General features: G+C 38.4%; 4 protein-coding genes across 6 annotated transcripts; 1 reads left to right on the top strand and 3 right to left on the bottom strand.

Annotated features, from left to right (window-relative positions):
• Nucleotides 1-538: 538 nt before the first annotated feature.
• ERMP1 (endoplasmic reticulum metallopeptidase 1) lies at nucleotides 539-18,704 on the top strand. The gene is made up of 15 exons (XM_042877468.1): nucleotides 539-825; nucleotides 1,581-1,882; nucleotides 5,633-5,760; nucleotides 6,102-6,207; nucleotides 7,059-7,205; nucleotides 7,867-7,959; nucleotides 8,799-9,011; nucleotides 9,919-10,139; nucleotides 11,290-11,464; nucleotides 11,981-12,171; nucleotides 12,742-12,894; nucleotides 13,289-13,491; nucleotides 14,193-14,308; nucleotides 14,750-14,913; nucleotides 15,932-18,704. The coding sequence occupies exons 1-15, from the start codon at nucleotides 539-541 to the stop codon at nucleotides 16,094-16,096; spliced, it is 2,664 nt and encodes an 887-aa protein (XP_042733402.1). The 3' UTR covers nucleotides 16,097-18,704.
• A 4,837-nt stretch (nucleotides 18,705-23,541) lies between these two features.
• Nucleotides 23,542-71,618, bottom strand: RIC1 (RIC1 homolog, RAB6A GEF complex partner 1). 2 transcript variants are annotated; one of them, XM_042877396.1, is made up of 26 exons: nucleotides 71,448-71,618; nucleotides 62,724-62,831; nucleotides 58,977-59,053; nucleotides 47,724-47,831; nucleotides 46,533-46,675; nucleotides 46,140-46,276; nucleotides 44,965-45,056; nucleotides 43,837-43,925; nucleotides 42,783-42,927; nucleotides 42,231-42,279; nucleotides 41,761-41,913; nucleotides 41,293-41,496; nucleotides 39,951-39,989; nucleotides 39,612-39,722; nucleotides 38,448-38,537; nucleotides 38,020-38,180; nucleotides 36,911-37,049; nucleotides 34,055-34,171; nucleotides 32,507-33,235; nucleotides 32,111-32,269; nucleotides 31,871-32,004; nucleotides 28,848-29,134; nucleotides 27,860-28,054; nucleotides 27,145-27,322; nucleotides 26,086-26,274; nucleotides 23,542-25,750 (listed from the first exon to the last, which is right to left on the bottom strand). In XM_042877396.1, exons 1-26 carry the CDS (start codon nucleotides 71,586-71,588, stop codon nucleotides 25,465-25,467), a joined length of 4,260 nt encoding a protein of 1,419 aa, XP_042733330.1. In that variant the 5' UTR covers nucleotides 71,589-71,618; the 3' UTR covers nucleotides 23,542-25,464. The 2 variants fall into 2 exon arrangements, with proteins under 2 accessions (XP_042733330.1, XP_042733331.1); XM_042877397.1 differs by having other exon boundaries at nucleotides 46,140-46,273.
• Nucleotides 71,619-87,749: 16,131 nt separating this feature from the next.
• LOC122183466 (programmed cell death 1 ligand 2-like) lies at nucleotides 87,750-101,454 on the bottom strand. 2 transcript variants are annotated; one of them, XM_042877422.1, is made up of 9 exons: nucleotides 101,295-101,454; nucleotides 99,079-99,213; nucleotides 98,391-98,495; nucleotides 95,291-95,359; nucleotides 93,457-93,819; nucleotides 92,134-92,418; nucleotides 91,374-91,514; nucleotides 90,522-90,563; nucleotides 87,750-88,364 (listed from the first exon to the last, which is right to left on the bottom strand). In XM_042877422.1, exons 4-9 carry the CDS (start codon nucleotides 95,343-95,345, stop codon nucleotides 88,282-88,284), a joined length of 969 nt encoding a protein of 322 aa, XP_042733356.1. In that variant the 5' UTR covers nucleotides 95,346-95,359; nucleotides 98,391-98,495; nucleotides 99,079-99,213; nucleotides 101,295-101,454; the 3' UTR covers nucleotides 87,750-88,281. The 2 variants fall into 2 exon arrangements, with proteins under 2 accessions (XP_042733356.1, XP_042733355.1); XM_042877421.1 differs by lacking the exon at nucleotides 99,079-99,213.
• Nucleotides 101,455-105,084: 3,630 nt separating this feature from the next.
• Nucleotides 105,085-115,461, bottom strand: LOC122183461 (programmed cell death 1 ligand 1-like). The gene is given in 9 exon segments (XM_042877413.1): nucleotides 105,085-106,103; nucleotides 106,850-106,915; nucleotides 107,413-107,448; nucleotides 107,451-107,468; nucleotides 109,837-109,944; nucleotides 110,961-111,242; nucleotides 111,699-112,052; nucleotides 112,717-112,785; nucleotides 115,112-115,461. Coding segments are annotated over 8 exon segments (942 nt in total). The 5' UTR covers nucleotides 112,772-112,785; nucleotides 115,112-115,461; the 3' UTR covers nucleotides 105,085-106,080.
• Nucleotides 115,462-121,896: the final 6,435 nt, after the last annotated feature.

Genomic DNA, 121,896 nt, shown 5'->3' with positions numbered 1-121,896 from the left:
CCCACCAATGTCCTGTTAGCTGTGCAACACATTGCATCAGAGGGGCAGTCTGACAGAATGGTGTCTGACATGCAAGTGCGTATGAAGCAAAGGTGTGGAAACGAATTCCGCCACATGGAAAAATAAAGGCACCCATTGGCATTCACTGATGCTTGCTGGGCGCTCCTGGAAGCCAACCAGGGCGGTGGGTGCTGCGTTTCAGCAGCGATGACAGCGGGTCACCTCCACTTGTGCAGAGCAAGGCATGCAGGCTCTTGTTCATTGCTAGCAAAAATGCACAGCGAACGCGCATCTCAACGCACGGCGTTTCGGCGGCAACAACGCCGAGCAGCCCTGAGGGAGGGCAGGGTGAGGAGACCTGGGCGAGAGGAGACGCCCCGCCCTCTCTGACGTGAGCGAAGGCAGAGGAAGGCGGAGCGCCTCCTCCCGCCCCCTCGCCCCCGCCCACTCCGGGGCGCTTTTCCTTTCTCTTTTCTGCCTTTTGACTCTCGGCCCTTTCCGTATCGCGTGTTAGCGCGGCGCAGCGAGCGCGCCGGCGATGGAGCGTGGTGCGGCGGCGGCCGTGAGGCGCCTACGCGCGCCCGGCGGCGGCGAGCGGGATGGCGACCGCCGCTCCTCGCCCTCTCGGCGAGAGGACGGAGAGGCCGACCTGCAGAGGAAGAAGCGGGGCGGGCCGCGGCGACGGCTGCTGGGCGAGGCGCGGGGGGCGCCGCTGGTGTTGCTCTACCTGTTGGTGCTGCGGGTGCTGGTGCAGGTCTCGCACCGGCAGCTGCTCAGTCCGCCCGCCGGACGCGGGGAGCGCGAGTTCAGCGCGCAGCGCGCCAGGTAGACCGGGGGGGGGGGGGGGGGGGGCCACCGCCCGCACTCCTGTGGCTCCCGCTTGCAGTGGCACGCCGTGCTGATTTTGGGGTTGGCGTTGTGGAGAGCTGTGTGACGGTTGAGTGTCGTGGTTGGCGGGGCGAGGAGTCCTGGAGAGAGAGCGGTTTTACATGGCCTCGTAGGTGGGAGGCCACAGAGGTGATCGGAGGGCTGCAGCTTTTCTCCTGTGAGGGAGCTGGGCTTGTGCAGCTTGGAGAAAGAAGGATTCCAGAGACCTCGTTGTGGCCTTCCAGTACTTAAAGGGTGCTTACAAGCAGGAGGATGCAGCTTTTCACGCAGGTAGATAGTGAGGAGGCATTTGAGTTAGATGTTAGGAAGAAATTCTTTACTGAGAGGGCACTGATGCCTTGGCACAGCTGCCCAGAGAAGCTGTGGTGCCCCATTCCTAAAGGATGGGCCCTGAGCAGCCTGAACTGGTGGGGGGCGGCCCTGTCCACAGCAGGGCATTGGAACTGGATGATCTTTCAGTTCCCTTCCAACCTAAGCCATCCTGTGATTCTCTGGTTCTGTTATGATCTTTACTGTTACCATCTTGGATGTCTTGAGTAAAGTTACCAGTGTTAGTCTCTTACTGTGAACTTTGAATTTAAAAGATGTACAAAAACGTTAAAGCTACTCTTAAAAATGCTAAAACTTATCTGAAATTAAGGTGTATACAAATACTGAATGTGTTGATGTTGACTGTACAATTTGTCTTTCAGGGGATACCTTGACAACATAACAGCAATCGGGCCCAGAACAGTTGGAAGTCCAGAAAATGAAGTTCTTACAGTTAACTACCTCTTACAACAAATTAAGGCAATAGAAACTGAAAGCACAGATGCTCATAAGATATTTGTAGACATACAGAGACCCACAGGCTCCTTCAGCATTGACTTTTTAGGAGGCTTTACTAGCTACTACGCAAACATAACCAATGTTGTAGTGAAACTGGAACCTCGAGGTGGAGCTGAGCATGCTGTCTTATCCAACTGTCACTTTGATTCTGTACCGAATACCCCAGGTAGGCCCACTTGTTGCTTCTGTATTTCTCTGTAGTTCACAATCTACAGAGCTTGGCTCACTGTCTTCTCCTAGCTAAAACCCTTATAGCCATGTGCTGAGACACTGCATGTGTCAACTAACTTATTTGATTTCAGTGAAATTCACTATGTATAGAGTGACAGGTTAGTCCTGTTTTAGTCATCGTGTTTTAGGATATAACTTGTTTTCTGGCAGGCAGCAAATTATGGATGTCAGATTTGGATTTCTGAGTTTTGTTATGTCTGCCTTTCTTTTAATCCATTCCTCAGGCATGTCACTTGTGCTGCTTCTACCTGTAATTCAGCTGTTTCCATACTTCTGTACTGATTTTAACTTGGTTTTCCTGTAATGGAATGCTTTGCGCTGGAGTCTGTTCCCAACTCCCACTAAGCAGTTTTTCTTCCCATGCCATCTGGTATGTTTTATCTCAAATTTTTAGTACTGTGTCCTTATGCTATACCTTTTTTTTTTTTTTTCCTTTTTTTTTTTTTTTACCCCACTTTTAAAGTTTCTCACTCAAAAGACTATGGTGATCAGAGATTTAAGGTACTGTTGCTTTGGCGGTATGTATGTCTCTCACTGCTACTTTCACCTCTGTGTGTTTCCTAGTTCTTGACCTTCAGTGTTTTTATAAATCTAATCGTCTTAAACAATTACTGCAACATGTTTGTAATCACCTTTGCCAGTTTGTGGTATGTCATTGCCAGGAAGGTATGGAACTAGAAATCATTCAAATACATTTGTTGTAACACATAGCCACAGGTGTATGCCACTTATTACAGCTGGAAAGTACTACACATTTCAGTCACTAACAGTAGTTTTACTTAGAATTTTTCATTTACAGCCTGCACTACATTTTATTTTGGGGAGTAAACTTTCTGTTCTTGAGCACACACAAATAATCCTCATTACTGAGGAAACAGTTGAGTCTTAGCTAGAGAAACAAAACATTTGCTATACTCTTTGTGCTTCTGTTCTGTCAACAAAGAGAATACAGGACTTCACTTTAACCTCTGGTCATATTTAGGCAAGATGGATTTCCAATTATATTTAATAACTGTGATTATTGTACAATATCTGATTTAGGAACTGCAGAGGTTATTATTACTGCATTTATAGTCCGACTAGTCCTTGACCTAAAGAATGCTTCACAAGTATAATGTAATGATGACTGTTTTTAGATGTGTAAGTGGTGTGCCTGTTTCTGTGGGTTGTTGCACAGGGTTATGTATCCATCAGTTACTTTCTTTACAGTTATTCAGTCAGTAGACTGAATCAGAAGTATTTCACCAATCTTGCACAGAGGTGGGAATATCATAGAATGGCTTAGGTCAGAAGGGACCGTAAGGAATATTTGGTCCCAATGTCTGTTTTATGGGCAGTATTGCCACCCCCCAGATCAGGCTGCCCGTGTGAAAAGCTCTTCCTTCTGTTTATAAGCTCTCTTTACGTACTGGAAAATCACAGTGAGGTCAGTGTGGAGAAGAGGGGGCTCCAGAAGAGCCAGCACAGCTCCTCAGCCTGTTTTCATAGGAGATGTGTTCCAACCCTCTGATAGTCTTTGTGGCCCTTCTTTGGGCCCACTCTGGCAGCTCCACATCCTTGTGCTGGGGGCCCAAGGCCTGACCTCAGTTCTCCAAATGAGGCTTCATGAATTATTAGTGAGAATCATGAAGAAGTTTATAATGGAACTAGAAATTAACCTATATGCTTGCCATTAACCACAGTGCATCCTTTTATCACAGCAGTGAGGAACTGCTCTTTCATTTTCCTGCTGTGAAATTTGCGCGTAACCTAAGCAAGAGCCTTTTCTTTTCTGTTCTTTTGTCTTTCTATAACTAAGCTGATTTGAGAAAAATGTTTTGTTTAAGCAGAATCAGCATGACTTCGTGTTTCATTGAATGGTATATTTGCAAATTAAAATAATAGTATGTGATCTGCTGTTAATGCTTATAGAGTTTTCCTGATATTATTTCTGATATTTCTGATATTGAAATATTTAAAGTTTTCTTTAAGTTGCCACTTATACTGCTGTGTACACGTTTCTTGAAATTCAAAGCAAGTGCTTTTCACTGTTGCTAATGGTGTAGCACAGTGCTCTGTTGGAGTAAAGAAAAACTCAATAAACCATTCAAGCTTCAGTGTTAGAAAGCTTTAGCACCTTTTTAGCTAGAGAAGAGTGTACAAAAAAGGCTAATGAAGGAAATGGGTAAGCTTTAAACTCTTAACCTATTTCTGTTGTTTTAGTGGTACTGATTTTCAGTTTACACATCCTATTTGGTTATTTTCTAAGAAACTTGAAGGTGGAAATGTTCTTGAAATTATTTCTATAGGTGTAGCTGACAGCAGGGTTTCTTTGTGTAACTGATATTTGTCTTAAGATCTGCTTTGACTTGCTTAGTGTTTTATTGTATGCAAAGTGTTTGGGAATATTTTTCCTCTGAGCTTGTGCATGTGTTTTGAACCTTTGTTTTTCCTTGATTTACACAGAGACCATAAGTCTTTAGTTTTCAGCAAGATTTATTGCTTCCTTGTCCAGTTCTCAGCACAGCATCACACAAAAAGAACTCAGCATGACTAAGAGTAGACTACTGGTAAATTCAGGCAGCAATATAATCAGGGTATTAAATCACATCTTTGTTGGAAGGCATTTTGCAAAATGAAGTATTGTTGAGAATTAGATTAAAGAACAATGTACAGGAAAGGTTCTCCTTGTATATGCATTTATATTTATTAGTTTATTTTAAAGTACCTGCATACAATAGAGTAAAGTTTTCAGTGAGATGCACCCTTTTTGTGGAAGGGGGAGATGTGTCTAAATTCTGTCAAGTTGCAAGCTTTGGAAAAGCTACATTTTATATATGAACTAAGAAGTTTCAGCAGCTAATGACTCTGCCTATCATTCTGATGCGGCTTGTGGCAAGTAATGCTTTACAAACTGCTGTCATCATCTCAGTTCAAGTAGGCATCATCGGAGTGATACGACATTTCTCCCTTTAGTTCCAAAGTTCTATTGATTAGAGTGGATAGAAAGGTGCTACAGCTGTACCAAAGTGAGAGAAGTGGGGCAAGGGACACCTAGAATATGGTTACTTAATCAAGATGAAGGATTGATAGGGCGTGGGAGGAAGTTTGAAGAAGTGGATGTAAGTCTGGAATAGTGTTGGATCAGAATTGTAAACAGATCATTGAGGCCAAAATGGAAAAGGATTTCTCCTCTAATGAAACTGGAAGGGTGTTAGAAAGCATTCTGCCACAAAACTACCACATTGCAACATATACTATTTTAGGGTGCTTTAAAGGAGTTCTGGTATTTGTTTATTTTGCCATATTGTCCTTAATGTTACTTTCAGAATGTGTCCAGTTACTTACTTGTAAGAGGGTGGAATTCCTTATGGTCTCTTGTATGGGAAAGTTCAGTTTTGTTAATTGTAGTAGGCTGTGAGCACTTCGCTTGTTTAGCACCTAGTTTGTCTAGTTCTCTTGAAGAATATTATTGGATCTGGTATTCTGTACATCACTTGTTTGACTTTTGAACATTAGTTTTCTTTCTGCTATTGCTTATAACTAATGGATTTGGGGTACAATCTATAGCAGAAAATATACTAAAGCTTGGCATAACCATGGCTAGATTAAATGATTGAGAGGATGTGAAACTTTTTTGTCTCAGCTCTTTGTTGCAATTTTGTGCGTTTCTTATAAGTCATGCTGGTCTGCTTATTATTTTAAGGTGCAAGTGATGATGCTGTTAGCTGCTCAGTGATGCTTGAAATACTTTATACTCTCTCAAAATCATCAGAGCCCCTTCAGCATGCTGTCATATTCCTATTTAATGGAGCAGAAGAAAATATTTTGCAGGTAAGAGTGTGCCAGGATGATAAAATGTACATCAAAGTTGTGAATTAAAAGCCTGGTATAAGAGTGACTGCAGCTGTCACTTTTGTTTCATCTGTTGAAATATTAAATGCTAGTCTTAACATTCTGAGGAAAACGTATTTGCTGTCGAAAAATATACTTAAATTAAAGCTGTTGTTCACATTAATTTAATTGGAAGACTTTGATCTTCTGTTCTGTTTGTGTTACGAATGATCTGAATGCCTTGTCGGAGTTTGATCTGTGATCATACGTGATGGAAAATAACTCTTAGGCTGGTATGGAAGAGTATGGTATGACCTGTATTTTCTTTGTTTCTCACCAAGGCTAGTCACGGCTTCATTACACAACATGAGTGGGCCAAGTCAATTAGAGCTTTTATTAACCTGGAGGCAGCAGGTGTAGGAGGGAAAGAACTTGTTTTTCAAACAGGTAGGAGCATGTATTGTGTCCGGGGGTAGTTCTGGTAATAAGCAGTGTAGACTTGAAAGAGTATTGAAAGTGTCTCGTAACTAGAAGACGGGAGAACTACCGTGCCTCTTTCTCAACCCTTTGTCGTAAGTGAGTTGCTCTGCATCTTCAAGAACACACAGGCTGAAGCAGTGTGGCAGAAGTTCCCTCATAGATTGGAAACCTGTGTAGAGCAGTGCTATAGTTGTGTTTCTCTTATACATCAAGGTAGTGAGGAGACAAACAGATCAGTATCTTACTTGTATCTTGCGTACTCATAAATCATGTGCTTTATTTAATCTCCAGTCTACCCTTTCAAAATCTTTGCAGAGAGATTTAGGCATTAGAACTCAAGCTGCTGCTCAGAAAGCAGAAAAACTTCTCTGTTAAGCTTCAGCTCCATTGTAATTGAACTGCGTACTTCTAGTATTTTTGTTCTTCATCTAAATCATACTTCCTGCTACTGTGACTGCCTCATTGTTTACTTGCATTGAATGCTTTAGCAGAGAGACTTTTCAGCAAATAATTTTGATATGTGATAGATAATAAATTGGAGATTCTAGTAAAGGCTGTGGTTTATGCATTAGTCCTGTGTCTTCTTTAGGAGAATGGCGTATCTATCTTGCCACTGAACATCAAGACATTTATGTATTTTTCCACCTGTGACTAATTGTCTAAATTGTATGAGACGTTCAACTTAAATAAATGAACTTAGTATACTTTGTGGGGCGACACAGTTTCTTTGTGTATTGTTGTTTGTTACAATATAGGTACCTGTCTTAACTGAGATTCAGAAAGTAGTTGTTGTGAGCTTTCTGTTCATCTTCTGTTAGGGCCTGAAAATCCTTGGTTGGTACAGGCGTATGTATTTGCAGCCAAACATCCCTTTGCATCTGTGGTGGCACAGGAAATATTTCAGAGTGGTATTATCCCAGCCGATACAGACTTCCGGATCTATAGGGACTTTGGAAATGTTCCAGGTATGTTATCAGAAAACGTCAATGGACACTATGCAACCATTCATTTGTCTAAGCTTACAACAAGCAGGCTGTTCTGTTGCTCAGAATGAAGGGGGATGTGCTGAGTGTGTCATTCATCCTGCAGAAAGATTCTCTTCGATAATTTTTGTTTGCTTACATTGCAAATTATTTGGACATTTGAAGAGTTTTCAGACAGGCCTTTTGCAAAGTTTTTTTTTTTAATCAGTAGTAAAAAGGATACACTTGACATTTTGAAAAGCGTTCCTGTGGTTCCACTGACACTGACAGTATTGCTGTCAGAGTGGATCTGTTTCTATTGATGTATTTTTACTAAATATTTGGAAAGCAGTAAGTATACTTTTTTTTTCTGATGCTGATATGATTAACAATTTTCATGTTTTTCTCCATTAGACATCTGTAGAGATTTGTCTGCAGGTGTCGTGTAATCAATATGTTAGTAACAACAGGTATCTTAAATTGTCCTTTTTAAATACAGGTGGAATCTTAGTCTTCCTTATACAAAGCAAACTTGTTCATTTTGGCAGAAAGTAACCAGGCTGCAAAGTAGAGCAGTGTTTTCTGTGAAAGTTATTTGAGGCTTTCATATTTATTTTGATATTTTTAGATTTACACAACTTATCGTTTTTTTTTCTCTCTGTAGGAATAGACCTGGCATTTATTGAAAATGGCTACATTTATCATACAAAATATGACACATCAGACAGAATTTTAACAGACTCCATTCAGAGAGCAGGTTAGTTTCAAGAATTAAATAACAGCTACGAAATCCTCAAGTGTGACTACATAGCTGTTTCTTCATTTTGATGCAAGACTACTAACCCAAGAAATGCACTATGTGAAAAACTGCTTGTTGATGAGAAAAGAGTTAACTGAAAATATGCCTTTAAAATACAGAGGGAACGTGTTGGAGCAACTTGGGAAAATAAGCTATCACCATAACTAATGTTGGTTTGAAATTTTGGCATCTAATTGAAGTTACAAGCCAGCCATTTGAATGGTTCCATTAATTTATAGTTGATTGTTCAACATTTGGCTTTCCTTTCTTTCTCAGTAAGGCCTGTTATTGATTAACATTGAACTTAGGCGTTGTGTGAGATGAAAAAGTGGTTGGCACACGTAGGCTCTGAAGGAAAAGAGCCTCTATGTCTCTACCTAATAGTCCCTGAGGGAAAGGAAGGCAGGTAATTCATAGCTGGTGAAACATGGAGCTGGGTGCTAGAGGCAGAGAAAGAGGAAGAAGTTTAACAGAAAGTTTAACTCCTCTGTTGACGCTTGGGATATACTGCTTTAATATGAGACTTGAAGGGCTTTTAGGCTGAAAGATAGATTAGTTCATTGACTGAAAAAGTATTGAAGTGTAGAAAGCTTTTGAAGCTTATTTAAAGAATAACTACAGATTATCTGATGAAAATACATAGTCTATACCTTCAAGTAGGAATTCAAAATAATCAGCTGTGTATTAGCTTCTTTTGTTATGGATATTTCAATGCAGTTTTAAATGCACAAAATAATGCAGTGTATTAATTCATTAATTCTGATACAGTTTTGTTGTGTATTTGCTCTTTTTAATAGGTGACAATATTCTAGCGATGCTAAAATACCTAGCTACATCAGATATGCTGGCAAAATCTTTTGAGTATAGACATGGAAATGTTGTATTCTTTGATGTACTTGGTTTATTTGTCCTGGCTTATCCTGCTCGTGTTGGCACCATCATGAACTACGTAATAGCAGCAATTGCTTTTCTTTACTTAAGCAAAAAAGTATTACAGCCCAAAAACAGAGGTAAATCTATTTTTTTTTCTTAATCTACTATTATGTTACGAAGAGTAAGAAGTACTCAGGAGATAAAGAAAAACTGTTTCCTTATATCCCTTTGAATCATAACCATTCTGAAACGCTTCTCTAATTTGATAAACTTAAGAAGAAAATTTCAGGTGTGCAGGAATTACTTTGTGTTTAAGTTACTCAACTATGAATATTTATGATGGGCTGTGATTGCCCAGATGTCTACCATTCATGAACTGCTATTATAGCTTTTATCCTTTCAGGAAGATTTAGTTTAAACATTTCAAAAATCTTAAGAAAAGAAAAAAAAAAAAAAACCCAGCTGCCTACCATTTGTATGAACTCTGTTCATAATGTGGGTAGAGCTTCAGAAACATGTTTCTTGAAGAGCTGGCCATAGGCAGGAGGAGATTGCAAAACAGAAAACAGGGGAAAAGATTGCTATCGCCCGTAATGAAGAGCGTAAAGTCAAACCCTCTAATCAGACATTTTCATTTGAGGCATGGAACTGTATCTATTAAAAAAACAAAACAAAACAAAAAAACCCCACGTAGTATCAAGAAAACTTTTTTTTTTCCAGAGTAAGAAAAAATTATAAGCAAAGCAACTCTCATGTTTTCTGAGATTTTTGGCTTCACCAGTTCTCTAGAAAAGCTGTTATCGTCAGTAGTGTGGTGACCAAGGAGGTAGACTTTCCTCTGGGGACTAATCCTCTAGTGAGAAGTGCTGCAGAATGATTTGCAAGAAAATAAATAGGCTAAGTGATTTAGACCGTACAGTTAAGAACTCCTCAGAGTGAGCTCCTTATTTGGTCATTACCACAATTATACTGTGATTTTAATGTTGATGATAGTCTGCAGTAGAATTTATGACTGTTGGGTGAAACGTTTTTTCTTCTTTGTAGCAATTAATAACCTGAAGAAATTCTTTACTGCGTTTGGCTTAATACTGTTAAGTTGGATCTCCACACTTGTAACTGTCCTTATTGTGGCGGTGTTCATCTCTCTCGTTGGACGGTCTCTTTCTTGGTATACCCATTTCTATGTTTCTGTGTTTCTGTATGGCACTGCAGCTGTAGTTAAGCTCATTCTCGTTCACTCACTAGCCAAGAAGTTCTACTACAAGGTAAGACTGACTTCGCTGCCATTGTTAAAGAGCGTGAGTGTAGTGTTTAATCTCACTTGAGCATTGGGTTGTTGCGTTAAATGAGAGTTAGCAGCCCCTTGATTTAGGGCTTTGTCCTCACTAATGATTGGTAGCAGTTGATTCAGGGGAAAAAAATCAAAAGCCTTTTAGTAGACAATGTATTGTTTCTTCCCTGTGGCACACTCTTATTCTCCCATCACTTGTTGATAAGAGATCAAAGCAACAGCTGGAGAATTGAGTATCTTTATCTTATCATATCTTTAAATGTTCTTGAAGCTCAGAAAATCTGCATCTATACTCAAATGGTCTTTTGAGTCTTTCCAAACTCTTATGAACATACTTATAAGACTTCCCTGAATGTAACCATATGTTGGTACTTTTAATGCATCTTTTAGTATTTCTATTCTTTAATTCATCTAAATCATAACATAAATTTTGTCATGGAACTTGGTATTCCTAGTCTTTCTTTCCCATTCTGTCCTGTTGCAAAACAGAAGGGAAGTTTCTGTTTTCTAGTAGCTCTCACAGACAGGAGATAATTATTTGGTTTCAGGTGCTGGATCTAGTTCTTACCTGATGATTGTCTGAAGAACAGATCACTTGACTAGATATTATTCATCTCTCAGTTTTCTTGGCATGCTTTAGGTTACAGTATACCTCTGTAACTTATCTTATACCTAAGAAGATCTGCATAAAAATTTCGGAAGCTGATCTCTCATTTGGCTACGACAGGCAATGCTTAAGTGTTGATGAAGTAATGTGTTTGCTGTTAACAGTCCAGGAACAAGAGGATCAATAAAGTTTTTGTTTTGAGAAGAAATGTTTGGGTTACCAAATGTATTTCCTCACTGCCCCCATTTTTTCACATCCTGAGATGGAATTAGGTACTTCCTTAAAACCATCCAGGAAGGTGGTCCTTCTTGCTACTAGCAAAAAAAAAAAACGACAAAACAAACAACACAATCCATCATGAGTAAGTGTAAATGTCAGAGCAGATGCCTTTTAAATTTGAGTTGTCCAAGACAAACAATTCCATGTGAGAAATTAGAGTTTGTTTATGAATTCTTATGACATTTGATACATGAAATGTTTTTTTGCTCAATGGTGATTGATTCCCTTTTTGTTGCAGAACATGAATGACCAGTACTTGGGAGATGTGTTTTTTGATGCCTCATTGATGATTTGGTCTGTATTATTGGCAATGATTACTCACATTGGTCTTTGTTCAGCATTCATTTGTACGTTGTGGGTAGCATTTCCTTTACTCACAAAGCTGATGATCCATGAAGAATTCAGACAAAAAGGTATGAGTTTTTGGTGGGGAAGGCTACATTCAAAAACCTCTGCCCCCTGCTATTATATATTAAGGTGTTTTCTTCCAGTCTGTATTGTTTAAGCAAAGTAACTCAATTCAGGAGCAGAGAATTTTTGAAGTACTTACAATGTCACAAGAATGTGTTCTTCAACCAAAGGCAGTCTGAAACTGTGGAGAATCTTTCTAGAAAAACGTATTGAGAAGCATACTATATTTCAAGCTAAAAAGAACAGTATTATTTGGGATTACTAACTGATCAAATATTTTTTATGGTAAACATTGTTATAAAAATGGAACATTTAGAAAGTCTTTGGAACAAAACGTCTGGTAAGCATTTTTTGGTAACATGAGAGTTGTTTTGCAGTGTTCCTAGAAGAGTCATATTGACATTGGCTGGGTAAAATGAAGTCTCTGCCAAGGTCTTCATATTGTATGTGGACTTGCACATTGGCCTTGCAGCAGTGGATGGATATATTAGTAATGTTCTGCATTTTGTGTCCTGCAGGTGCCACAATGAAATTTGTTGTGATGTACATGCTAGGAATGTTTGTTCCCTATCTATATATGATGTATCTCAACTGGACTGTATTTGAAATGTTTACTCCTATTATGGGACGAAGTGGTTCAGAAATTCCACCAGACGTAGTGTTGGCAGGATTTATTGTGGCCAGCACTATGATTCTGTCATCCTATTTTGTAAGTAGAATTTTAGAAGGTTTAAAACTTTTTAAGCTTTCTCTAGACTCGAAAATCAGTGTTTTTTTCTAATCTACTGTTTGATGTTAATGATATTATTCAATATCTCAAATGTTAATACAAGAAAATTCTAGGAAATGGGGAAGATCCTGTTTTTCAGAAAGAGGTAATTGAAAAGGATTTCAAAATTCTTTTGCTCTGTATTGATATAATAAAATGAGTAATTTAATACTGGAGTTTGAGCAGACATTCATGTTAGATGAAGTACAGTATGTACTAAACAAAATCTATGCAACACTTCAAAAACATTTTAGACTTTTTTATGGCACCCTTGCTGCATAATGTCTAGGTTTTTCTTGTCATATGTCTTACAAAAATGAGAAGTTTTTTTTAAACCTCTAGAACGTACTTTTTTTGTTTTCAAATATTGAGATTGCAAGAAAGTTTACTGTGTTAAACAGTATTCTTTCTAATGTACTTGCAGTTCCGTAATTGGATTTTAGAGTTATGCAGTGTATTTTATTTCTTAGCCTTGTAGTTTTATAACTGAGCTGTCTTTTTGTTCTCTAGATTAACTTCATTTACCTTGTCAAAAGTACAAAAACGACGCTAATAACTTTAACTGCTGTGTTTCTAGTCACTCTGATTCTCGTTTGTAGTGGAATCTTCTTTCCTTACAGTTCTGATGCAGCTAATCCAAAGCCTAAGCGAGTCTTTCTTCAGGTAAGAAGAGTCTTGCATATAATACTGCCTTTATGCTACGTGCAGGAGAGTTTCTGTTGTTATTTTTAAATGCTTTAACCTTTATGAAGTAGCTTTTCTGGTGCTTGCTTGATTTAAGGTGTAACAATTATTCTTGGATTTGAAAGAGCTGGTACTGTTTCTTATGTTCAGCTCCTGTGTTTGGTTCATTTTTGTCAGGAGAAGAGGTTGTTTTGTGATCTATGTAATTGTATTCATAAATATTTAAGTATACGTTGCATACTGAAAATACAGTAGACATTAAGGGTTGATGTAGAGGATATTTGGGAATTACTTATAAGTCTTGCAAGTTTCACAAACTGCCAGCATCTAACTGTTTTTTGTTTGTTTGTTTTTGCTTTTTAAAATCTTCCAGCATATGAACAGAAGATTTCATGATCTAGATGGAAACCTGTTTAAAAGTGACTCTGGTATATGGATTAATGGATTTGATTATAATGGAATATCTCACATAACTCCTCATGTACCTGAAATCAATGACACCATTAGAACTCCGTGTGAGGAGTGGGCTCCGTTTTGTGGCCTTCCTTGGATTCTGCCTGTGCATTTCATGTTCCGGTTGGTGTGAACACTGCTTAATTTGAGCCACTTGGTTTGTGCAGTCTCCCTTTTGGAAGGGAAGAAAGATAAGGGTAAACTTGGCCAAAAAGTAAATTATCCTTCCGCTTGAAAGGCGCTTTAACTTCTGTCTGGATACACTGTCTGCTGCCACAAACTGTGCCAGAGATCACTGGGTCTGCTGGAGGAGATTGGGAAGTTGATTTGTGGGAAAATCGATGTCAGTGCCAGTGGAGAGGAAAGTGAGGGGCCTCCTAAAGAGCACTTCAAAGTAGCAGTATGTGTGCTTCTTCCTTTCTTTCCCCTCCTCTACTCAGGTGAAGAAGGTTAAAGTAGATAGTTTCACCAGATGAATAGTAGCTGCTGTAACTGTTCTTTTACACCTGAGAAGTCTTGTGACCAAAAATAAACAATTTTGGAGATCCCAGTATTTATACTTACTTTATTGGTTTGTAAATTCAGACAGGTCCAGATAACAAATAAGAACAGTGATCTTGACTGCTGTTCTGTTATTGTGTCTTTTAAGTGTTTCTCTGTAAGCTGTTAATTTTTAACTATCTTCTTCTAGCTTAAATAGCTTCTGAATATTTTATGTGTTGACAGAGCAGTCAGCTAAGTTGTACAAAAACTTACTCTTTTCATGTTTTAGTACCTCTAACTGCTGCACTGAGATAAAATTAAAATCTCATTTGTTCATTCAGGAAAAACTGGTATCTTCCTGCTTCAGAAATTTTTCCAGCAAGCCCCATTCACTTTGAAGTTCTCACCAAAGAGCTAACGCCCTGGAACTCGGTGAGGTTAAGCTTTGAAGTATCTGGTGAGTGACTGAAGCTCCTAATGTGTGATTTGTTTTTATTTTTATGCTCATAATAGATCAGATTTAATTCCAATACTGCAGTGTACAGTGCCACTCCTAAAATGAGTTTATTTGTGCCAGTCACACAAAGCTCACCAGTTTCAGAACACTGTGGTTGTCACCTTTCAGTTGTTATTTGACTGATACCTTGTCTATTTTGAGTAAGCCTTGATCATCTTCTAGCAAGTCTCTTCTTAAAGTCCATTTACATCTAATTTATCCTACTGCTTAGAAATACTTGAATACTCTTCTATAGAGAACGCAGTTTAGCTCTGTCTTGATTTCAAGGTATATATAGTAATGCAAATTTTACTAGTTACTGTTTAGGAAAATACGTTGTTGGAATGAAAGAAAGAGGGGCAGATGTTCTTTCTCCTTTCAGCTGTTTTTACTTGCCTGCAGGTCCAAGTCACATGTCTCTGTATATTCGGCCGCACGAAGGGTCAGCTTTGTCCACCTGGTCTCTTGGAGATGGAACGCCTGTTGCTAGTGTAGGAGGAGACTACTTTGTGTTTTACTCCCATGGGCTGCAGGCTACACCATGGCACTTCTGGATAGAGCTGACAGTAAGTATGCTGCTGTTGGAAACCTGGTGATTTCATGGGTTTTTAAGTTGGTTCCCTACTTTGTAAATCAGCTCACACTGATTCTGATGCTTTGTCCTCCAGCTTGCTGAACAGTCAAAGGGAGAATCTTTTCCTTGTTTTCACATATTAGGTCTTAAGCTTGCATTTTTCTCATCTTAACCTCATAGTTTTTAAAGTTCTGTCTTCATTATTTCACAGCTTTTTTTCCTGTTGTAAATAGTTCCCTTTTCACATACTTTGCTTACTTGGGAAAGTTTTTTTTGTAAACTTACCTGCCTGAAGAGAATCATAAAAATTTTGTGTTCCATACTTTATTTTTTTGGTTGGAAATAAGGCTTCTGTTAAGTACCAATGCAACAGCTTCCAGAATTCCTATTCCAGTAGGATTATGATCCCTCATGCCCACTGTTAAATTGCCAATGAATAACTTTTTCTAGACTTGTAAGTTACCACTTTACTACTTTACCACATTACCACTTTAACAGTGAGATTTACTATAGGTTTAACATCAAGGAAATATTACCAGAACACATGAAAGCTCAGAAAAGCTCATTATTCCTTCCTGGATTCTACTATATAAACAACCAAATAATCCTTATGAGGTTACATGATAAAGGCAGACAGGAATCTACAGTGTAACAAGCTTTGCAAGACCGAAAAAGCAAAGCTAGGCATAAAATACTTGTCATGCTAAAGGTTCAAAGTGGAAAGATCAGAATAAATACCATGTTGGAGTTCTGTCTTGATTTATTGGCAAAATGTGTGCCTACAAATGAGTTTAGAGCATGTGCTCTAACATGTCAGAGCAATTTCAATTAAAATTGAGCTCATGATGATACTGGTTCAGTTGAAGATATGAAATGCTTTAACTTACAGAACCTGTGGGCTGCAGTTTGTTACATGGGTGTTAGATCTGTGGAAAAGTACATCTGGATTAATTTTATGTTTAAAACCCGTGAGCAGTCATAAATACTGTATTGTCCTTTCTCACTTACAGGCCCCAGAAAACCATTCTGATGGAATAGTCTCCCTTGCCATAGCAGCACACTATTTTTTTGGGGAAGATCAGAAATCACCTCAACTTCATGCCTTACAGGAGAGATTTCCAAATTGGACATTTTCTTCTGGATGGTCCTGCACTTACGACCTTTTTGTTTTTTAATGTTACTAGTAGTGCAGTGCTAATAGGGTAACATCTCTAACATTGGATACTGTAATAAACATCCTACCAAGATACTGGAGACTTCTGCAAGAGTTTTAAATATGTTGGATACCAATAGTGTTTCTTTGGCAGTTTGGCTGTTCACTGGGGATAAGGTGATATTCCGTGTCGATGCAAATACAGTTCAGCTGGTTCTTCCACTGAAATGGCAGTTTGACTGGTGTGTTTCTGAATATGACAACTGCATTTGAGGAAGTAAAGTTAGCACGATACAGTGGTAATTGTAGTGAAAGGGCCTTGTCAAATTATTTTGAAATAGCATAAAATGTGACTGTACTTCATGCATGTTCCACCTACGTTTAATGGAAATTCAGACTGGACATCGGGAAACATTTCTGTACTGCAAAGGCAGTCAAACACTATAACAGGCTTCCTAGTGAGATGGTTGATGCCCCGTGTCTGTCAGTGCTTAGAAGGCAATTGGACAATGCCCTCATAGACTTTAACCTCTGATCAGCCCTGACATGGGCAGGCAGTTGGACTCTGTGATCTCCGTAGATCCCTTCCAACTGAACCGAACTGTTCTGCAGGCTGTTGTCATGTACCGTCCTATTAAAGTAGAATATTCAACTAAGAGATGCTTGTTTACATGGTGGGGGAAAGGATAGCAAAATCCTAGATGGTGCTTTTGTTGCTGGACGAAGTTACTGAAAGCGGGTGCCTGTGTAGGTTCCACAATGCAGAAAAGCTGGTATTCTGGAATGTGGTAGTTATTTATTTGAGTGAAACCATGACAATCCGTGTTATCATTTCCATTTAATGTCTTTCTGTTAAAAACATAGCTTCTATTTTTTGCCTGTCTTTTCAGTGCAGGAATTTGTGTGGGTAGGTTTCACCTGTCACCTTGTGCTTCTATTCCTGTTACGACTTTTTAGTATCAACGTACAAGCATGTACTCACTCTCATGTATGTAAGAGTGCCAAGTCACCACTTCTTTGAGTGGATGTCTTATAATTAATCCACTCTAAATTTCAAGTTATCTTCTAATTTGTTAGAATTGGCTAAATTTTGGTATCTCCTTTGGAGAGACTTGTAGTAGTGTGACAGTATTGCACTTCGCTAATACATTTGTTTCTTTAAATATGGGTTGCTTTCAGTAAGGAAAAATACCAAGAAGCATCCTTAAAAGAATGTCTCCTGACATTTCTGAGTCGCTGTTCTTGTTTTTATTCCTACGGGATGGGGCTTGTAAATGACTGTGATTTTTAGAATAACTTTCAGTTTGGACAGGCTTTGAATTGTGAAGCCATTGACCTGTTGTTGTTCAGGTTTTGTTTCTTCTTTACAGCCAAACTCAATATAAAACCTTCTGTGACGTCAACACCATGCCATGATTAACACAGATTCACCTCCTCTTTGTCCCATGAATATTGCCAAATAGCATGTAAAGCAGATTTTGTGCATGCATCATAATTTCAAGTAAAAACATGCTAGTACATGCTAGAAGTTTTACAGGGCATGTGGAAGAAAACAGTTTAATTTGTGTGAGCTGTGACAGAAAGCAGTTCCCAGTTTGGGTATTTTTGCTTCAGGTTGCTCTGTAGCTGTGTAGGTAAGTGTCAGGAAACAGTTTTATTTCTTGCAAGGTCTATTTGCAAGCATTGTTGACTGACTCTTGGACTGCGACAGAAGTTTAATTACTGTAGTTATACCTAACTGGACATCATTATCTTAAATACTCTACATGAACATGAATCAATCATCACTCACTTGTATCAGATTGTATCTGATTCAAAAGAACAGTCTGTGTGTGATGCATTCATTATTTTAAAAACAAACTTGTGCTATTAGTGACTGGGGAAAGAAAACCTTAGTTCTGATTGTCTTGAATCTCAGCATTTGCTGTGTATTGCACTCTAGTTGGTGCACAGCAAGTTAACAAAAGCTGCACTGATATTCACCGTCCTCTCAGATTTGGTTTTTACGTTTTGCCTCTGATTTATAGCTTTTTAAAAAGTACTATGTGAAGAATTCATACCAAGAGCCAATAATGTAAAAATGCCTGTTAGTAATTTCTGGAACTTCCATGAAGCAATAACTTTTGCTAACTCAGGATTTAACCTTTATTAAATTATATAATTATAAGGAATGCCTAATTTGTTGTAAATTTCTGGCTTTATAAATAAAAGTGAAACTCAATCATTAAAACTGTGTGTTCAGTATGCTTGTTAGAGGCGTGCTTGAGTTGTCTTCATTTGTTGTGCCAGTGCTGTATTTACGCTTTGAGTGCAATGAGTGCTAAGTGATGTTGGGAACATCTTGAGTTAGAGCTACGTGGATTATGTGCACTGTCAAGAAATATTAAAAAATTGTGTGAGATGAAAAATGTTGAAATTAAAATCTCTGGCTAGTTGCCTGGACAGGAAGATTCCCCTTGGAAGAAGATGTGATGTGGGGAAGGAGCTGGTAGCAGAGTTGCTTATACTTTTCAGAACTAATAGTTGAGAGCAGATTTGCTGCTGTTGGTCACGGCAGCAAAACACAGTAGAAACTTCTGCTGTTTCAGTGTCCATCTATTTTTGCGTTCAATAAAAGCATGTTCATATTCTGCTACTGTGGTATCTTATTTCTTGTGAAAAGTATTACATGTGTTACTCCACAAAATGAACACAAAGCAGCTGGTAATTTTAAGGGCTGCAGTGCCTAAGAACAGTCTTTGTTCTTAATGAGCCAGTGAGCAGCTAGTTGTTTGGAAAGAATTCATTTTACTTGCACTTCTCAGGAGCCTTTTTGCTTTGCTTTTGTGCTAGAGTTCTTCCCTAAATTTTGATGGATTTAAGAATCTATTATTTATTAACATACATCATTCTGGTACATACCTAGAGGGAAAATAAATAAGCAGTGTACCACTTTAAGCAGATGCTTTCACAGGAGCCCTTTGTGTGTTGTGATTATGCTTTGTGTGCTGTGGTTATGCAAACTAATGCAGCACCAGAGTATATCACTGTACTTTCACATTGTGTGTCTAGAAAATATGCAGGAAAAATGGGGGGATAAGTTCAGTGAACAGAAGAGTTTCAGGTACCATACACAACAGACTGTTGAACTAGGTGGAGTAGTTCTGTGTTAGCAAAACATGTCTCTTAATGTCTGTTCAATTTAGGCTGGATTGTAGGCCTGCTGGAAAACACTAATCAAGGAGACAAGATCTAACACGCCTCTACAGACCTAATTGTAGCATAAGGGACAGAGCTTGTGAAGAGTTTGCATGCATGATAATATTGTTCAGTACTTTTTTTCCTTGGGGTCTGAGTGTGATCTGATGCTCAGTAATGGGCTGGAAGAAGCTGGCAGGATGACCCGACTTAGAACCTGATAGGCAGCACGGAAAGCACCGTGGGAAATGAATAGCCCTAAATTCTACCACAAAAACATGGTCAGAGAATATAAAATTGCATTGCAAGTAAGTGTGACTTGTATTTTGTACACAGAATGTACTCAGCTCATGATACAAGGCTCTGGGGGTGGAAGAAAGGGAGGGTGCAGATAGCAGACAAAATGTGGGAAACAAGCATGTTAAGCGACTGAAGAACTACATCAGTCAGAACTAGAGCCACCAAAGAGGCGTAGAGTCTTGGCAATTGGGGACTGCCTCCTGTGAGGCACCGAGGCCCCCATTTATCACCCAGGTAATCTCTCCAGCAAGGTTCTCTCTCTGCCATGGGTGCCAAGAAGAGGCTAATGTATCTGACAGAGCAGGATGATTACTATCCACTCCTCCACACTCAAACTGGGAATCAGACGACTGTGACAAAGAAAAAGCAGAACATTAAAAGGGACTTCACATCCCTCAGAAGGACATAGAAGAGCTCAGAGTACAAGTGGTGTTCTCCTCTGTCTTAGAAAACAGGGGAAAACCTCTGAATTGTCCTAGAGGATCTCAAGAGGGCTCCCCACAGGTGGTAACACTGCTGATAGTCCAACTGAAGGGCCTCTACACCAGTCGATGCAACGTGGGTGATAAGCAGGAGGAATTGGAAGCCATGGTGCAATTTGAAGACTAGAACTTAACTGTGAACACAGAGACATGGTGGGATGATTCATATGGCTGAAGCTTGATAGTGAGGGCTAGAAGTTTCACAGAAGATACAAGCAGGGAAAGTGGGGCAGGGAAGTTGCCCCAAGTTATGGAGGAGCTAGAGTTCAAAGAGCTGCCTCTGAGAAACAGCCACAATAAATTTGAGGGCTTGTGAGTGATAATCAGGGACCAGAGCTCTAAAGGATATCTGGTGGTTGGAGTCTGCTACAGGCCTTGGAGATCGTCAGTTTTCTGCAGTTTAACCTCTCTTTCGAAAATGTAGATAATAGTATACAAACACAGCATCACAATTTGTCAACGCAGCCTTTCAGCACCTAAATGGAGCCTATAAACAGGGGGGGAATCGGCTCTTTTGAAAGAGTTGATAACAGCACGACACAGGGAAATGTTTTTAAATTGAGGAAGATTTAGGTTGGATGTCAAGGGGAAGTTCTTCACAGTGAGAGTGGTGAGGTGCTGGAACAGGCTGCGCAGAGAGGTGTGGATTCCCCGTCCCTGGAGGTGCTCAAGGCCGGGTTGGGTGGGGCCCTGGGCAGCCTGGTCTAGTATTAAATGGGGAGGTTGGTGGCCCTGCATGTAGCAGGGAGGTTGGAGATTCATGATCCTTGAGGTCCCTTCCAACCCTGGCCATTCTGTGGCATAACATCAGACGGTCTATACGTGGCCCTTTTTCCCAGTTCAGTGTTCAAGCACTGGGATTATTTTTGTCACTATTAGCTAGAATTCATCTTACTAAGTGCTAGTGTCTTCCATAAGTCTTAACTCTGAGCTGTAGGATGGAGAAAAGTTATGAGATGGTTAAGAGTATGTCTGTGCTCTTTTTTTTCTAAGTGCCTCGGCCACTTAGAGCGGAGGCCACTTATATGTAGGTCACTCTGAATGTAATGCCTCTTATTTATCCCCATGGAAACTACAGCAGATATAAAGAGCACAATTAGCACCGTTAGAGAAAATTCTCAGCTACAAAACACTACTTTTCAACAGAGTCATCGCCATCAGTTGTGCATTTTCTCCAGCAGTGAACAAGATTTCACAGGCTGCACTCATCAAAGTCTGTACCAGCGGAGGTGACCCAGTGTTGCTGTCACCACTGCTGAAACACACCACACCACACTGTGCTCACGTCTGCTGTTTATCTCCAGAAATGTTCAGCAAGCATCAGTGAATGTCAGTAGGTGCCATTTTCTCCATATGGAGGAATTCAGTGACACAGCTTTGCTCCATCTACTCTTCCATGTCAGACACTGGTCTGTCAGGGTGCCCCCTCGGCTGCCATCTATCACATGGCAACAACACGGAATGGAATATTGGCGAGAAGGTTCCACCTCTACTGCCATACCACCACAATCTGGCTCTGACACTGCTGGCCAGCACTCCTTGCAAAATATATAACAACATAGTTGACGTACATAAGCAATAAAACTTTTTTTTTTTTTTTAATTAAAACTTAAGAAAGAGTAAAAAAGTAATAAAACTAGTGGGATACATAGCCTTTGTTTTCATGAAACTAACGCATCAGTCTTGTTCAGTGGCAGTGGCAAGGGTTCTGAGTGAGCTCTCAAGGTGCTCCTCAGAGATTTTTGATGACATTTTACTCTTCCTGTGCTCCACCCTTGAAAACAGTTGTTCACAAATGTAGGTACTGCCAACAATCAATCACATGAATAAGGCGTGATTGTGAAGCGAGGGATACCTCTCTCAAGTAAGAAAAAGCTTAATAGAAGACAGGCAAAGAGCCATGACGACATTTTTGAGTTGTGTACCTGATTGCAACCCCATACATTCTGTTGGAAAATTTGCAGGTCATATATTTGAGTTAACTGTGCCCTCCCCAACTCAGCTGCAGCTCACATGGCACACTTGCACACTGACTTTTGTTGTTGAAAGTGATGAGTGTGTGCCCAGGGCTGGGCTTGGCAGCTTGGCAGGGCAGAGCCACTGCCTTTACAGTATGGGGCAGGGACTGGCTGGAGGATGAGTTGGGCCAGGCTGCATGCAGCCCATGTGCATGGCATGGCTGTGTTATCTGGGTAAACAAGGTGAGACTCAACCTGCTAAAATGGCTGCTTTCTCCTGTTTAAGCTGAGGTAATAGCTCTCACTTGCATATGACTAAACCTCTGGTGGTGGGTTAACCTCATCTGGCTGCCAAACTGCTTGCACTCCCTCTTCTCAAATAGGACAGGGAGAGAACATATGAAGAAATTACTTCAGGATTGCGATGAGGACAGGGAGATATCTATCGTTACAGGCAAGAAACAGAGTTGACCTGGGGAAAACATTTAATTTATGGCCAATCTAAAATAAAAGTAGATTGATGAGAAAGGGATAGGACTAAAAATACCTTTCTTCCACCCTCACCTTCTTCCCAGGCTCTGCTTTACACCTGCACATTCCTAAGTTTTCTACTTCCTTCTCTCTTGGCAGTGCACACTTGGCAGGGCTGGGGAAGTCTCTGCTGCACCTTCCTCACTGTGGTTTTCTCCTTTTTCAGTGTGAGGTCCCTCCCACAGGGTTTCGCTCTTCATGGACCCCTTCAACGCAGTCGTCTTCTTCACAGGTCCTCCAGGAAAAGACTGCTCCACAGTACATGATCTACTCCACTACACCTGTGCTGTCGTAGCCTTTTGGGAGCTTGCACCCAGCATGGGTTCAGCACATCCTGCAGTAAGCAGCCAAGCCTATCCCCTGGCTCTGGCACAGGCTGCAGCATGGATCTTGACTCTCAAACAGTCATCACTGGCCTGCACAGAGCCTGCTCCACCACGCGTATCTCTGGGGCTGCAAGCAACTTCTGCTCCATGCCTGGAGCACCTCCTGCCCCTCCTCTGAACAGCCTCTTAGGGCTGCAGAGCCATTTCTGTCTCATTTTCCCTCACTGTTTTATCTCTCTCAGCTGCTGCACACTACTTTTAACTTTCTGACATGCTATCAGAGGCACTATCACCATCAGCGATGGGCTCCGCTTCGGCCAGCGGAGGGTAGGGTGGAGCTAGAAGGAACTGGCTGTTCGACAGGAGGGGAGCACCTTGTTTCCACTCACAGAAGCCACTCCTGCAACCCCTCTCTGCTATCACAGCCCAGCCAAATACAAGTTACTACATCTGTTATCAAAACAGTAGGTTTACCTAACTTGAAAGATGCACCAACAAAGCAATGTTTAACTTAGAAGCCTGATATTGTTCTGTAAAACAATTCTGCAAGATAGATATGATGCAGCACACTACCACAGTTTTCGTCAGGCGTTTTCTGTTAGAGTTTACTTTCTCCAGGACAACATGCTGGAAATCGAGTAAGGATCACTACCATCAGCTTGAAGTGTGATTTTCCACAGGAGTAACTTCAGGTAAAGTTGAATGCATTTGTCTTTTAATTACAGTATAATAGCAGTGGAATTGAAATACAAAATTAGCACATGATTTGCATAGAGATAATTACTACTAGAGAAGTACAAACTTCTAAAATTTCACAACTAAAAAGATTTAACTGCTAAACAACAGTAGCACAGTAGTAAGATTTAATATCAAAAACTGTAGTATATCAGTTAATGTGTTTGTTCACTTGTACAGATCCAAACCTGAACTGCAGAAAAATGATCAGATTGAGCTTGACCTACAGCATTACCACAGAATCACAGAAAAATATTAACTTGAAGCACAGTTTTTATTTGTTTAACACGAAAACTTATAGATTAAATAGTTTTTTTTTTTTTCCATAAACAAAAAAAGCCTTCTAAATATCCCCTTAAAACAACAATGGATTCTGATGTCAGATCACAACAGGTAGGCCCTAATTTGGAAAGAAGTATGACAGATACTACCTATAACCAATAGCTATAATGCAGACTAAACTTAATGCTGGGACTCCTGAACTGGACTTGTTTGCTGTAACTTTGATATTAGTTTCAACTCTTAGGTGAAGATCCAAGCTCCATTCACTAAACCTCCAGCTTTCCAGGTAATACTATTATTGCACTTGTACTGGTTGCACTGGCTTACTAAAGCCACTGTAAAGCAACCATTTATAATTTTTTACATTTTAAAGCACTTGATCTTATCTGCAAAGGAAACAGAGAAATAAAACCACAATTCATTTCAACTTAAATGTGAATGTTGTTAGTTTTCAGGGCTTAAATGAATGCGTAACTACACTATGAAAGCAACAGATGCTGCAACTACCCTATGATGGCTTGTTTGGTCCATGTCAGTAATCAAGTGATGTTATAAAAAATAAACTAGTTTATTTTGTATAAAATGACCAATGTTGCATTTTTGTTCAGATTGCACAGTACAAAGAAGCTAATACCTAAATTAATACTGTTACAGGTAGTTATTACATAGGGACAGCAGCTAGAAAAAGTAAGTACCTCAAAGCAACAGACTTCTGCAGCCAGCTTTTCATAACGTTGTATGAAAGTTAAATAAGTCTTAGTTACAAGAATGCATATTATAAAATGTTTGAAAAAATGTTAAAGTATGAGCTTTTAAACTAATTTTTCATAGCTAGAGTATATGATGAATATTTACATTTAAAAAATCCATTTTTCAGAAAAGAATTTACAATAAAATAAATAACCTTCAGCAATCCCTTAAACCCAAGTATAAGATCTGTAAGTGGCAGTAAAACAAAAAAAAAAAGCCACCTTGTGTCTCTGCTAGTTCAGTAAAGTATGCTTCATCCAGAAAGAAGTGCAACTCTGCTTTAACTTTACTAACAATCTAGAAACATGCACAATACATATGGGTACCTTCAAATATGGTACAACCTTGAATATTTGTACAAGAGTATTCACAAAAAACATACAATATATTTTACACTCCTTTCATACAAAATATTGATATCAAACCAATTTGCATTGATCAGACATTTCTTAGGCAGGCGAGGTGAGAAGGAGAATAACTTTCAGATTTAACCTCCTCTTTACCTTATAAACTCAAGCAAAAAACACTGTAGTAACTTCTCCAGAATATGTTTGTGATGTAGAGGGCCTTATGAACATCAGCTGAACCTGACTATGTGTGTGTTCACTGTCTCTCAGTACTATTAAGTATCAAAACCAAAAGCTTCAGTCTGAAGATTGCATTAAAAAAAAAAAAATCTACCTTCTTCTGATGTTAGCAGATGAAACTGCTTCTTAGTTATATTATCCCCATTTTAGATTTGAAAGATTAAAATATAAAAAAGAAATCCTACCCCAAATCATGGAAGCATGTCTAGAGCTGGTTTGCTTCCTCTCACACCTGATGTTTGGGAAGTAGTTTATTTTCCACTTAAGACACAACGCAGTCATAACTGCCCTCTTGAAATGATTCCTCATCCTCAGTCTTGGACTTGTCCTCTTCATGTCTGCTAGCACTGCTATTGCTGGCATCACTCTGAGGATTAGTGCCATGGCTACACGAAGTCCTGCTCTCCTCAGCTCTGATATTTGCTTGTTCTGTAACCTTAGAGGGATTCACGGGCTGAAAAGCTTCAGGCTGTACTTGCTCTTCTGCTATTTCACTTAGCTTCTGGATCTGTGGTTTGATGATATTTAGAAATGGTTTGTACCCAGGGCTAGAAAAATAATGGTATGAGAAACCTTTAGTGAGTTGATTATACTACTTCTGTTGAATGCCTAGTAAGCATTTGTTGGGAGATGTTTCGTATAGAAGATCATCTTCTAGCATTCTTCCTGTACAGAACCTGAGTTGTTTTTTTTGAAGAGCAAAAAGGTTGACCCCAACTCAATAGTCACTCAACCAAGTGACTATCCATAAATTTCTTGCAAAAGTGTTTTTAAATAATTGTTTATCTAAGGCTAAGATAATTCCAACTTGTTTTTTTAGGCAACTTACTGCAACCAAACCTCCATAAATGGAATGAAAATCAAGATGGAAAATAACACTTACCAATCTGTAGATGCCCATTTGTCAACGGCATACAGCCCAGTCTTGATATTTTGACAGATTTCTCCATCAATGTCAGAGGACTGCATTACACTGAAAACCTGGTTGATTACTGAAGATTCTCTGAGGATAAGACCTATGATAATACACCAATCCAAACATCCTGCTTCCATGAAGATATGTAGCAAGTACCTATATAGAGAAAAGCAACCTGCTGAATTACCAAGATTGGGAAAGATCTCCAAGATCATCTAGTCCAACCATCCATCTACCACCAATATTTTCCCATTAAACTATTTCCCTCAGTACAACACCTAATTGTTTCTTGAACACCTCCGGGGATAGTGACTCAATTGCCTCCCTGGGCAGCCCATTCCAATGCATAACTACTCTTCCTGTGAATAAATTTTTCCAAGTAGCTAACCTCAACATGTGACTTGAGGCCGTTCCCTTTAGTCCCATTACTAGTTATGTGGGAGAAAAGGACGACCCCCAGCTCACCACAACCTCCTTTCAGTTAGTTGTAGAGAGCAATAAGGTCTCCCCTAAGCCTCCTCTACTCTGGACTGAACAGTCAGTTCCCTCAGGCACTCCTCATAAGACTTAGACTCTCAACAGCTTCACAGCCCTCCTCTGGACACACTTCAGAGACTCAGTGTCTTTCCTACAGTGAGGAACCCAAGTACTTGAGGTTTGGTCTCACCAGTGTTGAGTACAGGGAGATGATCACCTCCCTGCTCCTGCTGACAACACTATTTCTGATACAAGCCAGCATGCGATTGGTCTTCTTGATTACCAGGACACACCGCTGGCTGTAGCCGAGCATCAATTAGCACCCCTACATCCATTTCTTTCACAGTCTTCCAGTCACTCTGCTTCAAGCCTGTAGCACTGCTTGGGGTTGCTGTGGCCAATGTGCAGGACTTCACATTTGGTCTTGTTGAACTTTTTACCCCTTCAAACACAAAATCCTGGCATCCAAGTCTGTAGACATTTGTTTCTTTCTTGTAATGCTGAATAGTATTCATTTATAGTTTCAAATGCAATGAGTATTTAACTTACCTCAGCTGAACTTGTGACTTGTGTGGCCCTTTACTAGCCAGTTCTAGTGAAAGATGTTCAAGCTCTGACTGTGTCAGACTTGGACTGGAGAAGTTTTCATCCACCATGGTCCAATCACCATCCACCATAGAACTTGTTTCAGTCAGGTCTGTTGCTGAACCAATGCTGCATTCATCACCTACCAAAAACATTCAGAAACAAAAAAAAACCACTTGCTTTATATTTCTGAAATACTCCCTATAGAAATTGTTGAGTAACTGCAAAACATTGTATTGGTTATTTATGAAATTACTACTAGAATTCACCCATCAATATTTAAGGATTTAATTTCAGTTTAAAACAAAATGCTTCAAAATGCTTATCAAAGTCCTTTGAACGCAAAGATCTTCATCCAGAGCAGTAGGAGACAGCAGTACAAGATGATGCAATGAAAAAATATTTTTTCTTCTCATTTAAACTTTCTTTTTTTTTTTTTAGTTATGCAACTTTTACTTTACTTTTCTAAAAGTCATGGGAAAAAAAAACAAATGATATGAGACTAATTTTCTTAATTTTTCACTGTGTTTTCTTCCTCCCCCCACAGCCCAACATTATTTCACCAGCTGTGAGAAGCAACAATACAGCAATCACATGCAAATACTAGAATGTAGGTGCAATACTTTCAGGTGCATTTTTCCAGTGAGCAAACAGAAGGAAGTGTGACCAACTGACCAACCTTTACTGAGCAAAGGAGAAAGGAATGCATCTTGCATGTGTGGTCCATGGGATGAAGCTGTGTCCATCTCTCTCTGAGAGGAGCTGATGGTGCCAAGCCAGCTGCGACTGCGAGGTGTATTTGAAACCCCTGTGTCCATTTCCATACTTACAAAGGTGTCTGCTGACTGAGACTTTAGCAGTTGTTCCCCCATGGCTGAAAGAAAAGAAAAATAATGTAATGATCAAAAAGAAAATGTGTAAAGTTCCCTTCAGGTATTCCAGGAATCTGTAACTTGCAACTAAGTCAATACTCAATTTGTTGAGCTCAACAAAATCAAAGGAATATAGCAAGTTCAGGTATTTCAAGAATTTCTAATCAGTTTTTTACACCCGCACTGGCATAAAAGAACCATCAGGTAATACAGTATTAGCAACAACAGAACTAAACTGGTGCTACTACCAGGAAGAAGAATACTTGGTAGTGAATATCAGCTCTGCTGTAAGAAGGTAAACCAGTGTACTGAGAGAGTAATAATGCAGAGGATGTTTACAGCAAGATTTCAAACTTCTAGTCCTCTACAACATAGAAAATTTTAAAGATGAGGAATGTTATTTTTTTTAATACAAAATAATTAAATTCTCATATAAAAACTAGGTAAAAATGCTGCTTTTTATAATGTTATGTAGCAGTTACACTTCAGCAAGCAACATCTCAGTCCAACTAACTATCTGCACAAGTTATATCCATTCCAGTACACCCAAGAAGGTAAGAAACCTCAGTAGATCAGACTGAGTAAATCAAGTAGATTAACCTCACTAAATCAAATAGAAGGGATAAGGTCTATGCTAAACAAATTCCCTTCAGAAAATATACTCTATGTGAGAAGGCTATGCAGGTGATAAACCTCAGCCTGTATGCTTGGCTGAACTGAAGGAGACATTCAGAATGAGGGAAGTAAGACTGCAAAAGGGAAACCTAATGCAAATCAACACATATGTTACAGCACCTGTCTTGTACTTTCCATTCTTGAACGGTGAATTAATAGATGAAGCTGGCATGACTGGAAATGGCCAGAGGAAATCCTTGTGTAGTTTTTTCAAAGCAAAAACAAAGTCTTCCACACGGGCAGCTCTGGCTCGCTCCTTGCATAGCCAGCCAATGAGCTCAAAGCCCAACTGTGCTGCAAAACAACCCAGGTCTTTCAGCTTGATCTCTTCTAGCAGGCGCCGAGCATGTCGCCAGAGCATCATGTCAATGTACATATTCTCAGCACAGTCACTGTCTTTACTCCACCTATGGACAAACCAGACAATAGTCATGTAAAGCACTGAACTGAGTTGTATGGACTGCTGGCCACTGCCACAGTACAAGTGGAGTAATTTTCCATATATGAAGAAAAACAGCTTCCACCATTCCTTCCTGCCATATATTCTCTGAAATATCCCAGTGCCACAATAGGTAAAGTGAGATAATCAAAGGAAATTACTGCAGCAGCATCCATGGAACACCAACCAAATCATGAGTAATACAATATAATAAATAAACACAGCAGATGACATTGCAAAGTAACTTCTGAGAAACAATTTTAGAGAAAATTCAAGCATTAGTAATAAAATCACAGAATGTCCTGGGTTGAAAAGGAATTTAAAGATCATTCAGTTTTATCTCTTGCCATGAACACCTTCAGGGCATGGGGCATCCACAGCTTCTCTGGGCAGCTTGTGCCAGTGCCTCACCACCCTCTGAGTAAAGAATTTCCTCCTAACATCTAATCTTAAATTTCATGTATTTTAGTTTAAAGCCATTCTTCCTTGTCCTATTACTATCTGCCTGTGTGAAAAGTTGGCCTCCCTCCTCCAAGCCCTCTTAAAGTACTTGAAGGCCACAATGAGGCCCAGATCTTCCTTCACAGGAGATGTGGCTCCAGCCCTCTACAAAAGATGATCTCTTCAGGGTGTGTGCCAACAGCTCCACGCCTTCCTTGTGTTGGTGGCCCAAGACCTGGATGCAGTACTCCACGTGGGGCTTCACAGGGAAAAAGCAGTGTAGCTCAGCAACACACTGCAAGATCCAGACATCCACCTCCCCTGCCCTATTGTCAACTCTTCTTTTGATAAAGCCAGGAATAGAGTTTCTTTTTCTGACCTGTGAACGCACACTGCTTGCTCATGTCATGCAGTTAATCCGCAAGGACCAACCACTCCAAGTCCATCCTTCTCCACAGGGCGTCTCTCAATGAGTTCTCCCAGTGTTTATACATATATGGCTTGTATTTACCCAAGTGCAACATCATGCACTTAGCTGTGCTGAATCTCATTAGGTTCATTTTTCAAGCTTGTTCAGGTCCTTCTGGATGGCATTCTTTCTTTCTCTCATATTAGCTTCTCCACTCAGCTTAGTGTCATCCACAAACTTGTGGAAGGCACACTCACTCAATCCTAATGTCTATTTCATTGATAAAGATGTTGAAAAGCATCAGTCCCAACGTGGATCTCTGGGGGACATCACTCATGAGCAGCTTCTACCTGGATAGAGATCGACCACTCGCTGCAGCCATCCAAACAAATCTTTATCCATCAAAAAGCAACACCATTTTTCTCCAACGTAGCGACAAGGATCTGATGCAATGTGGGCCTACGCCAAAAGCCACGCGCAAGTCCAGGTAGATGACCTCAGGTGCTCTTCGTCTACTGATGCCACTGTTCCATCATAGAAGGCCACCAGATTGGTCAGGCATGATCTCCCTTTGGTGAAGCTGTGCGGGCTGTCTTAGATCACCTGCTCATCTCTCATGTGTTCTAATACATCTTCTAGGAGGATCCACTCCATTATCTTCCCAGACACAGACATGAAGCTCAGTGGCCTGTAGTTCCCCAGGTCTTCCTTTCTTAAAAATGGGAGCGATGTTTCCCTTTTTTCAGTCATCAAGGATTTCACTTGTCAGTCATGACTTTTCATATATATGGAAAGTGGCTTAGCAATCACATCCGACAGCTCCCTTATGACTCTGGGATGCAACCCCAATGGAGTTGCACATGTTCAGTTGAGGTGGTCTCTGACTTGCTCTGCTCTTACAGTGGGGGATTTTGCTTCTCTGACCTCCAGCTAGAGGTTTAGGGATGTGAGAGGTTTGAGAAGCGTGACTGCCAGTGAAGCCTGAGACTAAACTTGTGGAGGACCTCAGCCTTCTCCATATTTGTTTTTGTGTATTCTGCCTTCTCATTTATCAAAGGGGTTACAGTCTCCTAGGTCTTCCTTTTCTGACCACTGTACCTGTAGAATCCCTTCTTGCTCTTTTTCACCTCTCTTGCCAAGTTCAGTTTCATCAGTGCTGCGGCTTTCCTGATACCATCTCTATATATGTGGAAATGCACACCCTTTCGAAACTCTTCAGATGGTGCAGTTTATGGAAAATTACTCAATAAAAGGATTTAAGTTGGTACAAAGATTATTTTGAAAGCCTTATATATGGAAAAAACAAATCCAAGATAATAATGAGTCCTATCTCGCTGTTTCTTCTGAATATTAACAGTGGGTCAATAAGAACTCTGTACTGCAGCTTGAGAGGGATCCACCCAAAGGTATAAAATTTTCTGTGGGCCAGCAACACAGTGAGATCCAGATATGCACAGTATCACTGTGCAATGCCTTTTATGACACTGCAGTACTGTGAGTGGTTCATTGTATTTTTTAGCAAAACAGATTTTTCAAATAGAAGACATAAAATCTCACTAGCCATTCAAATTACTAAAAATGCATCCAGTTGATTCAGTTTTCTGGTGGTCAGTAACATCCATTTGTTTCCATTTAAGTACATATATACAGACACACATATATTTACACGTGTGAATGCATCTTCATCTGAGAACATAAGTGAGGCACAAGCATTACAAGAGTCTAGAAATGACAAATACAGAAGGCTATGGAGAGGGATAATGATAAATTTAACTCTACCATACAATACTTTAACTTAAACTGGGAAGAGGGCTAGTACATTACCTAACAAAATAGAGAAGAAGAAGATATTACCTTTTTCCTGACGGGCCAGAGGGCATACTCAGTGTTTTTGTCAAGTTAAATTTGCTATGGAGATTCTCTGCTGATTGGGATAAACTAATGCTGCGATGTCTGAAGAATTCAAAGCCACTACTTGAACTAGGCTCCTAAAACCAAGAAAACCCAAACTTGCTATCAGTTGAGTAAACACGCTGTATAACAGCAAGACCATAGAAAGTTTAATGCACAGTATTTGCTGTTTTCACCACAAACCTGAGTTGTTGGTGTAGCTGGAGGTGTCTCCGTTTCTCCAGAACCAATGGCTTTAAGGAATCTGATCATATGACGACAAAGATCCCACTTTCCCTGCTCTAAGGCAGTGTTAAATAGGAGAGTAGCATGCTGCCTACTAACTGCTGGAACTTCCATATTCTGCAAATAAAAAAGAACAATTAAGTCATTTGTGTTTGCCACTGAGAAAGTCAAACCTTATGTCACATTCAAAATTAACAGAATCAACTTTTTTCTGTAAAAGTAAGCTAGCTATTCACATTGCCCGATATTCCAATATTCATTACCACTGAACTTAAAATTTGTTCAACATAAGTAATTTTGGTATGAAGAATTTCTTTTTAAATAATACAGCTGCAACATAGAGCATACCAGTACCTGTAGGATAATGAGATAAGAGGCAGCTGTATCCAAGTCCTGGGCCATTAAGCACTCTTCAAATAAGTCCTTTGGGTTTCCTACAGCAGCAAAAAGATAATTCCACAGGGCATACTCTGTCTTCCTAGCACAATGAACAACTGTCTGCAGGAAGAGGGGGAATTCCGTAATGAATTTTGCCACAGTGGGAAGCAGAGGGTCGGGAATGGGTTCCCGCGAGGTAGCTTCTTCTTCCAGCACTTCATGAAGCATCAGTTCTAGTACATGAGGAAAGTATGGTAACGTGGCACAGGAGTGAGCCAAAAGCAAGGCTTGTTCACCAAGGTTCCTAACCAAGAGCTGGCGTAAAATGTGATGGAGGTAGATCTGAGAGGTTCTCTCAACAATAGAGAACGGAAAGAGAACCTCCAAGTGTTCTCTAGCACTGGTTTGAGTGTACAAACAGTCATAGAGCACAGTGTCATTAACAGCACCAAGAACCAAGGCATCTTCAAACAAAACAGCCAGTGGGTATATGTTGATGTGGAAAGGCAGCATGATCCGTCTTGACAGAAAGGAATGCGGCTTTCGATGATCTCTGGGAAAGAGGGGAAGCCAGACTTTCATACCTGCCCCACCACAGCTGAGCCAAAGAGCTTCCAATAAGTGGCGTTTGTGTTTGTTGATCCTGCAGGTAGTCCATACATTTTCAACAGACTGGGCTAGTACAACTGGAGCACAAAAAGGCAGCTAAAAAAAAAAAAAAAAAGGAAAAATCAACAAAAAAAAACTGTGTGTCAAATAAATTATTCCTTGCTTTTAAACCTTCAGAGGAACACTTTTTTGAGCCAAGAATTTCTCTCTCTGCAAGGCACCTGAGAAAACACTACTTATATTTACTTAGAAGATATCCTGTTCATTTTTCTATTAAACTCATATTAATCAGGAAGCTAGAAGGATCAGAATAAGGGAGGAAAACAAAACCTGTTCTCTACTTCTTTGGGTAGCCTTTAAGTCCAAATGATAAAATCACTTTGAAGACAAGATTTGCTTGTGTTTGAGTGGACTGTAAACAATTCTTCATCTAAACTTTTCAGATTTCACTTTCCTGAAGTCTTTGTTTCATGTAGTGAAGAGGTTTTTTTCACCACCTCAGCAAACACTAATGCTTGAAGGTTCTGCTTTTAGGAACTTTGTAAATACATTCTGCAAAAATGGTAACATTCCATAAATATATAGAACAGTTTTAGATAGACTGGAGACCTTCTGTTACATATTTCGCACGGGCCTTTTATGTTAAAACTTGTATCTTTCATACAGTAGAAGCAGTAAATACTTTGGTTAGACAGTACTGCAATCAAGAAGCAACTTTCACAAATTCTTAGGGGGAAAAAAAATAATAATCAGGAAAGCAGTTATTTATTTCCAGCTAATAATTAATCCTGGAAAATTATGTTACCTTTCATAAACATCTACCCTCCATTTTAAATTCCTGAACCACTCTCACCCACAATTTCTCCAGTCACTGTCATCTTTGAAGCCATCACAACATTTCATACGTTTACTCACATGCTTCCTTTGATTAGGATTACTATCCTTATCACGTATCTGAGGACCAGATCGATCCCTTTGCAACATAATGAGTTGTCCTGCTAAGTTTAGCATAATACTTTCAGCTTCACAAGCCTAAGGATAAATCAGCGTTATGGAAATTACATTAGGAAAAAAAAAACAAAAAACAGCAGAAAATCACAGGATTTTTGCATACACAACCACAGCATAATACCAGAATAAAAACAATAAATTGACTGCACTGTCTCTGCAAGAAAAGCTCACTATAAATAGCCATAAATTATAAGATGCTACATTTTCTGTTACCCTTTAAGACAAGTTCTGCCCAGAAAGGGGAGCAGTACAGAGTCCTCAGCTTCTGCTTATCTGGTAAAAATAAACAAACAAAACAAGCAACCAAAAAAAAAACCCAACACAAAAAAACAAAAAGCCAACAAACCCAAACCTATCCAACTTGTTCTGAGTTTTGCCTGCTTGAAGTAACACCTATAAACAGGGCATGCCTGAACTCCACACATCGCCTTCCTTAGCAATTTTACAAGAGTTGACAAGCTACAAGATAAGATGCTGTGTAAACTTGCAAGAAATTAGTTACATAGCTGTAACTATGTTAAATGAACTGCCAGCTCCTGGTAAACTTAGCGCCTTGTTCACACGCCCACAACTGATCAGAAGCTTCATGATGCAGGTGTATTTACATAATTCTTAATCTGAAATTGCATAATGCTCTAATTTAAATAATGTTCCACAGAAAATTGCACATATGTGCATTATTTTTATAAATATATACATACAGATGTTGGCTTCTTCACAACCATTAGCCATGAGACTGTACTTATGATAGTGTGATACCTCATTCATAATGACATGTCGTGCTAGGCTCTTTTCAGCAGTGTGCAACAATAGAACAAGGGACAATAGGCAAAAATGAGAACATGGAAAGTTCCATATACACATGTGATAGAAATTCTTTACTATGAGGATGCAGAGAACTGGAGCAGCCTGCCCAGAAAGGTTGTGCAGTCTCCTTTGGAGATACTCAAGCCCCTCTTGGATGCTTTTCTGCTCAACCTACTGCAAAGAAACTACCTTAACAAGGAGAGGTTGGATTGGACAACCTTCAGAGGTCCCTTCTAACCCCTGTGATTCTATACAGTAAATTGCAAAACCGGAATTGAAATAACGATTGTATATATATGATGTTAATTTATCATTCCAAAAGGAATAAAAAACCTGAATATTTTAATTTGTTATGTTTTTTTATATCCCTTATTTTAGCTTTCAGACATGTGTCTAGGCACATAATCTTTCAAATAACCGTTTTATCTGTTGTTTATTTGTTTAACTTCCCTTTCAGACCAAATGAATTCACTTGATCCATACCAGAGACGATAAAGTCCAACTCAGTGCAGAAGGAGTCAGAAGACTGAAGCAGAACTGAGCATCTACAAACAGACTCAATTATACAGTTTTTGCGCAAAAGAGTAAATTAATGGATGCTTTGTTTACTAGATTCATTCCATGTATTTGTTATTGTCTAAAAATAAGATGGTCTTTTTCCAGCTAAGTCCATGGACACGGACAAGCCATTAGTACTTCAAGAAATTTGAAGCATGAAGAATTAAGGTCACTAATGAGTGACAACACTGAAAAGTCTGACATGCTACATCAGGCTTACTGCTTTGTTAAAAGGGCAGTATAATATCATATTCAGCACTAACGTTAATGGTTATCTTTCAATCACTACCAACATATCATATTTATATAAGTAGATAGTGTTGTGTAACTACTGGCTTGACAGCTTCTGTTTACCAGTCTGGGCTGTTTAAATCTGACCATTTGACTATGAGAGCTATTCAGGTCTTACTAGAAGAGAGGTGAAGATAAAAGTGAGACATCATTTTGGAACACAAACACACCAGAGTAAGCAAGCATCTGTAACATCTGCCTACTAGGAAAGCATGCAGTTGCAGGATTGACAGTTTGAAGATTCTGAGCTTTGAGGAAGAAACGGTATAAAGTCAGTGTAAAGTTAAATTTAAAATAGTAGCAGTGCTCTAAAAAAATACCAATACCTTTTCCTCAAAATCAAGAAATGCTAGAGGTCAGGTATTTCACATGTAAGGACACATCTCTCAGCAAAACAGACTAGGAAATTACAAGCATACTGCCCCTTATGCTTTTGAAGAACACATGGAAGTCTCAGCTTGTATGTTCTGCTTTATGGGACACTGAATTAGAATAAGATGAAGTAAACAAAACCTTCAGATTTTACATCTATAGCAGAATTTCAGTGCCTGCCAGTGGCTCTGGTAAGTGAAGAAAAAAACAAATTTTCATATATCTAGAGGCCTATCTAACAGCTAGTCCAACTTTACAACTATCTTAAGGTAACTGCTGTAAGATTATAGGACTTTATACTCCAGCTACTCAAATAACTGAGCTTATATAAGACAAAAAAATAAAACAGTTTTTCTTTACACTGCACTTTTCAGAGGCCATAATTATTTCCTACAGGAAGACACAGCATCAACCTTACATCTTAGTCATAGTTTATCAGCTCCAGTTTTCAGTATTTAATATATAACAGGGAAACATACCCCTGGCTTTATAGCCAAGTTTAATTTTTCCTCCAAAATTCAGCCCCAAACTTTACAACATGACAAGTGAAGATATGAAAAAGTAGTAAGGGTTTACTTCTTTTTTCTTTCAGTTCTCAAAATCTACACAATAAGCAAAATAGAAAAAATACACAAGTTTTTTTACTATACAGAACTGATTTATCATTTATTCATCAGTCAATTTAACTTTTGAGACTTAAGCTAACAAATTCATGCAACAAATTCTCCGTACCTGCTGAGGCATCTTCAAGCTGATGCCAGTCTCTGTCCTCACAGATGTCAATGTAACAGACACTACAAGGAAGGGGTGGGGTATGTATCGAGACATGGACACTTCTTGAAGAATCTGGACACTGGCAGTAGCGTTAAGACTGAAATAAAATATAACTATTTAGCAATTATTTAGCAGTATTTTGCACAAAATTAGTATCCTGTAAGTAAACCTAACGAAAATAAGCAATTTAACCTCGCAAACAATTTTCTCTACAGATTGAAAATGATGCCTCCTCCTCCTTTCCCCTTTAACCAGGTTCGACTACTTGTACTACACTGCATTATAAAATAAGCTTACTAAGCAAGGCTCTTGACCATTTCAGGTAACAGAACTGTGTGAGTGGATAGAATACATTATTATATACTTTAAAATAAGACTCCAGTCACCCTTCAGGTAATTAGATCTAAGCTAATTAGGGTTTTGTGGAAAAACAACATTAAAAATATTTTCCTCTGCAGAGGAATAGCTTATTTTCTGCTAAAAGAGCTCCCTAACTACTGAAATCAAATATATAATGTGGAAGAAAAATCACCCACTCAGATACTAAAAGCCTATCTGGGAACCTCTCTCTTCTCCAAGGTCACTAGTCTTATTCTCTGAAAATACGTCTCTTCATTGCTGCTGCTTTTGCATCAGAAGAGTTCCCCACAACACCACAACCCAAACTTTTTTCCATCTTTGCTCTTCCTCTTCCACCCTCACAAATTACTACCTCTAAGTTAGAAACAGTTTGTATCGAAAATACTCAGATAAGTGGGTCTTATTCAGTATCTTCCTCTTCTGTCTATACTCAATTTTCAAGTTATTATCAGTTAGAACACAGCACACATTTGTATAGGCATAGCTTGTGCACCTCAGTCATTAACTCCGCATCTGCATCTGTGTATTTGAATATAGCCATGTGACAAAACTCATGAATTATCAGTTGTGTACACAGATAACACTTATCCCTCTAACAATACATTTAAAAATGTGACTTAGCAAGTTTATTTTGCTCTAAGAATTCACTCAGACTGAGAACAGGTTTACAAGTACATTACCCCAAGAAGCATTTACATACTACTCACCCTTCATGCCTTCTCTCGATACTGTAAAGGCAAATGGAACAATCTGCTCTGAACAATATTACAATGTCTCGGAAGACACTCAGTAGTAATGTGTTTGCTTGCACTTTGGTGATGTGCGCAAATGCGTTGTCAAGATTAGATGTTCGCAGGTAGATTCTCAGCTACAAGGAAAACCAGTAGTTTAAGTACAGGTACTGTTTACTAATAAACTGATAGTACTTCAAAATTCAATTATATTCATTTTGCTTTATGCTACTGCATCTAGTCAAAGAACAATAGAGCCAAATCTGAAGCACTGAACAAACTTCAGGAATTCCATTCCTTAGTTTGGAAAAAAAGAATTAATTGAAGTTAATCACATTTATACTACTGCTTTGGAATCTGATATACTAAGCAAGAGCTATTAACTTTGAAGAAAAATATCTCACCTCTTCCTGGTGATCATTTAAATTATAACATGCAAGAACAATGAAGTCATTCCACCAAGCCAAGCCACCTGTTACCATCATATTTTGCTCCTGAAAAGGAAAGAAAAGGCAGGCAAATAACAGACGCATGTATACCTATATGAGGGCAACTTTGAAAGTAATGCCTTCTATTTTATTATGTTGGCCTGCAACATGAGGCTGATGTTGATGGGATGGCAGCATAGCTTGAACTTTTCCACCAATATTTCATTATATTTGGCTGCCAAGCGACAGTCTGACAAAATGGCATCTAACGTGGAAGTGTGGATGGAGCAAATGTATGGCACCCACTGGCATTCACTGACACTTGCTAAACATTTCTGGAGACCAACCAGTGGATGTGAGCAGTGAGGTGGTAGATGGTATGCCCAGAGTAGTGACAGTGGAATCTCTGCAGGTGCATATTTTCATGAATGCAATATTCAGGCTCTTCTTCATTGCTAACAAAAATGCAGAGCTAGTGGTGGTGTTTATGTTGAAAAACAGTGTTTTGCAGCTGAGAATTTGCTCTACCAAGTAGTTTTTTATGCTCTCTGTATCTGTTGTAGTTTCTATGGAAATTAACAGGAGAAACTGCTTTCAGAGGAAACTACATAGATACACAAAATACATATGCACATACACACATGCACATTCTGCAGATAATCTCAAAGCCTGACACAATCTACACAAACTTTACTGATAGTGGAAACAAAATCTACAAAAGCAAAGTTTTTGCTGTTTGAAAATAATGAAAGTACTGAAGAACTGTACATGAAGGATGAAAACCATTCTACAAAACACAGCTTTCCCTAGTTTACTGGCAACACCCAACTTTCTCAAATCAGCTTTCTTTTGTACAGAACTTATTAGCTTCACATTCAAAGCAGAGTTGCACTCAAACTCTCAGACAAAACATAAGGTAGCACCAGACCAAATGCAGTCATATTTGAACAGTTAATAATCAGGTACGAACAATTACACTAAAACTACAAGATGCTTCAGGCATTTCATTGAAAAGATACAAAAAATTAGTGCATCTACAGACTGATCATCTTAAAAATTACTTTCAATTTTCTCTGAGAATCACATTCCAACAAACACAGCCTCCCTAGTATTCCCCAATAAGGTTGTACATCCTCTCACCTGGGTAACGTTTCCAAACAGCTTCCATTTTTTGGTGAGTAAGGAATAATGTGCAAAACCAAACTTGCCAACAACAGCTACATTCTGCCCAAGCTTGTCAATAGCTGAAAACTGGTCAAAAGAAAACAAAACAAACTCATCTACATCACCATGAAATAATGAAGCAATGCAAAGTCTGTGAAGTATCTTTATGTTTTCTACTTTTAATATCCAACATAGTCTTCTTTCTGTAATTTTAAACAATGATTTCATCTTTAAGAACTCATCTAATCAGGAAGAATGATTGTAAGAACCCAATAATTCCAAAGAAGAAAGAATACGTTCTTAAAAATCACTCACCCTTATTGGCCAGTTGCTTTCTAGATAAGTACTGTGAATCTAAAAGAAAAAAACATCAAAACAAACAAACAAAAAATTACCATACCAAGCTTCAATACAGTAGTGATTAATTATAATACCTTTGATGTTGAGACTCCTTTTTAACCACAATTACTTTTTCCCCCAATAATACTACTGAATCATAAATGTTAGACTGTTAACACAAGAAATATACAAGTGCATTAACAACGTACAACACAACTTTATAGATGAATAACTAACTTCTCTCCCTTCAGGCACTTCTCTTCCATGAGAAACTTTCATAGGAAGTACAAATTTTGATAAATGCAGCAGTCAGGAAGGACTTCCAGTGTTGAGATGAAATTTCTAATCCAATCAGAAACACAAACCAGCATGCTCAAAAGCCTTGTTATGAAACCACTTCCCTGGGATGCATCAAATTACACCTTTGCCCTGGATTCCTCATGTCACAAGAGATGACAAAGAGATGATCCAGAATCAAACTCCAGTCCTTGGTCTAACACAAAGTAAATGCCTTCAGTATGAACTGTTAGCTCTCAGAGGTATGTTGCTCTCCACAAAAATTCCCAGTTGTCTTAGTTTTCTTTCCACAGAGAATGAGGATTTTGCCCTCCTACCTCACTTTCAGAGTGCAGAACTGCTCTCTAGTCAGCTAAAGTGGAAATTCAATTGTATTCAGAATCTTACATATATGCTTAGTGTCACATGTTGCAATTATTGCTCTATGTGAAAAATAACATACCGGTACATAATTTTCCAAATAACTTTTTTTAAAAGATCTCAAATTCTAGTATGGAAGATGTTAGATTAGAACATATTTAATTTTTCTTCTATGGCAGAGAAAGAAGAATCTCTGCTATTACTGATCTTGGGAAGTAATTTCTTCTTCCCAAGCTTTGTTTTGTGTGGTTTGAATTACATAGACAGATGCCATTTAAGACTACTTGAAATACAGCCAACATCATAGACTATATTCATCAGTTTCATATGCTTAAAGAAATCTGCATAAACATACAAAGAACAAAACGAATCCCTAAGGATTTCTTGCATGTCACACTCTCCCTCTCAAAGCGCAGAGAAAGAATTAAGTTACTTCTTCCATCAGAATATCAAAAAGATATTCTGATTTTCTCATTGATTAGACCACTAATTCATAACCACAAAGCAGAGATGGTCAATATTCCTTTATCATTTGTCAAGAAGCCAAAAGAAAGTAAAATGGCAACAATTTTGTCTAGAGACAAGAAGTATGGCAAAGAGTGATGAGACTAACTGCAAATTCTAGTAAGCACAGAACACACTGGCAACCAGTAAGAAGTACCTGTACAACATGCCAATGTCGGTGTCCTAGTAAAGTGCTTAAACCCTGAGAATCTAAACTGCCATCTGAAAATGGAACTCTTTCCCTGGTAGGCTTATGTTCAGAGTATGCTGAAGTATTTCTTGGATTCTGAGTCTGTGTTGCATCCCCACAGTTCAAATACAAACGATCTTCTCCTTGCAGAAGGACTTGTTCCTGGTTACTCTATATTAAAACAAAACAAAACAAAATAAAATTAACCTTTAACTCTGTGTACAGGAAAAAAAGGAAAAACATTTGATCACTGTATTAACAGATTAAGCAACATGAAAATCAGGCACTATAGCAGTTCTCAATCTTCGCATCTTTTTATACTGGTAGGTTTTATGTTACATTATTTCAAAGCCATATTTTTAAACAATCATTCCACAGGCTTTACAGTGACCAATTTAACAAAGAATAACTCAATAAACAAACAAAACTCCTTACCATACAAGGGTTGACAGTGAGTGCACTCTTGATGAAATGAAACTGCAGAATACCACTTTGGTGAGCTTCGCTTTTTGTATCTCTGTCAGACTTGACGTTTTGAGAAGAATTTCCACAAATCACCCACAGATGATACCCTTCTGAACCCCAGGTCTAAATGTAAACAATAATAATTAAAAAACAAACAAACAACAGAAGCATTTATCCTTACAAGCAACATTAAAAATAACGCTTTCCACACATACTTCATTATCAAACATAATAGATGAAAAAAATCATCAGCTGTTCCTTCTTCTCTCAAAGAAACATTTGCGTTAGGAAGAACATTACACACGCATTAATAATTAAGTGTAATAAATCCAAAGAAAGCCAGTTTGGTTTTCTGAAAGCTGTTTTACTACAAATTATTAAAAAAAAAAAAAAAACCAACAGGCACCCCCCTGTGACAGTATTTTTATATTCATACTTACCATAGAACTGATCTTTAGAGGGTCCTTTTTAGTACCATCAGACTGATACCTTAAAAACAGAACAAAAAGAGTTTGAGTTTGGAATTACTTAATCAAAATAAAAAAATTAACTTATCTTTGTATTGTCCTATGATTCTGTATTTACACTCATCTTCAACTAAAAAAGCCTAAAGCCTAAAAGGTAAAGTGATGTTGAGTGTCTACAGTAAATGTAATTGTTATTCCTGGAACGTGTATATATATATATATATATATATATATATATATACACACACACACACACACACACATGTATATATATATACATGGGCACCAAGCAAATTTTAACAATGCCTTTCTGCCAAAGTCTACCTTCAGCGGAATTAGCTTTTATAGGCAGAAAGATCACTACAAAACTCCTATTCAATAACATTCAATGATCTCCATAGATAAGGAATTATAAAAGAAAAAGATAAATAACTAAGATAATGTATTAGTTTCCAATTATCTTAATTAGATAAATGAAGTGTTCTAATATAGTATTTTATAATTTAGTGAAAGAAAGATACTCACGCAAAATCACCTCCTAAAGTACAAATAAGCTGAGCACCAAAAACACTCCACAAGGACAAGCCTCCACATTCCCAGGTCACCATAACAACACAGCTATCAGGTGACCATCTGATTAGCTTAACAGGCCCTGTTTTATTCCAAATATCTGTTAAAAAACAGACAGTAAAATATCATGTGAAAAATGTCATGTTCTCCAACTGCTCTCATCTTAACAGTAGAAACCAATTCTTTGCTGCTGTCGCCCACTTGAATAAAAAACAAATTAACAATCAATTTTCTTTCAAATAAATTTTGGAATTTTAATGGAAATGGTTTAATGGAAAACTAAAACCACATGAAAACAGGCCAGAAACACATCATACTATGACAATCATATAATTGCAATTCTGGTAAGATGGTTTTCAGGGAAAAAAAAGATTTTACAGCCACTCATGAAACTTCTTCCTCTGGCACATTACACGACTATGAAACTCTTATTTACCTTTTATTTATTTATTTTTTTGGTTGAAATTTACAGGCATGCACACTTCCAGTTCAAGACATAACTCATCCCTTTTTATGTTCCTCACTGATAAGCCTACATTAACAATTGGGACTGCTGGATTATTCAAAAAAATATTTTCTGTAATCTTAGGACTCTGCATGTCACTTATTTCAAGTTATTTCAAGTGCCTCTTTTATTACATTCGTTATCAGTTTTGATAATAATTTCTGATTTTCTTCATAAGTAATGGGAAAGTGATATAAAGATGACATGTGAACTACTGAGACCTGCAGCACTTCAAAAGGCACAACATGACAGCAGCACATGATCTGTCAGCTATCTGTCAGATCCGCTCAAAACAAAAAACCTCACATATGGAACACCCAAAACTCAGAAGCAAGCAGCAAAAGGAGCAAATACAATAAGAGTAATTCAGTATACACGTGCAAGAGTAGTAACTAATGCTATCAGTGGTAACAGAAGAAAACAGTTTTTAACTAGTTAAAAATATGGGGGTTTTTTTAGTGCCCAAAAAGCAGCTGGAAAATTCAAACAATAAAATTAGCTCACCAGGATATTGTTTTGGTGTTAGCTCCAACTTATGAGAAAACTGCATGGCTCCAGTGGTGGTATCTATTGTATAAACCTGCACAGAGCCACTGGAAGAGATTACAAACACTTTAGGCTACAATCCATTTGAACTTCTCCTCAATTTCAAGATGTTAACAAAAGGGTTACATCTTAATTTTCATACTCTGTTTTATACATAACTCTGTTTTATCACTAACTCAACTTGTCCAGATGCAACAGAACAACTTCTTTACAAACTTGTTATACAGTACGTAGAACAGATATACGTCATGTTACATTTACATACATATTTTGAGGATCAGAAAAAAAAAAAAAAGTTTCACAATAATTAATACACCAAGACTTTTTAATTCTCTGTAAACATATGTGTAGATATGATCCACACATTTTTATGGCTTCCAACTGCATTACAAGCTGTATGAGCAAATTCCATTTTTACTAGGTGCTAAGGGGTCATCAGGAGTGCAGCAGTGCAAACTAAGATCTACGTATTACAGTAAATGTTCTTCAAAGGCAATTGCCAACATACTGTATCATTACTACTAGAAGAACACTACTTCATAAGACAACCGAAGACCTGTACGATCACAGTCTTATGAAATACTCTGAAAATCCAATACACTTTTAAAACTGTAGTTCCTCCTATATTAAAGAAAAAAGTAGTAAATAAATACCACAGCTACTTTTTTTTTTTAAAGTTTAAATTCTAAACAGGCCTATATTTAAACAGGCAACATTCTTCCCAATCAAAACATACCATTCTGTCAGTTGGCTACAAAAATGCTACTTCCATTCAATATAATTAACTGCTTAAAATTGACTTCCTAATGCTCCTTTGAAACTAACTGGGACAGTAGCACATTTCCAATCCCTGCTACTGGTCTAGACACTTTATTTCTCCTCAAAGCTGAAAAAAAAAGCATCAATTGCAATTTCAGTTCAAGTAGGCCTTCCCTCCTAGTTTCTTGACACAACATAACATACTAGGAAGACCGACCATTTTCATTCTTAAACTTCTGCAACAGAAGTTGGTGAAAATAATCAAGTACTTGTGTTACACGAGGAAATACATATTTTTCCCCAATGAACCACCCCTACAAAACTTACTTGGCACATCCAAACGCCATTAGTCTGTATTTGTTATTCACTGCCACGCAAGTTCCATCAACCACATCTTGTGCCCAAACACCATGGAGTTGCTGTAAAGAAAGGAAGTCATAAAATGTTGAGTTAAACAGTGCTTTCATTCATAAAACCCACTTTCTATCCGTGTGCTACCTATGCATTCCATATAACTGATTTGCTACTTGACTGTCATGACCTCAGTAAATTTCTATTACAAATACTGAAGTTAATGACATGGCTCAGGTAAACAGCTTCCCTGTACACTGGCATCCTTCTCTATTTTTTTTAAATAAGTAATTATGAAACCAGGTTATATATACAGTGGACTTTATTTCAAAGTTCTGAATAATCAAAGCAAGTCATTACCTATAAGGTAAGTATATCCCTGCTACTACATAAAAACCAGTAGGTAGTACCAAGGATAGAAACAAAACACAAAGCAGGAGAATAAAACCCTCATCTGCAATCACTGAAACTGTAAATATTGTAAGACTGTGAAGGAGTCTAGGCCCAAGTAAATAAATTCTTTTGATTGTTTTTTTTTTTTTTTTTTGTAATAGAATAAAATAGTTCAGCCAGAGGGGACCCTTCAGATCATCTAGTCCTTCTGCCTGATCAGAAGAGACTGAATGATAAAATGTAAGGTTTGTAGGCTGAGCTACAGAAAGAAAGTACATAGCTTAGAAGAGCTCCCAAGAAACAAATCCAGAAATATGCTTGTCACTATGAGAAGAATTATACTTAATTTCAGCAGAAAGCTAGAAATAGCTACAATACTTTGCCACAGGAGAAACCTCTTTTTATCACTTCACTTAAAACTAGTAAACAAACTGTCACAGACAGTAATAGGACCTCAGAACTATGATGGCATTCCAAAACAAACAAAATTAAAAATTTTACCTGCTACTAATTACTCTCTCCCAGTCAGGTATGGCCACTGAAGCAATCTAGTTCAAATATTCAATTAGAAATATTAAGTACTAATATAAGTACTGCTCTTATGCCAACTCTTAAGGTTTTTTTTGTTTTGTTTTGTTTTTTAAGATTATTTCTTTGTATCTGAACAGAAGTTAAAATAGAAAGCTAACTGGAAGATGGAGACCAGGGAATGGGTATCTACTGTAGAATGTGTGCTATAAATACTAAAGAGAATATACCTCAGCAGTGAATCTACTTGACACTGGTGTAATGAAACCAACTCTGCCGTCATTAAAAACAACTGCAAAACCATCAAGCGTGGCACAGTACTCCATATCTCTGATATAAACATCTTCAAATCCCAAAAATGAACCTGCTGATTTAAAAATATGTCAACATAGTGACAATGCAAACCAACAACTTCTCAGTTACTTACTACTTCACAGCAAAAGCTGATTTAAACAGGCTATTTCGTCCACATTTTAAAAAGGCAAATTTTTCTAATCTCCATTTCAAAGCACACTGTATTACTACTACTACACACTAATACAGTGTGCTTTGAAATGGAGATTAGAAAAATTTTATTAGACAATATTTCTTCATCAAAAAGACCCCACAAAATATATATATACCTCGAGAAGATTGCAAGTCCACGGAAAAAGGAACCGTACACAGGTTGATGGCCTTTCTTCCATTGGTCATACCATCCCAGTGAACAAGATGGAGAAATCCATCAGCAGTAGCAACAAGTAGGTCATCTAACGTGGACTGCAAACTAACAAATGTATTTGTAATTGTCTTTAAAATTTGTAACTCAAATCAATGTCACAGAATTATCAATTAGTGTAACAAATATCACATTACTGCCTTTTGCATAAATAAGTTCGGAAATTATATCAATTAAGTTATAATTGTATTAGCCTTTTAGACAGTAGGAAACCAAACTTATAAAATACAGTACCTCTTTGTCTTATTTCAGGAATCAGAAATTATTAACAGGTCTGTATCATCAGAGTAGTTGTTTGAATGGTACACGAAGATCTGTAGATCATACTCATACTACTTTTATATAATAAACATATAAACATATAATAGAATAAACATAAGATGTTGCAGACAATCAACTATTTATCCGTAGCAGAAAATTACCAATATCACCAAGGCTGTACACAATACTTCCCATGCTCTCATTAAGCTCATTAATTCAGCAGACGCTGGAATTCTCCTAAGTAATTCCCAAAAGATCTCTAAAATTCTGAAAACTTGTTAATCATATGTATGTAAATAACAACCTGAAGCCTTCTAGGAAAGCTCTTCCCAACATTTGTTACATGTATTTCAATATCCATTTTCTCCTTTGAAGACTATTTCCAATTTGCACTTTGTTGTTCTTCCATCCCACCCCAATACTATGCAGTTTCACCAATTTCTTACGTTAAGTAGGTACAGAAAAGGCAATCACCACAGAAAAGTTGAGGTAAACAAAATCTTGCAGATGAAACATCTGCAGACGACTGGAGGAAATGTTGAAATTCTGCCTACATACTTGCCTATGTACCTATGTCTCCATTAAATATCTAATCCATACTTTGAGCCCACATGCAAACACATTTTATAGTACCGTAATATGGAATATAAATGTATTACGTACTTTTTTATATAGTGAAAATACATTAGCAAGCACAGAAGGAAAGAATTCCTGATTTCCTGAATTCCTTTTTCACCTTCTCAAGCTTTCTAAAGCTTCCTATCCAGTTTCCTCTTCTCTTTTTAACAAGTAACTGCAATAAACAGAAAAGTTCCAATGCAATTAATGAACATACCTTGTGATAGAAGCTTGTAGGTCCAACACTTTCTTCATTTCAACATTTAAAGAAGGAGCACATTGTTCTTCTTTGTAATGTGGGGTTCCCTTTATATGTGGGCTTCCTCTAAAACAGAAAGAAATACAAACATTGAAACAAGGTGCCAGTCAAAAGAGGTAAGAGTTATTTTTAGAGTTCTTACTGATTTTTTCTTATGTATATCAGACATCTACTACCTACGAGCAACACAAGTTGCTCCAAAAATAATGCCTCCTATTTATTTCCACAGAAACTACAAGAGACAAAGATCACAATAACACTATTTGATAGAGAAAATTCTCAGCTACCAAGCACTAGTTTTCAACAGTTACCACCATTAGCTATGCATTTATGACTGTGACGCTCAAGAGCCTGCCCATCTGCATCAGTATAGGCAGCCCATTGCTGCTGTTACCACTGCTGAAACGCAACACCTACCACCTCACTATGCTCACATTCATTGTTTTGCCAATGAATGTCAGTGGGTGCCATTTTTTTCACAAGGAGGAATTCAATGACACACCTTTGATCCATCCATGCTTTCATTTCAGATACCATTCTGTCAGGCTGCCCCTCTACTGCCATCTGTCATATGGCAACATGTAAAGGAATACTCTTGGGAAGGTTCAACCTCTGCTGCTGTACCACCAACACCCACTTCTGACACCAACATAATAAAATGGGGAGTTACTTTCAGAACAGCCCTTGTACAACACAATTTTAAAGCAAAAATTGTGATTGGTAGTATCATCCTATGTGTCTATAAGGAGTACACAAGCAAACTAATACAACGAGCAGACAATGAATGTTACAACAATTGCACATTCAATCTTTGTCAAAAAGCATCGCAGGTTTAGACTGTAAAAAACTCATGATTCTTCATCTCCTTTTAGCAGATGAATGTTCCCATCTTTAATGTCTCACAACTCAACAGGCAGACATTTATTACAATAATTCATATGACTATTACACTACAGTAAATTATCAGTAAGCCTTTGACCTACCAAGAAAAGGGATAAAACAGATGACTGAGAACTTCCTTAAAACAGACCATTAAACTTTATGTTTCTAGATAGTGAAAGCTTCTAGTGTATATTTTCCCCATTTTAAATTTCACACTCAATTCTCAAACTAAATATAACATACTTATTTGTTTAGTTTAGTTTATTCAATATGCCATATGTTCACTTAATTAAAAAAAAAACCAAAACTTGACCTCTGCAAGCATTGTGACTTGACATCATCCTGTGCTGAAATGAGCATCACTCTGGCTAACAAATCCAATTATGCACTTCAAAGACATTGTAAACAAGTTAGAGTTTTGCCTAACAACATTAGTCAGAAACAAATTTATACACAAATCTATGTCATCTTGGGTCTTAGCTAAGAGAATACTTCACCCTACAGCAAGGCAGCCAGTGTAACTACACAATACATACCTGCATAATAACAACTACATAATAACAAAGCAGCTGCAGTTTTTGAGACGTTTGATATCACAGTGACACTTCAACCTCTTTCCCGACTTTCTTGATCTCAGTTGGCTTTACGTACCTTAATTTCATTACCATTTTATAGCAAAACACTGCATTCAGATAAACTATTCTTTGATGTATACTACACATATTCTTAAGCAAAGCTAAAGATTTATGCTAGCTGAGGTAAGAGAAAAGCAACCTTTAACAAGGTAAAGTTTACAGACAAATATTAACATGTTTTAAGAACAACACCATGGGGGTCACAGAAAAAGAAATATCTGTAAGGCTAGTTAATTTAATGTCCCCAGACTGCACACCTTGTCTAAACAAGTATACATAAAAAGCATAAAAAAATTACAAAACACAGCTGACTTGGAAAAAAACAAACCTCACAGTAGCCAGTTATTCTTTAATCACTATGCATTTCTTGGAAGTTCCACCTGATTTGTCCTTACATCTTCTAGAATCAGGTATTTAAAAGATTACAAAAAAAAAAAAAAAAAAAAAAAGCTTAGCTCCTTCAAATCTCTGCTACTACCTGCAATGTATAATCCTGGGGATTGGACAAGGGGACAGAAAACAACTAGAAATGACCAGATGTTTGAGCCTTTCAGTCCATGTGGACACACAAACTCAGACAGACTGTTCCCAAGCAACATGACAGGACTGTTGCTCATCTAGAATCAGTGGTATAACTCAATTTTCTAATAAAAAAAAAAAAAAAAAATAGACAGAAAAAGATTGTGTAACATATAAGTGTTATTGTAACACACCATACAATGTAACTAACTGACAGGTACATAACCAAGTATAAATAGCACTTCTGTGAAGGACAAAATACAAGCCAGAATGGGAACACCACAGCTGGAAAGATAGTTTTATTTTCAGGAAGATAATATTTCATTAGGGCAGACTTTGTTTTTCTTTAAACACCTCTGATAAAAATAGTTTGTGAGAGTATTTCGGATTTCAGTTTTCTGATATTTTTTATCAACATATTTGTTTCAAACTGCAGAGTACATCTTCTTCCAGACAGCTATTATCATGCTGATGAAACTCAAAAACTTCAGTATTTTAATTTATTGCCTATAGCTAACAATCCAAAGTAAAGCCTGACCATGGGTGCAGGGAGAACACGGTACACTGTGTTCACACAGTCCACATCTGCATGAGTCAGCCTTACTAGTTCAGCTACTTTGACCTTTAAACAAAGAATTTGCTCTGCTGACAGAAGCAGGAAAGAATGTTTGGCCTGCATTGCCATATCAGCATCTGCTACTGTTGTATCCAAATTCTAAGTAAGTCTCTGCTGTGCAAGAATTGAGAGGAATGGACATTCCAGTAACCAACTAGCTACACGCATTTCACCTCTATTCTAACCTCATTAAGGAGACAACCAAAATCACCTTCATGAAGTTAAAGAACCTGAGCTTGAAATAATAGAGAAGAAACTGTAAGTGAAAAAGTAAGTGAGCGGCAAATGGAATGGTGGAAAATCTTTATTATATTTTTCAGAGTTCAGTCTTAATTCCTGTATAGATGAAGCATCAAAGCATGTTTTTCTAGGCCTTCAATCATTATCTTTAAAGATACTGGCCATATCTGTTAACATAACTAAACTTCTGCATAAGTCTCTTAGCACTCAGAATGAGGAAAAACCTCCCACTTCATTAGTGATCCAAGAAAAACCCAGATATAGAATCATTTGAGTTGGAAGGGACCCTTAAGGGTCATCTAGTCCAACTCCTCTGCAATGAGCAGACACCTACAGCTGTATCACACTGTGCAGAGCCCCGCACAGCCTGAATGCCTCCAGGGACAGGACATCCACCAACTCTGACCCGCATGTTCCAGGGCCTCACCAACATTACTGTAAAAAACTTTCTCATATCCAATATAACTTCTCCCTCTTTTTGTTTGGAACCATTTCCCCTTGTCCTATCACAACAGACCCAGCTAAAGAGTCTGTCCCCGTCTTTCTTATAGAGCCCCTATAGACATTGGAAAACCACTCCCAGTTCTCCCCAGACCCTTCTCTTCTCCAGACTGAACAGTGCCACTCTCTCAGCCTGTCCTCACAGGGACAGTGTTTAATCCCTTGGATAATTTTCGTGGCTCTCCTCTGGACAGGCTCCAACAGGTCCATATCTCTCCCGTACTGATGACTCCACATCTGGACACAACACTCTAGGTCAGGCCTCATCAGTGCAGAGAAGAGGGGCAGGATCACCTCCCTCACACTGTTGGCCACGCTTCTTAGGATATGGTTAGCTCAGGCTATAGTTAGCTTTTTGGGCTGGGAGTGGACACTGCTGGCTCTTGTCCAGCTGCCCATCCATCAGTACTTCTAAGTCCTTTTCAGCAGAGCTGTGCCCTATCCTTACATTCCCCAGCTTATACTGAAGCAGCAGTTGCCAAATGCAGTGACATGGAATGTGTAGAGTACTGCATTATTTATTTTTTTGAAGGTAGAATAAAAGCCTTTTAGTGATGTTTCAGATCTTGAAGATCAAAATGTATTTTTTTTTATGACCATATTCATTCCCTGTTCCATATTTTACATTACACTCTAGATGCTTATTCACAAAAAACTAGCATTATACATTTAAACAAAGACTCTGTAAGATGCTGAGGATCTAAACAACTAAGTCTCATGAATGACTTTTAAAATAAGGGTATAGAAATATGGTAAACATAATTTCTCCTTTTCCAAAATTCATTCACTAAGCATTTCATTCACTAAGCCCTGGAGAAGAGGAGGCTCAGGGGAGACCTCACTGCTCTCTATAACTTCCTGAAGGAAGGTTGTGGTGAGCTGGGGGTCGGCCTCTCCTCTCGTGTCATTAGTGATAGGACCAGAGGGAATGGTTTCAAGCTACGGCAGGGGAGATTCAGGCTGGACATGAGGAAGTATTACTTTTCAGAAAGGGTGGTCAGGCACTGGAATGGACTGCCCAGGGAGGTGGTGGAATCACCGACCCTGGGGGTGTTCAAGGAAAGGCTGGATGTTGTGTTGAGGGACATGGTTTAGTAGGAGCTATTGGGAATAGGTGAACGGTTGGACTGGGTGATCTTTTAGGTCTTTTCCAACCTTGGTGATTCTATGATTCTTTTCCCACGTTAATCTGATGTAGATTTCTAACCTGACTTTCCCCAAACTAAAGAGAAGCATATACGTAAGTGAAATGCTAAAATTCTTATTGTGAAGTCACATTCTGTTGCATTTATTTGATCCTGCAGAGAGAATTGGCTCTAATAATAAGTAATAAGTAAGTAAATAATAAAGTAATACTTTAAATCTATTAGAATGCTATGTTGAAAATAAAAGATACAAGATCCAACACTGATAAAATGGAAAAAGGAACTAAAAAGCAAAACAAAACAAACAAAAACAAACCATCCAACCCAACAGTATCATCAGTTCCCACAACTCACAGCTGCTTGGGAAGTAGTGGAGACACTTCTGAAAAGCACATTCAAAACTCTAGACTGGTTCATTAGGACATATATTTAGAACAAATAACTGAAACACAGGAAGTAAAATATTTTTATACAGATTTTGGACTATCTCCACAGTTGCTGCTAAAGCGGTTCCTTCAGTAGTATGCTTTGAATTTTATATATATATATATATATATATATATATATATATATATATATATACACATATATATATATATATATGCATATGTTTAATGTATACATATGTTTAATGTTTCAGCTAATAAAAACAATAAGCAGACCTAGGGAAAAACAATAGAACACAGCAATCAATATTTGCAGATGAATTTATACCACGATCATCACCTTTAAATACAAGTCTTTAATAACAAGCCACTGTCTACCATGCTTTTACGATCAGTTCTGAAATAAGTAAAACAAAATTGCACTATGAGCTTTGATTTCCACGTAATCTTCATTTTCTGACCTCTAAACTTCTTTATCTCCACCAGATACTGCAGCCAGCCATCAGCATATAAAATATGTCTGGTTTAGTCCACATCTATATGCATGCAGACAGAAAAAGCCAGACAATCAATGATTTAAAGAGAGCAAATGAAATAACTATGAAGAGTGAGGAAGGATTTTAAAAAGTAATTCTCCATACAGTCTTTTCTACCACAGTGAATAATAGGTTTCTGTGGTTTGAGAAGCACCGCAGCATGGTTGATACAGCAGAAGGAAGGGATGCCATCCAGAGGAACCCTGATAAACCCAAAAGGTGGGCCTTGTGAACCTAATGAGGTTCAACATAGAAAAATACAAGCTTTTGCACTTTGGTCAAAGTAATCCCAGGTATGTATACAAACTGGGAGAAGAAATCCTTGGGAGCAGCCCTGTGGAGAAGGACTTTGGGGCTCTGGATGATGAAAAACTTAAAATGAGCCAAGAGAGTATGCTTGCAGCCTGGAAGGCCAATGATATCCTGAGCTCCAACAGAAGAGGTGCTGCCAGCACAGCAAGGGAAGTGATTGCATCCCTCTATTTTGCCCTCTTAAGGCTACACCTGGAGTACTGCATTCAGGCATGAGGACATCAGCACAAGAAAGAACTGGAGCTGTTTGTGGTCCGAAGGAGGCCCATAAAGATAACCCAAGGGCTGGAACACCACTTCTGTTAAGACAAGTTGAAGGAACCAGGCTTGTTCAAACTGGAAAAGAGAAAGCTCTGGAGAGACCTCATTGCGGCATTCCAATATTTAAAGGAAGTTTATAAACATGACTAAAATCAACTTTTTACATGGTTAGTTAGTGATAGGACAAGGGGGAATGTTTTAAACTAAAGGATGGAAGATTTAGATTAGATATCAGATGGAAGATTTTTTTTTTTACTGAGTGGTGAGGTGCTGGGACAGGCTGACCAGAAAGGTTGTGGATGCCTCATCACTGGAAGTGTTTAAGGCCAGGCCGGACAAGCCTATGGGCAATATGATCTTAGTATTTGATCTACTGGCTGGCAACCCTCCCCGTGGCAGGGGGGTTGGAACTTGATGATCCTTCAAGTCCCTCCACCCCAAGCCATTCTGTGCTTCTAACTGACACACTAATCAACTATTACTTTTAAAAGTAAAGTGGTGTCACAAGTTATTTCAGTTTCAAAGAGTTCTTAGTTGCTTCTGAACCATGTCCTGGGCTAGCAAATGCCACAATGTTTAATAAAATTTTACACCTAATCTAGTTTTAAATATACATTGTCCAATCAATGCCAAAACCAACTTTGTTGTTTTAACAAGGAAACAAATCACACACAAAATTTAGTGCAAGTTTAATCCCAAGAACAATTATTTAGTAAGTTAATTAACTGTGTATCTCAACAATTATCCATGCAGAGTTTAAAGTTCAAAACATATCTGCACGCTAATCTTCAGTGTACTGAATCAGGGGAAAAAATCCCAACTGGTGAGGTAATTTATGGCACCTATAAACAGTCTTGCTAAGGAAAGGAAAAAGTTTTGAAAAATATCAAAAATAGTAGGGCACAAATACTCTAACCAGACATTAATACAGTAATATGAACTGGAATATAAGCATTAGCTTGTTAATGTGCTCGTGACGGCTGACATGACATTCAGACCTGATTCTAAATTTATGGCCCTTAACTCCCATGTGGGCTCCACTTGAGGATATGAGGAAATACGAGACGAAAATATCCTCAGTATTAAATTACCACACAATGTCTTTTCAAGTCTTAACATCACTATTTTTGCTGAAATGCTGACCTGAAATAATTAACAATCCAATAGAGAAAAGTCTCTACTGTGGTGGTGTTGCACGCCTCACCCCTGTGAAACAATCTGTACAATATCTGTACAAATTCATTTGGAAATTCCTCAAAAAACATTGTTACTTATGTGACACTACTTACGTGCACTACCACTTTTAAGCAGACTACATGCAGAGATTAATCATATTTTGCCATCCTATTATCACACATTCTTTTGTTTTATTTTGTAGCACCTTTAGTAATATGGTGATAAAATTAGACTGAACTAACTGAAGCGGGACTTTGTACTTGTGTTCACTTCTGGGAAATATCACAGAATGTGGGCTAATGGCCAACATTGATCTCTTCCAAGCCAGCTATGAACTGGAGAGAGGTTTTTAAGAGCTGGAGCAGTAAAATAGTCTGAGGCAGTCTATTTTACTTTTTTTTTTATATGTGTTTTTAGTCAAATGGATTAAGCAGGACTCAGCATTTATTCCACAGACTAGAAAGCTCCAGCGAAGTATTAACAGAGACAAAAATATTTCTTCTTTAGAACAATTTCATCTCATAACATTCCTAAAATATTAAGACAGGCAAACAATAAAATAAAAAATAACAAATGAACAGCACTATCAAGGGACTCCAGATAAAGTATAAAAACCTTTTTTCCTTTGGAAAAAAATCAGAATTCTGAACAGAATGCTGCTATTACACTGTAAGCATTAACTTTACACTTTAAACTAATTTTGGGGCTTGCATATAAAACATGCATAACACTGAACAGTCTCTAAACCCTCACCATATCTATTCAGTATATCTGAAACCAAATAAGCCTCAAAAAGTACAAAAAACTAAAATTTAAAACAGTACATTGCAATGCAGATTGAAGAACAAGCAGCTAAAGTGTTTCCCTCTCTTCCCATGCACAAACTCCTCTACAGATGTTTTTTTGCTTGTTTGTTTTTTGTTTATTTGTCTGGTTACATTTTCTTGGAACAGTTCTACTATGAGTAAATATGAACAAGCACTTCAGGATCATCTTGCTTCATCATATATAAGAAAAATTTCATGTGAAAGATAAAAAAGCAATGGGTTTTATTTTCAGCAGCTTTTTTGGTCCATTTCATTAAATAGAGGCAAAACAATTATTTAAGGCATTTCAATTATCAACCAAACTCTACAGTTTGAAACTAGTTTTGAAACAAGTATTTGTTTCAAAAATAGTAATGCCTTATACAGCGTAACTTACTGCATCTACCAATTGCCTAAAGCACAGGAATGTGAAAGAAACCCTGATGCCAAGAAAGTATCTTCTAATCTGCTTTTCTGACTCTTTTTATTTACTGACAATAAAGCATGCACATTGTATTTAAATGAGAGCTAAGGTGACAGGAGAACTTAAACACAATATTTATTAGTTTTTTTCCATCTTTATAGGAGGAAATACAATTGCAAGTTCAATTACTCATTAAACTAGAAAGTCTTGCACTAGGATTCAGGTGCAGCTGAGCAAGTCTCCGGCATGTACTGTCAGTGCACCGTGACCTCATTATGTTTACCTGCAGTACTTAAGAACTCTTTTCAAGCTGAAGTTACACTAAGAAAGTTTTCTTTTTATTTTATCTTTTTGTCAAGATGTATGCCATTTATGACTCAGTTAGAACTGGTTATTTAAAGAAAGGATACTGGAGGACTGGCCTCATTCTGCTTACAGAAAGTACATTTGGCCAGATCATAAACACCAAGCAGAACCTTATTCCGAATTTTAAGAATAGGACCAAGTCCAAACTTTAAAGAACACATTAGGATCTAATGTGTCTATTAGCTGATAATATTCTGCAAAATCTGTTAACTTCCTGGTATGTCATGGAAGTGACCAAAGAGAAGAATGGTAGAGAGGGAAAAAACCTTACCTCAGATATACTGCAGACCTACGTTTGACCTATTTTCCTTTCATTTTTGTTTCCAGCAGCTAATTCTACTCAAATAAAAGGACAGTCTTCAATTTTCTTAATGTTCTGCAAAGGTCACATACTTCCACTCACAGGTAACTTAGATACGTAACTACATAAGTCAGAGCTGGACAAGTCAGAATTAACGTTTGCATGAGTGCTAAAATATCACAAGCAACTGCTTTATCGTGAACTGAAGTGAATCGCTGCACAAATATCACTGACCAGTCGCTCCATGCTCCTGAACTTCACAATCCTGCTAATGAACAGGAAATTCTAACAACCAGTCCTTGCATTCAGAGCTACTTCAAGGTCACCACTTCCTAACACCAGCCCTTCTGTTACAACATTCTGTTACAACACAAGCTGAGCTACTAGAATCTCAGGGATGGTGGGCAAGGAGTTAAAGAAGGGAAAGAGATAGGTTTAGTTTCTCCATCAGGTCAGCAACCTAGCTTGCCTTAAAACACAGCTGTGTTATCACTAATCACTACGCCAGCACTCAGGAAGGAGCCAAGAACGCACTGCTACAGTGGGAGAAAATAGTAAGGTGATCCCTTCCAGGCACAATGCAAGAAGCATATGAATCCTTACAATGATTTTTTAATTGCTTCATAGTTAACAGAACAGATTTGCTAAATTGTTCAGTCCTGCAGAAATAAAACACAAGTATTTCAGTGAAATAGTTTCATCTTTGGCAAACAAAACCATGCCCCCCAAAAGTTGAAGTTCTAGTTCTTAGTTTTTTTGTTCAGTTTGTCTGCTGTTTAATTTTGGCTTGGGTTTGGTTTGGGAGATGGATTGTTTTTTGTTTGTTTAATATCTGGTCAACACAGGAGAAACTATAAAGCAGAACTAGCAAAACTACCAACTGACAAAGCATTGCACCTGCACAGGAAAAGTAGTTCATAATAGCTTACAGAACAATCCACAGTTAATCCCACCATACTCAGTTTACACACAAACACTACTGGCTGTCTTTCTTTTGATCTAATATAACCAGTAGTAATTTTAAGAAGTTTTCAAAATCGAGATCTAAATACAGATAGACTAGTAATCCCAGTAAGTTCAGTGAGATCTTAAGTCCATGCATTAGATTTAGGAGATTGTGAGCAACCCAACAAAAACACTGTAGCGACAAGCACCTTGTCTTTTTCATCCACAGAAAAAGCACTGTATTATCCTTTCGACTTGATAAATAAACCCTGAAGTCTTCATTCAAGAGACAACTCAGCTAACAAATACTTTCTCAAAAAACATGCACTTTTACGTTAGTCACTTTCCAATACTTATATATGAAAATTAGTCCCCTCTCCTTTTTTTCTGATGACAATACATGATAAATCAAGATCATTTTATTATTTCTGTGAACAAACATTGACAACTACACAGTCTGCCTATGTAAACATGCAAATGCACAAATACACCATTAGGGTTTTAATCTCTTCTACATAGTTTCATATCGTGTCAAATCACACTAGAAGTCAGTGAGGTAAGCCACAAATGCATCGTGTACAGTCACATTACATTTTAACAAAGGAAATGTACTACATGGTTCACAAGGGAAATAAGATGATAACGACAACACAAAACCAAAATATTTGTCCATCTTACTAAAAACAGCCCATATTATGTATAAGGTACAGGAAATTTGTTTCAAAAATATCTCAATTATTCTAAAGTTGGAGAGAAGAGAGGAATTTATAAAAATTTTAACCCTAATAATTCTTAAGAAACATGATATATTTAACTGAATTATTACTAAGAAAATATTAAAGCCTGTGAAAGATCAGGAATCCAAAAGAAGTGTCTTATATCAATTACAGAATTAGACATTATTGAGTCTGCTCTTCAGAATTTTGAGACCTCATGAATTGCCAGTAAGTGCCAGGAATCCTGCCAGTGTATAGCAAGCCAATTAGATCAGCTTCTCATCTGAACTGATTCTAAATCTAAAGAAAGATACTCTCTGTAATCATCAAGGTTTAAAACACAAACAAGAAATAAAAATGTGTTTGATCATATAATCTGCCCAGGACTTGTCTGGTCACATTTTCCTACACTGTGAGGATGCAAAGAAAGTTTACAATACTTACTTGGGATACATTGGCTCATAAAGATACTTGTCTCTTGCCGGAGGGATTTCAAAAAATAAGATGTATCCATTCGCAGTCTGAAAGAGAAATACTGATAAAATGCACATCTGGACATCTAGACGCACGAGTAAAATCTATACAGATTCCTGTCATTTCTACGTCTTATACAGAGTGAGCACACCTATGCACTTTTCAGACATACTAAAAAATAGTGCTTTGAAATTCATTCTATGTAAAATCCATACCATTTCTCAAAACCCACTGAACATATCACTCATCTGGGAGAAAACATGAAAATATGCTGTTGATGTAGGCACCCCACAGAAGTTTGTCTGACTCATACAGATCTAAATACATGAAAATAGACAGGTATGTGGAACTTAACCACCTCATTCCCAAAAGAAATGAATTGCTAACAGCATCATCTTGAGTATCGAATAGGAGAGAATTAGCTGTGCTTTCACAGAGAATTAATGCAGAAAGCAGAATGCAGCAGGCCTTCAAAGCAAGAACTCCAGATGCTTCAACACAAACATACACCAAAGAAGCCAGGCATCACCTGTCAGTACTAGTCATCCAGGTAGTTTTGAAAAAATCTTAATTGATCCATCTTTAGATAACACAATATATTTTTAAACTCTTTCAGTCTGAAAAAAAAAAAATCTACTATAATCCAAAACCCAGTTATATTTTGCTATTCTGGAAGACTGATCTAAAACTACAACACTATTCAAAGAACAGACACAAATCATTTAGTTATCAGATGTTCCAATCATGAGTAGAAGCTAATACAGTGCAAGATGGGCAAATAATCAGAAAAGCTTATTGTTCAAAATTAAGAAGTATGATTTGTTCAAAGCACAAACTTAACCTTTAGGCAAACTGGCAAATGAACTTCAGTTAAACAGTATTTTCATACAAACATTTCAATATTGGCTGAATATGTACCTAAAGCATCATTACTAAAGTTAAGTAGCACTGAAATAAATGGTTTCAAGTTGCTTTGCAAGGTTGTTTCCTTTTCTGTGAACAAAGGAAAAAGTAACACCTGTTAGCTTCGTTCATCAGTTCACAGAAATCATGTTTTCTGAAATGAATTTGTGCTTCAAAAAAGTCCAAAAAACATAAGAAGAGCACAATTCTTGCATTCAAAGCAAAAACCTTTCCTATGTAAAAGTATCGAAGCCATAAAGGTGATACTGAGACGGCCCAAAAATAACTGGAAGATTTTCCATCAGCAGTAATACATTCCAGTATTATATAGGAAATAAAAAACAAAAAAAACCCCAACCCACCAAAGATGCTCATTTTTAGTATCTTTACAGTTTCTTTCCATTACATCATTAAATATTTAATCTCTAAGTTACCTTATACTGGAAGGAAAAGTAAAACAATACTGTGAAGTAATCTTTATACTGATACTGTACAAAGGGCCTAGATGAATCCCATTCAAAACACGAGTTACTATTGTTACAGGTTCATTTCTAGACAGAACCTCAAATTCTGTGAACAGCTGGCTGAAATGCAGAAAATTCAACCAGATACTTGCTGAAAATTGATCACATTTGTTTCTACATTGCTTTATAAACACCTGTGCTGCAACAAAATTTAGTGAAGTTTCATCACTGTCCTCTATTCCCTAATCATTCTCACCTCTGACAGTCAAAACAAACATTCAGTGCCTTACAAGGGATTTCAGTACATGTTTTCTCATCTGTTGCAGTGTTTCATAAAGTTGTGCTTTAGTTTTGGGAATAGACCCTGAAAAACAACCTGTACTGGAGGACTGCCCAAATCAGACAGAAGTCTAAAATGCCAATATTTTTCTCTGCATTGAACTGTACTGATGCAAGTTCATTTATTGGCTAGGTTCAGTTGTCATGGTAGTACATACTAATCTAAGCTCAGCAATACTAGAAAAAAAAAAAACCATTAGCACAGTAATATAAGAAAAGAACCTGCAAAATACTAGGGGATAAAAAAAAAGAAGCAAGAACAAACTCTACCAAAAATGAACAGTGAACAGCAATGGTGAATATGATAGTCCAAAGCAGGACAGTAGTTTACAAATGTACCAACAGTTTAACACAAGAAGATAGTAGTAGCATAAATGCTAGAATTTCCAGAGAACAACAAGTGTGAGAACTGCATAAGGTGGTTTAAGCCTACCAGAGATATTATAAAGCCTTACATGCCAGATCTAAATTTGCCTTCAGTGCGAACAGTAGTTACCCCACACAGATGCTACAAATTGATTCCCCCCTCCCTGTTTGGCCATTTTAAATTTTACTTTGTGAAACCTAAGTTTGCAATATGTGCATATACAATCTGACATTATCCCCAAAATTGAACACTATGCATTTAACTGCAAAAAATAACTTGAAAGTCCAGTAACCAAACAGAAAAAAATAAAAATAGCCTCAACGTTTGTTGAACCATAAGGTCTTGAGTAAATGGATCTCAACATCATAGAAATAACAGACAAATTAATTCAATATAACAAACTACATCGCTTATGAATTCCTACATTGTAACATGCTTAAGTAGTTTACTTGTGATTATATTCTGGGTTATAAAATTGAAGAATTATTAGTTCATGATAAATTTTACATTTTAAATTTTAAAATGTAAAAAATTTTAAATTTTTTGCTACTGTAGATAAATACGATCATTTATAACCTGAAAATATAATCTGATGCAAACAGAAATATTAGAGTAACATATTACTGCATTGATTTCAATTGATCTTTTTAAATGGTTTAAACATTGTAAGGTAACTTATCAAGAAAAGAATATCCCAGTATTACATACAAAAATGGGATCTTAGGAATTTTATTAGAGGCAAGAACAATTTTATCAACCATCTAGTATTTTCCACTATGACAGAATGTCTGATTGGTTTAAAAGATGCTACAAGGACCAGTTTAAGTATAGAAGATGGTTTATATTAGGAGGTGAAATCACCATACCAAACAACACAAATTACTACACAATTTGAGATTCCATATTCCCAACTTCTGATGGGTAATTTTAATGACTTCAATCTTTTGCAGTTTTTCACAAGGAAATCCAACAAACTTGACTTTAAAAGCTATGAAAAAATATACAACTAATTTTAAACCAGTTTGTAATATAAGACCTGGCCCAAAGCTGCAAGAATCACATACTGTATTCCGAATCACTGTATTACTGCATCACATACTGACATTCAAAATGTCTGCTTTCACTGTGTCTTACACCTCCATCTTTTTTCTAAATACTGGAGCTCAAACACTCCAGTGAACTGCTGTGAGCATAGCACCAGCTATGAAACACCACTAAATACATTTTTCCCCACATGCAAAACATGAGTTCAACTTTTCATCCATTTAAGACTCACCTTTCTGAAAAATCCATAAATACTATTTATAAAGCCAGACGTGTTTATGTTGCCTAACTCCTTAATTATTTCCTTCACTCACATCTTTATTCTTCAGATCACAAAAATATTGAGGTACTGCACAACCTCTAGCAAATACATCTAAACATTTTAATAACGAATCATAACTCATTCTTCAGAGAAAAAAAGCACTAGAACTACTAAAGAAAGTTTCTAGTATCCCCCTTGTTACCACTATCCCTTACTACTCATGCAAGATAAATAATTAGTTGTGTATATAAATTCCAGATTTCTGCAAGGAAATTGGTAATACAAAACTCTTCTTACAAATGATTTAACCACAATAAGAATATAAAAACTCTACTTACTGAAACAGCTATCATGGAGCCGTCAGGCCGCCATTCTGCTTGCTTATAAGGTCCAAACTGAGAAGCTGCTTTTGATAGTTCCTTGTAGCTCACAATTAATACACTGGGCTGAAGGAAAAAAAAGGAACACAATAATAATTACATTGTTTGTCTAGAAGAACTGGGAATGTAAAAAATTACCTTTTCTTACAACATGTTTCTCTCAAAAAGAAAAGTTAAAAAATGAGTATTTGACAATGCATGATACAATGGTGCTTTTAAAAAAAACTTAAACTGAAGCCATACCACATTAATGTTCTTCATCTCACTTTCAAATAAAAGACAATAATATAGGTTGGTTCATTTAGGGATCAGTATATTAGTTTAAGGACCAATACATTAGTTTAGCAAAAGGAATCAATCAGTGCTAATTCTAAAACTTTTAATTTCAACTTTACTTGGTGTCAATAGCCTTGTTTTCTTCTAATTCTGCTTCATATGAAGCACTGGAGTCATAACAGACTACTTATCTTTGCATTTCACAAGGTGCAAGGAAGCCTTCCTCAGATTTTCACATATATTCTTTTGGAAGTTGCTCATGATGGCATGAAACGGAAATTTGCCAAACTGGGGAAAAACAGCTAAAGGTCAACCGAAAGGTCACTGGAACAGGCTGCCACTGGAACAGGCTGCCCAGGGAGGTCATGGAGTCTCCTTCTCTGGAGATGTTCAAGACCTGCCTGGATGCCTACCTGTGCGACCTGGTGTAGGGAACCTGCTTTGGCAGGGGGGTTGGACTCGATGATCTCTGGAGGTCCCTTCCAACCCCTACAACTCTGTGATTCTGTGAAAAATTAAAGTAATTAAGTCAATGGTGGAAAAATGGGTATAAAGTGGGCATAGGACCACCATAAATGCAACCACGCATGCCCAGCGGGACATTAGCATATACTAATGAGTTCTTGAAAAAGAATATGCATGCTAACGTATGCAGATGTATGCCTTCACGGTTTTTACGTAGAACCTGAACTCTGAGAGAATGTTCCTGATTGTCAAGTCTTCTGGTACCATGAGGAATAAAGGAATGCTGCTTTCTAACACCACACTGCAGTTAGAGACTTTTCTTCCTGGATTTCAGATGAAAGCAAGCAAGCAAAAAAAGTTATTTCCGAGAACAGAAGACAAGGGACTGAAATTAAAATGAGAAAAGAAAAAAAATGAAACACTTCTAATAGGCTCGTATAATGAAATGGACTGTCAAATTAGCCAGGATGAAAAATTCTTCATAAAAGATTTGGTGCCGTCTACTCATACTGTTTCTGCTAAACAGATGGACCACTGTACTAAATAGATGATACCCAGAAAATTATTTTCACATCTCTTCAAGAAAAGGTCACGAGAAACGATGCAGACAAACAACTTCTGTAGTTTGTTGAATTGATTTTGCATATGAAGGGAAGTGCCCATTTCTACCTTTATTCCTGGGTACCAGATCATGACTTCCAGTGTCATGAGGCTCAGACAAAGCTACCAAAAGCACAGTCTTCATTCCTTTTCTTGAAAACAGTTTAGAGCTTACATAAAATCCTAATGAAAGACTACCTCTTTTTGCTTCCAGGCTTAGAAACAGTCTTCCTCTCTAAACATACTTAAGACTTGTTTTCACTTTTCTCATTCTTGGACTAATAGTAGCTTTCAGCTTAGACAGGTATTCCCTTGTTTGCTGCCCTCCACCACTGGGAAAGATGACAGAGAAATACGTGCATATACATTCGTTTGAGCACGACCATGCTCAGTTCTTAAGAAAAGAAGAACTGAAGATTTCCTGTGAAACTAGTAATGATTCTTTCACACAAACTGCAACTTAAAGCTAGCAGAAGCTTCCCTGAATAGATGAGAAACCATTTCTCAATCCATTGCAAAGAAAGTCTAGCATTTTAGTACAGTATATTTTGCTCTCAGTAAAGAATATCAAGTCAAGCAAAAGCAGAATCCAGAAGTCAGCACTTGCTTTTGAATTGAACAGTGAGGGAGGATGCTCAAAAGATACAAAAATAGATAAAACGGAAAAAGTGAGGGGAATCATTAAGAAATGCACACTAATATCATATACCGAAGATTAAGTTAATTCTCTAGCGTTCCTGTAATAAAAAAGAGATAAATAAAATACAACTTCCTGTTCCCACAGTTAAATATACCACATCTCCTTCCTTTCTTATCCACCACTCAGTTACTTTGCCTATCTCACAAGAACCCTTTCCGCAGGTCTCAAACTCTGAATCTTCTGTGCTTGATACTTTCTAACATTAAAAAAAAAAGTTTTTTAATTAAAAAAGAAGTGAAACATTTTGGATGACTAGTACTGAAACAGAAAAACTGCACTACTTATTAAACCCTTACTGTATAAAGCCAGCTTCACAAAGACATTCAATTCAACTACCTGCTTTAAAACTGACTTCAATTTCATTACTAGTTGTAACGTTGTTTAGTAAGAGTTCCCTTGGACTTTTAACTGAGAAAGATGGACACCACAACAAACACTCAGTGAAAGTTATTTGAAATCAATAGTTTTATTTAACTTTAACAAAGAGTTTTACCATCTTTCCCACTTCCTTTCTTTTTGCAAACAACCTCATAACACTGGATCATATGAATTAATTTTTAATGAAGAGGTCTATCAAAAAATACTGGCCGTACATAAAAATCTCTCAGCAAACTAGACATGAGACATTATAGGTTTACTTCTCCAAACACAGGCATTCCACCATGTGAAGTGAATACACACTGAACAGACTCTTAAATGTGAACTGGCCACCTTTAAATAGCACAAGTCATACAGACTTGAACAGCAACTCTCAGAGGAGCAAGTACCTGCTTTTATTGAGGTGTTCAAAGGCTTCAAAATAATATGATACATTAGCCAACTGGAGAGAGGTAGAGTCACTGGTTGTTTGACAGAATGTAATGTAATGAAAGCATAAGTTTTCCTTAATTTGGATACTGTGGTTTGACTGCTGCGGGTTAGCGGCAAACCACACGTAAAGCACATTCAACACGTTAAATAGGCCAGCAAATACAACATAAAACTACTGGACTAAGCTTGAGAATTAAAAACCTAACAGCATGCGTAGATTCAAATACTGAAACTTGTTAACGATCCTTCATCTTCAGTTGCTCTCTCACTGAGAACTGACTTGAACAAAGGCAGAAAGAACAAAACAGGAACACTGCCATTTATAGGCACCCAAAAAATTAACAAAAGTGCAAAGTAACACTCTCTGAGGATTGCAGACGTTCCAGTAAGGCGCCAGCACAGTCACGATTTTTACACAGAGCAATGAATTAGGTAGGACAGCTGAGTTAAATGCCAATAGCAACACTGTATCCTAAGCAAGGGTAACAACTTCACTGTCAAGCATTTATGCCCGAATGCTTGCCTACGACAAGAAGTTAAAGGAACTCTTCAAAATAGTGATGAAGTTGCATAGAAAGAGATCATTTCTGCCCAAATGCCTAAAGGCTTTGCAGAGTTCCGGATATTTTACTTACCCTACACACAACCAAGAAGTTCAGCTCTGATCCACATCTTTTTGCTCTCTGGCCACAGTTAACTGTTGAAACTCTTACATTCCCCTCCTCTAACATCTTACTACCTTAGACATAAAAATTTTACATCACTCAGAATTAGGAGGCCATTACTTTCAGAAACACAAATGTTTGTTTTGTCTCAAAATAAAATTTTCAATTCTGTATTAGGATGTAGGCACAAGATGAAAACTAAATGAACTATTCTGATGTGCTTAAAATTTAAGTGGCAGGCTGGAAGAAACAGAACGAAGGGCTGGTGACACTGAGCAGTGTATGCTGTCAGACACCTTGCACTCCGCTTTGAAGGTTGAATCTTAGCAGGTTTATTAAGTAATAAATGCTTAAATAGAGGGGGGAGAAAGAGATGTAAACACAGACCGTGAAAAGCTATTTTGTAAGAAGGATCTCAAAGTAATGTTGATTATCACAATATTGTTCTTAAAAAAGAAAGTTTAAAATCAGCAGCGTATCCGTCCAAGAAATAATGCAACATGAACAACTCCAAATACTTTCTTTCTACTTCACAGAAGCTGCTGTGGAAGTAGAAAAACCAAAGTGCTGCGCAACTGCCTAGCTGCTGGCAATCACTGCCTCTCCCAGGCAGAAGTTTTCAGTCAGTCTACTGCTCAAAAACACTGCCAGTAAAAAAGGCTGTGCTCTTTGCTGTTTCCCAGTCCCCTGAATTATCGAGTGCTTGAATTTCAACTATGAAAAAACGGGCCTCTGAGATGAAAAGCAAGTTTACAAAACCTCTAACATAATACCCAATCATACGTAGACAAACAATTTTACGTGCAACTGCTTGGAAACTCAGAGCTCAAAACAAAGATGCTATTCTCTTCAGGTAAATAATTTTGCAATGATTTGAAGGGTCATCTACTTGATATTAATAGAGGACAAACCAAAAAGGCATGCTAATATTAACATGAGAACTTTACATTTCATATGATGAGTTCATCAGTCCCGGAGGTATTTCTGTTTTATTTATTTATTTTTTATTTTATTTTTTATTTTTTTTTTTATTTAACGTAAGTAATAAATAACCTTATAATGGAAACAACGAACAGCTGTCACTCAATAAAATGCAAAAAGAAATGGCCTTTTCAGACCAGTCTCCAATAGGTATCTCTGAGAAGTCAGAATCCCAGAGAATAAACTACTGTGAAAAAAAAAAAAAAAAAAGAAACAAAAGAAAAAAGAAAAAACAACAGAAAAAAACCCACAAACCACAAGAGAAGAAGCAAGATATTCAGCTTGCACTGATGCCATTTGTGCCACATTGTTTACAATGTATAACCACAGGTCATTATCAACATATCTGACCTCCATATTCCAACAAAATTTCAAATAAAAATGCAAGAGAGATTGTATCTAATCCTACCTAGAAAAAGAACATACTACAGTACTCAGCAAGCTATTCTCCTTAGAGTTCTGAGATAATACATCACTCTGAAAGCCTAATCCTAGAAGCACAGTGGAAACAATCAGTTGTTTTTTTTTTTTCTTTTAACAGTCACCTATAATAATTAAAAAAAAATAATACAGTAACAATGGCATTTTACACACACACATCTTTTCACACATCACAGTTCCTATAAGCACTGGTGTCACAAGCAACTCCTTCTATAGCATGCCAAAACTCCAGCTTACAAAGATCACTTCTCTAAGAGAAGCACAGTTCCCTATTGTGTCCCGATTTGCTTAAAGAATGTATCATGCTCAATTCTAACAGAGAACCAATTAGAGACTGAAAAGTGCATGAAGAATGTCTTAGAAGAATATAGAGAAAGTTAGCATTTAGAATAGAGATAGATTACTCAGCAATCTAGGATTCTGACATGCATGCTATCCCATAAGCTTGCAGTTCAGTGACCTTATTCAACATCAGAATATCACAAAAAGAAAAGTTTAAAAACATGGGTAGACATAAACTGTAAGTTGGTAAACATCTAGGCAATTATAGTATTTTCCCCAACATGAATAGACTCCAGAGAGCTTGTCGGACTGGTAAAGAAAGGCAGAGTCATACCAGACAGTATGACAACATGCAAAGGTTTTCATTAAATATTTAAAGCTGGTATTTATTTCTGTCATTGCCATCAGTCTGTTAAGATCAAAGAAAGGAAACACAAGACTATATTTATATGTGCAACTACGTCACCAGACTCTATTCTTGTTTTACTCTTCAACGTTCGCAGCGGAAAAATCCATGCCTTTGTCACATATTCTCCACCTGCACACATCTTCACTCAATATCTGGAGAATAACTGAATTTGCTAAACTGCCTCGAGTTCTTGTTTTATGAGATAACCAAACTGATCTAAAACAAAAAGTTACTCAAAGGAGTAACACTCTCAATGAGCTAAGAACAATGCTCCTCTCATCCCTCCATGAGCAGGGAAAAGCAAGCTTCCACTTGTTGAAGTTGCCTGGCCCCACAAATCCAATAGTAGCCACGAAAATACAAGTCCAAGCAGTGAAGATGACAACTCTTCAAATTGCACAGCAGCCTCAGGAAAGCACACTTTCAGTTCCCTAGTTAATAAATTACCTCTTTTTAGTACTTCAGACAGTTTCTTTCAAGAACTGAAGTTTCGTGTTTTAAACATCCAAATACCTAACATTAGCAGAATAGTCAAACAAGCTTTCCAATGCTGTCAATGAAAACAGGTTCACTGGCTTTCAATGACAGTGAATGTACTGTGGCCATAAATTTCTTATTAAATATTCAAGAAAAACACTTAGATTGGCTGTCTCCAAACTAGGGCACATGCAAGAGAATCCACTGGGTAACAAGAAGAAAGCTTTTTTTTTTTTTTTTTAAACTTTTAATAAAAATTATAAGAAAGAATTAAAAGAAATAAACTATCCTTTTAGTTTATCTTTACATTCCTTAATTTCTATTTTGTGTATGTTTTATAACATACAAATAAGTACAGTAACACACACATACAACTTATAAACAAATATACATACATGGGGTGAGCGCGCTCAGCAAGTAATGAAATAAGTTCATCACTTATTAGTGGTCTTTGTATCTACAATCTAAACTCTCTCTACAAGACAAGTTAAGCAGGTCTAGGAATTTTTTTACTCAAAGGCATCAAGATAATTTGACACATTTTTACCCATGTCATTTAACTCATTTTCTAACCTTAATATCCATATGGTTTCCAACCCCAGAACCAATCCACACTTTCAGAGAGATTTTCCCTATTGTTAGGTCCTAATACACAGTAGATAAAAAGGACCTTTAAACATTACCACTACACTTGAAAAAAACACATCACTCAATGTAAGTTCACAAGCCTGGAAGTATTTAAAAGGGCCTCTTGTTCTTGAAAACCTCAGAACAGTTTCACCAGCCTCATCACCTCATTCTCACACAAAGCCTTCCATATATATTTGAGGTAGTGTTAAGCTTTAACAAGTACATCAGCCCGAAGGCTTTTCCACTCCATAAAACTGAATTAGTTCAATCTGACTAAAAAGTAGCTTTGTTCTAAAGAACATACTTCTGCCTAAGGATAACATTTTCTAGAATGCTAAAATTTTAGCTTATTTCAGAACAGTTAAACATACGACTTCTTCCTTAAAAAAAACAAAAAAAACCAAAAAAAAACAAAAACCCACTTGCAATAAATACGCTTCACAATGCAATGAAGTCTCATAAAAAAATGCTCAACATTCATCTCTGTCTTACAGGTGACAATGTAATTTTTTTGTAGTCTAAAATCAAGTCTGGCAAAATCAGCATCAAAATAAACCATTACATACTGGAACTTAATGCACTGATAAATTTTTCATGATCTGTAAGTTTGCTCAAACTTTCCTGCAACAAGTACATTCCTCTACCCTTCCGTCTTTCTTTCTGTCAGCTACACACTGTTCAGCATTCCAACACAAGTCCAAACTTGTCAGGTAACGAACACAGGTAATTTATGCAGCCCCTGTGAACAGACCGTAAAATAAACTGCCTTCTGGACAATAGGATATAACTTGTGAAGCATTCTACAAACCTGTTCTCATTTACCTATGTTCCCAGAAAAGGCCACCAATTATGTTTTGTTGACAGCTATAGCTAGAGATTTAACAACCAGCAAAAGCTAGCAGACTGCATACTTCTTCTACACTACACAGCGCAAATCAAAGGGACCACAGTCCACATGATGAAGTTCACATGGCACAGGTACTGGGTTGATACTCCCTGATGCAATACATATGAAAGTTAAAATACAGCATGGGCACCCTGCCCAGGAACTAATTAATAGACAGGCAGAGCACAACACAGAGTGATGAAATCTCAGCATAACTTCAAGCAAGATTTTAAGACTATGACTTGTTGTTTGATGTGGCTCTAAAACAGCTTTCTAAAATTGGATTTTTACTTTTCTCTGAAATCTGAGATGAACTCAAAAAATTACCTGGAATCAGACATATGGACAGGCAGAGATCTTACTTAGGCAGAATTTTTAAATATCCAGCATCAAAATTTAAAGTCAATATCACAACTGCTTTGTAATGCTGCACCAAATCAAACTGGCATGCAGCATTTTTTGTTAACAATATTATCAAAGCTAATTTAAAGCAAAGTATTTAATACCAATCATGTGCAGTTTCAAACAACACTGCTAAAGCAGCAACTTCCAACTAAAAGCCATTGCAATTCCTCTTCTCAGGGTCACAAAACAGTTAAACTCTCATCAAGCAAAGTTTGTGGAGTTCTGGATTACATAAATAGTCGTCACAGACAGTTTTGCTTTGTGAAAAAACCCACATCCTTCGTTGCTGGTTTTCTTAATGCTTACAGGCTCTTTTATATAGAACATGTAACATATGCACACAAAAGACACGAAGGACTGTTTGCAGTAACAGTCCCACAAGCAGCCTCTATGTCACACCTGTGAGCCAAAATAAAAAATGAGAAACAAAAGAAAGTTGGTTCCGAGTCTCATCTCGGGGAATATGCGGAGCAGTCCAAGCAGACGGATCTCGTGTTTTCCTGACACTGCTCTGCCAGCAGCAAAGAAACAAACAAGCTGCACAGCACCGGCCCACAGGAGCGACTCATAAGTAGCTCAAGGCTTCGCGAGCTCCGATCCCAATCGCCACGGCCCCTCTGGAGCAGGACGGATCGCACACAGCCGGGACACTCACCCTACAGTACCAGATGCTGAGCTGCGAGGACGACAGCACTACGAAGAAGGCCCTCCGGGGGTCCGTCTGGATGTGCAGAGGCGGTTCCAGGCGCTCCAGCGGGCATAGCAGCCGCTTCGGCCAGCCGCTGAGGAAGTACATGGCTGCGGCTTCCCGGCCGCCCGCTCGCTGGGCCTAGGCGGGGAGCGCTCCCCGCCCGCGCGACGGCCTCGGGACCAGGGGCTCGGAGCGCCGCAGGGCCCGGGGCCGCCAGCGCATAATCCCCACCGCCGCCCAGGAGAAGGGCAGCCGAGGGCTCCCGGCCGACCTCGAGCCGGCGTCGCTGCCGCGCGGAGGCGGTGGGAACGGGATCGGCGCCGCGGCGGAGGCGGAGAGCGCGAGGAGGGGACGTGCGTCCGGCGGGCCGCGGCCTGAGAGAGGCGAGCGGTCACAGCTGAGCGCGCGCCGGCGGCAGCCGCGGCGGCTCCTCCCTCCCGCGAGTGCCACTCCCGCCCGCTCTGGGTGTCGCTGTGGTGGCCGCCGCTCGGGCCTCCGCCGCCATCTCCCCGCCCCCGCTCCGGTCCCACCACCACGGCCCCGAGCGCAACGGCGGCTCCGCGGCGGAGGAAGGGGGAAGAGGCGGGGGCGGGGCCGGCCGCGGAGGCCCCCATTGGCCGCGGCCACGGGGCCGCGCGGAAATGACGTCAGAGGCGGAGGCGGCTCCGCCCCCACAGCTCCGGGGGCGCCGTGTCGAGGCTCCCCGCCGTAGGTGCGGGGAGGGGGTGTGCCGGGTGAAGGGGGTGGGGCGGGCGTTGTACGCATGCGCGGCGGTGCGTGGCGCTCTTTCCCGGATGCGTGGTGGACAACGCATGCGCGTGTGACGAGTGTCAGCGGCAGGGCTACAGGGGGTGGCGGGGGGTTGTGTTGGAGGTGGGGCTTAAGCAGGGGCTCTTCGCCAGAGGGCGGTGGGCATAGGGCGTGCTTTCCAGTGGTCGCGTGGCAGAACTGCCGGAGTTGAAGGAGTGTTTGGACAGTGCTCTCAGACGTAGGGTTTGAATTTCGAGTATTCTGTATGGAGCCAGAAGCTGGACTCCATCGTTGGGTGTCCTCTCCAGTTCGGGTTTTTCTATGATGCTGTGAACCATCAGACCCAAAAACGGTGCCTTAGTTTCATCTTCCTTACCTGCCACGTGGAGACACGGCTGCATACTTGAACTGTAGTTCTTTGCAGCCTGGCTGTGTGTCGGGATGCTGTCCCACTAGAGATTTCACTCGAAATGGGCCTCTTTGCAACAAGCCTGCCGTACAGGAAATGAATAGATTTACTGGCAGCAAAGCACCAGAGAAGGCTTTTTTATCTTGATTAAGAGATCTGGGTGAGTTACTAGTACAGATAGTAGCATTGAAGCTCTTTTGGAGACAAGGAATGCAGGTGCAAGAAGAATCACACTTGCAGTGTGTGCAACAGTGTGGTTTTGGCACCAAGTTTCTGTCAGATGCTAGTACTAGCATTTCTTCCATCAAGCGATGAACGATGAATAAAAAAAATGCATTCATCCCAAAAAACCCTAAACTTTTTAGGCTATTTTTCCCCCCAATGCCTATTCTCTAGGCTTATTTCCAAAATTGTTGAAGTGCTTTTTTCACAGACAAAGGACAGATGAGAAGCGTTCAGTGAGAAGGGAAAATTGTCTAAGCCTCAGGTACACTGTTGGATGTAGTGAGTGAGGCTGATCTCTTGAGGGCAGGGGATGGAAAAGATAAAAAATTTTCAGTATGTGTCTGTACCATTCCAAGGCCAGCACATGAGTTGAAAAGACACGGCTTCAAATATTTTAAACTCAGGGAAACTTAATAAATAGTTTTCTCTGTCCTTGTTACAGGAATTCATTTGAACTGTGGTGTCTGCAGAAAAATCAAGTTGTATGCGTATTACCTAGTTCCATTCAAAGAACGTGGCCTCTTCCCACAGTTAAAGTCTGTTCTATCCTAACACCTCTTCTGGTAATAAAGATGTTTTATTCCTATACAAGTACCATATTTCAGCTGAAATCAGTTTTATGTTCTAAAACATAGAAATATATCTTGAAAATATACCTATATGTATGGCAGCAGAACATCAAGATATTTTTACCTTAGTTTTCTGAACATGCATCTTGGAAAAGCCTTACCAGCAGATACCCTACCATCAGACAGATGCCAGTCAGCACATCTGCTACATGCATTATCTTTGCTATAGGCTCTTCTCTGAACCTGTTTCGGCCTGCTTTACTGATAACGAGTGTTCTAAATTAGTAAATTAATTTTTGGGAGTATAGTATATAGTATCCTGATTATTAAAACACTTTCTAATCCTCATATAGGAAATAAATACCATGAAATATATCACGAAGTAGAGATATGGCTATAATGTTTCTTCTGGATTATTCACATTTGTTCAGCCTTACTTAATAGAAGTGCTGATAAATTTATCAAAATCCATGGGGAAAAAAATCATAAACATGTTTTCAGTTCCATGTAGTTCCCTTAACTGTGGTGTTATAACACATGTATGCATAAGAAGCAAACGTGCTTCCAGGTCATACTGTTTCAGGTGAGTAATGCTGGGTAGTATGCTGAGAGTAATGTTAATGAGGGAAAACTACTGCTATCAAAGTGACTACAGTGGAACAGTGGCAGTATGCAGAAGGGAAGAGTAATGCTTTGTCATATTTACATTGTTACTATTGTTGCCTTAACTGAGGAAAGACATGAGGTGCCACGGAGTCAGAAATAATGATGGGAAGCTCTCCAACACAAATCATATGATACTTTATCTAGAATTGTTATTATCAAAATGAGAAAGATATGATCCAAACTGTGTCATTTTTGGTATACAGTTACGATCTGAATCAAGAGCATATTTAAATGCCTGGTGCAATAACTTCGTAGCAAGATAATAGACTTTTTTGATTCATACGCTGTTTGAGTACAACAACATAAACCTATTTCTTGGTATTGTGGTATAGAAACGTAAGTCAGACTACACTGAGAGGCAAAAGATGTGTGGTAATGACAAGCATGCAGATGATCAAGCTGAGAGATCCTTCAACAGATCTGGCAGTGGCTTCCAGTCACAGGGACAGAATGTAGCGAAGAGACTATGATAACAAGGCTGGATACAATTGTGAAAGCCCTTCATACACAGAGGTCCAGTTGTCAATCGTCATCAAGTTCATACAGATGAAGATAAGACTTGCTTTCATCTGCCTACACAATGGTAGTCATGAAGTTTTGCAAACTGAACTCTTGAGATAACTGTTTCCTGAAAGAGAAGTGCTCACGCAGAGCTGTGGAAGCATGCAGGGACTTTGAAATAACCTAAGCCTAGATACATAGGTCTTACTGCAAGCAGGCTATTGAAAAAGAGGAGACAGATGCTGCTACATAAACAATAGAACATATGTAAGGATGAATGAGTATCTCTGTCACGTACATCAGAAAATAGTTATTAAGTTATCTTGGCTTCTTAAAACTATGGAACAAACTTGTCATTCACCTCATAGATTCCTGGTACAGAAATGAGAGGCCTGTAGTTTAAATTGCCTGTTTTCTTAGTCATCTCTTGACCCAGCAATAATGATGGTTTTCATTAAGTGCAGATTGATACAAAATAGAATGAGATAAGACAAGCATTCAACTCATTTTCCTGTGAAACACCTACAGGGATGATTTCAGTAAGGAAGTTAAAATGAAAAGCTATTTAAAAAAAAAAAAAAAAACCGGAAACAACCACCAACAATAATGGAAGTTATTTGCTACATCATATAAAAAAATATTAATGTATTTTTAAAAGGAAAAGTAAAGAAGCTGTGAACTAGATGTTAAGACTAGTGGTCTGCAAAGCCACATGTGAAAATATACTTAAGAACTGAAGATGGACTTTCAGACTGTATTATCTTGGGCTCAGTGAATAAGGAATATGCTGTTAGTTTCTTAAGTAGCCAGCCACTGAAGAATTTGTTTGTGCACACAATTATTTTGCTAAACACCATGGTGGTTTCTGAATACGCCTAGAGAATTGCATTCATTAAAGAATTTTGATGTTTGACACCATTGAAAATGAAATGTCTGGAGTCACAGGTTGTTCTAATATTTGCACCATTAAGTTTGTTCTTTTAGACTGTGCAGATTCTAAGAAAAATACCACTGTTCTGAAGGTCAGTGAATTTCATTCAGTCTCCTCTGTTCAATGAAAAGACTACGGACAACCTCTGTATAGTTTCCCAGGAGGAAAAAGCAATCACAGAAGGAGCTAAGTGGCTGTAGTATGTGACTCCTAGCATATTTTCCAAATAAGAGCACCAAAAAAGCATTTTCTGTTTACTGTAAACAAACTGACCAAAGAGCTGTATAATCAATGAGTATACAGATGTTATAATTAAGAAATATACAAGAAAGTTAGGCTAAAGATGTTATCATACTAACGAAGGATAGAAAGCTTACCCTTGTCCTGGGCTCACTGAGAAGACTCCAAGAGGAACAATTTCCAAAAGAGATCCTTCCTAGTGGTAGTCACCTCTCAGATGGGGTCTAGAAAGCTTCCAGTAGCACAGGAGAATTGTCTTCACCTGTGCTCCCAGGGCTGACTTATTGCTTGCCTCAGGTGGTCAATCAGAGCTTCAGGCCGTGATTAGTTCCCATACAAGAACCTTGCAAGAACCTGCTATCTGTGGAAAGAAGGAAATAAATTAATTAAGCTTTTGGGGGGTGGTGACTGCATGGTTTTTTTTTTTTGTTTGTTTGTTTTTTTTTTTTGTTTTTGTTTGTTTTGTTTTTGTTTTTTTTTTACTAAGTAACACCTACTGCATGAGGTACTGAGAATACAGTATGGTTACAGTATGTGATGTGGATACTGAATTGCAGACAAGATGTTTGGAGAGATAGGAGCTCTGGTATAGGGAAGTGCTGGTAGATAGGGTGGCCTAGGCTTAATGTTTGTTATACGTTTTAATTACTGTCTTTACTATGTGTTCCTGGAATGTTGCAAATATTTGCTGTATTGTATCCATTATAATCTGTAACTCACAAAAGTGCATTTATTTAATAATTTAGTTATAAATTATTGTAATTTAATACACTAGTTTATATGTGTTATTGATAACACCTGAAAAGTGTTATCTGCAACAAGTAATGCCCTGACTCTGTTGTTGGATTTTAAGAACATCTGAATAGTCTGAAAGTGAAAAGTAAAGGAAGTAAAGGAAGATTCATAGAAGACAGAAATCTGGTTTTAAACATTACCCAGAACATGAGACTCCATGTCCAAGATACAGGATCCTGATTTGTAGATTTTGAGATGAAAATCATTTGCACTCTCTTCTTTAGTAGATGAATGTGAAAGATAAAAAGGAACAAAGCAAAAGCAGAAAATGCAGCTATCAAAAATAGAGGACCTTTTTTGTGTACAATTAGTAGCTGTTAACATTAATTCTGCTTCCAAAGTCTCTTCATTGTAAGCATTTGTGTAGACTGAGAAGTACACTAAATTATCTCTGACAGAATATTGATGTGCATGGCATTGGCAGTGCCCTCTGCAGGCTTTTATCTGGTAAGCAATGGGAGCTGTAGCAACCACACTCTATTTTGATTAGGTATTTTATCTGGCTGAGCTAGTTCTTTCTAAAAATTTTGCTAGTACAGCATTATCTGAACTTTGGAATTTTCTTGATGAGGCTGCCAGAAACAGTGTTTTAAGTGAACAGCCATAAAACACTAAGCAAACAAATTACAGTCTTTTTCAAGAGCTTGGTTTGTTATCAGTTTGTATCTTAACAATCTCATTGCCCTTTGGTTGACATTTATTCTAGATCCCATCTCTCTTCCCCTTGGGAGATTCTCTCTGTCTATATTGAATTGGATGCACCTGAAATAAATGAGTATCAATTCAGTTTTAGTTCTTTGTGGTCAGAGACTACATAGAAAAAGATAATCAGCTTTTTTATAAGTGCCTTGCATCAGACTCAGCTAAGTTGTTTCTGAGGGAGAGCTGTTCTAACACTGCTAGGATACAGCTGCAAGTAAAACTGACATTGTTTTTCATCACTGTAGAATCAGGATTAACTGGTGATATACTGTAAGAGATTGTTCTTTTACATCATTGTCTCAAAGCTTGCTGGGGACACAGATGAACAAGTCCAAGCAAGTCCTGGGCAAGGATTGAGAAATCCTTCATCTGGGGAACACTGATGGACAAGGCCAGGGGCAACGAGAAAGAGATAAGCTGCAGCTTAATGGCCGTGAAGCCATTTGTGTGGCTTATGTCAAGGAAGATGGCCATCTCAGGGGGTACTCACATGACTCTTTCTGAAGCACCCAGGGATGTCATGTAGGCAGAAGAAGAAGAATAAAACGGGGACCTACAACCATGAGGTTTAGGTTTTTCTGGCAACAGATTCCTCACAAAGAGGAAGAGGTTTCCGCCAAGAGAAGCCTCATGTCCTGCCCCTCTCCCTCCAGGACTTGCTCTGCCCTCTACCATGATGCTGAAGAAGAACAAAGGTGTCTGCCATCAGATTACTCACATACTCTCCTGGGCCTGCTACCTGAGTCCTGCTGCTTCCTCCCGGACTGGCTCTGCAACTGCCTCCTGCTACCTGCTTGCTGCCTAAGGCCAGCCACACTGCTGCTGCACTCCCCCCTTCTGCTTTTGCCTCTGACCTTCGAAACTTCATGCAATGGGACGCTGCTGGGTCCTGGTGGTGATCTTCCCCATTTTATGCTATTCTTGCTTTTTTCCTATCTTTTTTATCACCGTCCTTCCCTTCCCCGTCTCCCTGATTAGGACTTATAATAAACTGGTTGGATTAACATTTGAACCGTTGTTTCTTAATCTCATGCTGGGTATGTTATATTAAAAGAACCTCATCTCCCTCCTATAAATTGGAGTGAGACATACACAACATATGTATAAAAGGTGTAGATACTGTCAGGTATAGTATTAGATGGAGGTGCTGAAGGCCAGGTCGGGTGGGACTCTGGGCAGCAAGGAGCAGTGGGTGGCAACCGGCAACCTTTTCCCACGGCAGGGAGTTTGAAACTAGATGATCTTTAAAGTCCTTTCCAACTCAAGCAGTTCTCTGATTTAGTGATTCTGTGAAAGAAGAATACATTAGAAAAGTTTTAGAGAGTTTGTTATCTTCATCCACATCTAGAAACATCTCTAACAAACTATCTCATGGCCTACATAGAGTTTTGAAGTTTGAAAATAAACACTGGGTGGAGCTATAGAGCTTGTTCTGCTGCAGTAAATTAGCAGAAAAAAACAGCAAAACAGAGGAGAAAGAGCTATTTGAACGTCTGCTTTTAGGCTATACACTAATAGTCACATTTTTTAAAATCACTGAACCATGCCCACCTTTCAATAGTTCCTTGACAGAGTTAAATATACATTTTTTCTAAATGTAATCAGTGGCAAACTTTGCTTTTTCAACTGCAAAAATAGTGCAAGCTTGCAAGGCTTGTAAACTCAGATCATATAGAACTGAAGAAAGTAGAATATATCTGGTCATTGAAACTATTCATTTTTTTCCTACTTTCTTTAAACAAAAAGAGGCTTGTAAGTTCTCAGATCCCTCTCAATATTCAGATCTCTGTGTACAAGAAAAACAAATATGCAATTACTCAGCAAAATCTGGAAGAAAGCGAGATTAAAAAAAAAAAAAAAGTGGTTGGTCCTGTGCAAATGCTGTCTGTCTTCATGTGACATTCTTGGCCTTGTGAGATTTGTCTTGTGATTCTCTTCCCTAAATTTTATTATGGTCTCCGAAATATTGACATTTCATACTGCCTCCTTTCATATTCCCACAAAGAATCTGGTTTCAAAATAATATAGCTTTTACTGAGACAGCAAAATAAAATGTTCATGTTATGCTCAGAGTCATGAATTATGTTGCAAATGTGGCTGTAAATACCTGAGAAGATGTTTCCAGATGTGGTATGAAAATCTTACAGAGCTAAAAACTGAGCCTAAACCAGTAGAAAAATACAAGATGTGCAGAAATAAAGGACTTTTGAACAACAACAACAAAAAGTTACAATTTTGTTATGGATGAAACATGAGAAATTTGTTGAAATTTGAATGTTTTGGTACATAAGTGACAGATAAAAAGCAAGCCTCTCTAATTTCAATGAAATTACCACTGCTATCTCTGGTAATGACACCAGGTATAGGTGTCATTAAAACTGTAAAATGCTAGAGCTGGATTCACAAGTCTGTATGCAACAGAATGCTTACATGTGGCTTATGCACAGCAAATAAAAGAAGGAAGAGTATCAGCTTTCTCAGCTTTATAATGGTGTTTCTTCAGAGCCTTCTATGCGAAAGAAGCATTGACTTGTTGACATTCAGAAACAGCACTCACACTTTTGAGAGTTATTAATAACTAACATCCAACATCCCTGGGCAGAGTACAGTAGTTTGTTACCTTTTATTATATTTATAGAGGCTGACTTGCTCAAATAACACAAAATATTCAGATCTGTTTATTTGTAAAATAAGGCTTTCTGAGACTTACCAGCGAAAAGGAAAATATTGGAGACACAATGTGGACAGTGGTACTCTGAGTTGATGTCAGCATTGTAAGTAAAACTGTTACAAAATATGTTGTGGTTTTATTTCTGCTTGTGGCTATTGGCATATTTTGCTCAAGATAAATTTAAGTCTGAAACACTCAGAGGAGAGCAGGGAAGAGGAACCTGACAGAAATTGGGACAGAAAACCGTAAATCTAGCATGCAAAGAAACTTTCATCAGTTTTAAATTTCTAGCAACTGCTGTTGGGTTTTAAATATGGGAGGGTTATTTGTACCACAGCCAGGGAGGTGTTAAGAAACCAAAAAGCAATTTAATGTGCTTATCGATTAAAATATTTGGTTTTCACATCCTCAAGGCTTATATGTAAAAGATGCTGGAAATATTTATCAGCATATTTCATGGTTTGGGGAGAATTAGTATCACAGTTATCCTCTGTCATTGTGGCATTGCCTTTTTTTTTTTTTTTTTTTAAATACTTCTTACTTTGTTTTTGCATGTTGCCACATTTTATCCTGTAAACAATGAGATCTTGTTATAGGGTCTTCCTTAACAATTCTCCATTGCTACGTTAACTTTTAGATCTTTCTGTAGCTCTTAAGCTGGTGATTTGTTCTGCTGACAATCACTGGACTCCATAGCATGATACCTGTACAAACTTTAAGTTAAAAGAGCTTCACTGGCAATGGTTGTTCAGCAGTGGCAGAATTAGAGCACGAAAGGTCTCTTCCATCCACTAACGTGTTATCAGCCCATATGATGTTCTGGTTGGTAGTGATGTGGGAAGTTGCGAAGCTGCAAAGTCATGCCATGTAACTGTCAGAAGCTACTATAAGATTGCATCTTGTCACTTTGAAAAAAACAGAAGTATGTCCCTAAAACATATAACCAATCTGCCTAGCGTGGACTTCTTGACAACTTTTGATTCTTGAAGACTTTAATATTTTGAGGGAGAAAATTCCATGCAAGTGGGTAGAGGGATCAAATCTACTGTATTTCTGCTCAGAGTTTTACAAATCTCTACAGACCTCTTTTCATAAATGTAAACAAATTTTTAAAAGATGCTGGATCCTGATAAAACAATAATGCAAAGCAAACAAAAGCAAACAAACAAGTCTACTCAAATGGAGAAATTCAAATAATTAAACTGGAAACACAAGTAAGATTCCCTAATTTATTGTTTATTTTACTTCTTGTGTCTTTCTTAATTAATTAAAAATTTTAAACAGAAAATTTTTTACCTTCTACGTAGTGTTACTGCAAACTGAATAGCATGATTTGTTTCAAATGCTTTTGTATCTGCTCTTTTCAGAGCTAATAGTCATGGCCCAACACTTAATTCTGAGGATGCCAAACTTTATGAAATCTGTGAATTTCATGGAAGACATTCAGATGTTCACTGAATCAAATCCTGCTCCTGGCTTTGAGCATTTTAGCCAGTTTGGGAACAGGCTCTATGCCTAACGCCTCTCTTTAAAAGCAGTGATTTGCTTTCCAGAGCCTAGAAATAGGAGCCTTCAGGAAGCCAATTAAATATCTCTGACATTTTCCCCCATATCTCAGCAAAGCTCTATGCTTTATGGTTTACATTTCATGAGTCTTCAGGGACATGAGGTATGTGTACTGTAAACATATAGAAATTAAAAGGGGGCCTAAATATGTTGTTTTTCCTCTAATAAACTTCCAGGTATCTTACTGCCTTATTTTTCTAATCAACTGAATACAGCTCCATGGGTTAGGATAGCAATATTTTGGGGATGTACAGAAACAATTCTCAGTGGTTCAAGGCTTACAATGTGAAAACATTCTTTGAGCTCAGAGTTCATGATAAAACTTCTGTAGTTCTCACAAAAATTCTGTGTCCCTCTTGAAATAAAAATTGTTGACCTCCTTTTCCCTCTTACACCTGAAGTTTCCACTTTCTCACTGATCACTGACATTTTGAAGCGTGTGAATCTTTTTACTGATATCTGACTTCCTTATTGTACCAGGTTTTACTTTACTAATCCATGAAGACAGGGTGGAAGAAGTTATTTCTCTTTTCTTTCAGCTTTGCATGCTGGTATAGTTGTTACCAAGTTTGGCTTATACTGGCAACTGTCTGTTTTAGGTCTTGGAAAAATGTCTTTATCTTCTTGCCTCAAGAAGGTGCATTTCGTAAACAAATGCAGCCATTCAGCGGCACAGGGATCTTTTTGCTAGCAACGCTTCTATTGCAATTAGAATATTTACGAGTAAATTGATTCCCACATCATCATAGGAAGCTCTGTCTTCACTAGCTGAAACCCATATGGTCATCTTGTCTTTCTTCCTGAAAAACACATGTGTAAGGAATGCACTTAAACCCACTGTTCAGTTTATTAAATTTCTACTGCATATGGGTTGTTTATTTATTTATTTATGTAATTTCCTCAAGTAACGTAGTTTGTGACACAGACTTTACATAAAAGACATTTCACTTCCCATTTGGAAAAGCCCATTAAAGAAAGTGAGTTGTGAGTAAACAAATTTCAGCTGCAGAAAACAGGTAGTAAACATAAAACCCACAAGCACATCTGAACTTGATTAACGTTTCTTTCAAGTCAGCTTTTGTCAGTGTTTGTACAGTGCATTTACCTGTGTCAGCTACTTTTCGCCATATGGCTACACATTCAGGTTGGGTAAGTACTGCGGCACACTGGCTTTAACTCTATTTCAGGGCACGCTTGACAACATGCTGAGGAAAACTAGGATGTCCTGTCAAACCAGATGGCAGTCCTTGACCTGAGGCTATTCTCCTAGGCTGCTCTCTCATTAAGGTGTAAGTCAGCTAATTGCCAAATATGCTGAAGCTAATTTGAACTACAAATTTATGAGGAAATATGATATTAGGTTAGAAGGAACTTCTGGAGGTCATGCAGTTCAATCCCTCCACTACACAAAGAAAAGCCAAACTTCAGATTAGATTTGTTCCAGTGGCTGTGATTCTTTGCAGTATAGGGATGGCTTGCCATTTTTTGAAGTAGGAGGGTATTGGTTTTGGTGGCAAGATGCATGTTTCTGTCTGGTGAAAGAAGAAATTCTGTGAGAAATGATAACTACTCAATTTAAGAAAGATATGAATGTTTTGTTCATTGATGATCCAAATATCTAAAAGGCATTTCCAACTGCTCCCAGTTGGCCATGTTCAGAATCATTTGATAGAATTTTCTGGTATGTAAACATCTTTTAAGTGACTATTAGAAATCCCTGTCTACCCACAGCCTTATTCCAAAGAAACTAATATTCTTAATGTAAGATGTTGCCTGCAGACTTGTCTGCTAGTGGGGCTGTTCAGTCTGGAGAAGAGAAGGCTGCATGGTGACCTGATAGCAGTCTTTCAGTATCTAAAGGGGAGCTACAGAAAAGAGAGGGACATACTCTTCAGAAGAGTCTGTTGTAGTAGGACAAGAAGAAATGATTTCAAACTGAAAGAAAGTGGATTTAAATTAGATATAAGTAAAAAGTCTTTTACAGTGAGGCTGATGAGGCACTGGAACAGGTTGCCCAGAGATGTGTTGGATGCCCTGTCAATGGAGACTTTCAAGGCCAGGCTGGATCAGGCTCTGAGCAACCTGATCTAGCTGTGCATGATCCTGTGCATTGCAGGGACTAGATGACCTTTAAAGGTCCTTTCCAACTCTGAGTTTTCTATGATTCTATGAAATCAACTAGTTCAGTGTTTTTATGTGCTGACATGCAAAAGTGTATGTTGCAAAAAAACAGAACAGTAGTCCTATTCTCCTTTATGCTCTTAGTCACAGAACAAACTGCAGCTTGCAGATGCTAAAAATGCTGTTATGAATCTTCTGCAAGCCTCTGGAAGCCAAGATAAATAGCAGGTGAAGAATGAACAGGAAGACCAATCAACCTGTGCTAAAATGGCAAACATCTCACTGTGAAATAGGCCAGAAACAAAAGTAGTGTCTTCCTTTACTGGACAACACGAATTAGATAATTAAAAATGTATTTTTTACATATATGTTTGTGGAAAGGGATTATCATTAAAATCTGGTGAGCTATCAAAGGTTTTTAAGGAATTTAAACCAGTGAGCAGTTTAAATTTTCCACAAACTATAACCAAATCTATACCTTGCTACAGTATATTAACACGGTACTTTTTATGACACCCTTGTAGGTGAGATAAAGTTGTTTAGGGTAATAAAGGAGATCTGTATCATAAATCATAAGTGGTGTCCCCCAGATATGTGTCTTGGGACTGGTGCTCTTCAACATCTTTATCAGTGCATAGACAAGTGGGATTGAGTGTATCCTCAGTTTGCTGATAATTCCAAGCTGAGTGCAGCTGACACAGTAGAAGGAAGGGATGCCATCCAAAGGGACTGGGCGCACTCGTAAAGTGGGCACACGAAAATATAACGAGATTTAACAAGGCTCAGTGCAAGGTGTTGCATTTGGGTCAAGGTTATCCCAGATATGAATACAGACTGGGAGAACTCATTGTGAACAGACCTTTGAAGAAGGACTTGGGGGTTCTGACGGATGAAAAGCTGGATATGAACCAGCTGTTTACTCTTGCAGCCCCGAAAACCAACAGTATTCTAGTCTGTATTAACAGGGATGGCCAACAGAGAGAAGGAGGTGATTGTCCCCCTCTATTCTGCCCTTGTGAGGTCCCATCTGGAGTCCTTTTTCCATGTCTGGGGCCCCCAGAACGGGGAGGATGTGAAGCTGTTGGAACAAGGCTAGAGGAGGGCCATGAAGATGATCAGAGGGCTGGAGCACCTCTCCTATGAAGAAAGACTGAGGGAGCGGAATTTGTTCAGCTTAGAAAAGACTCCAAGGAGGTCTCGTTTTATCTTTCCAGTATTTGAAGGAAATTTATAAGTGTGAGGGGACTCACTTCATACATGTTCTGACTGTGATTAGGATGAGGGGAAATGGCTTTAAATTAAAAAAGGGAGATTTATGTTAGATGCTAGGAAGAATTTTTTTGCTTGGAGGGGGGCATGAGTCTCTGAAACAGGTTTCCTGGAGAGGTTGTAAATGCCCCATCTGTGGAGACATTCAAGGCCAGGCTGGATGGGATTCTAGGCAGCCTGATCTAGTGGCTGGCAACCCTGCCCATGGTAGGGGAGTTGGAACTAGATTATCTTTAAGATCCCTTTTAAACTTACCCATTCTATGATTCTATGATTCTACGATATCAGGAAAGGCCATGGAAATATCCTATGCTGGGTGTTCCCTAGTTGAGAGTAAGCTTTAAAATCTGTCCCTATAGACTAATTATTATAGTATCTAAAACTTTACAGTCTTGGTCTAAAAATATCAGCTATTTTCATCTCACTGTGATCTTAAAAACTGTGGGAAAAACAAACAAACAAACAAACAAAAAAACACCCCAACAACAACAAAAAACCCCTCTTCAATATGCTGTGGGCAATTTACCCAAAACTTACTTCATCTTTTTCAAGATAACTTCAACAGTAGCTGAAGTAGAAAGAACAGAGGCTCATCACACCACACACATATCATATGCTTTCATATGGTGTAGCTTTCAGTAAAAAGCAACTCATGCATGAATTCGTATACACATATAGACATATCAGGCAGATGACAAGCTGTCACTTACTAATCTGTGAGAATCATCCTGATTTATTTTTACTGTAGTTCATAGGTATCTATTGAGAGTTGGTAAAAAAATACATACATGCAAACCAAGACACATTTTTGGATATTTTTATGGTTCTTAACAATAAGTAGTAAAACTGCTCCTTCCATATGAAATGGAGTGGATAGGACATAGAACTGTAGTAAAAAGCTGTACTGCTTCTATTTAGGAATGCCAGTATATATGTAATTGGTTCCTATGAAAAGTAAAACCAAGGACTGTTTGTTATATAAAAACATGCAAGAAGTGCAATAGTCCCTACCCACATCAAGGCAAAATTTACTTAGAAGAGTAATATAGTAACAGGATGACTTTCATTCAGTAAGGAACAATAATCCATAATCAAATTTCAAATTCTGTGGCACATGCTTTATGTTCATCCACATAAATTCAGCTTAAGTTACTTCCATTTAATGGATATGAGAAAGGAATGGAAAACAAACAAACAAACAAACAAACAAAAAAACCAAAGTCCTTACAGGGGCTAGAGTTTGCATAGTGACTAACAGAAGGGTCTTGTGATTCCCAGTGGAGTACGAATCTGTCATGGAGAGAAATCTCTTTACTGTATGCACTGACCCTTAACTATTGCTAAATACTGCAAGCTAGGGCAGTTCCCAAGCTGCTAAACACTGCAAGCTAAGCACTACTTTGAGAAGCTGCCTCTGATTCACTGACATCTATCCTATTTCTCATATCAGCAAGGATGTGGCAAGCCTTGTGTGCATTCTGCTCAGCTGAATCCAGTGGTGACAACTGAGTATTTAAAGATACAATACACAGATATCCCAGATATCCAAGCTGAGGTGATGATAAGGAGATACATTTTTCCTCTTTCCCAAGTAAAATCAACATCAGTCCTCCTTTTTTTAAGATCAACTATCATGGAAAGGAAATAATTTGCTGTAGTAGGTCAGCTGTGTGCTAGTGTGAATAACTGCAAGTGTCACTGGAGAAGCAGCTTCTGTCTATATCCAAAGAATTATGAAAAAAATCTTGATTTTACTGATACAGTGGGTTTTTTTGGTGAAGCAGGCAGTGCTCTTTAGAATAATGTCAGAAATAGTTTCTGTGTAAGCACTTCTTTTTAATCTTGTTATGTTATAGTCTGGTATACAGTATATAATGTGTTGGAACCTGCTTTGGCAGGGGAGTTGGACTCCATGATCTCTGGAGTTCCCTTCCAACCCCTACAATTCTGTGATTCTGTGATATGTGATGTTACTGTCTTGTTATATTTCCCACACCACACCCTTATCTCTAAATTGGAGAGATATGGATTTGAAGGGCGGACTATTTGGTGGATAAATAACTGGTGAGATGGTCACAAGCAGAGGGTTGTGGCCAACAGCTCTGTATCCAGGGGAAATGTAGATTAGATATTGGGGGGAAATTTTTCACTCAGATGGTGGTGAGGCACTGGAACAAGCTGCCCAGAGAAGTTGTGGAGGTATTCAATGTTTGTTGAGACTCAGGGCAGCCTGATCTATTTGGAGGCTAATCCCGCCTACTGCAGGAATTTGGAACTAGATTATGTTTAAGGTCACTTGCAATCCAAGTCATTCTCTGATTCTATGATTCTGCATCTGTCTTCGGAGAAAAGGCAATTCACTAGAGCCAGTGCTCTTTGAAAATAACATGCCAAATCCAACTCAGTGCCTGTGATTCACTGTTTGATGACTATTTAAGAAGCAAAACATTGTTTCCTGCTGTGCGGTTTTTCAGAACTGGTACTGTGCAAACTGTGCCCAAGATGCAGGATATTCAGAGTTAAGTAAAGTTTTTTTAGGCATTACTACAAATGGGAAATAAACAATTATGTGCCTAGAATATAGAAAATTCATATCTTCCTCTGAAAATAAAATTACCATTTAAACATTATCTGAAAAATATGGCTGAACAACATTTTCACTTTTGCTTCTACATTCCTCTCCCCAAAAATTATTTTGAGTAATAATCTCAAATGAAAAATTCCTTATTTTTATGTTGCTGCAGCATCACAGTTCATAGATTTTCATCTGGCTTATCTATACAGAGACTGTGCATTAATATTGTCTTCTCTGATATAGCGCTGTTTTACTGTGGTTTTTTTTTTTTTTTTTTTTTTGTTATTTGGTTGGTTTTGGTTTTAGTTCTGGCTGTACTTTGATCTGTCGTTAGTTGAGTGAAATACTGATGGGTACTTGTGGTAATTTCCAGTTTAGTGTGTTGGAAAGTTTGGAAATGAGATACCAGCATGTAACACTCTCTACATGAAAGGTGTTTATATATAGGGCAGCATATATAGCTTTTATTCAAATTCCTTCAGGATGTTTGAATCCGAGCAACATTCTTGAGTCCGTACCACTTAATAAAAGTACTCACTGAACTACATTTCATTGAGCCACAGTAAGTTCTAGAATAAAGGGAATAAAAAGAACTGGAGAAAACCTTCTCCTAGTGGCAAACCACATTGAATGACAGCATAATTCTTTGTAACTTCAGATACGCACTGTATCTGTAGATGTCCATTGCTCTAGTGCCAACAAATCCACGAGTTCATCTGTTCATCTGAAATTGGTGTGGTAGCTTTTCCCTCAAGTCCTCAAAAACAGATAAAAAAATGCAAATTGCTGCATGTGAGATGATGAATTTTCACAGATTCACATTCCTGCTTTCTCCAGAATACATGACAGTTGACAAGTATGAAGTCTCTGTTTGAGAGTTATAGTAGCCTCCTTAGAGAAAGGAAAAGGAAGAACATTATTTTAAAAATATACAATAATGACTTGATTTTAACAGCCTAAGGGCAAACACTGAGGGTGATGTCTTTGTTACATGTGAGTTCTTCTGGGTATGCTGAAGTACAGTGGGTCCTTAAAGCTGAAGTTAACTTCGTGACATCCTGCTGCAACCTTCTCAGAGGAAAGAGTACTCTCTTATCTATGATGCAAATTCTGATTTTTCTATTAGCAGCTATCAATGGCAATCCCATGAAAATGAAATAACAAAACTGAAATCAGATTAGGTAGCACCCATGGGAATGCTTGTTAGTAAAATTTGTGCAGCTGAAGAGATGTTTGCAGAACTGGGACTTCAGTGATGAGGTAGAATGTTCTGCATCCTCAGTAATAGAGCAGCTCAAGCTGCAGTTTAAAATGGTCACATGAACAATCCTTGTTCCTGTAACCAGGGCCATGTGGGTCATTTCCAAGGCTCTTCGGTAAAGTATCTGTGGCTTCAACTACATACTTATCATGGAATAAAGGTTCTTTCCAGTGTTTCTTAAAAATACATGGTGCTGAGAAATAGAAATGTTTGTGCAACATGCAGTAAGTCATATGGCAAAGATTTTTGGTCATTAAAATGAAGAAGTAAAACAAAACCACAAAAAGCAGCTACATCTCATTTAATTTCTTCATTTCAGTAAATGCAAAGAGGAGGCTACTGCCTACACAGCAAAAAAATCCTACAACAGTAATATAAAAAGCCAGGGGAAGCCTGACTGTGTTCAGACAACGTGCACTGGAATTATGTTCAGACATGCACCAGAACTGCTTGCCTTCAGCTTTCATTCATTTGCAAGTGGCATAGCTCCAAAGAAGTTTCACACCACCACATATAAAATGAGAAAGGGCTCTTAACTCCAGTAAGTTATGATTTGTGAAAGGTGAAAGTGATTTTCTGAAAGTGTCATCTTACAAGTGGTATCTAGTGATGCTGGTGAGGTAAGAGGCACACACTGCTATCTGAGGTGAAGTAAGAGTCAGTGAAGATTTCATGCCCCTCTCCCCAATCCCCAGGTTTTATTTCTGCTATGGAAGTGACTTTTCGATGCTTCTTTTATTTTTTTTTTTTCCTTCTTCTCTAGTAATGGGAAACAAAGGTGACTTCTCCAGTAAATCTTGTCCTTGGAAATGCCCAAAGTTGTCTATGAGACTAGAAACTGCTCTGCGTTATTTCCTCAGGCCCTCCATCACTTGTGTCACAGTTCTGCTCTACGCAGTGGGGGAGTCAGTCATCTTCCTTGAGTACACTGGGCACCTCAAGGTTGGCCTCAATAGGCTATTTGAGCACCAAGGAATGGCACTTCTACCCAGTATCATCGTACCTGGTGCCGGCCCAGCCTCTCTGCTAACAATGCAGTAATCTGTAAGACTTCTGTTTATAGGTAACAAAAGTGATTTATGTATGTAGGTATTTTAAGAGCTTTCTTACATCACTTTAGAGTTCACTATGGTGGTTTTTTTGTTGGTTTTTTTTTGTTTGTTTGTTTTTTTTGTTGTTGTTGTTTTGGTTTGGTTTTTTTGCCAGTTCAATTTTGGTACAGGACAGTCACATGCATCCTAATGTCTTTAGGCATTGCATTCGTTTCTCAATGTAACAATTTCTAGATGTCTAGGGATGCTGTATACTCATTAGATGAGAAGAATCATGGTGGACCATCTAATGCTCCAGAGAAATCAGGTGTCATTTTTTTACTGCCAAAATATGTGGACTGAATCAAAAGCACAACAAATAATTGTGACAAAAAGCTGCATGCCTTCCATAGCAGCCAGCTTTCTCTGTGTAACCTACCCAGATGAGGCCAGTAGGACTGTAGTCAGTGTATGCGGGTGTAGACATAGACATACATGCAAGCTCCCTGTATCTCAGTGAAAGGGAATAAATATTCACTAATTTTTATGTGAGAAAGTTGTAAGGTTGGATTTGCGTTTTTTAGAGATAATTACAGATACTAGATATTTAGAATATTTAAGAAAAGTTCAAATTAAATTCAAAGCAGAATCCATTTTGATATAGCAATATTTAGGTTGCTGTCTGCAGATTTACAAAGCTCTTACCTTAGAGGAGGGAAAAGCTATAAACATCAACATTAAAAAATAATAACTTACTGTTCTCATCTGTCACAGTAGAGCTCAGTTTTCCTTTCCTGCCTGTTAAAACAAAATTAAACAAATTTAACATAAACACTTCAAATAGTGGAAGAAACAAATTCGAAAAACTTTTGCATTAAACACATGTAAGATTTTATTATTAATTCATACCAAGTAGACAGACTTCTCTACAGTTCTTTTCATTTACGAATTTTGAATCAAATTCTAAAGACCTATAACCAAACTTGATTCAATCTTATTTTGTTACAATTCTATTTGTCTGAGTTTATTGGAGTCTTCTCATATTCAGGAAAAGACTAGAATAACAGCCCATTTGCATTTTTGAGTATTGCATTCACAAGCCAGGAAATAAACACTATACATATAGTAGTCCAACAAAGTAGTAGAGGAGCATGCCATTTCAGCTAGACTGCCTTTAATTCATTGTTGTAAATGAAAGTTTTATGTCAAATGCTGTAGATGCAGTGACTTTGTAGCCAATAAGAGTGACAGCAAGAGGTGGGCTCCAAGGTGACTAAATTTGTTAATCTGTTGCTACGAATGGAAACGAGTACCAACAAGCTATGCTTTTACAGCTCTCCTGTAAAAAAGCAAAGACTTGTTTATGTCCTTTACTGAACAACTGATGGTATGATATAATGTACACTCAAACACCTGCTCACCTAAGTAAAAGGTGAGAAGAACAAAGTCCAACTCAAATACAGCAAGATTTCATTTTAAATAGTATTCCTCTAGAAAGAAAATGTGACCAAAATCATATGAACATGCCTACGGTTATTAAACCTTCAAATACATTGTTCACAGGAAAAATTAATAAGAGAAAAATCCACTATCTGAAGTAAAATGTACCTTTTTTAGCACAGCAATTCTTGAACAATTTTCTCTTTTGAAAGATTATTAATGCAGGGAGAAGGACCAGTACTATCACACACGTGGCGACAACAAATAAGATCAGGGACTTTCGTCCACCAGACTGTGTACTCATTAAAGCTGTCAAAGAAAAACAAAACAGAACACACAAAAAAGAAAAAAAAAAATCAGGAAAAGTAAATTTGTAATTTAGAAAGCAGCAGAGTTTATGAACTTCCAGTTCTGATTCTCCAAAGCCTGGCTCTGACTGAACTTAAGATTCTTAACATTTATCAGGGTTATCTTACACTCTATGAATTTTTCATCCTGCAACATTACTTCAAGTATCTTTACATGTGTCAGCTTTCCTGTTTTCATGCCATTTGAGCAACCAATACTGCAATTTATCTGTATTCCATAAGAACAATTCATTAGAATTTTATGTCAGGGAACATATGCATGATGATTAAAGAATTTCTACCATACTGACAGCAAAACATTGGGAGCTACTCTAAAATTAAAATACACTATAATAAACTAGAAAATGACTAGACTGGCTTTCTGGGGTGTGAGCTAGCCTTGGCTTCAAAGACATTAATAGCACTGACTTGATTCTTTCCAGAGCATCGCTATTACATTGCCTTTTGGAGTGAAGTTCTGGTGATGGATAATAGAACAAAATACATGCACTATCATTTTCTCCTTTCTAACTCTCTTTCTCTGTCATCTCTCTCTCATACAAGTTCAAGGTGATATGAACCTAAAGAGTAAATGTAAGCTGAAGTATTTTCATTCAGTTCTTTATTCCAGAATATGCAGCTGTAATTCTCATTCATGTTTTGATTGATTATCAGGATGCTGGTGACATTGTAGAGGCCATCTGCAGTCAGTGTGTAGGTAGTATTTGCAGACCCGCTGAGACTGAAGTTCTTTTCATTTTGCCAGAATACCTCTGCCAGAGGAAAGCCTTCTGACTGGCATATAAAAGCAAACTTGTCTTCATTCCATTTTCTTGTTTTCTGTGTGTTTATTATCTTGTAGGATGCTGCATAAGAACAGGTGAAGTTAAGTCATTTTCAGTCATTATCCCATTTCCCTCCTTCTCCTTATTGTCTGTGGCTTTATCTGAAACAATCTTATTTGAAATGATGAAGTTTTGTAGAACAACTCAGTAGTATTTGTTCAATCCTTCTGAGGCCTACAGTATCAGAGTTTACTTCATTACTCTGTCCAAGACAGTAGTTAACATTGAATTCATCAATACAGAGGAAACTAGTGAAATCCCATGGGGTCCCATCCCAAAACACAAAATAATAGCTATATTGCAAGAGAAATAATGCAGTCTGCATGAAGTTTTTTGTTTTGTTTTGTTTTGTTTTTTAATTTGTGTTACCATACTTTATAAACAGGCATGGTATTTTCATAGTATTTAGAAGGAAAAGAGCCTAGAATCTTCACAAGATCAGGTCAGAGGTACCAAAGTAGTCTTTAAAATTGACTGTGACCATTTTTGCATTTGACAAAGTTCATTATTCAAATGCCTAAGCGCGAAATGAATGCCATCTTGAATCACACAGACATGCAGCAATTAATGGGAAACACCAGAGGTCTTTCTAAGGACTGTTCTGCCATGCTATCCAGTCATGTATCCATTTATTACTGATGCTCACTTGGCTTTGACTGAGAAAACTGAGAAAAATCATATGCCTGTGCTCACTGAGCTGCAGTCACCAGGGAAATCCCCAGTGGGGATGAGCAGGAGGGCTCATCAGTAAATTAAAACACATCAGAGAAATGCTTGGGAATGGCCAGAAGTGGATCAACAGAGGAGTTGATGGGGAAGGGGGAGTTCCACAGATGAGGATGCTGGGAGAAGATGGAGTGCACCCCAGAGAAACTCAGCTGCCATTGAACTGGAACAGATGGCAGTGACACTGCTTCAGTACTCCTGGGGGCTTAAGCATGAGGGCTTGGTAAGAGATTTATCCATTAATTCCTACCAATTCATAGATTCCTACCTGTCTGTAGGATTTTATTTAAGACATCTCAATTAATAAATACTCATGTTCCTTCAGCCACTGACCTTTTACTTCCAAAGTAATGTACTTGTAGTCAGCACCTTGGTAGTCAATGAGACAAAGGTAAGATCCCACATCTGTGATCTTGACGCTGGTAATTTGAAGGATTGCTCGTCCCGATTTCAATTCGTTGTGTAACAGCGCTGCTCTTCCCATGTAATCGTGGTGTTGGGATGAAAGAAGTGCTTTCCCATTGCGGAGTGTGTACACATCTCTTGATTCCAGCTGACCTTGCCTCTTCTGCTCCCAGACAACACTCAGGAGTCCCAGATTCAATGAGCCATTCACAGGGAATCTACATTCCATGGTCACATTGCTCCCGTACTCCACAACATACAGCTGTTGAGGAACTTCAACTGTGAATAAAGCTAAGGGAGGAAAAGAAAACAGCTGTTGTCTGCTGTGCTGAAATACTTTCTGATTTTATTTGAGCTTGGTCAAACAGCTTTCATATAGTCAGGTGTACAGTTATTAGCTTGACTTCAGGTTCTAAGCATTTTTTTCCTATTCACATTAGCATTTTTACAATGTCAGCAGTACCTATGGAAAATCAACTCTATTTTGTATTGCTTACAGAATCTGAATAATAAGGACAAGACGAACAATTTTTTTTCACTTTAAAAAATAGCTTGAGTAGTGATTACACAGGCAGTACTATTCCAAAATCACTGTTGTATCTTGTGTGTCCTAAGGTTCTTATAAAAGCACAAATAAATACGGAAATACTAAAGCTAATTTTGTTGTTTTTTAAAAAGTGAAAATCCAGTTTAAGTCCTGTGAAACACATGTATTGGCACTAAGTAAGTAAGTATATCTGGCAAGAATTGCTGTGTAGCAGCTGCAGTCTTCCACACACGTGAACCATGTGAGTATCTTTGATCCATGTAAATTCAGAAATACACAAAATTATTACAGAAAGCATTCACCAACTTTGAAAGTCACATTGTCATGAATACTTTACCCATTTAAAGCATACTTGATAAAGGAAAGCTTTTTATAATTGATGATTCCATAAACCTTGTTACTTTCTTTTTTATTGGACTTACCATATATTGTTATTTTTAATTTAATAGAAGTACTTGAAAATGTTTACAGCAATATTCAAAAGAGAAGTTCATGCAACTATTTGTGCATTTTTCTTATTATTCTTTCACGTGTTTGTTAAATACTTGCAGGGAAATTTTCAGTTCCTATTAGCAATATTTGTTTGTTCATTTGAATACAATGACAGATAAATAATATGAAAAAATACCAAACTCTTCCCATTTACTTTATCTATTATATGTAAAATATCTTTATAGAACATATGAGTTCAATGACTTGATAGAAGTTAAATAAGGAATATATTTCCTGCAAAATCCTTTGAGCACAGTGGCCACCCAGGGGCCACAGACTTACTGCAGTGTTGTATGCCATGCTCCTCACTCAGTTTTCTGCTCCTATGACCCCCTTTAGCCAGACTGCTCCTTCTAGGAGATGGATAGAAGGATACATGTGGCTTTACTTCAGTATGTCTTGCACTGAGATTGTTTACTTTACAGCTGTCTTGTGGTTATTCTCTCTCTCATAGTCATGCCTGGTAATTCAGGTCACCTCTACTGTCAACACACAATGCTTTCAAGAAGAACAATGGTAGAGAGTGATGTACACCTGTCCTTATCCTCAGTGCTTAGACAATGCCTTCTGTAAGACATTTCAGGGCAGAGGCTCCAGACATCAGCAGCTGTTCAGGGAAGTAAGTATTCATTGTGAGATGCTGCAACCCACATCATTAGGACATAGCAGTGTTGTTACATTGGTCCTAATGATGGGAATGAAAGGCAGTCCACTCCCTCTCACCTGAAACCATGCAGAGCTGCATTTCCAGCAACAGCATTGTCAGGATTTGGAACATTTTCTCAGGTTGATCTGAAACAAAAGAATTGCAACTTAACTTACAACAGCTACCTTCTGCTTGAGTGGTGTTCTAGAATACTGTCACTAAAAGCCTTTCAAACCTTGGGAATCTATCACAGCTAAGAAACACCAATAAATGCAAAGTAATACTAGAATATCTCTAGAAACAAGGGAAACCCTGGATCAAACAACACGTGTTCATACTGCTGAACTCTGGCAGTGAAAGGAAAGAAAATATTTCTACAACTTTGTCCTTGAAGCTTTCAAGATCTGTAGCTTGCAATCTTAAGAAATCTGACAGGACAGCATTTTTACAGCAGCTCTATACCCACAAATAACAAAAGCAATTTCAGTTGGTTTCTTGCATGCCAGAGGGATTTATAAAAATGCAGAACCAGATTGTTTTTGTTGCTGTCTGTGCTAACACCTGATCTAGCTTACAAAGATCACTAACACCTGACCCTTATTTTGTTTCAACTCCATTTTCCGTAATTTTTTTTATATACCTATTATCTGAGTTTATTATCAGAGCCCTTTAACGTCACAACCAGCAGATACTTGGCACTAAAAAATGAGGTACTGGAAATATCAGAGTGAGGTAAAATAACCTTGCTTCAGATTTTAGGGCTGGGTGCTAATTTCACTTTACACATAGCAGTTCCTGTCATTTACAAAGTACCTTGTATTACTGGCAATAAAACATCAACCCTTAAGTAATGCAGGACAAAGTCCAATTTAAGGTTTAGCATCTTCCTGTTTCAGTAACATGGAAAGTATTATTTATACTTCTGTATATGGATCAGCATAACTAAGCAAAAAACAAACAAACAAACAAACAAACAAACAATAAAACCAGAGAATAACATGGGATAGCAGACCAGCTCTGCAGGAATTAGCAAGTTCACTAGATACAGCTTTAAGCTGGATTTGAAGAGCAGGTGCCACATTATGGGATGGGACACTTCTGGATATAAGTACAGGCTGGGTAACTGAAGAGCAGCCCTGTAGAAAAGAATGTTTTGTGGTGTTGTTGTCAGTGTCGAGAGGAACATGAGTCAGCAGTGTGCTCTGGGGGCCAGAAGGGCCAACTGCACCCCGGGGTGCCCAGTAATGCTTCAGGACAAGAGGAGGAGTTGTCCTGTTCTGCTCTGTGCTGTGTGGCCTCACCATGAGCACTGTATTCGGTGGTCACCACAGTATAAGAAGGATACAATACAACTATTGACTAAGAAGATGTTGAAGAGTCTGGAGAGCAAAATGTATGAGGAGTGGCTGAGGTCCCTGGGTTTGTTCAGCTCAAAGCACAGCAGGCTGGGGGGAGGCCTCATGGAGACTGCAGCTCCTCATGGGGGGAGCAGAAGGGCAGTACTGAGTTCTGTTCTCTGGTCATAGTGACAAGGGGATGGCATGGAGCTGTCAGGGGAGTGTCAGATGTGTTAGGTAAAAGTTCTTCACCAAAGGGTGATGGGCATAGAACAGGCTCCCTAGGGTAGTGGTTATGTTCCCAAGCTGCTGGAGCTCGAGAAGTATTTGTTCAATGCTCTCAGACACAGAGTTTGGATTTTGGGTGATTCTGCAGGGAAAGAGGAGCTGAACTCAATGATCCTCAAGGGTACATTTCAAGCCAGGATATTCTGTGATTCCATGATTATATGATGTAAGAGTTTATTTGAACAAATCAAGCTCACTATCATAGTCTGAAAGAAATCAGTGAAAGAGATCCAGAAATAAGTATAAGGAAGAAAAGCAAAGAAGGAACAATTTTAGACTTCCCCAAAGTAGACTTACTGCAGAGAGTTTTAGATTTTACTTCCCTGTTCGTTTGTGACTCAGTCAGAAACATTTTGGCTCTGATTCTTTCAGGTGCTTCATTTTTCTGAGTGCTCACATCTTTGGGCTCTTGGTGCCTCAGAAAGTCAGGCTCAAGATTTTATCAAGGTTAGCAGCCCAAAATAAGGAGACATTTCTTGGAAAATTAGGCCTTGATGTTTTGATATCACAAAGGCGATACTACCGCAACTATAGTATGCAAGTTTATTAAATATAAATGAAGGCTAATTACTTTTAGCGGAGAACTGATGAAGATGGTGTTGCATGTGAGAAATCCTGATTATTTTAGCTATTTGAAAAAGGAGCTGATAAGTAATATTGGCAATAGTATCTCCATTTCTTGAATGCAGAAACAAAGATCCTGCACTGCTCATATAGCTGGGCTGAATTTCACTCATTATGAAGTCACTACGTTTAGTACTACAAGGAAACAAACCATCCTCAGTTGCCTGCTCACTAATCCATCCACATACCAAGAAGCGGGTGAACATAGGAGGAAGAAGTGAATGAAGAATGGAATAGTGTCTTATTCCTATATATAAATCCTTGTGGGATACTTGAGGTGAATCTACTCTCTTTTATATATTGAAAATGAAGAGCACATACCTGGTGCTTAAAATGAACTTTTTTTTTAAAAAAATATACCTATTACAGAGAGTAAAAGATAGATAGAGCAAAAATAAGGAAATATATAATTCATGGCCCAGAAGATATAAATCGTAATTATTAAATATAAAAAAATTCTTGCCAGATGAGATGCATTAGTGTAAGAGCATGGTACTTAACTATCAATATCTGAAAAAGCTTGAACAGAAATATGTTTTTGTTTGTGACACTGAAAGCAAAGCCATGCAGATAGCTGTGCCAGGCATCCTGAAACATTCCCATAAGCAGATGTCTACCAGCAACTGGTAGGTGCTTTTATCTGGACTGACTGTTACCAACTATTCATTCTGCTAGAATGGATGCATTTGGCACCAGTCTAGCCAGAAGTCCACTCCTGGATAGTGGGAATTCCCACATTGTTGCCAACATTGAAGTATTTGCAAGAAGCTTGGTAAGCAAAGAGTATTTTAAAGTATCACAGATTGATTGAGTTGGAAGGTATATCTGAAGGACATCTGGTGCATCCCCTACCCAAGCAAGGCCATCCAAAGAAGGTTGCACAGAGATCTTTGCAATGTGCTCCTTAGTAATAAAGATTGAAACTTACCTCTTCACAGCATGAACTCTGAATTCAATTTTGTTCCCTTTTCTTAGCTGAAAGGAGCATCTTAGTATAAGACTTTAGTACAAGGCTTCCTGGAACTGCTGATGCCTGGAAAAATCAAGCTGTGTTAACATGACATTTTCTGGACTCTATTTAGCAAAAGGAAGCTCAGTATGAGCAGTACCTGGCTCAGATGATTGTAGCACTCCTTATAATTGCTATCCTTGCTGCCATAAAGAGGATAATAAAAGACCCTGGGAAGGACAGAACGTCCTTTATGCTATCCAGTAAACAGATACAACCAGGAATATAGTCACTGATTTAGTGCCCTTACAGTCTAAAGAAAATCATACGCTACCCTTTCCTGGAAATATCATTTCAGCTTCTTTTTTTTTGGGGGGGGGGAGGAGCGGGTAAGCGGGGGGGGCGTGGAAGGCTATTCCAGAGAATAGAGTTAGAAGTACTGGATATACTTGTACAAGCATTTGTGTAAATGCTGCTTACCAGCACTAAGGAATAGGAGTGTTATAGACCATGAGCATAATTTTCACTAGAATACCCAGAACTCCTCAAAAAGTTTAACAAGTTTCCAAGCTCTCTTCAGGACTTAAGAAGTAAAAAATACATGGCAGTTCAGAGTAACAGCTCAGAATAATAGTTTCTGTCTGAAAAATGAAAGGAGTAAGGTTACTTGCTACTTCTGAAGTCAAGCAGGTATCACTATCACTGCAGACAGGTATTTCCTGGCAGGCCAATCTAGCTCATTGGTAGTGCTTGCAGTGCTTTTGTTGTAGAGGGAACGGCACAGGCACTCTCTGCTGGAGCTCTAGAGGGAAACAGGGATGTTGTACTCCACAGCTAGGAGCAGGAAGGGCCACCCACACAGCCCATTCCTCTCCACACAGAATGCCAGCAAATAAGCTCCAGCAAATAAGGTACTACAGGTGGTCTGAAAAGCAATGCGAAATTCTGAGCATGTGGGCTTTGTTATAGAGTTGAAGCAGAAATCATGGCATAGAGGTGTTCACTCTTATGTTCAAAACTTTAGCTCTGCTGCTGATATACTTTATAATATTGCAGAGATCAACTCAGTTTACCCTATTCTTTCTCATTTTACATCCTTTGTATTTTTGTTCTGGAAAGGTATGGCTTGCACAAAGCACAATGCAATGTTCTCTATAAATACCACAGAAAGGCAAATAAGTCTGAGTACAAGAAGAATCAAGTGGTGTTAATGTTTCACCCCCTTAGTCTGCATTCAAACAGAAGGAAGCTCTGAATGAGCAACACCAGGCTCATGTGACTGTACTTCACATGACCGCACTAGTTTGTTTTGAGGTAATTCAGAGCTTCCTACTTGAAAAATTTGATAATTAATTTTGTTGGAAAACAGAATATATTTTTACACAGATGATAGGTAACACTGTATAAGTCTGCTGAGGCCCAAACACTGTTTGTTTTGTGTTTCTCCATCACTGAAACTCTTTTGTGTACTGTACCCCTTCCTAGAAGCATCAAAATCTTCCAGCCTTCCAAAATCTGAAAAAAGGCACAACCTTTTCAACCTAGTCATGAAATGCTGCTCTTTTTCCCCATTAAGTGAAGAATCCAGTGTTTGTGGGTGCTGTTTGTTAGTTAGTTCATTTATTTTCTCAAAAGATCTAAAAATCCGTGTGAAAAAATAAGCTAAAAACTAAGCTCGTATCAACTGTGTCTACATCTTTCAAGCAGAAAGAATGTACTTCATTTTCACTTCAGGGATTTCATTTTTAAAAAGAAAATTAGATCTTAATTTAATAAAAGCTAACATTTTCTCAGTCATTTTCTCAGTACTATCTCAGCAGGTCCTGAGGACACAGACTTCTGCTGTCCTTGTCTGTAGCAGTGCCCACACACACTCTCACCTGTTGTCTGTTCTCTCCTGCTGCACTCACTGTCCACCTTGTTCACCTCAGTGTGCTACTGCTGAGCCCATTGCTTCACCTCTGATGTTCACATCACCTATGACAGCCTATTTCTGTCACTTCAATCTGCTCTCCATCTCACTTCAGCTTCCAGGTGAAATGATAATATTTCTCATTTCCTTTTTATATCTCCCTCACTTTTAGTTTTCACTACCCCTGCATTGTTTAAAATGCACCTATAGCCAACTACAATTACAACAACTGCAATACAAGTGATAACCATTACTTCTTGTATCTGCCCTTTCTTTTCATTTAATATCAAATGTGATTATATACTAATAAAACCTCATTTTTTCCCCATATATTCTAGAATAAGATTGAGTTGAAATCTTTGTTATAGAGAATGTCATTAACAACATTAAAACTAATGCTGCTGTGCATTTTGTACCTCTCAGTTATTAGCAGCAGCGCTGAAGAATACAGGCTAACAGTTCAGTGTGATCTCTAGCATCTACAGACTTTTCTTGGAAATGCACAAGGTGGAATTCTGTGCTTGCTATACAATCAAAGCAGCCATGCATTGAATAGCTTAATACCAGTAAAAAGAAAGTAACCAGAAATATGCGGACAGAAATACATGCAGAGTTAGATTTTCTTTTTACAGCTTTTCCCTGAATTTCAGAAAGACAGATTTACAAACAGCAATGTCCCAGTCAGCAAGCTGTAGAGGATTGCCAGCACTCCTATTCTGCCTTCCCCTATGTCAGAAGATTGAGTTAGAGACTCAGGCTCAGTTCCTGAAATTTTCCTTCCCCGGAGTCTGAAGTTATATGGATCTATTTTAGGATCTGAGACTCAGTGTCTGATTCAAAATTCACTCTCTGCAAATCATTTGAAAATAAAATCAATTTAAGTTAATATTGATAACATTAAGCAAAATGTGCAGTCCATCAGCTAGAAATGGAGTAAATTTAGATTGGTATTTTAGCAGCATTATACTTACATAGGATCTTTATGCAATCACTGGGAGAACAAGGTTCAAATAACAGTTAAGATTTTCAGAATGTAGAACAGCTGTATCCTGTTTGCATAGCAGCAGCTATCCATCTGGTTCTCATAACCAGTTTAAAACTGTTGTTGAACAAAGCAGCTCATGTTCCTATTCAAGCTATGTCAGAAAAAAAGTGACTGTGCTAAAAGGAAACCACCAAGTTTCTTAGGAATTTATGAGCAGTTCCAGTTTCGTTTTGTGTTCAGAATTGTTTCATACCGAAAGCACTTTGTACTCAGATCTGACAACAAGCATCCAAACAGGTTTGTTCAAAGCATTATACAGTATTATTCTTTTAATTGTGCACTAATTTTGGATTTATGTCTCCTTAGGGCATTATCCAGCCTTGGATTCTAAACTTGCATCTACTAGAACTATTCCACATTCATGAAACTACCAAGGTGCATTTTCTTAATTTCACCATTTTCTTAATTTTCATCAGATTCATTTTAGAAGACTTTCTCTAGGGATAATCTAACTTCTGCAGAATACATTTCTTGTTCACTTTATTCCATTTACATCTATATTTTGTTTTTAAAAAAAACATCTTCTCATGGTGGAGGTAGTCAAAGACAAGCGCCTTGAGGAATTTCCATCCTTGCAAAAACTTGACAGGATAAAGCCTGATTACATGGATTTAATTTGGCACTGCATTGTGCCAACTTAAATGTGGGAGTAGGAGAAGACATCTTTTCCAACATAGATTATTCTATGACTCTGTTAAACCTCATCAAACTCACTGAATACGTATTTTACTATTAGACTGTGTTATTTACATCCATACTACAGTTAATCTCTTCTCAGTTAACATTTATGTGTAGCCATATCACATGAAGCTATTCTGAACTTCTTCTAGCAAAACTCCAATGATCTACTTGCCATCTGTCGGAAGTCCAAAGTTTAGATAACTGACTTAGATGATCTTCAGAGATCTCTTCCAACCACAACAATTCTGTGACCCATCTGATGGCAGAGCTCCATACATCCCCACTCATTCAAAGGGCAACTCACTCTCTTTACCTTCACAGCCTGTCCTTCCTAAAGAGTCCATCACAGCACTCCAATGGTGTGAGCTATCCTACCATGTCTCTGTGATCCCAGTCAGGTCATAGCCCAGTAGAACTCTGCACACAGACTTCTGTAATTCCTCCTGCCTGTTCCACAACTGTGCGCATTGTGTACAGGCATTTCAGGGAGGCTTCCAAATGTCTTATTCCACAGATAGAGCATGAGTGATGTCACTTCCTTCTTAACATGCCTATGCTTGTTATTTTTCTTCTGTTCTGATCCCTGTTGTATCTTTTCTAGCCCTCTCTGACCACGGATTCCTTACTTGTTTGATGAAAAGTATCTCCCTCTGCTGCATCTAGCTATCTAAATTTCCACAGGGCTCTTGAGACTTCTTCTGCAAAAAAACCCAAAATGTTTCCTCTTCTCTTCCCACCTGGCAGAAAAGGTATCCCACAGTAATGTTATTGCCAATGCCTCCATCTCTTAGTTGTTTTGCACTAGCTCTGGCTACAATAGTGTTCCTTCTTGTGTTCCTTTTCTGGGACAGGAAATCAGTGAACTGGCTTAGGCATCTCCTGGACCCAGAAACACCTGGCAGGATCTTAACAGGAACAATCATATAGAGTGCCAGACCAGGGAAATATGGGATGGGAGAGGGGGAATTAGAGAGGAGTTGCTGCACAAGCAACTTCTATGGTATTTTCCTGGTTTTCACATGTTGAGATGGTACACCATTGGTATTTGTCTGTCAAGGATATTTCCAGCCAGAAGGAAAAAGGAACAGACATTAAAAGCCCTGCAGGTCCAATAGTAATTATTCTATTTTTTCTTATCATTAGTTATACTTTAATACAATTGTCAGTAGCAGTAGGAATAATCATATTCTTCAAAATGAAATGTTTCATTGAAAAATTTGTCCAAGCTGGCTCATAATTACATTTTTTTTTAAATGAACAGTTTCTGAACTTAAAGACCAATAAGTCAATTTGACTGTGCACACAAAGCAGGCTTTTCTTAGCAATTTTGGGCCTCTGAAGTTGTTTGTCCATTAAAAAGCAAAATGCAGGTTGCTGAAACCAAGTCTGCTCTCAAAAAAATCACAAAACACTGAAGTGTCATGCAAGAATTGTTAACCAAGGGAAAAATATTAAAGTATGATGTTTAACTATGTTTTTATGTTAGATTCAGGAAGGATTTCCCCTTACCTAGTTCTCACAATCCAAATGGGTCTTATTTTTATTTAGGTATTCTGCCATCATGAGCAGGCACTATTTATGCCAAAATACGTCATGGCATTGTGAGGGACCACCATGGATGCCTTTTTCCCTGTACTCATGAAGTCAAGAGAATTAGTTTATACTAAAAGCCATATTTATATTATGCAACTTACAGTTTGGATGTTAAAGAACACAGTGTTATAGAATTACAGATTCAGAATCACGTAATCATAGAATTACAGATTGGCTTAGTTTGGAAGGGATCTTACAGCCCATCCAGTTCCAATCCCACCCACCAGCTCAGACTGCCCAGGGCCCCATCAAATCTAGACTTGAACATCTGCAGGGATGGGGTATCCTCAGTTTCTCTGGGTAGCCCTGTGCCAGGGCCTCACCACCCACCAAATGAAAAATTTCCTTTTAACCTAAATTTCCTGTCTTTTAGTTTAAAACCATTTTTCCTTGTACTATCACTATTTGACCATGTAAAAAGTTTGTCGTATTTCTGAAGAGAAATTCAAAGAACTTGCATGGAGACAACAGGCCTTTTCTCATCATCTGCTAGACACAGCACTTTTCTAGTGAAAGAGTAAAATCTCTGGCCTCCCATCAGCCACTAAGGAGTTCAAGCACTTGTCATTTTGTATAATAGGGCTCAGCTAAGAAAATTAAAAATATACTTATATTCCCCTCATTTTCTTGTCTTACTCATCTAGCACTAGCAACGATAACAAGCAGTTCCTGTTGATTGGTGGAGTTTGATGAAGACATCTTGTGTTTTGTGATACTGAGCACACACTAACAGTACTGCCTTGTGAAGTGTCATACTAATTTAGAAGAATTTTCTTTTCATCCTGACTTCACTATGTGGTAGACAGCTGCTGTGGTTTCAGAGAGAAATTTGAAAATAAGGAGATAGTCTGCAAAGGACATTATTTATGTGGTAATATGAAACCACAAGCATGTGTAGGGAGGCAGTGATTTTTCTACATATGGTCCTCATACTTCTAAAGCCATTCTTGCACTTAAGGAAAAACCAAGAATTGCCTTCAGTGACAAGATACAGGCTTCAAAAAATGTGCTGAGAAACAAGAGAGGGTGTCCAAGTTCATATAGCATTCTTCCAATGAATAAATGACTTTAGAGTTAGCTTCAGTTACACTTTAGCTTAGATGTACCAACCTTCTACTGCCTAAAGCAGCTTGCTGAGACATACTGAATACCTCTTTGTATTAGCTAGATTGAATTCTGCTCACAGTGAAGACATGGGCCAGAACCTGCATTCCCACCTCTGGGACTACAAAGCACACTCATTTAAGTTAAACAGAAAAAATAAAGCAGGAGCCCAGTGAGATTCCGTGTTTTCACAGTTTATCTCTGTGGGAGACATTAGAGGCTATTTGAACATCTGAGTTTTCCGGAAACAGCATGAGCAGTCCCCACACCAGACACTGACATGTCAAAGATGGGAAAAATAATGATAATTAAAAAACAAAAACCAAAAAAACCCAAAATGTTTTTATTTAAAAATACAGTTATGAATGGCATTGTGATAAATAATTTTAATCAGTGTGACAAAAACAACCAAAGAGCAATGAACTTGCAAAATGTAACACAGCAGTAGATTAAGAAATGCTATCCAGGAGCATGTTCCATCATCATTTCTTAAGTAATAGCAAGAACATATATTTCACATCCTAGCAGTGAGAAGGTTCTTCTTCTGTTTCCAAGATGAACAAAAGGGCAATCCAAAGCGAGATGTGTACTTCTTGAAGGTCCAAAGAGTTGTATTATCCCCAAATATTAAATCAGAAGAATAACAATCACTTACTAATCAAGTAGTGCCAGCTGTATCACAAGGAAATTAAAACCTCAAAACAACCTTTTTTCAGAGAAAGAGATGAATAAGCTCAGCATTATATAATAATTTCCAGGAATTTTCTCATAGTCATCAAGAGGGTTACAGTATCCATTAAAAAAAATTAGCTGAAAGTAGCCTGCATTTTAAGGTCTACAACAGAGACAGAAAACGTCCTGTATTATATAACATCTTTTCTTGTTGCACTCTTATCTTCTATGCATATTGAAAAAATTCTTCACAAGCTTGAAAACAAAATCACTGCAGTGAACTGAGAATTTCAACAGGAAGAAAGTTCAGAAAATGGACTGTTTAAGGATGAGCTGTGAAGTTTTTTATGATCCTAGACCTAAAGTGCTTTATCTTCAATACATTTTCAATAGGATGTGTCCTTGAAAGTGCATAAACATCAGAAAGCATAAATGTGGACATTTAAATAAACCTGCCTGTACTCAGTTGTATAAAAAGAGGCCAGAATCTAAGGGCCTATTATGCTTTGATAATTGCATCTTTTCCCAATTTACAGTAATATGTAAGAAGATTTCAACAACAGAATAAAAACAAAAAATGAGTATCTCCCCAGACAGACAGAGCAGAGAACATCAGGGCTGTCAAATCTTCCCCACCAATGGAAAATCTTCCCCTTCTTTCTCTAAGTCTTCTCAATTTGTATGTCTGCAAAAGGAAGAATTATATGAAAAAAAAAATCAAACTTCAAAAATATAAAATAACAGAGCATTTATTCAATTTGTGTCTCTTTCTCAGAGGTACCAAGAAAAAATCCTTTCATTTTCAAAACAAAAGATCAAAAATAATAAGAAGGTCAAACAGAAACAAAATGTGATCATGGTAAGAAATGGTAGTTTAAACACACTGGAGGTTAGTGTTTGTACAAATGCAGTGAAATGAATACAACCTAACAAATACAGAGAAATTGCTGTGACTTAGATCATCGCTTCTTTTAAAATCCAATACAGTGCCCCATCTGTCATTCTCTCTGGCAGGGTAACCCCAAGCCCTGGCTGTTTTGTTCAGAGATCTATACATGCTTGCCTTTCTTTGGTTTTACAGTGGTAAAGTATTGCAGGGAAGGATTTGGGAGGCAATTTAAGTTCTTTTAAAAGTTAGAGAGAAAGTAAAAGAAAAGCTTCAATAACTTCACCCTGTTTTTCCATGCCACAGTCTGTTTCATGAACTTCGAAGACTCAGTTATTTATTTTCCTGCTTTGCTGAGACAGAATCTCATAACTTGTTAAAGTTTGAGTGGCAATGATGAGCTAAGGCCTCCCTCCCCACTATCATCATCATCATTCCTCCAGTTGTGCTGTCAAGACTTCTAATGGTCATTAAATGTGAGGATAACAGATGATTCGCTCTGTGTGAAATTTGCCACTATTTTTACCGTTATCATTTATGCTTACATTTCAGCTCTTCATCTTCAAAAGAAGAACCTCTGCAGTCATGCACGTCCTTATCTTTTGACACTCCTTAAAACAAACCACACACACAGATAACAGTCAGCACAGATAAAACCATTCATGCAACGATAAAACTTTGTTAAACTTGTCTTAGGGCTTCCAAGAAGCATATGACTTAAATTAGGAAAGATACTAATATCAAATACTGTGTCTGTTTTGGACAAGCATTTTTAAAATAGGTTTTCTTAAGGAAAAAATCTTAGCTGTCTGTATGGACTAACTTGCACAGAGTAGTGTATTTTAAAGTGGTCTTTAAAGAAAGCCAAACAACATATAAATAATAATAAAAATTTCAAAAAGCCATCAGTAGAGAAGAGTAAAGTATTTTAGTCTCTTTTCTCTATGTAGGTATTAACTCTATTCCTTTTCCTAAAAATAGTGTCTGAGCAGGAGGGAATAAAGTGTCATTGCCACCATTAGAGAATAAATTCTCAGTTACGGATTTTTTTTTTTTTAATTATTTCCATAAGACACAACTGAGCTAGATTTATGCCACAGGTACATACTTGCTATATGAACTGATGATTTTGCCAGACAAGTCCACAGTCCTTATTTGCTCTAGCTAAAGAAAATAAGAGAGAAAAGTCAAAATGAAAGGAAAATACTCGTTTTAGATCTAGTAAGGGCTTAAGCACGCTTGTGGGAAGGGTGCTCTTAGCATAGTATAGTCAGTGGTTCTCAAAATTCTCCACCTCTTCAAGTCTTCAGTGCTCACAGTCTGTCAGTTTTCCTTCCTACTTCCTTTCTAGTCAGTTTGCAAGCCAAAACTCAATTGACACTATCCATTAACATAACTGAAATGTAATTGCTCAAATGTTTTCTCGTTATATATTTTCACCTAACATTTGAGCATGTTGGGCAATAGAGAACAAAAAGGGAATCACCTTCTTAGTGTATTCAGTGGGAAACAAGCCCATTTTCAGAAAGGCTCTGCTCTTGAAGAGTTGCCTGTCTGGTCATCTAGGTCAGCTTGAGTTTTAAAAGAAAAATGTTGTCAGTACTATTTTAGCTTCTGAATCAATTCTTAGTTTATGACACTTACATACATACAACATAATCATGTTAGTCATATCTAATTGTGTATACTATCACATAGACAAACATGTGATTAATAGTACTTATGCAATGAAGGAAATTCCCAACCTTTGCTGAAATCCCCAGACAGGACTCTTCTGAGAATTCAAGGATATTGCTGTCCCCTCTTCCACTTTCATGTTCTACTCCTGTTCCTATCATGTTCCTAGGAGTTTATTCTTTGGAACTTAGGCTTATGTACAGCCTTTATGTAGCCTGCCAGTGTTACCCACAAGCCTGCTAGGCTTCACAAACACTTTTCCCAGGACGTTTCCATAGCACCTGTGCAGGAGATGAATTTGTGACCAGAAAACTGAATATCCACATTCAGTTCTCTTTTGCATTTATTTTATGGAGTTTGAAAATGAAGGCTCAGCGTAGTTGTTGTTGATACATCTTTTTGTGTCATTTCCAGCCAGAAATGAGAGCTTTTTCTGACTTCCACTAGGGAAAAGAGAGCTGGCAGACAGGAAAATCACAGTCCTATTATACAGACTGAGAAAGCACATGTCTTTTGGTGTACAAGCTTTTGAGAAGACTCTTCAACCTGTGAATTACTCCCAGCTTAATTTTATGACAGCTACCTATTTGTATCTACTATAAGATTTGAGCGATTCAAAAGCAGCACTTAGTTCTCTTTTTGTTCAGTTTTTTGGAGCATTTCTGGTAATGTTTCACAAAGTCACGTGGGTGTGATATTATAAAGCTGAAAATACTGTACCAATGCTCCCCATACTCTGTCTATTCATACAGCTTTACAGTATATATATTTATATTTATTAAAATTACAGGATAAAATTTGCTATAATTAGAGGATAATTAGAGGAAAAATTCTGGCTAAGCAGAGAATGTTCAGCAAATCACTCTTTTTCACATTTTTAAATGAGCTCCTATGGATGTTTTGAGGTCTGCATGACTTTACAGAATGTGTTAATATGAAAAGCAAAAAGGTACCACTGATACTAAAATCCTTAAACAAGCCCTTCTTCTCCCAGGGAAGCAGAAGGATGATGGTCAGGGCAGGAAAGTATCTATTTCAGGTTACACAAACATATTAAACTTAAAAAAAAAAAAAAAAAAAAGAAGAAGAAGAAGAAGAAAAAGAAATAGTGCTTGAGCATGGTGTTGCTTAGATACTTTACAATTACATCTTCAGGACTTTCCTCTGGCTTGCTAGCAAATAAAAACAAATTAGCACTAATACTTAAGCTGTTTTCAACTGTGTGATGCTGATACTATCCAATCCAAGTCAGTCAAGTGAGCAGAAAATGTGAAAAACCTAACAAGGAAATGAAACAAGTGGTACCAAGCCACAGTGGGAATATCTTGTGAAAAAAAAAAACAACTTTCAGACTGAAGACTGGACTGATCCCTTCATATGTAATGTATCATTTTTTATAGTATTTTAACAGGAATGAGGATGTATCTAGAGTTCATAGATCAGATAATCAGATAATAGATCAGTATAGTAAAAAAATGCTAAGAAACCTGAAGTGCCCTATTTATTCTGAGCATTCAGAATAACTTTTATTTCTGGTAAGTTCATAAACCACGCTTTGATGCTTCAGTACAATACTGCATTAGTCATATTGCTCTAGCTATGAGAAGAATTAATAGAGATGCATAATCAGATGACCTGAGTGTGGTGGGCAACCCATTCCACTCTGCTGACCTAACAGGTCATATTGATTGAGTCAGATAAAGAAAAAGAAAGAAACAATGTGGTGAAAAACAAGTAGTTTCATTGTAAAGGATCTAAGGAGTGTTTTTATGATCTCATCTCACCTTTGCGAAGATGAATCAACAGGAAACATTATAACAACTTAGATACACAAAAATAAATATCTTGAATGTACCTTTCCTTATACAGACAGTAATTGACATTGATCCAACGAGGACACTCACAATGAAAACTGGCCAAAAAAAGTGCCTGCTCTCAGTCCACAGCACGTCATCAGCTGAATCTTCAAGAAATAGGAGTAGATGAAAGGCATTGCAGAATTACATAAGCTTCTCCCTTTTTCTTTCATTTTCATTATTATTTTTATGATGATAATTGATGTGATAACAGCATTTTAGATTCTATCTGAGGCTGACGTGCATTCGTACAATGCATGTACGAATGTTATATAACAAATATTAGATAAACATTATCTAACAAATTCCTATCTGTCTTTGCTTCCTGCATTCCATTGGACAGTGCCTTTCCTTCCGTCACAAATCCTGCTTATCACCAAGGTACAAAGTTTTATACCCAGCTTAGTGTCCTTCTGACAAGACTAGAGGAAACAGCTGTTTGACAAAGTAGAGAAGGCGTCATTTTGTTCTGGTAAAACTTTGAACGCAAAGGATATGCTGCTTCCTCAAGCCCGGATGCCTTTCTTATCAGTACTGAACTTGTCTTTTCTCCACCCTTTGAAAGGATGGCTTACCTTCCCTAGTCTCAGTTCCTGCTTCCACCCTGTCAGTCACAAAAAGCACAGGCATTTTTAGCAAGATGTTGAATTTATATATGCCCACAGCCAAAGCTGTCATGGCAGGAAAAGACGAGGTTTTTCAAATGTTCAAAAAGACCAGGTTGTTGACAGAATCATTTCTGTCATATCATAATCAAGACAGAATTTTTTTTAAAGCATGCTTAATTTATATGAGTCTCCTTTCTGCTCATCAAGTGATACGCTTTTCAAATAATTGATCTTTTTTTGATAACAGTTTAACAGTCAGTTTTCACATAAATTGTATAAGAGTAAGTTGTATAAGATTCCCACCTTTGAATTATTAGTTCCATCCACAGACGCATAATGACAGTGTTGGTACAGTGGAAGCATACACAGTTAGCAAAACTCAACAGCACAGGTATTCCTTTTCAGTCTTTCCAAAATTGGATAGGAATGTGAAAGAAATAACAGCTGATTCAACTCAGATAAAATTACATAATATCTTGAAATAAATTACCATAAATGAAATTTAGAGTAGTTACCTAGTATGTACAAAGTCGCAGATGTATTTTCTTGAATCTCTTTATTCCAGAAGATGCAACGAAAATTTTCATGAGTTCTGTTTTTGATTGTGAGAGTACTCGTCACACGATACAGCTGATCACTTCCAGTTTCATAACTTGTATTTGCCTTATCAGTCAAATCCTGACACCCTCCGTTTTGCCACATCACCTCAGCTTTTGGGTATCCTTCTGACTGACAAGTTAACTTCCACTCTTTGTCTCCTGTGCTTATCACTTCTTGGGTTATAGTTCTGTAAGGAGCTAAAGAGATGGAAGAAGATCTTTACCCGGAGAAAGCCAGAAGAACACCATCTATTAGCAAGATACCCTTTTCTTATCCCCAGCTTCCTGTCCACAATTCCGTGCATTGGTTTGGTTTTTGTAAATAATGCTACTGCTAGGGAAAGTAAATATTACTATTGTGTGTCTTTCTGTAATTGGGGGTACAGGGTATATTACAGTGTTGACACAGTGTTGACACAGCTATCTAAATGGCATTTACCAGACTGTTCCTCATATGCTAGAGAAATTAAGGGGAGCATATGGATTCCACCTAGACAACACAAGGCCATACAGTGATGCAATGGTCACGAGTCTGCTGCTGTCTCTGGGGAGCTTTCTTGAAATGCTAATGCAAACAAGCACTTCTGCCAGGACTGCCCCCAAATCTTCCCACAGTATCTTAGAACAGTGAACCTCCTGCAATAGAACTCTCACCATGAACTTTCAGATTGATGGTCTTGTAGTCAGCTCCCCCGTACTCAACAAGGCAATGGTAAAGCCCCGCATCTTTCAGCTTCACGTTGCTGATCTGAAGGAGAGACCGCCCAAAATCCAGATTCTCTTTCAACAGCTTTATCCGTCCCTGAAAATCACTGTGCTGACTTCCAGAGTCTTCCTTTCCTTTGAGGAGTACGTAAACATCCTTTCTAACTTCATCTTTTTTTTCCCAGATGATGCTTAAATCCCTGAACTTCAGTTTTCCATTCACTGGAAATATACATTCCATTGTCACATTGCTGCCAAGTTCTGCAGTATAGAGCGATTTGGGAGCTTCAACTGTGAATAAAGCTGAGAAAGAATATTTGAAAAAAACTTAATTTTCTGTTATAAGCCTTATTTTGAAAGCCATGCTTAATCAATATCTATGATATATGTTTATATGACATTTTGAGGACCAAAAGTATCTGCCATGTTCTTGTTGAGTTTTTTTGCGTGCCTTTTCGCAATAACAATCAGGGCTGTTTATGCCTGCAGACACCTGCTTTGTGCAGGTACTCAGTATGTACTAAGAACAGTAGCATGTGTGCATCCACCCCCTCAGCTTTCAGAACATCACTAAAGTAACAGGCAACTGTTAATCAACTGTTAATGCCTCTTGTGAGAATGTTCTGTTTATAGAAGTGCCAGTTCCTTTCTCCAGGGATGTTCAAGAACATGTAACAAATCCCAGACCTAACACTGCCAATTTTGCTGAAGGCAGATAGTATCTTGCCTCCATGATGTCTATATTGAGATGCTGGCAGGGATTTCAAGTCTACATCAAAGCACTCATACTAAGCACACAGATCTTGTGTAGCGTGGAAGCCTACAGTGACCTTTTTATTTAAAAATGTTCAGACAAATAAATAAATAAACAAATAAGCACCTGCAGGAAAACAGAAATTACAATTTCCATGCTTACACATAGAAGGAAACAAATGGTTCTGTTACTTCTTACAATTCAGCTTCTTACCATTTAGGGAGTGCCAGCAGAATAGAAACACGTGCAAAAGCAAAAGCTTTTCCATCACGCCAGTAGAACCTAAAATGATAATGGTTGAACATAAATATTTGCTTATTTTCTAACTTGCACTATAAAATACAATTCACAGCCACCGTGCACAAAGAAGTGGACACAAGACACTGAATTCCACTCTAGCAAAGGCATGACAGAGTTGCATGTGTGACTGCCAAGTGAGGCAGAAACCTCCATTGGCAGGTTCAGAGAGAGCACCTGATTTTATTTCCTGTAAACACATTTGTTAATTATGGCAAAACATGAACCTTATCACTATCTGTCAAATAGTAAATGAATACTCACAAGTACCCAGTTGTTCCTACAACCCACAGCAGGGATAGTTTCTCCTGATGGGAAAAGAAGGGAGCAGTTCTCTATTCACATTCTCTGCACACATAGTGGGTGCAGTGACCTCAGTTCCCTGAAAGCTGCCCTTATTTTACTGCATTGAGCTTTGTAGCACCTGGGACTTCACAGCACTGAAACAGCAATGCCCTTGTAAAACAGTATTTAAACAGCCTACAAACAAAACCTTGAAATTCTGCCGCTTTAGTTCTGAACATGCAAATGTGTCAATTTTCCCTCAGCAATTTTCCCCTCTTTACTAACATGACTTTTATACTCCTACACAACATTTCAAAAATACAAAACACTGATTAATGTCAATTCAGACACTTGCCTTCACACACCCACTGCTCTTGCTTAAATGTGAAACTTAAGTCAGAGCAGTACTGGGATCAAACAGTAGTATATCTTCAAAGTGCACTTAACAAAAGCTTAAGCTGATTTCAATGGAAGTCTTTTGTGAGTACAGAGAACTCCACAATTTTGTCTAAATAAAACTCTCATTTGGCACATACAAAGGAAAGATTGCATTCAACTGTTCTCTAGTGGTAACAGAAATTTGCATAAGAAATTAGGAACTAAGGTAACCATCAGACCTCCTAACTCATGAAATTCTCTCAGAATTGCAAAATTTACCCAGCAGTTTGGTATTTCTCTGGTTTTCAACACTAAGGTGATAAATGAGCAATATTGCTCTGAGCCATTAAGACATGTATGCCTATACAGTACTGTGGCTTAAGAGGATGAGGCTTCTCCCAGTAATTTGATTTAGGCTTCCTTATTCCCCCAGATTGCTGCTGTCTGATCCCAGCACAGTGTTTGTGGATGGCAGGGTAGTTGGAGCTCAGGAAGGGAGCCCATTAAGCATGCTGCTAGGCAGGCATGAGTGGGGTTCTGCTAACAGTGACAAGAAAATAAAGACAAGACTCAAGGTGAAAGGTACATTTCATGAATGAATAATTAACAGTCTCCTTAATATATCTGGATACCAATTCACTCTTTAACCATTCTTAAAAGTAACAGCAGTCTGATTGCCCAAGGATGCCTAGGTGATGTACATGCATTAGATTCCCTCAATTCTTGCTTCCCAAGAAAACAAACCTTTTCAAATGAGATAGACAAATCTCACAGGTGTGCCTCAGCCACATTCACTCCAAGCATGGCCTGCATAGAGTAAGCCACAGAGGCTGCCCTGTGCAGATGTGCAACTTTCAGTGTTCGTCATGCCAAGACCATAGAATCATAGAATGGCTTGGATTGGAAAGATCATCAAGTTTCAACCCCCTGCCACAGGCACAATTGCCACTCACTGAGTGAGTCAGGCTGCCCACGTCCCCATCTAGCCTGGTATTGAGCACCTCCATGGATGGGACACCCACAGCTTCTCTGGGCAGCCTGTGACAGTGCTTCACTGCCTTCTGAATAAACAGTTTCTCGCTAACATCTAACTTAAATTTCCCCTCTTTTACTTTAAAGCCATTCCCCCTTGTTCTATCACTAGCTTAGCCAAATGGCCATGTAAAAAGTTGGCTCCTTTCCTGTTTATAAACTCCCTTCAAGTACCGAGAAGCCACAGTGAGGTTTCCCCACAGTCTTCTCCAAGATATGAATGACGAAAACTGCAGTACACTCAGGCTTGAAACACTCAAGCTTGAAAATGCTTTATTCATAGTGTCTATTCATAGTAGAGATCATAATGAAGAGGTCATAGCCTATTCATAGTAGAGATCAGAACTGAAATGGTGACCAGAACAAAGAGTACATGCACTACTGACACAGGAGGACACCCACGCCTGTGGATGCATCCCATCCCAGTTCTCTGTAGGTATTACTCTTAGGAGAGGAAATCAACTCCTGAGAGAGGGATGATAGCAAGGAAGATCTTCTGTGGTTCTCAGACCCATGTCTGTGTTCTGAAATTGTAAAATTCTAATTCCTTTGCTTTCAACTGCCATAGAAGAAGATAAGCTTTACTAGATGTAGAAAATATATGACTGTTACTTACAAAATTCCTCAAGACTGAGATAGTCTGCTGTGCCGCTGTACTCAATTGTTCACTTTCAGTGAGGATAAAAAAGTAGGTCCAGGTCAAATCCAAAAGCACTCAAAAATGCTCTCTGCAGTAACTATCACAGACTGCTCTGCTTCATGCCCAAGCTGGCTCAACTGAAGCAGCTTGAGACCTAAATGCCAAGCCAAATCCAGAGTCTTCTCACTGCTTTTCTTACAGAACCTGCCACAGTGCTCCTTCTCTCCTCCGACTGATTTCTGACATCTGTGGATAACACTGTTCTAAAGAGGCAAAAGTAGTTGTAGCAAGAAACAGTCTTCAGGACAGCTGGCTGCACAGTTCCCTCACAATCACATGGAGATGACAAGAACAGAACTACTTGTCCAAGCCTTCTTATAGCAGAACTTAAATGTTCATGTAACTCCACTTCTTCAGGAAACTTCCCCATTATTGGAAAGTTCCCCAGCAGGGAAAATTCTCTGTTGCTAACAGTGGTTAACTGTAACCAGAGACAAAAAATGGGAAAACTAGCGCTTGAAATGCCACAGGCAAATTAAGAAATGTGTCGTGTAATCAGAATAATATTTAGGCAATGTTTGATCCCTCCACACTAATTCAGGAAAACTTTTTTGTGATTCTAGAAGTCATTAAGGAATACAGAAAAGAAAACAAGCATGAGAAGACAAAGAATATTACTTACATTCACCTGCTGACTGCAGTGGGACGTGTTCAACAGAACCAAATAGGACTTCAAGCCTATGCTTCAGTGTAGGCTCACCCAATTCTGTTGCTTTTGTGCATCTCAAAAAGTGGAGAAGATTGTCAGAAGAGTTTAAATGCTGTAAGACCACTTAAAAGTTTCCAGGAAATATTTTCTTCTTTAACCTGACAGCCTACTCAGAGTACCTGTCATGGAAGCAAAAACACATAACAGGCAAAATTGGTCAGAGTTGGCCTTTTTACTTGAAGCGTAGGAGGAACATGACAGGAGTATGAAATAGCAAAATGTAACATTTAAGTTCTGGTAATCTGAAAGTACTCTAGGAGGCTGAGATGGTAGATTTCCATAGTAGGAGAGACTGATGAAGGTTTATTTCCACTAGTTTCTACTATGCTTAAAAGCATGTGTTAATGACATTCTATTTTCTCAGAAGCGAAGATGCAGCAAAAAGAAACCAAAAGGGATTTGTAAAACAATGACTTTGAGACCACAGAAGCCATCAGTGTAGCCAGCTGTCAAAGTCATGAATTGTTTCCTCTTTTTCATCACTTGCCTTGAGCTCAGAGCTGGGTTTTCCATGCAAGCACATAACAGCGAAGAAAAGACCACTGAAATTTTTTTCACTGTGGTAGTCTTATATGTTTGTATGTATACAGATACCTACTGTTTTATATATATGTATCATTTACAGGATTTAAAGCATAAACTATGTGGATATAAATATAGGTATAGATACAGATGTAAAATCACAGAATTAAGAAATGTTTGAGTTGGAAGGGATCTTCAAAGGTCATCTAGTCCAACTCCCTGCAATGAGCAGAGACACCCACAGCTCCATCAAGTGCTCCGAGCCCCATCCATCCCGACCTTGGGTGTCTCCAGGGAAGGGGCATCCACCACATCTCTTGGCAACCTGTTCTAGTGACTCACCACCCTTATTGCAAAAAAAACTTTTTCCTTACATCCAATCTGAATCTCCCCTCTTTTGGCTTGAAATCATTTCCCCTTGTCCAACCATATGCTCTTGTCCTATATAGAAGATATAGATGATATAGATTTAGATATACATGCACCTGTAGACATGGACATAGGTACAGATGTAGGTACAGCCATAAATGCCATATATATCAACTGTAGTGAGTTTTCGATTCGGTTTGCTGTTTTGGGGGGATGGGTGTTTCTATTGTTCTGTTCAGGATTTTCAGACGGACATCCCAGCCCCATCAGGTACCCCCGAGTAAAGCACAGGCCCGGAGCCGCTCGCGGCAGAGAACTGCCAGAACCACAGCGGCTGCTCCCCCCGCCCACACCGGCCTCTCGCCTACCTGCCGGCTTCTGGTGGCCGATGCCGGCGAGCTGCGGTCATCGGCCGAGGAGATGAGGCCGAAAAGAGCCGGCGACGGGGACGGGTGAGGAGAAACGGTGTCCCCACATGCGCTGGATAGAGTCGTCCTCGCGGTGCCTGGTGGCTCTGCATTCCCGAAAGCCAGGGGCTTTCAGTAAACGAAATCGAAACAGAAACTGAGGTCCTCCGGGTGGACGGCGGCTGCCGTCGGAGGACTGGAAGTTCGACCGCTCCCGACGCTCCGCCCGGACGAGACCTGCGGAGCGCAAAGATCCGATCACGACATCGGGTGTTATAACCTGGTACGCACCTTCTGTGCCACTATGATGACCCTGATTAACCAGGCAAAAGCAACCTGAAATCAAGAACCTTACTCGGGACATAGATGTATCAAAGAACCAAAATATTTCCTATGTGTTATAAGAACACTGTCACGCGTACAGCAAAGGATATAAGGAAAACTCAGAATGCATGCCGACTTGCACATGGCACAGCTATCTACTGAAGAACACAGAGGATGCTGTCTGCTTAAGTATCTGGCACTGCCATCTTCAGTTGGTGGCTGGCATTTTTGTGGGGCCAGTAACCTGCAGGTGTCTGAGAGCTCACTGAGTAGCCACTGTACACCAGAGCCTGTGCCTGGACCTCAGCGGCAGAAGCCTGTATGTCTGTAGTGGCTGCAGCTGGAGTAGGGTCTGGTGTCAGCAGCTGGGCTACACTATGCCAGAGGGACCCCACACCTATGTGCCATTAAGGGGCATGACACCGTGTGCCGTTCACTGCGTGGAACCAGAGCTCAATGGCCCTTGTGCCTGCATAGATTGCCACAGTGAGGGGGTGTGTGAGTGTAAGCAAAGGTCCATCCACCCAATCCAGTGAGGATGCACAATGGCTTGGAAGACAGGGAGCGTGTCTGTATATCTCATAGGCTCACGTCTAGGTACTAGAACAAAGACTGGCATCCAGAAGCAGCTACTGCACAGACCACTTGTCTAAGGCCCACTGCTGGAGGCATGCACGCTGTACATATGTATACATGCATTCCTGTTCTGTCCTGCTCAGCCAGGGAGAGGAACAGGATGATGCTGTTGTTGTTGTTCGTGTTCACATGAGCGCTTTATGTGGCTGTCCATGAATGTATGTACCTATAACAACACCAAGTACACGAGCTCTGTGTGTATGCCAGCACTGTGCCCAGGTGGCCAAGGAGGCCAATGGCATCCTGGCTTGTATCAGAAACAGTCTTGTCAGATGGAGTGGGGAAGAGATTGTCCCCACATACTCAGCACTGTGCTCAGTTCTGGGCCCTCACTGAAAGAAAGGCCCTGAGGCCCTGGAGTATGTCCAGAGAAGGGCGCTGAAGCTGGTGAGGGATGTGAAGCACAAGTCTTATAAGAGGCAGTTGAGGGAACTCTGCTGCTTAGTAAATTCAGCTTGTTTAGTCTCCAGAAGAGAAGGCTAAGAGCAGACATAATTGCTCTCTACATCTACCTGAAAGGAGGGTGTGTGAGGTGGGATTTGTTGTCCTCTCCTACCTAACCAGTGATAGGATGAGAGGGAGTGGTGTCAAGTTGCACTAGGGGAGGTTCAGGTTGGATATTAGGAAAAATTTACTCTCCAAAAGAGTGGTTAAGTGCTGCAATGGATGTACTAAGGGATGTGAATTAGTGGGGAAATATTGGTGATATGTGGATGGTTGGACTAGATCTTGGACGTCTTTTCCACTCCTGGTGATTCTATGATTCTATATTTCAAAATCAGAAATAATTTCAAAATGTTGTCATGTAAGCCCAGCTGTATAGTCAGGAAAGGCATATCAAATTCAGAATTGTCAAAAAATGGGTTATCAATAAGTCTTCTGAACTCAGACTAATAGAGCATCTCTATTAATAACATATTAAACACGTGGTGTGCATGGGAATTTTTAAACGTAGTTCTTAAAGGGTAGAAATGATGGCAACATCTGCAGTGTCCATACCTGGGCACAGAAAAATTGATGACAGTTGTGGTCTCCACAGTCAGTGTGTTAAAATGGTGGGTTTTGTTTGCTTGTTTGTTTGTTTAACAGCTGTGCTATAGGAAGTGTAAAATGTATCAAATAGTGTTTTGCTCATTTTATTGTTATAGTTACACAGACAACAGTGCTACTACTACAAAAATAAATGGCTGCATATTTTTTTAATTCCAGCATTGCTGGAGTAAATCCTGTCAGTTTGAAGTTTTTGCTACTCTCTTTTTTATGTGCTTTAATTAACTTTAAAAAAAAAAAAAAATTGTTTTGTTACTTACATATATTAAGTACGTAGTGTATTTTATATATGGCCTTAGATAGTTCCTCTGCACCTAATGCAGCCCAGGCAAGACCTACGGTCTAGAGAAGGACCTTATTCTTGTCTTGTTTTCCCATTTGGAGATGTTCGGGTATTCCGAGGGTACTTTGGTTGCACTTACTCCTGTTTCGTGATTGAGTGGCATGCTGAGGACTCTTCAGACAAAACATTCAAGAGCTGGTAATTCATGCTCTTCCATGGGAGAAAGAAGAGTAGCAGCTGCACTGTTATAAAAAGAGAGCAAAGAAGAGAGGGGTGATGAGCTTGAGAGTAGGAAATACACTATCAGGAATCCTAACCTCAGCTTAATCAGAATCCAGGGAAAATGATATTGCTTTGGTATATCTTCCTATATGCCATCTTTTCCCCTGCAGTCCAGAATTCTTTGGGAACTTCTCTAATGGTACAAAGCACAATCAGATGCTGAATAACTCTTAGACTCACAAAATGTTACAACATGAGAAGAACAGTGCAGATAAAAACTGAAATGATAAATAACCTTCTATTCTTTTTCTTCTTACAATGGAAAAGAAAACAACCCAAAAATACCCCAAACAACAAAAACAAAAGTATTTCAAATCCAAATAAAAAAGGAAAAGAGAAGCAAATCACAGATATCATCTGTTTAGAGTTTTAGAGTATTTGTGATGCAAGAGTCCTTTCCCAAATGGAGATGAAAATAAGTAAATATGAGCTAAGCAAACTTTTTTCCTGGGCAGACATTAAACAGCAGCATATCTCTTTAGGAATGTTTTCATTTTGAAGTTGCAAGGAGGAGCAAATCTGTTTCATACTTTGGTATCAGTTCATCCCTGTCCAAATACATATTTTACCACCTGATTAACAGTGAAATTTTGATCCTGATTTTAAAACAGTCAGGAATTTGATGAGTAGGAATCAAATTTTCCCATCCCGTTTTGACCTTGTAGTTCAGACTGGTGCTTGGCATGGAGGTAACTGGTGTAACTAATTCATCTGGTATCATAATGCACTTTAAATAATAATTGATTAATAACAAATATGACATTGGTAAATAGCATACTTAAAAACATTGAAAGCAGATATGTATGGTATCTAAAAATGAAAGTCACCAATACAAGCAGGTTTGGGAAACCTCTCCAGTAAGAACAAAGAACTATGAAATCTTAATTCCAAGAAAGAAGAGGAAGCTTCTCATTTAAGAGAAGCTTTACTAAGCTGTTGAGTTCTTTACTTAACTAAGAAGGTTAGATAACACTAGGACTTCCCTTTCTGCAAACAAAAGCATGCTGTGTCAAAACCAGAAGTTTATCTTCTCCATGTGTGCTTCCTTTGACTTTCAAAATTAATGTACCTATACGTATTCATTTACTTCATTTTCTCAAAAGATGAGTACTAATTGAAAACAAAAACACAAATATTCAATGTCCGCCATAATGGACTTAATTTTCTTTAGTATAAGACAATAAAAATCTGGACAATTTGTTGAAAAGTCATTCCCAAAAGACAAATCAGCAATTCTCACAAGCCAAAGGACTAGTCATCATGGAGTTAAAGAAGTCTTAGCAGTTTGCATTCATCTATGTTTATGGTCAATATATTTTTAGTTACCAGAAAAAAGAGGCTCAGATAAATATGCTAAGGTAAAACAGAGAAATTGTTCCCCTAAAGACTACATTCTTACAGCACTGCTTTTCACCTCTTTCAAATTGTTTAATTGTTTTGATCCAGCCATGGGTTCTTTATTCCAAGAATTTGAAATGCGCTGCCTCATTGTGGTACAGAAACACGAAGGGTGCCTACATTGTGAGGGCGCTCACCACACACTGGTGTGTCTTTAAGCTCAGGAAAGGAAGAAATATGGGCAGACTGAGACGGTTTTCTTGGCTGCAAAGGAGTCATTGAGTAAGGCAGATGATATCTTTGCTAAGTGGCTTTGACGGAAAGCATGATTCTCTTAAACTTATCACAACTTTCTCAGCCATCGCCCTAATAAAGCTGCACCTATCAAGGCCTGGCAGAGGAGAGCTGCCATCTTGCGTGGAGCTGGGGTACAGCAGGGAATTCATCCGGGATCACTGCAGACAGCAGTCGAGTGAGGGAGTCATCTTTCCTCTATCTCACCGGGAGAGTGCGGCCTCCGCTTGTGCCTGGGCAGGCCTTGCCTTGTGACAGAGAACGTCTGAGTTCTTGGTACAACTTAATGCAAATATTAAACTTCAGTTACATCCACCAGAGCAGGGCTTTTCGATGTAACACTCCATTCCTAAGATGTACAGCTGGCACTTTAGAAAAAAAAAGTTTTTGTCCGTTCATGGACTTGTTTGTCCGTCCATCCATCCATCCATCCATCCATCCATCCATCCACCTACCTATCTATCTATCTATCTATCTATCTATCTAT

The sequence above is a fragment of the Lagopus leucura genome, unplaced genomic scaffold (genome assembly GCF_019238085.1).
Source record: "Lagopus leucura isolate 7727_CA_CO unplaced genomic scaffold, USGS_WTPT01 Super-Scaffold_100018, whole genome shotgun sequence".
NCBI classification, from domain to species: domain Eukaryota; kingdom Metazoa; phylum Chordata; class Aves; order Galliformes; family Phasianidae; genus Lagopus; species Lagopus leucura.
Note: the sequence above shows the minus strand (reverse complement) of the source record. Positions and strands in the feature narration are given on the sequence as shown.

Coding starts and splice junctions, on each gene's coding strand:
- ERMP1 (XM_042877468.1), top strand. CDS start 539: ATGGAGCGTGGTGCGGCGGCGGCCGTGAGGCGCCTACGCGCGCCCGGC. Junction 5,761..6,101: donor CAGAAGAAAATATTTTGCAG/GTAAGAGTGTGC, acceptor TTTCTCACCAAG/GCTAGTCACGGCTTCATTAC. Junction 11,465..11,980: donor TGAAGAATTCAGACAAAAAG/GTATGAGTTTTT, acceptor TGTGTCCTGCAG/GTGCCACAATGAAATTTGTT.
- RIC1 (XM_042877396.1), bottom strand. CDS start 71,588: ATGTACTTCCTCAGCGGCTGGCCGAAGCGGCTGCTATGCCCGCTGGAG. Junction 46,676..47,723: donor CTACAAGCTTCTATCACAAG/GTATGTTCATTA, acceptor TACATTTGTTAG/TTTGCAGTCCACGTTAGATG. Junction 42,280..42,782: donor ACTTTAGGAGGTGATTTTGC/GTGAGTATCTTT, acceptor TCTGTTTTTAAG/GTATCAGTCTGATGGTACTA.
- LOC122183466 (XM_042877422.1), bottom strand. CDS start 95,345: ATGTTCCAAATCCTGACAATGCTGTTGCTGGAAATGCAGCTCTGCATG. Junction 91,515..92,133: donor AGCTTACATTTACTCTTTAG/GTTCATATCACC, acceptor TTTCTTTGACAG/CTTTAATGAGTACACAGTCT. Junction 88,365..90,521: donor TACTGTGACAGATGAGAACA/GTAAGTTATTAT, acceptor CCTTTCTCTAAG/GAGGCTACTATAACTCTCAA.